Here is a 132,570-nt window from a genome sequence, read left to right on the forward strand (position 1 = left end):
AAAAAATGCCGCTGTGTCGGCGATTTGGAGTTTTTTTATTTGTATTTTTTTATGATCAATTTGGAGTAATTTGAAAGAAGCTAAATTTGTACAGGTTGGAGAATATAGGGACAAAAAGGGTAACCATTTTAGTTTTTCTTGTTTTTATAATGTTTTAGTTTACTTCTTCTATATATTTTTAGTGTTACTCTCACTTATTTGCCCGTTTTAACCTTTTTAGTTTTCTTGCTTTTTTATGTCAAAATATATACATAGTTCAATCAAACATTCATTTTCTTAGAATTACACATGCATCAAACTAAACAAATTAATTAGGAGCTTGTCCATGTATATAGATTAGTTTGTTATTGTTTAGTCTGAATTTCAATTGAGTAGAGTGGATTATTATAGACCACTTACTATTTGAGTTTCTAATTATAATAGTTAGAATATAATCCACAATAAATTACAATATTACTATTTCAGATTTATGATGTTTATTATTCCTATCTATCCTCTCTCATTCTCATTAAAATCTATACTTCAAATACAAACTATTATAATCCACATACAATTATAACTAGCTTAGCGCCTCAAACATCTTCTTAGACTCGTTTTACATGTTTTTTATTTGATGTGAGTATAATAGAGGTAAAGGATTCGACCATAAAATTTTTTTCGTTAAAATATATTGCATGTCATTTTTTATATGCTTGTTTTAACAATGTGGAGAGGAAACTTCAAATGAAACAAATAGAAGCCAAGGATGATTTATGATAACATATTCTGCACCAAAAATTTCAATGTTGAATTTTCTACTTTATTTGATTTGATTTTTTTTACATTGATTCGATATTTTGATTCATAGCGAGAAAAAAAAAAGCATAATGCTTTTGTTTAGTGATGGACAATCACACAATAAAATTGAGATTACTCATGTTGATTGGCCTCAAATTCCATGGTTATAGATGCTTTTATCGACTTTTTGATGCATTGATTTAACTCGAGTTAGATTTGGAGATTCTTGAGTTTGTAAAGTTAGAGCACATATTTGCTATGAGATTCGTTTTTATAAGCTATGAATTTATTGATCTATATATTATTAAAAATGATAATTTGAAATCTTCTCAATATTCTCAAATATATTATTGTAAGTTCAAATTATATAAAATTTTGAACTTTTAACCCACACACCTTTTTAACCATAGGTTAAAATTTTCAAATGATATACTTTTTCTTTTAAATACTTCAAACAATAAATTTGCTGAAATTAAAATTACATGTCACACAGGCAATATGAATACAATACTATTTTTTATATATATAATTCAAACAAAAAAATTTCTCATATGATCACTAGTTACTTAAAGTGATAACGAGTATTACATAATGAAATTTGCTATAATTAGATATATGAAAAGGATTCAACAACGACAATAATAGTATATCAACGAATGTTCTATACGTAGATTTCAACCTTCCACCTTAAAAAATGTATATATCAACTTTAATTATATTCATCTCAACTTGTAGCGAAAAGTTATCATTGGATAATTTCTCCTCTAATATAAGGATAATGATTAAGTGTAGCGTAAACTGCAAGCAATCTTATGTATCTTTTTTTCATACATAGTATAAAAAAACAAAAACATAATCCTTTTTTAAAAAAAGAAAAGTTACCACATAACAAATCCAATGGTCATGCACACAATTTTGGAATCATACTCTAACTTTGTACACCATTTAATTTTCCTTTTATTTATTATTATTATTATAAAGTTAAAATACAATTTCAATCCTCATGTTTTAGAACTTGCTCAATTTCAGTTTTGTATTTTCAAACGTCGAATTTAAGTAATTATACTTTCAATAAACTTTGAATTTAATAATTACTTGTAGTTTATTGTTGATTTTTTCGAAATCATTTTATTATCCATTCGCACTAATACGATAATTTGAAAAGGAAAAAAAAAGCAGAGATTAAATATAAGATTTATTAAAAAGAGTGAAACTAAAGTTAGATATTTAAAAATACATAGAATAAATTAAACAAATTATAGGAGCAAATGGTAATTCATACATTATTATTTTATTTAATTCAGGAAAACGAAAAAAGAAAAGTACATACACTGGACAGTTCAAAATTTAAAATCCCTCAAATGGTCTAAAAACTAAAACTATTGAATCCTTGCAACAAAACCTAACCGTCCATCGTCTAATCTTATACTCGTCTTCCACTTTCCCTCTCTTTTCGAAGATCTCTCATTTTCAAATCGTTCGATTCACTACTCCGCTCTGCTCTGTTTTTTCCCTCTCCAATGTCTTTTTATTGGAGAATAACTATATCTTGCTAATAAATTTATTGAAAATGTAATTTCTGGTCTTGTATTATTAGTAAGATACATTAGTGCATCAATTGTACTAAGATATGGTACTTCAAGACTAAGAAGTTCTTCATTATCATCTCGAGGTCGAAATATATCTTTCTTCATATCTAGTGAACGAACTTCCATTGGAATGTTCTATGGATGTGTTTTGTCCATATATAACATTTTCAAAAAAAATTTCTAGTATAAGTTAACTGATGAACAAATATCTCATCGGCTAAATACTCAAATTTTAAGCCAAGACAAAATTTTGTTTTTCTGAAACCTTTCATCTCAAATTCTTTCTTAAGGTATTCTATTGTCATTTAAAGCTCTCTGTGATTTCTTTATAAAAATACATAGACATATTGGATTGTTTTGATATCTTTCTTTCAACAAATATCCACCTAGGTGATTGTACCACATTCGTCCTAATTGTTTTAATCCATATAATGATCTCTGAAACTTTATTGAATACAATTCCCGGGAATTTGATTTATGTGTTTCAAGTACCTTAAATCTTTCTGGGATTCTCATATAAATATTATCATCAAGAAATCCATATAAATATGTTATGACTACATCCATAAGATGCATGTCCAGATTTTCATACACAATCAGATTAATTAAATATCTTGATGTAATTGCATCCACCACTGGAGAATACGTCTTCTCGTAATCAAAACCAGGTCTTTGTGAAAAATCTTGTGTAACTAGTCTTACTTTATATCTTGTGACCTCATTATTTTCATTTATTTTTCTCACAAATACTCATTTGTATTCCACAGTTTTGACACCTTTTAGTGTTCGAATTATTGGTGAGTTTAATTCTGCCTCGATTACTTCCTACTACTCAAGCCAATCTTTTCTATGTCGACATTCTTTAACAGATCTTGGTTCAGGTTCCTCATTTTTCATATATAATATCAAGAGCAACAGTATACGCAAAAATGTTGTTAATAACTACAATAGTTCGATTCCATCTTTTTCCTTTCATGACATAGTTTATTGAAATCTCATTATTATTTTTAGGTATTTCACCTTCCTCACTAGTCATGTAAATGATTTGTGAAGGATCTCTTACCGAAGAGTTCCATGAGCACGTTCGGATCACTCCGATCTCACCCACGATATACATTCCCAAGCACAGTTATGCAAATAAATATTAATTAACGACATGATTTTAACAAAAATAAATGAGGGGGAGAGTTGCCATACCAGTTGAAGACGTTCTTCAAACTTCGGAACTCAATGCAACAGAAACCTCTACCCGATCAACCAACGCCCAAACAACCGCACAAACACGAACGCCGCTAGGATGACACCACCAGAAAAGAGCCCCAGGTATTCTCGGAGAGAGAATCGAAAGCGTGGTCTTTGGTGAATTTGGTAGAAGAAAGAGGAAGAATAGATCATGTAGGCGATAAGCAAGTGAGAGGGAAAAGACGCTATCGTATAGCAAGGTGCTTATCGTTTATGAGAAACTACACGATCGTGTAAGTTTTACTGAATGATCGTTTAGCAAACTCAACACACTATACGATCGTTTAGGGAAGCTATACGATTGTGTAAGAACTAGTGTGTGATCGTTTAGGCGCAGAGCGACTATCGTATATGCTATCGAAATACTTAAACGATCGTTTACAATTTCACCAACGCGCGCTTCTATCTTTTTCCAAACGACTGGTTCAAAATGAAACCAATTTCATTTTTATTTATTGGTTACAATAACCGCGCTACCCCACTAACGCACATCCGAACGTTATTTTTGGGTTAATTATCATATAATTAACCATCTAAAATATAATAAATATAATCATATTATATTTTTAACCTATAGTTTGATATCACATATCTACTATAGTATTTTCTCCTCTACTTGATATCAATCATATTTATATCTAATTTCTTCCAAAATAATGTATCTGATATATTTAGCCAATTATATCATATATAATTAACCAGTCCAATTATATCATATATAATCGAACTTCCTCTTGTCAATTTGAATATTTCAAATTAACCCAAACACTGATTCTTAACTTTATCCAAGCTACCTAGGGGACCTAATGGACCCGTGGTTCAAAGCTTCAACGGTCCATGAATAGCTGACTAAACTCTTAAGCTACGAGATCCACCATCTTTTAACTGTCAGGCATTCCACTAAAGACCAACAGCTGAACTCTTCTTACCACAGATATATTTCTGTGTCCATTGGATATAACCAATCATGAGTATAATGACCCTTCATAGATGCTTGTAAATACAACTGGGTCAAATTACCGTTTTGCCCCTGTAGTTACATCTCACTCCTTAAGTACCACTGATTCCTCTAATCAACAATACAACATAGTCCAACTGTGTGTGAACACCTCTCGGGCCAAGAGAAGGTGTGTGGCGCCACATCATTCAATCTCTGGAATCAACTCTTAAAGGAGCTATCTATCTACTTACCCCTGCCTCGGGGAAGGAGTGAATTCCATCTTGTGTAGCTGAGTTCCCAACTCCTAGATCAGACTCTCAAAATGGTAGGTTTAAATCGACGACTTGGCCACTCGCACCCATACAAATCAAAAGACCGCCCTCAATGGCTGGAGTTCCCAACTCACTAAGGATTGAGGTCATGTTGCCTATGGTCATCCTAGTGAAGTGAAGTCTCTGTCATGAACGACATTGTATAACGAGATGTTAACACTTCGTGGTCAGATCTTATACAAACTCTTTGTATAGGACGCCCCCGCTCGCATGTCCCCAACACGAATGATTAGGATCAGACCATCTGTGACAAGTTACAACACTTATGACCATTCCACAAAGTGGGTCGCATCCATAATGTTACTAAGATAAGGTTTCTCCCCTATATCCATATACTACAGACCATTTTGGTTATCACTCAAGACATGATCCACTTGTATGTCACCACATACATGCTTGAGTCACATATAGATAACCAGGGATTTTAGGTTCATTGGTTTGTAGTAAAGCAAATAAAACAAGCAACTGAGCAAAAATACAAGATGTGAAGTAAATATCATATATTAACAACACAAGCGTTCATACAAATTGTTTACAAACTATAAGACACGAGACTTTAAGGTATCAACCCCAACAATCTCTCACTTATCTTAAAGCAAAGTGGGGTGTACAATAAACTAGGGCATAAAAGCCCAGTACAAGAAAATCTCCCATTTGCCCTAGTCCAGCCGCGGGCGATCCTATAGACCCATGCTCCGTAGGTAACCTTCAAACACTGTAGCCATGAGAACTTTCGTAAACAGGTCAGCAACATTATGCTCCGAAGCAATCTTTGTGACGATCACGTCCCCTCGATGCACTATCTTGCGGATCAGATGATACTTCCGCTCTATGTGTTTGCCGCGCCTGTGACTCCTCGGCTTCTTGGAGTTCGCCACTGCCCCACGATTATCACAATAGAGGGTAATGAGCCTAGATATATCTGGAACAACTTCCAGTTCTGTCAAGAACTTCCTAAGCCAGACATACTGGATGAACTCTCATCAACAACTCTTGTTGATGTAATAGGTTCTTCAATAACTCTTGTTGAAGTTTCAGTAGTTTCATTGGAAAGCTCACGCAACACGACTTTGCTTCGTGGACTGTGCTCTCTTATATGATCCTCCTCCAGGAAAGTAATGTTTGTTAAAACAAACACCCCATTTTTCGTCGGATCATAAAATTAACCCCCTCATGTACCTTTGGGGTAGCCTACAAAGAGGCATAACCTCGACCGTGGTTCCAACTTCTTGGGATTAGCCTTAAGCACATGTACAGGGCAACCCCAAATGCGGAAGTGACGTAAACTAGCTTTACGCCCGTTCCACAACTCCATAGGTGTTCTTGCAACACTCTTGGAGGGAACACAGTTGAGTATGTATACTGCAGTCTCCATTGTGAAACCCCAAAACGAGTCCGGTAAGGAAGCGTAACTCATCATCGAGCGAACCATGTCTAACAAGGTCCTATTTCTCCTCTCTGCTACACCATTTTGTTGAGGTGTACCCAGCATTGAAAGTTAGGAAACGATTCCATGTTCTATAAAATAGTCCTAGAATGCCAAGTCCAAAAACTTTCCACCTCGATCCGATCGAAGTGCTTTAATCCGTCTATCCAATACGTTTTCAACTCAGCCTTGAATTCTTTGAACTTTTCAAAGGATTCAGACTTCCGTTGCATAAGATAAACATACCGGTCTTGGCCTTAGCCTTGGCTATTTTCTTCTCTTTCAGATATTGAAGACAGTTCCTCTTCCAGTGTCCATCTTGGTTGCAGTGGAAACACTTTCCCTTAGCAACTTATGGACGCCTCCTTGGGGTGACAGGTGGTGGGTTACCAGGTGACTTCCCTTTTCCCTTACCACCCTTCTTCTTTTTCCCCTTTGCAGAGTTAGAAGCAGAAGGTGCAGACTTCTTCTTGATGTCGAACCTCTATGGAATGTCTTGGAGGATGAAGCAACATTTGCCTCACCCTTCTGCCTCTCCTTACTTTTTAGTAAAGATTGGTATGTCTGCAACTCGTTGAGGAGAGTTATAAGGTTATATTTCACTTTGTTAAGAATCACATTGCTAACAAAGTACAGGAAGCTCTCTGACAAAGAATGCAATATTATGCTAACCTAACTGCCCTCATCGATGGTAGACCCATTCAACTCCGCTACATTAAAATAGACCATCATGTTAAGATATATTCACGAACAGAGGTGGCTTCTTCCATTTTGGAGTTGAATATGTATTTAAAAGCCTCATGCATAAGCTGTTCAGATGGTTATCCAAACATCCCCCACAGAGACTCCATGATCTCATGCACTGAGACCATAGGTTCATGTTTCTTGGCCAAGACTTCAGAAAGACTTGCCAAGATATAGGCTTGGGCCTTCTTATTCGCCCTTGTCCATCGCTCGTATGCCTCTCGAACATTTCGAGCAGCATTAGGAGCTGGAATATGAGGACAAGCTTCCATGAGAGTGAACATGAGATCCTCGATGATCAGGATCGTCGTGATCATGTGTTTCCATGTTGCGAAATTATCGCCAGTAAGTTTTTCAACGCTTAATAATACCAATATGGTTGTTGCTATTTTGAAAAAATTGCTGAAAATATGAACAAAACTTTATTAGATTTTTGCTAAACCACTTTGAAAACCGAATCAGATTTGCAAAACAGTTTCAAGTACCATAAGTTATAGACTTCTATTTTGCAATGATGCCCATTGAGGCAGGATAAACGTCACCGGTGGGGTGATCAGTTGCCCCTTCGTTGGGATGAGACATTCTCAACCATTAGGCAGAACTAACTCTTGGAACTGAACCTAGCAATCACCATTTTTCAGTCCAGAATCGCTAACTTTTAACTATTCCGCGTAAGTGTAACCCCTCGCTTTCGGTGCCAGAGTCCCACCCTAATGAGCCCACCGTAGGGAAGAAGTAGATTAGGACAAGAGATTAAGTTACCTTATCCTCTTACAGGAGATCAAATAAAGAAACGCGCAAAACTGCCATCCTTTAGGGGGACATTCCTAGGGTGTCTCAATGCGATGCACAGTAACTTTATTCAACCTAACGAGGGAGACCGAGAGATATGCTGTCACACTTCCCGCTCTCACTTACTATGAACATTCTCTCCAGCCACCTTGATATTGGCCTACCCAAACACCATCCATTAGGGAGACATGCCAAAAGTGCCGCGAGGCCAAGGGTAGATCTCACAGTGTGGACTATTTAGGAGAAACATGAAAGGTTTAAGTGAAACATCTTACGTCCCAAGTATCTCCCACAGAATGTTCTACCTGGGGTTCATTAACCTAGACAATCCGGCTATTGATTTTAGTCTAAGTCGTCTTTTTAAACTCAGCTCATAAACAACATTTGTCTATGAAATATGACAAGTTCAAGTAGTCACATTTTAAATACTTTAATGGACAGTCCTTAACTTGCAAGCATGCATCAAATCTATCTAATTCACCTTTCCAGGTAAGTTCCCAGGTAGGGTTGTTACGTTTCCGTCAACTTAAATACTCCAACCTAGACAGAACCCGCCTTACACAAAAGGTCCCTTATAGATAAATTTGCTACACTTTAACCTTTTATTAACCAATTTAATCCTATTAAACTGATTAAAAGATTAAAGCCTTAGGGTTGCTAATCGTATTAGAACCGTGATCTTAGGTCTATGTGATCCAAGTTTTAAACACTTTAAAACCGTGAATTAAACCTAAGTGAGCATGCATGTCTTTCTTATTTCTTTTAGTTCTAATTTCTCCTTAACTTTTAAAAGAAACAACTAAAATCATTGTGCACAACGAGGCGTTTATAACAATTATAAAGTAACCTATGTATCATGCTTAATGCAATTTTCGATCATTACTATATATAACTTTTATATAACGCGTAACAACCAAGAAAACATGTTATCATTCACCCTTATACTATAACAATTATAATATAAAGATGGTGCATGTCAATGTTATTTATGCATGCATAAATTTAACTCTTATATTATATGATGTATGTTCTTACATAATTAAATCATGCTTCTCTAAATTATAACAATTATAATAAAGAGATGATGCATGACCATTGCATAACCTAAGGTGGGATTTACTATATGTTCATACCATATGACATATAAAAAACATACATCGCATGTAATAAATAAAGGATTAATGGACCGGGATGAGCCTTTACAAAAAAAGTCGGAATGAAAAAAAACTTATCTATTACATTTTTCATCGAGCAAACCGGTTCACAGGCAAATCGAGACTTGAACTGTCAGGAGAATTCCATCGTGTAGTAAACGCCGTAGGTAGACGATCGTCCAGCGCGCACTAGACGATAGAAGCATAATTAAACGATCGCGTAGACGACAATGAGGCTGTGAAGCCTGATCGTCTATGCAATCGCGTGACGAAAGGTAAACGATTTACCTTGCGTTACTAAGCGATCGTTTAGTCAGTTACTAAGCGATGAAGCTTGTTGACCTAAACGATCGTCCAATGCGTGCGCGCGTTAAACGATACGTGAACATCTCATCGTCTACACGACCCGATACTCCGCGATCGCGTACTCGATCGTCAATACGATATGATTAACTCTTGATCGCATACCCCATCGTTTAACCGATGCGTTCAACAACGATCGCGTACTTTATCGTCTTTACGATGCGATCAACAGCGATCACATACCACATCTTCTGCACGATGTGATCAATCCTTGATCATCTCCTTCCTCGAAGAACTGCAACGCTTGCACAGATCTACTTCTTTGAACGACTCAAAACTTCAAACAAACTTTGAATACAGACTCGATAACGATTATTAATGCCCAAAAAAGCAGGGGCCTTTACAAACAACCACAAATGTAAAAAGATGTAAGCCAAACCGAGGCTAATCATCCACGAAAACATCCATTAATCCGTACATCCACAACAAATTTAACCATTAAACAGTGTAGAAATGCACCCACCAAGAACGTAAATGTCATTTTGTTACAACAAATGAAATCGGAGTATCAAACCTTGACTTTAATACCAATTGAAGGATCTCTTACCGAAGAGTTCCATGAGCACGTTCAGGTTGCTCCGATCGCACCGTGATCAAAATACACTATATACTTTCCCAAGCATGGTTATGCAAACAAATATTAATTAACGACATGCTTTTAACAAAAATAAACGAGGGAGAGAGTTGTCATACTAGTTGAAGAAGTTCTTCAAACTTCATAACTCAATGCAGCGGAAATCTCTACCCGATTAACCAACGCCCGAACAACTGCACGAACACGAACGCCGCAGGGATGACACCGCCAGAAAAGAGCCTAGGTATTCTCGGAGTGAGAACCCAAAGCGTGGTCTTTGGTGAATTTGGTAGAGGAAGGAGGAAGAACAGATCATGTAGGCGATAAGCAAGTAGGAGGGAAAAGACGCTATCGTATAGCAAGGTGCTTATCGTTTAGGAGAAACTACACGATCGTGTAGGTTTTACTGAACAATCGTTTAGGAAATGGTATACGATCGTTTAGCAAACTCGGCACATTATACGATCGTTTAGGGAAGCTATTCGATCGTGTAGGAACTAGTGTGTGATCATTTAGGCACGAGGTGGACGATCGTTTAGGCGTATAGTGACTATCGTATAGGCTCTCGAAATACTTAAGCGATCGTTTACAATTTCACCAACGCGCACTTCTATCTTTCTGGACGACTGATTCAAAATGAAATCAATTTCATTTGGGTTAATTATGATATAATTAACCAACTAAAGTATTAATAAATATAATCATATTATATTTTTAACATATAGTTTGATATCACATATCTACTGTAATATTTTCTCCTCTACTTAATATAAATCATATTTATATCTAATTTCTTCCAAAATAATGAATCTCATACATTTAGCCAATTATATTATATATAATTAACCAGTCTAATTATATCATATATAATCGAACTTCCTCTTGTCAATTTGAACATTTCAAATTAACCCAAACATTGATTCTCAAATTTATCCAAGCTACCCAGGGGACTTAATGAACCTGTGGCGCGAAGCTCTAACGGTTCGTGAATAGCTGACTAAACTCTTTAGCCACGAGATCCACCATCCGTTAACTGTCAGACATTCCACTAAAGACCAACAGTTGAACTCACCATAGATATATTTATGTGTCCATCGGATATAACCAATCATGAGTACGATGACCCTTTACAGATGCTCGTAAGTACCATTGGCCAAATTACCGTTTTGTCGTTGTAGTTACATCTTACTCCTTAAGTACCATTGATTCCTCTAATGAACAATACAACATAGTTCAACTATGTGTGAACACTTCTCAAGGCCAAGAGAAGGTGTGTGGCGCCACATCGTTCAAGCCCCAAAATCAACCCTTAAGAGAGTTATCTATCTACTTACCCCTGTCTCGAGGAATGGGTGAATTCCATCTTGTGTAGCCGAGTTTCCAATTTCCAAATCAGAAAAATCCCCAAAATGGTAGATTTGAATCGGCGACCTGGCCACTCGTACCCATACAAATCAAATGACCGCTCTTAATGGTTGGAGTTCCCAACTCACTTAGGATTGAGGTCATATTACCTATGGTCATCCTAGTGAAGTGAAGTCTCTGTCATGAACGACGTTATATAACGAGACATTAACACTTCGTGGTCAGGTCTTATACAAACTATTTGTATAAGACGCCCCCGCTTGCATGTCCCAACACGAATGATCAGGATCAGACCATCTGTGACAAGTCACAACACTTGTGACCATTCCACAAAGCGGGCCGCATTCGTAGCGTTACCAAGATAAGGTTTCCCTCCTATATCCATATACTACAGACCATTTTGGTTATCACTCAAGACATGATCCACTCATATGTCACCACATACATGCTTGAGTATTTACATCATATATTAACAACAAGCGTTCGTACAAATTGTTTACAAACTATAGGATACGAGACTTTAGGGCATCAACCCCAACAATTTGTTCATGGGTATTTACATCCTTAACCAAGTATTTTTTACTATTATTTATTTTTCGTTTTTGAGGATGTTTATCTTTGGAACCTACTGGTCTACCACGGTTCTGACGTGTTCTAGATTCATTAGTGACAACTTGCTAAGTTGGGATATCAATTTTTGATGGAACATTTGCAGCTGGTATATGTGATCTAGTTACTTTCTTTGCATCTATAAATGCATTTAATAATTGATTTGCTATATTTTGCAAATGAATTGTTTTATAAACTTCAAAATCACACTGATATGTACAAGAATCTAAATGAGGTAATAACGATGCATTTCAAATAATTTCTTTTTCCAACTTCTTGAATTCCTCCCCCTAATGTTGAAAAATTATCTCACTAAAATGATAATTTAACAAATCGTGTTGTAAATACATCACTCGTTAGAGAGTCAAGATATTTTATAATTGATGGAAAATTATATCCAACATATATTCCTAATCTCCTTTGGGGACCCATCTTAGTGCGTTATGGTTGAGCAATTGGAACATATACTGCACATCCAGAAATTCTCAAACGGAAAATATTTGGCTCGTGACCATAATTGACTAGATTAACTAGAGAACAATGCATTGTCAATTGTAAATTTTGTTCCTCTAGGCAAAATAATATTTTTTTTTCCAATACCCTCAATCAAGTTTGCATAACCATATACTGTATTTACTTTTACTTCTAGCATTGTCAATTTAAAAAAGTATTTTTTGCTTGTAAGTATTGTATGTGTAATTGCACTGTCTGCCAGACATGGATCTTCTTTGCTCATTTTTTAATCACCCAACATATAAAAATAATCGGTGTTTCTTCATTAGAAGAAGATAATTACAATAAGAAAAACAACATTTGGAATACAAAAGTTAACATTTACTAAGAGGAAAAAAAAACATAAAGATGAATAGAAAAAACAACAACATTAAGTCTAGATATTTTCAAAGTCAAAAGAAACACTTGTTGTTTCATTAATTTTGATAATTTTCTCTTCAGGAGATTAAAAAAAGTATTCATATCCAAAATTTTCATATGATATGGATCAAATATATCATTATTCTGATATGCAAAATTTGCTTCCACATTTTTCTCTTTTTCCTTCAGGGATGTTTGATAAAGATCAACTAAGTGTTTTGAGGTACGACAGATGTGTGACTAATGCTCAGTCATTCCACATCGGAAACATTTATTTTCAACACTTTTTAAACTCTTATCTTGTGGAACTTTTCCTTTTTGATAATCATTTTGTGTCGTTCTTTTGAAATTTGAATGATTAGAACGACCATTACAAAAATAATAATTATTTATTCCTTTGCCATGGTCACTGCCTCGACCTCGACCATGACCTCAACCACGATTATTATTAAATTTCACATAATTCATTTCAGGAAATGGTTTCGTTCCGGTTGGTCGAGATTCATAATTTTTCATCAATAACTCATTATTTTATTCGACCACAAGAAGACATGAAATTATTTTAGAATATTGTTTAAAACCTTTCTGTCGATATTGCTGCTGTAGGAGCATATTCGATACATGAAATGTCGAAAATGTCTTCTCTGACATATCAACATTAATAATTTTCTCTCCGCATAACAACAATTTCGAATTGATTTTAAATATACAAAATTGTTATTGCTTACTGATTTAAAATCTTGTAGTCTCAAATGCATCCACTCATAATGAGCTTTAGGAAGAATTAACTATTTTTAATCATACCTCTCTTTCAAATTTTTCCACGAGATATGTGTTGGGATTAGTATCCTAATTCTTCCGGAATCTCGTTGTTTTGTAAGGATACACATTGTTCAATGAATAAAATAAGTGTTATTTAATTATGATATTCACTCATATCCGATAAATAAAGCTCCTTGGTTATCTTATGTGAACTTAAGCATGTATGTGTGATATAAAATTGGATCATGCCTTAGGTGATAACCTGTGTGATATACAATTGGATCATGCCTTAGGTGATAACCTAAATCGGTCTGTAGTATAAAGATTAAGGTGGGATACCTGATCCTGGTGACACTACGGATACGACCCGTTTTGTAGAGATTTGCAAGTGTTGTAAACTACTGCAGATGGTAAATCCTGACCATTCATGTGGAGACGTGGAATAGGGGTATCCTATACAAATAATTTATATAAGACCTGGACCACGAAATGACTAGACTCTGTATATAACGCGGTTGATACTAGAGACTTGCATCTCACCTAAACGACCATAGGTGACACGAGTTTTGTGAACTCCTGCCTTTGAGGGCGGTCATTTGATTAGTATGGGTGAGAGTGGCCAGATTGCCAACTCAACATGTCTACCTTTTTGGGGACTTGTCTGATTTGGGAGCTGGGAACTTAATCCACAATATGAAATTCACTCATTTCCCGAAATAGGGATAAGTAGAAAGATTACTCCTTTAAGGGCTGATTCCAGGGCTTGAAAATAGTGGCCACAACTTCTATTTGGAAGAGAAGACTCAGTCATAATAGGACTATGACTTATGTTCATTAAAGGGATCGGTGGTACTTAAGGAGACAGATGTAACTATAGGGGCATAACGGTTATTGGCCCAACTGTACTTACGAGCGATCTGTGAAGGGTTGTCGCACTGCTCATTGGTTAAGATGGACACATAATATATTTGTACTGAGGAGAGTTCAATTGTCGGTCTTTAGTGAAGTATCTGACAGTTAACGGATGGTGGATCCCGTGGCTAAAGAGTTTAGTCGGTTATTCACGTACCGTTGGAGCTTTGGATCTACAGGTCCATGAGGTCCCCTTGGTAGCTGGGATTCTGTTGAGGATCAGTTCTTGGTGTTGATTTGAAATGTTCAAATTGACAACAGGTATTTTGATTATATATGATATAATCAGTATGATGTATGAGATACATCTAGTGGAGGATTAATGTAGATGAGATTTACATTAAGTACCATGGAATAGAAAAAGAACTATGATTTACATGTTTCATGAGATGAAATATTAAAACTATAGGTTATAAATATAGTATGATAAGTTGGTTATCATTTATATTTATAATAATATTAATTATTAGATAGTTAATACTTTTTATTTTAAAATAACCAAAGTAGTGGGTGGTTATTGGATCATGATAACCATGAGTTTAAAAGGAAATCGGTTTCCTATTTTGAAAAAGTAACTTTTCACAAAAGTTTGAAAAGAATTTGAGTTTTCTCTCTGGCGAAAAGAAACTCACGGAAGTCGTCAAGTAAATACAGATTTACTAAACGATGGCTAGGCGAGCTAAACGATCGTGCAGTGTTTACTAAACAATCGCATAGCTTTGCAAGACGATCGCTAGCCCAAGGTAAACGATTGTTTAGAATCGACCGAGTTAAACGATAGAGCTAAACGATTGCATAGCTTTTGCTAGACGATCACATAGTTTTATCTAAACGATTGGGCATCGACCTATACGATAGGTCTCTGACTTCTCTCACTTGCCCAGTCGTGTATACGATCGTTGTTTTCTCCGTTCATCTACCTCACACCAAGTCCGAACAGAGCCTATCCTCTGGATTCTCACACCGAGAATACCAAGGTCATCTTGTTGGTGGTGTCAGACTCAACTCGACATCGTCGAGTTTTCTGGAGGCCTTCATGGTGCGGCGGAGGAGTTCATGTCGTGGAGGAGTTCGTGACCGAAGAGATCGTTAAGGACGAGCGCGAAGTGTTCATGTGGTGTTGCGATCGTGTAGATCGAGCGCTCGTGGTTGCGGTTGTTCAATCAGAGTCGTGCATTGGAGCGTGGAGACGTTTCTGCATATGTGCGTAGAGTTCTCTTTATGCATTTGTTGTTCATGCTGTAATTTCTAGAATTATTTGTGTAACCGTTTGTTTGAAGTCGACTGGATTTGTTGATTCATGATTGTAATTTAGAATTGTCTTGTTCCTCTACTCATGGAAATCTCGAGTTCGATTTCCTTCAATACGGGGATCTTTTATTGTAAGATGCTCAATTTTCAATCCCTCGTGGAGATGATGATGAAGGAAAATCATAGCTTTTGCTTTGTCCTGTCTGGATGTCGTATTTCCTTCTTAAATTGTTATCCCAAGGTTCATACATCCAGGTGAATTTTGAGTACCAATGACAAATAATTATTGCTATTAGTGTCAATGGCTGCGAATTCTAATTTCGTAAAGGTTTTTCATGGCAACACTATCACATAAGATTGATTGTATTTATATCAGAAATTTACTATGTACTAAATATGCAAAATAATCCCAACAAGAGCGTAGCTCAACTGGCATAATGTTTATACTATCAACCTCGAAAAAAAAAATGTAAGTTTGTGTTGATAATGTGTTGTGAACTTGATACCAAAAAAATATAATATAATAATAATAATAATATAAAATTAAATAAATAAAAGGTTAAATTATAAAAAATGCCCCATGAACTTTATACTTTGTGTCAAAAGTGCTCCTGAAATTTCTAAAGTTTCAAAAATACCCTTAAACTTTAAAAAAGAGTTCAAAAATACCTTGCGGTTAGTTTTGGATGGAAATCATTAAAGTTTTGTTTAGAAAATACCCATGAACTTTCAAAACGTTTCAAAAATACCCCAACTTAATAAAAGTTCAAAATTACCTCTATTGTTGGTATTTGAATGAAATCGTTAATTCCTCGTGATAAAAATGACTTTAAAAAAAATGCTCATCGTGATCAATTTCTTTGAAGTGTTTTAATGTTCGAAAAGAACCAACTTTAAAATAAAGTATATAGATATCCTCATTTTACTCATATGTGTACTCTCATATTTCTCTTAATTTTCCAATTATTAGCTTATATTAATTTTCTAAACAACCAAAATTTTAAGTTAAAACATAAAATACCACAAAATTTCACAAAATTCCAAAATCAAAATATCCATTTGAAATATACCAAAATGATAAGTAGTCAAGTTTTTTTTAAAAAAATATCAGCCTAAAATGTGTTGTTTCTTAGGAATTTAAGGGGTGTTTGGCCCCCCAAGTTGGGTTGGGTTGGGTGGGTAAAAAAAAAAAAAAAAAAACCATCCACAATTTGGTTCACCAATTATTAAAGAGGTTTATTACCTCGTTATTCGTGTTAACTCACATTTCTCACATCGTTATTCGTATCAACTCTCCCAATTACACTCCTCCTATAATAATTATCAACTCAACTCAACTCTGCACGCCAAACATCCCCTTAATATTTATTTTAATTCTTAGATAGGTTATCGAGCAAAAGAAGCTGTGGGGACGTCTCAAATGCAATTCAGGCTTAAATGGAGCAATTAGCAAGCAATCGAAGATAAAATGGTGAAATCAAGGAATGGAAGGCACGACGTTGGTTAAACGCTACGACACTTATGCCCCGTATCATTCACAGAGACAGTTTGTTAGGCCAACGTTGCAGTACTGCTCTACAGCGCCACATCGGTCTCCATGTGATACGTGTGCATGAAGGCATTCCTTCCAATTTTCTCTCCAAGGCGCTTTGTGAGAGGGCCTTCAGCGTTGCAACATTTTGGTATGTTTTGGTTGTTGAGAAAATTGGTATAAGCTAAAAATTGGAAAATTAAGAGAAATATGAGAGTACGTATATAAAAAAAAATTGAGAATATCTATATAATTAATTTTAAAACTGGTTCTTTTCGTACATAAGAAAACTTCAAATAAATTGATCGATAGGAGCATTTTTTTTTTTAAATTTTAAATTTTAAAGTCATTTTTGTCACGAGAAATTAACGATTTTTGTTCAAATACTAACGGTTGAGGTATTTTTTAAACTTTTATTAAGTTAAAGATGTTTTTGAAATTTTTTGAAAGTTCAGGGGTGTTTTTTAAACAAAACTTTAACGGTTTCCATCTAAACTAACAACAAGGGTTTTTTTTAACTCTTTTTGAAAGTTTAGGGTATTCTTGAAACTTTTGAAACTTTATGGGCATTTCTAACACAAAGTGAAAATTTAGGGACATTTTTTATAATCTAACCTAAATAAAACAACAAAAGATGAATTTCTCCACTTTATTCAATCATTTTAGATTGGTTGTTTTCCAAAACCCACCAAATGTCACTGTTTATAGGCAATTTTGTAAGTAGGGAATGGATTATATGGACACTCGAGACACATGGACAACACATGAGATAAGGGAAAATGACACATGGGTAATGGACATTATAATAGCCATCTACATTGTATCTAATTTAATATATTTATAATAATTATAATATTTGTTGAAAATAGTGAAACTAAAATTATATATTTAAAAATATATAGAATAAATTAAACAAATTAGGGAGGCAAAATGGTAATTCAAACATTATTATTTTATTTACTCCAGAAAAGCGAAAAAAGAAAAGTATCTACACCGGACAGTTTAAAATTTAAAATGGCACTCAAACGGCCATAAAAACTAAAACTATTGAATCCTCACAACAAATCCTGACCGTCCATCGTCTGATCTTATATCCGTCTTCCACTTTCCCTCTCTTTTCGAAGATCCCTCATTTTCAAATCGTTCGAATCACTGCTCCGCTCCGCTCTGCTCTGTTCTCTCCCTCTCACAGCAGCCCTCTCTTCTTCCATTTTCGCTGAAGATCGGTGCATTTCTGAAAGAATTTCATCCACAGGAAGAAATTTGAACTAATTTCCACTAGCAATGCCGTTCATATCGGATACGGCTAGTGCAATCAAGAGCCGATTCGGGTTTCAGGATCATGCATTGAGCAGTGGCAATCCTCCACGGGGTTCACCGGATTTTCTTAAATCGGCGACCAAGGAGAGTGTCACTCAGACTTCGGTTATACGGAGTATTGACCAGTTCAGCGATGAAGACGCAGTCAGTGATGTTACTGGATCGTCCAGCCAGTGCTTTGAGCTTCATGAAGATCCATCGTTCTGGAAGGATCACAATGTGCAGGTAACTTTGGGACTGTTTGGTAGAATTGGTTGTATTTTAAACCCTAAGTTTTGAGGAAAAACGAACTGGTTTATGTTGATTTGGATAGCAGAAGTTAGTTGTAGAGGTTCGTTATAATAGTGGACATTCGGGCCATTTCATAGCTCAATTGTTGTTCTGCTGATTTTTATTTTGTAGATGAGACTTGAGAGCAGGAAATCTTTGAGATCTGCAATTCGTAGAAATTACATTTATTGTAAAATGACCACCGAATAACTTTATCGTGAGGCCCTTGGGTGGCCTTGTTTCATAGAATTATGTTCAATTAACTGCGGTGATGACAATCATGTCGAGATTAACTCTGTAATTTCTTCGCCTTTCCTGTTCAAAGTAATCATAAAAAATTTCAGCTGGCAGCACAAACTTTACACAGCTAATTTACATTTGGAAGTTTGGCCTAATTCATATTAATTATCTGAGTATTTGGAATTCATGGGTTCTCGAATTGAAGAACTGTTGTTTGGGTGGTTACCTGCTCATGACGAATCAGTATTAGAAATCCGTGGATGTCTTTATATGCTGTGTTTTTCAGGGTTTATTGCCTCAGCTTACCTCTGCAGGCGATCTTGATAATATTATCCTTGGAGATCTTGTCATTTAACATATTTACTTGAAACTTATCCAGATTTTGTGTTTTATCCAAGTATTTGGAACGTATGGTTCTCAGAATGAAGAATTGTTGTTAGCTCTGGGTGGTTACCTGGTCATGCCGAGTCAGCGCTTCTAGTTTTAGTCCTTATATGGCGTGTTTTGAGGGCTAATAAACCCAGCTTATGAATACAGGTGATCATAAGGATTCGCCCACTTAGTAATTCAGAAGTATCTTTGCAAGGCTATGGAAAATGCGTTAGGCAAGAAAGCTGTCAGACTGTTACATGGACAGGGCATCCTGAATCACGCTTTACGTTTGATTTAGTTGCAGATGAGAATGTCAGCCAGGTAGTTTTTTCCAATCGTGTATGCGTTCTTCCATTACCCACTCTGTTTATTGGGACTTACTTTAGCAGTGTTACAGGAGAAGCTTTTCAAAGTGGCTGGATTACCCATGGTGGATAACTGTGTAGGAGGCTACAACAGTTGCATGTTTGCATATGGCCAAGTAAGACGTTCAAACTTTCCTTGTTGATTCTACATGTTGGGTAAAGCTTCTAGCATTTTCTTTTGAAGAATTATGAAGATCACGTGTACCAAAGTAACATATAAAATAGATAAATATTCATATAGTTCCTGAATTCTGGTGTGACTGATGGTGGATGTTCTTTGAGTACACTCGTTTTTGTGAGTATATATTTCTCCAATTTGAGGTCTAAGCTTCAGTGATTATAATTTTTATGTGTAGACTGGAAGTGGAAAGACTCACACCATGCTGGGAGATATTGAAGGAGGTACACGAAGGCACAGTGTCAACTGTGGGATGACACCTAGAGTATTTGAATACTTATTCACGAGAATCCAAAAGGTATGCATCTCTTTGTTATGTTCAATTCGGGATTTAGAAAGGTTTCATTGGGATGGTCTTTTGGTTGCTGATTCCAATGCCTTTTAGCAGTTACATCTATAAGTATTGCAAAATTTTTCAGTAACAATAGTTAACTTGATTATGATCTATTAGGAAAAAGAAGCTCGGAAAGATGAGAAGCTGAAGTACACTTGTAGATGCTCATTTCTGGAAATATATAACGAACAGATACTTGATCTTCTGGACCCATCATCTAACAACTTACAGGTAAGAGTAATATTTTGTAAGAATTGTTTTAATAAAAAAGAAAGCTTTAGTAACTGAATGCGATACGCTTGGAAGCATAAATGGCATCACAGAACGTAAGCAAAATCTTTAACTTGCTTAGTTATGATGTTATTTGTTCAGTTTTTACAAGAGATCCTGTTCGAAATGGAATTGAATCAAAATGATTATGAATAGGAATGTCCTGAATCAGCAACTTTTTATCTTCATTTTTCCTCCTCCTGATTTATGAATTTATTTGAATCAATCATTTAATTTTCCTACTATCCTTTATACAATTTAGTTTGGAGTTGGATTTGAAGTAACATTTTTTTCCTAATACGTTACAGATAAGAGAAGACAGTAAGAAAGGGGTTTATGTAGAGAACCTCAAAGAGATAGAAGTTACAAGTGCTCGAGATGTTCTTCAGCAGCTTATTCAGGTAGGTTCTGAATGGCATTTTATAAATATCTTGAATGGTGGGCTGAAATCAGTTACTAATCCCTATTGACACGACGCTCAAAGCTTTTTTTCAACCATTCAGTATTCATTATACGCACATCAGTATAAAAGGTCCAGGAGATTACAAGATAGGAATAATTTGCTGACTTTAATTGTGCATGTAAAATGAAAGTTCCCCATTATGATTTCAGGGTGCTGCAAACAGAAAGGTGGCATCCACCAATATGAATCGTGCTAGCAGTCGTTCCCATAGTGTATTTACATGCATCATTGAGAGTAAGGTAAGTTTCGATATCCAATTTTTAAGGAGAAAAGTTTGGAACTCTTTCAAATGGTAAACCTTTTATTGCTTCCAGTTTAAGATAATTGACAGTAAATTTAATGTTTCTTAGTGGGAATCCCAAGGCGTAACTCACCATCGTTTTGCTCGACTTAATCTTGTTGATTTAGCTGGATCAGAAAGGTAAATTATCCATCTTTACCAACATCTCCTCCTTCCGCCTCCTTCCACTCTGCTACTATTCCACATGAAGCGAGACTTTCCTATACTACTGTAATATGGAAAATTTTCCATACTTCCTCCATTAATTGTGTGCCACATCAACATGCTTTTAAAGATTGAGTGAGATTCACTAACATTAACGTGGAGTCCACTAATATTTATGAAGACAAATTTATGGTGTGAACAAAGGGTGTATGGTACTCCCATAGTACTAGAAATTTCCTCCCACGCAAAGTATAAAACAAGATGACAATGTAATTCACTCTAAAGAAGCCAGTCAAAATTTTCAGCACTTTTCACCATGTTATCATATCATCTTCATCTGTGTGAGTGCTTGAAATACCTTTTTTTTCTTTTTCTTTTAAGGAAACCGAGTCTTTTCTTTAGGTAAATGAAAAGAGATATAAAAGCTCAAAGATACAAGAAATTCGAAGCAAAAAGATACAAGAACATAGCCAAAACAACATAATAGAGAAAAACATACAACCAGGAATAAATTCAAAACAGCAAACTTAATAAGTCTCTATAAAAAGCAATCCAAGTTTAAGAAAAACATACACCCAGGTTGAAATATCTAATTTTAGGAAGGAAAAATATATCAATCAGTTTCACTTTCTTCCATGAGCATGCACATGCTTTCCACCTATGCGTTTGAGATTTTTATTCTTGAGCTTTATACATGGATCCTAACCAGGCAGAAGAGTTCTGGAGCTGAAGGTGAACGTCTTAAGGAAGCTACTAATATCAACAAATCTCTTTCTACATTAGGGTATGCTTTTTAAGCTTTTATCTCAATTTTTTAAATTTGTAGCAACCAGAATAATTTGCTGAACTCAAGTATTTTTGTTATGGAACGTGTTTAAAACTACAGGCTTGTGATAATGAACCTAGTGAACATATCCAATGGGAAGTCACTTCACGTACCTTACAGGGACTCCAAGCTAACATTTCTGCTTCAGGTATCGAAATGTAGTTTGTTATATCAACAAAATTTTATTTCACTTTTATGAAGTTAAGAAACTTGATTTCTTTGAAACATTCTGTGTAGTAATACTTGTTAGGAATGAGAATAAAATCCCACATTGGTTAGGGAAGGAAGTGATCATGGATATATAAGTGTGGATAATTATCTCCATTGGTGTGAGCCCTTTTGGGTGGTACCAAAAGCAAAGCCACGGAGGTTTATACCTAAACTGGACAATACGATTGTAGAGATAGCTGGAGGGTCGTTATCCCTTTCAATAATGGGGAATCATATATTTCATTAAAAAAAAGTGATGAATATGACACGATGTTCTTTTGTTCATATCAGCTAAAATGTTTTATTGTGCATTGCATTAAAATGTGCTCAGGTTTATTTATCATGCGATTTTGGTTGAATTTGTGTTGTAATTTTGATACACTGCGACAAGTTTGAAGCTGAACTGATTGCTGGCAACAGCTTTTAGTGAAATAAATTTTTTGATTAAACATCATTGTTATTTTTTGATGAAATATCTTTTCTCAGTACAATAGTAATTGCTAAATTAAATGATGAGTTGTATTAGAATGCAGGTTTAGGATTATGGTATTGAATATTCAAGTTGTTTGCTAAATGCTACCTAGTGCTTACATGTTTTAGAACACTATGCGTACAACCAATGTAATTTTTGTTTGCTTTCTCATTGTAGACTTGTAGTCTTACTACAACTTATTTGTTGTTTTATGAACTTGTGTTGTATCAGGATTCTTTGGGAGGAAATGCAAAAACGATCATAATTGCAAATATCAGTCCTTCAAGCTGGTTAGTGAATTGCTATTTTACTAATTCCCACTTAATCATGTGGATAAATTCTTTTTGGGGTTCAGGTTTTTTTCTGTATTATTCATAAATTTTGTCTGTATGCAATCCTATTGATGATTTTTTCCCATTACGCTTGTCTGAATCTTTGGAAACCTTGTTTTCGGTCCTTGCAGCTGCTCTTTGGAAACGCTAAGCACGTTGAAGTTTGCACAACGTGCTAAATTTATAAAGAACAATGTATGTTTGGTAGTCTCTTTTGTATGCTTTCTTTTCTCTGCTGAAGATGGTAGACAATATGGGCTCGTCATCCACCAGATATTTATTTAATTATATTTTGAAACTTGAAGTAATGTCATCAACAATTTTCTTCAGCGCTCATCATAAAATTTTTGCTCTCACTCAGGCAATTGTGAACGAAGATACTTCTGGAGATGTAATTGCCATGAGGTTGCAGATTCAACAACTTAAGGTATCAAGATGTCTACTTTGAACTTGGCTTGTATTCTTTCATCCGGGTTGTTAAGATTTCTATATGAAACTGGAAAAAAGATATGAAATACAAATTAACTAACTGCAGCTTCCGAGTTAAAAAAAGTTTGATTCGGGTTATTGCTAGTAATTTACACGCGTTTGTTCAATTTTCAGAAAGAAGTTTCCAGGTTACGGGGTTTGGTTAGTGGAGGAGGAGACAATCAAGATAACGACAGTTTAGCAGTAAGCTTTCCGGGATCTCCAGGAACCTTGAAATGGGATGGACTTTACGGATCAATGAGTCCTCTTACAACTGGGAAAAGGATGACTCAGGTACCGACCGTTACCCTCTTGGAGGAAATTATTTTGAAATTATTGTTATTAATTTTGATATATTTCAGAGGAGAGACTATGAAATTGCCCTTGTTGGGGCCTTTAGAAGAGAAAAGGATAAGGACATGGCATTGCAAGCATTGACTAACGAAAATCAGGCAGCGATGCAACTGGTACGTTAACCAAAGTAATGCTGCTTCTTGGTTCATGGCCGCGCAGCAGACTTCCACAAATAATTATCCTTGTCATTAATGAAGAATTTAAATAATGTTAGAAGGTGGAACAAAGGCATGGTGATTGGCATTTGCTTTCGTAGAAGATATCCAGTTTCTCATTGTTGACTATTCTTGTTTGGTATGATTAGGCCAAGCAAAGAGAGGATGAAATACAAGGCCTTAAAATGAGACTACGGTTTCGAGAAGCAGGAATAAAAAGGTTGGAAGCAGTTGCTTCTGGAAAGATCTCTGCAGAAACACACTTGCTGAAAGAAAAGGAGGAACATTTGAAGGAAATTGAGGTTTTGAAAAATCAAGTTGATAGGAACCAAGAGGTGACCAGATTTGCTATGGAAAACCTGCGTTTGAAGGAAGAAATTAGAAGGTAGGTTCTTTCTCTTCTCGAGTACACTAGAGGAGCTTACTATAGTTCAGGATCATATGCAATCATTTCAAATATAAATGTGGAACTGATCTTGAATTTTGAGATAAGATTCGTATATTAGAAATATATACACTATAAAATTAGTCTAATTTCAACAACATCAGTAATTTTCCTTTTTCTTTCCTTATCTAAGCTGCATTAGTCTACAGGTTGAAGTCATTTTACGAAGAGGGCGAACGGGAGATGGTGCACGACCAGATCATGGTATTGGAGAACAAGGTAAAGGGATTAAATAGAATCCTTCACATTTTATTTTAGGATTAATGGCAACAAATTTTAGTTTCTAATGAAGTCATGTTTCTTGCAAGAAAATCTACAGTTACTGGAAGCACTTGATTGGAAACTTATGCATGAATCAGATCCCTCGTCAATCCAGGTACTTCTACAGATCTTTTTCTGAATTTTGGTGAAATATCATTAAATGAATTTCACTGCCATTCCCTTAACTTCTATATAAAATTGCCATCCAGCAGAAAGGAAATTCAGACATGATAGCAGATATCGATGACGAAAACTTTCTTCTTACCAATCAGGTCAGACCGAGATATTATCTTACTTTTTTGTCCCTAATAGGAGAGAGTTCCCATTTAACTATAAGAATCGAATGAAGAATGATTGTGTACTTCAGTCTTAATGACAGTTGAACATGATTTATGATTGATTGTGTATTTCTGTAGTTCAATTGCAGGACATTTCTTTCATTACTTTTATATAGGGAGAACATGGAATTGGGCAATAAATTAATAGCCGTATAACTAGTTTGCTCGATAAATTTAATTTCTGAAGCATCAGTTACTCCCAGTGAATGAGGTTCTCACGGTTCTTTGCATCTTTCGAATTTAGGAGCGAGGATCACCATGGAAATCTTCAATTAATGAGGAGAATGGGTTCCTTCGCATGCAGGTAGTTGCTTCAATATAAATGCAATATAGAAGAAGCTTAATTCTGTTTCTCAGATATATTCTCCTTGATTGCTATTGTATATTTACGTTTTGATGATGTGAATATTAATGTTTTAAGGCCATTCATAACCAAGACGAAGTGGATACACTTCGCAAGAAACTTGAACTCTGCCTTGAAGAAAAGGAAAAGTTGGAAAGGTAATGTTATATGCTCTGTAATGTTTTCAACAGCTATAATAGTCCATTTATCTGAAAATGTTATTTAGTTTTGTGAGAGTTTTCGTTTAGGCCTCATTTGATAACCATTTGATTTTTAACTTTTTTGTTTTTGAAAATTAACCCTATAGACACTATTTTCACCTCCAAATTTCTTCCTTTGGTATCTACTTTTTACCAATTGTTTAAAAAATCAAGTCAAATTTTGAAAACTAAAAAAAATAAATAAAAATAAAGCTTTTAAAAACTTGGTTTAATGTTTAAAATTTGGTTAAGAATTCAACTATTGAACTTAAGAAAGATGCAAATCATAGTAAGAAATGAGAAGGAAATGAGTTTAATTTTGAGAAACCAAAAACAAAAAATGAAATGGTTACCAAATAGAGTCTTGCTATTTATAATTATTGTTATTATTATTTATAATGTTGGTTCTTAAATTTAACTTCTATGATGACAACTCAGTACATCTGATCTTGCAGGCATGTAGATGAATTGGCAGCAAAATTGGGGTCTGAGCAGTATACTGGACCTGCGGATAGAGCTAATCAAGTTGAGCTTCCTTTGGCATCAACTGACACATCCACCATCAATTTTAGTGACCAAATCGAGTTAATGACGATGGTCGATGCCATTGCTGCTGCTAGCCAAAGAGAAGCAAATGCTCATGAAACGGCAATAGCCTTATCTAAAGAGAATGATGAACTGCGGATGAAGCTAAGAGTTTTAATAGAGGATAACAATAAACTCATCGAACTGTACGAAACGGCAGCTTCTGAATGCAAGTACAGAAATGAAAATAAAGTTGAAACTGCACAAAATGATGATAAAGTGGCCGAAATTTCCAATGAAAAAGAGGCTCATGAGAAGGCGGTTGAGAGGCTACAGCAACAGCTAGTGGAAATGCACGAGGAAAATGATAAGTTAATGAGTTTGTATGAAGGGGCCATGCAGGAGAAAAATGAGCTCAAAAAGATGCTTTCCTCTTTAGAACGTGCGAAAGTCGACACCAGAGGAGAGTCTGATTGCATTGAGAAGTTTGTTGGAGTTGATGATGGGATGAACAAGGCATGCGTTGAAGAAACTCTCAAACCCAATGAGGCACAAAATTTGGTCTTTCAATCTGTACCACTTGAAATGGAAATGCTCGATGGAGCGGAAGTGAGCAACAAGTCCATTCAAAGCCAGGAAAAATCTAGTGAAGAACAAAATGATGGTCTTGTTGGAGATGAATTATGTCCCGACATAAATTTCGATGTCAAGGGAGGGACTCAGTTGGATGAAGAAGACAAGTCTGTTGAAGAGAAAGATATGTCTAGTTTGGACGATGTAAAACAGATGGATGTTGGAACTTGTATGGAAATTGAACCACCAGCAGCTCTTATTGTAGAAATGTTACCTGAAGATTTAAATACGATCAGGAAGAAGCTCGAAAGAGCAGATGAACAACTTTCAGAGTCAACCAGAACTGTCACTGTTTTAAGTTCACTTGAGAAGATGATATTTGAGGCTGATAAACTCTCGAAACAGGTTGAAATTGTGGAAGATGAAGTTCAGTCAAAGCAGAAGGAGGTTGAATCCTTTAAACTGGCCTTATCAGAAAAGCAAGAAAGTAGAGATCTTGCACAGAATAAGTTTTGTGCTTTGAGATATTCTCTAACTAACTTCTCTTCTTCAATATTTTATTTTGAACAACGAGAAACAAGGGCAAGAGAAAGAGTAGATGCTTCAAAAACTTATTTGGACCAGAGGAAAAAAGAGTTGGCCTTCCTTCAAGCACGCAAAGATGAAATCGAGACTCGACATATTAAGATTCAAAAATCTGAAGTGGAACTGAGGAGCAACCTTGCAAGCTTAAAATCTAAAATAGATGAAGAAAGTCAAAAACAGGAAAGCGACAAGGTCCTCTTTGCAATAGATAATATTGAGAAAACAGATCCCCAACCAAAGAACTGGCAGTTTGCTGGTCGAGCTACGGATTTACTCAAATCTGCAGAAGAGAAAACTAAGTTGCAAAATGAAATGAAGCTAGCTAAAGAAAAACTTGGGGTCATAAGAAAGGAACTCGAAGATTTGATGAGGAAGTCTAGAAAGGTTGATAGTGATATTGAAGCTGTTCAGTTGGAGGTACAGAAAGCTTCAAGGTCAGCCGACGAAATGGAAGTTGCAATGCAGGGGGTAATCAATGAGAAGAAGACGCTGTTGGAAATTCAAGATGCTGGAATAACAGAATTTGAGAACATTATTTTGGACTACCAAGAATGTATGTTTGAAGCAGGTCTGAAGGAGGCAGAGATAAAAATTTTGGAAGAAGAACTGCAAATGGAGCATAGAAGGATGGAGGAATTGATAACTGCGAAGTCGGTAGCCATCCAAAAAATGACCCAATTATTAGAGGATAACAGGCGTAGCTCATGCTTTTTATCAGAAAAAATGGAAGAAGAGTTGAAAGGCATTCGTTCTTCGGTTATGGAGGCGAAATTATTGTTAGGGGAAGGAGATCTACAACACAGTTAAGTTTTCATTTAACTGTTGCCACAATTTCTGTATATGTGCAGGTGTAGATGATTGTGCCGATTATGCCTTATTGATTGATCCCCTTTTTTATCTTTTTTTTTTTCAATAAACTATTCTAAATATGTTTGTTGAAATATAATATATATGTATTTCCAGAGAGAGAATTGGATACCCCTAACTCGACTTTACTTTTATCCCCTTTTCATCTTTTATAGGAAAACTAATTTACATAAGAAAATGAAACAAACAATTGGACAGCCCTCTAATGAAGGAGAAACTATTTATAGGACTCAATGATACCAATAAATGGAATAGTTACCCTGCGTAAGTTGAAATACAATGTCAGAAATTACATTGCACGTCGAGAAACCTTTCACTTGAAGGTTCAAAGCCGTCTGGAATATCCAGAACCCCCACACTTTTTGCAGAAGATCAATCCTGCAGAGAAATAAAAAAGTTTCAAATTTGATTAAAGGACTTGATTACTCAACATAACAAGTGAATAACTAAAGTCTTAAACATACAAAATATAATAATGTAATACATGTGTGTGAGAGATCAATATACCTTTAACACACGAGAGAGAGAACTTACAATATTGGAATTAAATTGGTATAAGGAAAAAAGAAATAATGATGAAATTGTGATATGAAAGGAAGTTTCAAATCAAAAGGCAAAAAATTCTAAATATTAAAAATACTTTGCACCCAGGCCAAGAATAATGGAATTTAACAAAATTGGCAACCAAGTGATAGCATATCTTAACCTTCAAATGGATCACGGAAAGTTTTCTTCTATAGAATAAATAGACAGTCAGATCTAGCCATTTTGGTAATAAAAACTAAAAACAAGGTACTCTTTGATATATCTCTTAAAAAGTGGTAATTGGGCTAAAACTTCTACATAAACACATTATATTTTTTCCTCAACAACCAACATGTTGTAGGACACAGACTGAGACTAGCCATCAGTCGTGGTAAAAAACAAAAAAATGCTTGATGTAATTTGAAAGTATAAAAAAAAGTAAATACCTGCACCTTTACACACTTTGCAGTCAACTAATCCTGACTGTTGCTGCATCTTACCATTGTCGCAGAAAACACATTTTGTGCCACCTGCACATTGACATAGTTAGCCAAATTATTGAGTAATAAGATGTTTAAGAAACTTTTGAGACAAAAGCATTCATTTATGGAGAATTAGCCTCTACACAGATTACCAACTATATCAAAAGCAGTTAATAGCTAATTCTATATTCAATGTAATCTGAAAAGTTCAGACTCCAACAAATGTTGCTAATTTATAGGTCGACATTGAAAACAATTATGAATTTGAGACGTGAACATGCATCGTAGTTTAGGTCCTAGTAACCTTTGTCAGTTTTCATTGATATTGGGAACTATTCATATTTTCTTGACAATTTTTGCAAATTCTGTCTAACATGTTTGTTGCCATTAATCTTTTTATTCCCTGGAAGCTCCAACCATTTCGTTTGCGATACTCATTAACAATCAAAAGAAATAAAAGAGGAAAACTTGCACAGTTCCCATGTATAAATTCAATGGATGTAGCAGCCTATAAGTCTACTAGTGACACTACATTTCTAAAGACAAAAAATTGGGTACATTCTAGGCTACACCTACCTATTGTACAACCCAGACAGCACACAATAAAAATCTGTCACGTGGCAATTTTTTTTTTAAAAGTGAATTATTTTTATTCTTTTTCTACTATGTATAGTAAAGGAGATGCATGGGGTTAAATGCAACCCAACCTAGACTGAACCTAATCATTACCCTTTCTAAAAAGCTAAAACTATCAACTCCTTCCTAAAATGAACCAGGAGTTTCTTTTTGGTCTTTTGAGGAAGGCTTCTCAACCCTTAAACGTGGGATTCCTATATAGATACCATAATCAAAATGCATCAAGACATTAAATTTGCAATATTAAATATTCACATAATCTATCTATATGTGAAAGACAAGCAATGACCTCCCTCCAAATATTTGCTAGTCAAAGGTTAAATTGAGTTCACCAAGATGCGAGAGGAGAAGTTCAAATCTCTAACGTTTTGATCGAGGATATATGCCTTAACCAACTTATTAGTCTTCAAATTAACTCAAAACCATCTAAACAAAAATAATTGAGAAACTGAATACAGAGTAGAGATTGGTTCATAGGGCAGTTTACAGAATTACAATTTACAACCATGGCACATGTTCAAGACAAAGAATATGATCAAGAGTGCTTCCTCTGGATTAATGCCAACATATGTACTCCTATATGATGCATCCAAAGCTGTAATGTTCATTGAACACTTGAAAGCAAGGACTTGGGTGTTGTAATACTATTCAATCAATAAATAAAGTCAGTGCTAGGAGATGACCAAAAGAGTAACGTAGTCATAAGTTAATATCGAATCCCTTAATATTGCTACTTCATTCAAAATTCACGGCTAAGTAAATTTTGGTAGTATGATGGGATCGTCATAAACAGAATCTCGCCCCTTTCCATAATTCTGAATACATTAAATTGAAAATTTTAGAATAAAGAAAGCAACTCCGAAACAAACTATAGTTACCATTTCCAGCACAACGCTCACATGGCACAGGACCACCCTGCAGAATCCAATCCATACCAACAAGGTTAACAAATTAAACCAAAATCCTCACAACTTTCAAACTATTGATTCATCAGAAAGCCCTAAGAGAGGCCATAACATAAGACGAGAGAGAATTCAAGGACTGATACCTTAAGACCAAGAAAGAGGGAGAGAGAAATGGCAACCAAAACACTGAAAGTAGCAAGAAAAGTTTGGGTGTCCAGTGGGGTGTCGAAGCTGTCGAAGCTGTCGAAGAGCAAAACGGGATGGATAAGAGGGCCAATTGGGCGCATCGAAGCGGCGGAAGTGGAGACGGCGGAGGAAGTGGTTGCAGCAGAAGCGCAAGAACAGCAATAAAGAAGAGGAACTTCAGGTTTTAGCAATGGAAGGTGTGGGAGAAACTGAAGAGCCGCCGTAGAAGGTAGCGCAGACATGGATGGAAGTGGAAATGGAAATGGAAATGGAAGGAAGAAAGAATTTGTTGATTCTTACTGTCAGTACAGAGATATTGGGTTACGAGTGGGAGCTCGGATGAGAATCATCGCCTGCCAGTTGCTAATTATGATGAAGGGATAATCGTTTACACATAACAGAATTTTGTCTATGGCCCACTAAATATTATTTTATACCATTCCAAACATTGCGCTCATGCCCAAAGTAAAAGAATAGAATTTATCGATATACTAAAATTTAGATTCAAATCTCGAAATCTTAACTATATCAAAACTATTCATAATTGAATATCTATTATTAATAGTTTTTGCTATACTTACAATTCTTTAAAAATATTATTATTTGAGAGAATTTTATCAAACTATGATCGACTATTTATGAGATTTTATCAAATCATAAAACCTAAATTCTAACTTTTAAAATCATACAGACTAGTTTTTTACTTCATGGAATTTCACGTATATGTCTATTTTAGTTAATGTTGAGGGTTGCTATGAGCAAGCCTAAGTAGGGATGTCCATTTAAGGAATCCGACGGGGAATGAGGGAGGGAGTGGGAATAATTTTTTCTTCCATTGACTAAATGGGGACAAGGACGGGGATTATATTCCCCGTTCCCATCCCTCACCCAATGAATATATTGTATAATTATATTTATATAATAATAATTACTTATTATTATTATTATTAACTCATATTTGGTTTATAATAATAATAATAATTGTTATTATTTTAATTATTATAATAATTATTATTATTATTTTATTTATATACTCTTTACAAAAAATTGTGGTATAAAAAGTTAGTTATTTTCTAATTTTTATTTCAACATTTTCGTACTTTAATATATTTTTGAATTATTTTAACCTTTAAGACTTTCTACCTTAAGCCATAAATGTTGTAGTATTTAAATGGAAAACTTGTATTGTAATATCTAAATTTTAATTTTTAGAAATTATAGGATTAAATTATAATTTTACACATATAATAGTACTATTTTTATAATGATTTTTTATACTATTTTCTTTGAATGGAAATTTTATTGGAAATAACTCATTTAAAAAGGGGGAAGGGAGAATTTTTCCCGCGAGGAACCCGATCCCCACGAATTTCGCGAGGACGGGAATGAAATAGAGGGTGAGGATGGGGATGGGGAAACTTTCCTAGTTCCCGCCCCGCCCCGTGGACATCTCTAATCCTAAGCCCAAAGGTATTTGACAAGCAATCTTGGGTCTATGCGTCTTCAAATAGAAAAGTCAAACCCTCGAGTCCGAGGTTGACTACTCAAACTTGTTCCGCTTCACCAAAGAGGAAATGATCGAATCGAGTTCAACTTCTAACACCATGCAACCTTAAGTCCCATACCAATTTTGATGCCACCAATATTGCACATATCCCAAGCGAATGTTAAAGAGTGGACCTTGTAACTGAAGGAATAGAATTCTATAGTGGAAGCGCATGAAAACATGTATCAATGCAATTCATTTTTGAAACAATGAAAAACAGAGAAAACACATGATATACAGGATAAACATATTTAATCTACAACATGCTTTTAGTTATAGGGATGAGAAGAACTTGCCCTTGAAGACTTTCTTCTTGATGTTCCTCTCATGAAAACGTCACGAACCAAAATAGCACCAACGATAAGCTCCTTTCCCATTTAGTCAAGAACAAAAAGGACACTACCACTTAGAAAATCTTGCTATTCCCAAGTAAGGAATTAGATTGTGGGATCTTGCTTGTTTTTAAAGTGACAAGGAAAATACTGAGGAAAAAGGTTGAGAGGTTGAAAAAGAGTTCTTTTTTGTTCTTTCTTTCTGTCTTTCTGTAGCACTGACAGAATGAAGGAATTCATCCAAAGAAATACATGAAAGGGCGTTAACTCTCCCTCCACGTCATGCAGGGGAGTTACTTCTTAAAAAAAATTAATTTAATTTAAATCAAATTTTCAAATTCAATTTTAATTAAATTAATATAATACTTAATTAATCTCGTTAATTATTTGTAATTTTATTTAAATATCACATATTTAATTAAACATGCATTTAAATTATATTCAAATGCATGACTCTCTCATAACCTATGGTTTAAATACGAATCTCATTCATGTTAATTTTAACATATAGTTTTTATAGGATTCTCATTCATATAATAAATATTTCTTATTCAAATATATTCTCATCTTAAATCATATTTATAATTAACTATATATTATAGTGTAACATTATACGTTATATTCTATATTAACTCACATTAATATAAATTATACCTTTATTTCCTTTGAATAATTTGAACAATTTAAATTATTCCAAAAACATTTGTTTATTGTGTTTATCCTTAGTGATCTGATGAACCTACATATTAGAAGCTTCAATGATACAAGATTAAATAATTGAACTCTTTAATTAAATTAATCAACATTTATTAACTGTAGGTCACTCCACTAAAGACTCATAAGTACAATATTCGCATAGTAATGTCATATAACCAACCAACAGTAAGTCAACCATTCACGAATCGCTCATAATTACAACTGGGTCAAATTACCTTTTTACCTCTATAATTACATCTAACACTTTAAGTATCACTGTCTCCTCTAATGAACAAACCGTTTATAGTCCAACTATGAGCTAATCCCTCATGGGCCCATGAGAGGGTGAGACCTCATTGTCCAAGATCCGAAATCAACCTTAAGGGAGCAATTCATCTACTTACCCAAAAATGAGAATGAGTGAGTTTCATATTATACAATTATGTTCCCAACTCCCTACTCGGACAAATCCCCAAGATGGTAGGCATATCGAGTCGACGAATATGACCACTCTCACCCTTACAGATCAAATAACTACCGTCATAGACAAGAGTTCACAACTCACTCATGATTGAGGTTGAGTCACCTATGGTCATCCTATGAAATGCTAATATCTTCAATTAACAGCGTTATAATAAAAGACTAATCATTTCGCGGTTCGGCCTTATACAAACTCTTTGTATAGGAACCCCACTCATATGTCTTCAAATGAAAGATCGGGATCAAATTGTTTGTAACATTTTACAACTCTTGTAACAATTACAAAATAGGTCGTATCTATAGTGTCACCAAGATAAGGCACCCAACCTTAGCTATATACTACAAACCATGTAGGTTATTACTTAAACATAATCCACCCGTATGTCAATTACATACATGTTTAAATTAATAAAATTTTCAGTTTTGTATCTAATAGACTTTTAACCTATTTTGCATACTTTTTAAGAGTGTATATATATATATATCAAACGTAAAATTGAAAGTTTAAGATTTTATTAGACCTAAAATTTAATTTTACATCTAACAAATCAACTATCAAATAATCTTTTTTTAAAATAATCAAATTTATCATGAGTCTAATTAGAAACAATGTTTATATTTTATGAACTTATTAAATACAAAATTGAAAGTTTACGAACATAGTAGGCACTTCTAAAACTTTATACCCTAGATATACATAAATCTAATAGTTTAGGGACTACATTTTTAACTTAATATAGGATAGTTACAATTCAACTTGTTTGTAGTTATTTAGTTATTACATTTATACATTTGCATCATCATAGTGATAAATCTAGGGTTTATGGGAATGAGTTCAATCCAAGGTGTCCAACTACGTAGGATTTGATATCCTAAAAATTGACTTAACATCCAAATATTGTAAAGTCAAGTGGGTTATCCTATGAGATTAGTCTATATACACACAAGCCGGCTCAGACATTCACAAATAGAAAAAAAAAAAAAAAATCCCACCACGTACACGTTACATAAAATTAAATTCGATTCACAAGCACTTGCATACTATGGATTTTTGGTTAAAATAGTCCTGATATTTTGAAGTTTGTTTAGTTTTAGTCCAATTCTTCCCATTGTCCAATTTTAGCTTTTGTAAATTTTAAATTTAGCCCCCCGCTCTTAGTTTATTGTTGATTATTACATTTTTACTATAAATTTTGAAAATGTACTTGCATACTGTATTTCTTTATATGAAAATTATTTAACCAATTTTGCTAAAAATTAAATTCGAGCAATTAAATTTAAGATTTATTAAAATTATAGCAAATATCAATTTATGCCTTTGAACTTTGGTAGTTGTATCAGTTTAAACCCTAAAACTAATTATTTTGTCAATTTAGATCCTGAGCTTTCATAGATGTATCAATTTAAACCCCAAACTAATAATTATATCAATTTAAACCTTGAATTTCATAAGTGTATCGATTGAAATTCTCTAATATATTTTATTTGGACACACTTATAAAAGTTTGGGCCTTAAGTTGATATATTTATGAAAGTTTAAGGTTTAAATTGATATGCTTATGAAAGTTAAAGGTTTAAATTGGTACCATTATTAGTTTGGGGTTTAAATTGATGCTATACAAAAAATTCAGGGTTTAAATTGTTACAACTATTAGTTTAGAGTTTAAATTGATACATCTCTAAAGTTCAAGAGTATAAATTGATATTTGCCCTTAAAATTATGTAGTTTTCAACCATTGAGAATATAGAAATTTAAAAATGGAATAAAATTCAAAGTATATAATGAAGATGTGTATTATGAATATTATAATAAGAAAAATATGCTCAACTTGGTGTCCCAAAGACCATGTGTCACTATTCATGTTGTCCATGTGCCTTGTAGTAATTCATGTTTGGTGTCAATGTAAGTTCATATCCTACTTGTCATTTTTCCTACAAATAGTAGTCTTTGGTGGATCTTAAAATGATATACCCATTGGTGAGAAATCCACACCAAATTCCACTAAAAAATTTATATTGTCCAATTTTATAATTCTAGTTTTTATTTATTTATTATTATTATATTATATTTTTCATATTCGTATTTCTGTTGTGTTCCTCAATTTCATACCATGTTATCAGCACGAGCTCCTATCGTTTTCTCTGCTAATGGTAGGTCCTAAATGTATGTCGGTTTTCCTTGTTCGTTATAATTAATAAATTAAATGTTATTTTGCGTATTTATTACATATTAAATTTATAATATGAATATAATATTTTGTGATAGTGTTGCCATGAAAAACCTTACAAAATTAGACTTCGCAGCCCTTGACATTAATGGCAATAATTATTTGTCATGAATGTTCGATACCGAAATTCACTGGGATGCTATGAACTTGGGAGAAACAATGGAGAAGGAAATACAACATCCAATCAGGACAAAGCAAAAACTATGATTTTCCTTCATCATCATCTCCATGGGGGATTGAAAATAGAGTATCTTACAATAAAAGATCCTTGTATCTTGTAGAAAAATCTGAAATAGAGGTGTATGATCATAAAAAAAATAGTTATTCTTCCTAAAACTCGTTATGAGTGATTGCACTTGAGGCTACAATATCTCAAATCAGTAAGTGATTACAACTCCGCATTATTTAAAATAAGTCCAAAATTGTTGTTATGTGGAGAGAAATTTACTGATGTCGATATGTTAGAGAAACATTTTCTATATTTCATGTCCCAAATATGCTCCTACAGCAACAATATCGAGAGAAATGTTTTAAATAGTATTCTGAATTGATTTCATGTCTTCTCATGGCCGAACAAAATAACGAGTTATTGATGAAAAGTCATGAATCTCAACCAACTAGAACACCATTCCCTGGAGTGAATGCTGTGAATTTTAATAATAATTGTGGTCAAGGTTGTGGTCGCGGTCGATGTCGTGACCGTGGCAGAAGAAGAAATAATTATTATTTTCGTAATGTGTTGGGATTGATGCATTAAATCTCGTAAGGTCCTATAGTTTGTAAACCTTGTATGAACAAACTTATATGTGATTAATTATATTTGATATTTTATTCACTTTGTCTATGAAATATGTGATATTTTAGTTGCATTAACCACAAACTAATATACTACCATCCAAGGTTATCGTTGTAATTTAAATATGTATGTGGAGACATATAGGTGGATAATGTTTAAGTGATAACCTAAATGGTCTGTAGTATATGGATAAGGTTGGGTACCTTATCCTGGTAACACTACGAGTATAGCCCGCTTTGTAGGTATTACAGATGTTGTAAAGTACTACAAATGATCTGATCCTGATCATTCATGTATTAGTCATGTGAGCGAGAATATTCTATACAAAAAAGTTTGTATAAGATCGCACCACAAAATGTTTAGTCTCATTATATAACGTTGTTTACAATAGAGGCTTTCATTTCACTAGGATGACCAGAGGTAACATAACTTTAATCCTAAATAAGTTGTGAACTCCTGTCTATGAGGGCGGTTCTTTGATTTGTATGGGTGAGAGTGGCCAGATTGTCGACTCAACAAGCCTACCATTTTGGGGATTCATCTGATTGAGGAGCTGGGAACTCAACTACACAAGATGGAATTCACTTCTTCCCCGATGTAAGGGTAAGTAGATAAATTGCTCCCTTAAGGGCTAATTCCGGGTCTTGAACAATGTGGCATCACACCATCTCTTGCCCTGGGAGGGGTTTAGTCATAGTGGGACTATGATCTATTATTTATTAGAGGAATCAGTGGTACTTAAGAAGTTAAATGTAACTATAAGGGTAAAACGATAATTTGGTCCAGCTGTACTTACGAGCAATTTGTAAAGGGTTATCGTACTGTTAATTGGTTGTATCCAATGGACAGAAATATATCTGTAGTGCGAAGAGTGCAGCTGTCGGTCTTTAGTGGAGTGCTCGACAGTTAACGGATGCTGGATAATGTAATTAAGGAGTATAATTAATTATTCACGTACCGTTGGAGTTTCAAGCTACATGTCCATAAGGTCCCCTTGGTAGCTCAAAAGGATTTAGTTGAGAATTAGTTTATGGGTTAATTTGAATTGTTCAAATTAATAAGAGATAATTTAATTATATATGATATAATTAAATTGATTTAATTATATATGATATAATTGACACAATGTATTTGATACATTATAGTTTAATTGGTGGAATAAATATTTGAATGTGATTCAAATATTTTTTTTTTATATGAATGAGATTCATAGTTATTAAATTTAATATAAATATGATTTATATTAAATGCCATAAAATAGAGAAAATAACTATAATTATGTTGTATGTGATGTAATATTAAAACTATAGGTTATAAATATAATATGGTAAGTTGGTTATCGTATTTATTTATATTATTAATTATTTGGATAATTAATCCTTTTTTTCTCTAACCACCTTAGTAGGAGGTTAGTTGGTTTTTTGTGGCAAAATGGAATAAATAAAATATGATTTTATTATTCCATGTCCATGATACATGAATTGTGAAAAAATTTATACGATAGATTGAGAGAGTCTATACGATAGACTCTTTGTCTATAATTGAAGCAAAAAGCTATACGATAGTCTTCTTCTTCCTCAATCGTCTTCCTCCTCCAAACTCCTTACTCCTTCACAACCAAAATAGCCAGAGCCTACCACAACTAGGTTCTCACCCCAAGAATACCAAGGTCACCAAGTGGTAGTGTTTTCACATTTTTTGTTCGTTCTTCTTGTTGTTTGGAGAGTTCGTGACTGTTCGAGTAGTTCATGACAGTTCAAGGGATTTATGTGAAGAAGAGTTCTTCAAAGGCATAATTACTTGAACCCTTTTGTTGTTCAAAAGCATGCTGTAATTTTTAATCAAGATACATAATCTGTATATTTTACTGTAAATGTTTGTTTTCAGTCAAAATGAGATTTTGACGATCCGCGTCCGCTCATGGATCTTGTAAATCGATTTCCTCCATAGTGTTCATTCCAATAATTTGAATTTTAAAAGAATCACAAAAAATGATGATTACAAAAGAAAAGCTCCACAAGATAAAAGTTCAAAGAATGTTGAAAATAAATGCTTCCGATGCAGAATGACTGAGCATTGGTCACGTACCTGTTGTACGTCAAAATACTTGACCTCTATCAAGCCTCCTTGGAGGAAAAAGAGAAAAATATGGAAGCAAATTTTACATACCAGGATAATGACATATTTGACCCATCCCACATGACAAATTTGGATGTAGCGGACTTCTTCGAATCTCCTGAAGAAAAGATTGGCACAGTTGGTGACACATCAAGTATTTCTGTTGACTTTGAGAATATCTAGACTTAATGCTGTTGTTTTCTTTATCTTTATGTTTTTTTTTAATAACTTCTGTATATTTTAAATGTTGTTTTTTTTATTGTAATTATTTTCTTTTATTGAAGAAACATAGATCATTTTCATATGTTGGGTGTTTCAAAAATTAGCAAAGAATATCTATGTTTGGCAGATAGTGCAACTACATATATAATACTTACAAATAAAAAAATACTTTTCCAAATTGACAATGCTGAAAGCAAAAGTAAATACAATATCATATTTTGTAAACTTGATCGAAGGTTTTGGAAAAGCAAATATTATTTTGCCTAGAGGAACAAAATTTACAATTGACAATGCATTGTTCTCTAGTCAATTAAAGAGAAATCTTCTAAGTTTTAAAGATTACATTGCAATGGTTATCATATTGAGACCGATAGCAAGAATAATGTGAAATATCTATATATCATATCCATTGTCTCAAATGAAAAATGTATATTGGAAGAGTTGTCTGCTTTATCTTCTGGATTGTATTATACTCATATACGAGTAATTAAAACATATGCAACAATGAATTTGAAGTTCATGAATCCAGACATATTTACAATTTGGCATGACTGATTGGGTCATCCAGGATCTATAATGATGAGGAGAATTATTGGGAATTCAAATGAACACCCATTGAAGAACCAGAAGATTATTCAATCTAATGAATTATCATGTGATGCTTGCTCTCAATGAAAATTAATAATTATACCATCATCAGCTAAAGTTGGGACTGAATAACTTGTATTTTTAGAACGAATTCATGGTGATATAGGTGGACCCATTAACCCATCAAGTGGACTATTTAAATATGTTATGGTATTAATAGATGCATCCAGCATATGGTTACACATGTGCTTATTATCAGGTCGAAATCTTGCACTTGTACGATTACTTGCTCAAATAATTAAGTTAGGAGCACAATTTCCTGATTATATAATTAAGATCATTTGTCTTGATAATACTGGTAAATTTACATCCCAAGTTTTTTTATAATTATTGTATGTCAATTAAGACAAGTGTTGAACATCTTGTAGCTCATGTTTATACACAAAATGGTTTAGCTTAATCATTTATAAAACCTTTACAATTAATTGCAAGACCATTACTTATGAGAGCAAGTTTCCTTCATTTGTATGGGGATATGCTATTTTGCATGCAGCGTCACTTGGTACGCATAAGGCCAATAGCTTATCATAAGTACTCGTTACAATCATAAGTACTGAGAATTTTTGGATGTGCAGTATATGTTCCTATTGCTCCACTACAACGCACTAAGATGGGTCTTCAAAAGAGGTTAGAAATATATGTTGGATATGATTCCCCATCAATTATTAAATATCTTGAGCCCTTAAAGGGTGATGTATTTACTGCACGATTCACTGATTGTCATTTTAATGAGACAAATTTTCCAACATTAGGGGGAGGAATTAAGAAGTTGTAAAAAGAAATTACATGGAATGCATCGTTATTATCTCATTTAGATCCACGTACAGATCAATGTGAACTTGAAGTTTAGGGAAAAAAAATTCATTTGCAAAATATAGCAAATTAATTACCAGATGCATTTATAGATTCAAAGAAAGTAACTAAGTCACATATATCAGCTGCAAATGTTCCATAAAAAATTGATATCCCAACACAACAAGTTATCACTAATGAGTCTGAAACACGCCAGAAGCGTGGTAGACCAGTGAGTTCCAAAAATAAAAATCCTCGAAAATGAAAAATAATTAATAATGAAAAAGACTTAGTTGAGGATGTAAATACCCATAAAAAAATCCTCGACATGACTAGTGAGAAAGGTGAAATACTTAAAGACAATAATGAAATTTCAATAAACTATGTCATTACAGGAAAAAGATGGAATCGAACTAATGTAATTATTGACAACATTTTTGCATATAATATTGCTTTTGATATTATATCTGAAAATGATGATCTTGAACCAAAATCTGTTGAAGAATGTCAACATAAAAAAGATTGGCTTTAGTGGAAATAAGCAATCGAGACAGAACTAAACTCACTTTCAAAACGTCAGGTTTTTGGGCCAGTAGTCTGAACACCAGAAGGTGTTTAACCTGTGGGATACAAATAGGTATTTTTTAGGAAAAGAAATGAAAATAATGAGGTCACAATATATAAAGCAAGACTGGTTGTACAAGGTTTTCCACAAAGACTTGATATTGATTGTAATGACCCAAGTTTAGAAGGGGTACATGAATGAACGGATATCACATCTGAATGAGAGGGATCCTGAGGACATGAAAGTATGGTTAAGAAAGGCTTAAAAGAATTGAAAGTTACTACCTATACCAACAAGGTGCACCTTCCTTTTCGGTGGCTCAATCATAAGAACTCTAATCAGATATCACATCTGAATGAGAGAGATCCTGAAGACATGAAAGTATGGTTAAAAAAGGCTTAAAAGAATTGAAATTTACTACCTACACCAACAAGGTGCACCTTCCTTTTCGGTGGCTCAATCATAGAGCAATCCTATGTTGGGGTTGGGAATTTTCCTAGGATGCATGTGAGTGAGGACAAAATATGCTGAAAGGACCCGTGTTGGTTTATGGGGATAACTTTTACTTCTCAAATTATTAAAACAATGGGAGTTGCAAATGATAATGTCATGGATTGCAAATTATTAATTTCCAACTTTTACATGGATTGCGATGAAATAATAATGTCATAACTGGTAGAAATACAAGTTATTAAAGCTCAAATTATTAAAACAATGGGAGTTGCAAATATATTGAACTTTCGGTAATTATCAGACGACGCAACAGGGTATGGAAATTAATGTTGCCCATCCACGCAATCATTAGTGAGAAGAATTGCTTTTCCTAATAAGTTTATAAATAAGAAGAAATTAATTTTCGGGGAGGTCGAGAGGCTGCCGGAAATAGCAAGAAAGAGAGACAATCATTTTGTCTTATGTATGCTTCATTCATCATTTGGAGTACTTGAGAGAGTAGTCTGAAGACAGAATCTAGACTTAAGAGAGTCGGATTAGATCGCATGAGCAAGAGTAGAGACTTAGAAATAAGTTCTATCTGCTACATTCCATACACATTGCATGCATCATAGAAATAGAAAATGTGGCATTATGCATTGAGAAATGTAGTGCGTAATATTTGTGTATAGCATGATCGCATGACTTGTATAAAATCTTAAGAAATGCTAGCTAAATCTCTTATCAACCCCTTCATCACATACTTGTTACAACACCACCCCTTTCATCGCTCCGCATTTAATTCCATCGCATTAGAAAATCTAAGTTAAATCACCATCTACTTCTTTGTCACCATCGCAATAGGATCAGAGAGTCCGTCGCATATCTATTTAGTAATCCCTGTGTTCGACCCTGGACTTACTAGAACCCTAAGAAGGCTTATACTTGGGCTTTGTTAGAAAAACTTGCATGATCATCGCATCCACACATCCTTACATCGCATGATAAACCAACGCCTTATAATGCTTATGAGATTTAATGCTCAGTTTTATCTAGTCAAACCCAAGTGCAAATTTAACCAGAATTCCTGGTGAGTCCAGAGTCGAACGCAGGGATTGTTAGTAAGCGCACGATGAAACTAAAAATATGTTCTTAGCGTAAGTTAAAATGTTCAAGGGGGTGATTGGATAAGCTAACTTAAATCTAAATATGCGATGAGAATTATGTTTAAATGAAGCAGTGTAAGTTGGATAACAGTTATGCAATAAGAGAGTTGAGAAGGATTTTTACTATCTCTTTTTAAACAACTAGATGGATTATGCAATCAAGCTATACACTCAATGTTACGACCAACACTTTTCAGTGTTCTTTACCACATTATCTTATCTCTAAGATGCATGCGATAGGTGTAATATGCAGAGAATGTACTTATTTCTAAGGAACATTTTTTATTGTTTTATGAGGTCCTAATCTAAATTCTTTCAAACTCATATTAACTTTGCTTAGAAAAATTTCTCAATTGATTCAAGCAACAAATATAAGCATGCATAAAACAAGTTAATCGCATGTTCTTCAGTTATTTAGTCGTGTTAGCTACATTCTTCTCAACCTATGAGGCGATTTAGCTACGGATTATGTTGATAAAAAAGACATATAAGATATATAACAAACATGTATTCATACTGCAGATCTGGATTTGTCAATACAAGAAATACAATACAAATACACAAAACAAAGAGAAAGGGGTAGAGAGTCAAGTCGTGGTTCGCAGTGTCTTGCTTTCTCTGACTCGTTTTACAGCTGCTTCACTTAAGCAATTGAACAATATTATCCTCTTCTCTCCCTAGAATCTTAAGCTCTAACTAAGGAATTTCTATAGAAAATTGGCAGGGCCTTCTAGCAGAATCTCTTCTCAAGGTATTATTCTCATCTCCTATGATGTATATTTTGTATGGCATTTGCATGGGTATTTATAAGCGTTCGTGAGCACTTCTTTTCTCTAACTCATGATTGCATTGATGGGGCGCACTAAATTCCATACCCTGTCGCACCGTCTACAACATGTTAGGGGTTCATTGAATCTTCAATAAAGCTTTCCTGTCAGCCACAAACGTAACTTGTGACGTGGCACCCACTGCCCATGTCATGTCATGCCTCGATGCTTGTAGCTTATGCGATCATCTTTCCGTTTCTTCTCTGGCAATTCTTGCTTGATCGCATCAATGGGTATGCAACATACGATCACACGTTCATCAGATTGCTGAAGGATATTCTGCATAGAAGTAGCGAAATTAGTCCAAAATTTAAATATGTTATACGTTAAAAGTATGTGATTGCATGCTTTGTTTTTTTTTTTTTTTTTGTATAGATATATTGGTATAAATTATCTAAATTTCATGCCTCTGCCTTATTATTTTAAATGAAAGAGATACAATAACATGTATTTCTACAAGTTATCATGGATGTAGTCACGGTATATTTATATTGATCTCTTGATAATTATATTTACATGCGAATCCCATAAGGATTTAAACTACTTGAAACATATACATCAAATTCCCGGGAATGGTATTCAATAAAGTTATAGAGATTACTATATGGATTGAGACAATCAGGACGGATGTGGTACAATCGTCTGAGTGGATATTTATTGAAAGAATGATATCAAAACAATCCAATATGTCCATATGTTTTAATAAATAAATCACAATCAGGATTTGCTATTATAACTATATATGTGGATGACTTGAATATAACTAGAACTCCTGAAGAGCTTTCGAAGGCAATATAATATCTTAAGAAATAATTTGAGATGAAAGATCTCGAAAAACAAATTTTTGCCTTGGTTTGCAAATTGAGATAAAATATTTATTCGTCGGTCAACTTATACAGGAAAAATTTTGAAAATATTTTATATGGACAAAGCACATCCATTATATATTCCAATGGAAGTCCATTCATTGGATATAAAGAAAGATATATTTCGACCTCGAGAAGATAATGAAGAACTTCTTGGTCCCGAAGTATCATATTTTAGTGCAATTGGTGCACTTATGTATCTTGCTAATAATACAAGTCCATATATTGCATTTTCAGTAAATTTATTAGCTAGATATAGTTATTCTCTCACAAAAAGACATTGAAACGAAATTAAGCATATACTCTGTTATCTCCGAGGAACAATCGATATGGGTTTGCTTTATTCAAGTGAATCAAAATTTGATCTAGTTGGTTATGCAGATTTTGGATATTTATCTGATCCACACAAAGCTAGATCTCATACATGTTATCTGTTCACATGTGGATGAGCTACTATATCATGACGATCGGTGAAACAGATTATAACGGCCACTTTCTCAAATCATGATGGAATTATTGCAATTCACGAGGCTAGTCGAGAATGTGTATGGCTAAGGTTAAGACTCAACACATTCGTGAAACGTGTGACTTATCTTCTAATAAAAATATTCCAACAATATTATACGAAGACAACACAACTTGCATAGCCCAAATCAAAGGGGATATATTAAAGGAGATAGAACAAAACGTATTTCATCGAAGCTTTTCTACACTCATGATCTTGAAGAAAATGATGACATTGCTATACAACAAATCTGTTCGAAGGATAACCTGACAGATTTATTTACAAATGCATTACCAACCACAACTTTTGAAAAATTGGTGCACAACATTGGAATGCGGCGACTCATAGATCTTAAGTGATGTTTTCATGAGGAAGAGTAAATATATTGTATTCTTTTAGGAATATGTATTATATGAAATATATACTCTTTTTCCTTCACTAGGGTTTTTTTCCATTGAGTTTCCTTAGTAAGGTTTTAATGAGACATATTATATATATATGGGCATCTAAAGGGGAGTATTATGAATATTATAATAAGAAATAGATGTCCATTGTTTAATGTCCAAAAGCCATGTGTCACCATTCACGTTGTCCATGTGCCTTATAGTAATTATGCTTGGTGTCCATGTAAGTCCACATAATACTTGTCATTTTTCCTATAAATAGTGACATTTGGTAGATCTTAAAATAATATACGTATACCCATTGGTGAGAAATCCACACCAAATTCCACTAAAATTTTCATTGTCTAATTTTATAATTCTAGTTCTTTTATAATTCTAGTTTTTATTTATTTATTATTAGTATATAAAAATATTATTATATTATATTTTTTATATCTGTAGTCTCGTTGTGCTCATCAATTTTACAAGAGGTTTTACTTGATTTATTATTTTTAATTTTTACACGAGCCGAGACAAAACGCTGCGTAGACTTGCGAGGTGAAAAATTAAACTTGCGAACACGCGGGATATACCACCCCATAACCGGGGTTCCGACAAAGGCCAGGATACGACGGCTCCTAAGCCTTTACGGAACGACATGTCGTCGAATTTATTCGAGAGGGAAATTATATACAAAAAATTGCGGAAACCCTAGCCACCCAAGGGCGAAAATTTGCCAAGTTTGCTCAGTTATTCTCCCAACCATTCAATTAGGGCTACCAAGATTGCAGTTTGATTCAGTTTTGTATTTGGAAGATGGGGAGAAGAGTCAAGCAGAAGAAGTTCAAATTCGAGGACGACGATGACGAACTTCAGGTTGTGAATAGTGCGGCTTCGAAGTCTGCAAATTCGCTGAGCAGTGACGACGACGAGGCCAATGAAGATCTTAGCCTCAAAATTGTCGAGAAGGCTATGCAATTGCGCTCCGGAAAGTTGGTTACCGATGCCGGCGTTAATAAGGATGTTAAGTGTGAACAAAGTGGTAAAGGTGATATTGTTGGCGTTGGAGCCATTCGACTGCTTTCATCGACATTGGAGGGTGCCGACGCCGACGACGGAACTGACAGAGCCAGCGCTGATGGCATTGCTGCTGCTTCTGAGGGGCGAGAACTAGGGAGTAAGAAGACAGTGAAGAAGAGGAAGAAGAAAGTTAAGAAGCTGGGAACCGAAGACCGCGATGTGAGTATTTTACTACTATCGCTTTAGTCTTTTTGGAAGAATCTAGTGGAGGGAGTGAGTTATAGAAGGATTGTTTATCTTTTAGCGCATTGCCACAGCCTAAGAGACCTCCCCATTCGGGTTTTGTTGACGACTCGATGACAGTGGCAAGAAAGAAGTCCTAAACTTAGGCCAATGCTCATTGAACCATAACCAGTGTATTGATGGAATTTTCACCTGCTTATGTGGTTTATGGAAAACAAAATATCTGATAACATAGCACTAGTTTCAAAGTATGAACTGTCCTAAATTTTGAACCAGAGATTGTATTTATTTTCCTATAATCTGATAAGACAATCGTGGGGTATGTCTACTAGAGGTTCGTATTTCATAATTGACTTGCTGCTTCCTTTCATTTTAGATGGTTGTCACAGAAGGTGCGAAGATCAAGACAACTGGAATGATAGATCATGTGGATTCAGTGGAACCAAACTCTACCGAGACAACTGATAATAATGTGTTCAGGAAGCTTCTTGTGAGTCCCTTTAACTGCTCTGAACTGCCATTAAGGAAAAGTTAATGTTTGTGCTTGTGGATGCTTAGTTTTGTATCTCTCATATATTATTCTACCAGCGTGGACCAAGATATTTTGATCCTCCAGATAGTTGGGGAACATGCTATAATTGTGGTGAGGAAGGTCATAATGCTGTGAATTGCACATCAGCTAAACGGAAGAGACCATGTTTTGTCTGTGGAAGTTTGGAGCACAATGCAAAGAGTTGCTCAAAGGTCAGGAATAAAACATGCAAAATTGATCTACTCTTACTTCCCTTTGCTTTTCTTTTGTTACAGCTATCCTAGATGGTTCTCACTTCTCATTCGGGGGGGTGTCCATAGTTGGTCTAACTAGTATAAATATCGAATGTTGAGGTCACGGGTCAGGTCCTGTTGGTGGCAATAAACATGAGGATTCCTTTGTCACATTCAAGCCTCAGAATGTAGATATAGCGAGTTTAGTGCAAGAGTTCTCTGACACGGAGACGTAGTGGTCTGAATGTGGTCTGAATGTGGTCTACTCATATCTCTGCATTTTTTTAATGATCATTAATAATTATCCACTTCATCAAACATCTTTTGTGTCTGAGGTAATTTTTTAGAAAAATAAATTGTCTTCAAGTTTGAAATTCCTACTTCTAATCTAGAGACACAATCTATTCACAAGCAGCCTGAGTGTCTCACGTGCTGGAGTATTGTCTTCTTAAAATTCTCCTGTTTCTTGCTCATTTGGATTTATCGAAAACTGAAAACCTGCTCCTTACTATTCTCAGGCACGAGACTGTTTTATTTGTAAGAAAGGTGGGCATCGTGCAAATGACTGTCCAGAGAAGCACAGGGATGTCTCTTCAAGCTTAAAAATATGTTTAAAATGTGGAGATTCTGGGCATGATATGTTTTCTTGTCAGAATCTTTATCCAGATGATGATCTTAAGGTCTTCTACTTTGTATTGTAGTGTACTTTCTTGGCTCTTTTCCAGAAATTGTTTTGCATGGTGTATCATTTTTCTCAACTTGACTTCTAGAAACTTTTTTTTTCTTTTCAGAACATACAATGCTACATTTGTAAGAAATTTGGTCATTTATGTTGCGTGAATTCCATCAGCGGTACTTCAGTAGTTTCCTGCTATAAATGTGGACAGACTGGACATACTGGTCTGGTAAGTTCTCTTTGCTTACATCTGACTCTATAAGATGTTCACATGATATACTTATATCACTCTTCATTTTCATTTGAGATGCTCTCTGGGTTTTTTTATGTTTTATTTTTATATGCAACTGTCCTCGTGTTTCACTTTCACCCCAGTTGACAGTAGCCATCGGAAAATTGATTCCAGTTCTGAATTTTGCTGATTCTTCAGCATTGAATTCCTGGACTTGTGTAGTGAGTGTATTTTCTTATGCAGATCAAATAATTGGGATTGATGAGATGCTAATATTTACTTGTAATTATAGAGTTCAATGTTTACTGTTTAGTGTGTCAAACTTTTGAGAAAGTAGGTGAGGGTCAATAGTGTTGCTTTCACTTATTTTGACTTGATGCCTCTGTACACGGAGGATGGAATATTTAAGTACAGGAATTTGTTGATTAATGTTCCTTGCTTCTAAATGTATTGCATGTGGATGATTAATTTTTTGTCCTGTGTGTATGTGAATTTACAGTCATGCTCGAGATTACGTGGGGATGCCTTTGGTGCTGTATCACCTAGTCAATGCTATAGATGTGGTGAAGAAGGGCATTTTGCCCGTGAGTGCACAAGTTCAACCAAGGTAGTTAGGGAAACATTAGGAGGTGAAAATACTAATTTTGTTATGCATTTACTTATATTTCTTGTTGTAATCTGATTATAAACTTGTACTCTATGGAGCTTGCTCAGAGTGGCAAGAGGAGTCGTGAGGAAGCCTCTGGTGCCGCATCACCTAGCCCATGCTATAGATGTGGTGAAGAAGGGCACTTTGCCCGTGAGTGCACAAATTCCACTAAGGTAGATAAAAGAGTTAAAGAGCTACATATCGGCCTCGGCCTGCTTTATTGTGGAAAAATCTAAGAGAGGACATTCATTTTCTTATATTTTCTGTCGAAATGTCATTCTAAAAATCTAAACTGATACTATATGGAGCTTGCTCAGGCTGGCAAGAGGATTCTTGAGGAAACCTCTGGTGCTGCATCACCTAGCTCATGCTATAAATGTGGTGAACAAGGGCATTTTGCTCGGGAGTGCACAAGTTCCACTAAGGTATATAAAATAGCTTACATATTTGCCTGTTTTATTAGAAAAGAATTAGGAGTAGAAAACGTTAATTTGTTATATATTTATATTTCCTGTCGAAATGTTATTCTAAACTTGTACTTTATGGAGCTTGCTCAGGGCGGCAAGAGGATTATTGAGGAAACTTCTGTTGCTGCATCACCTAGCTTATGCTATAGATGTGGTGAACTAGGGCATTTTGCTCGTGAGTGCACAAGTTCCACCAAGGTATATAAAATAGTTTACATATTGGCCTTTTTATTGGGGAAAAATTCGGATGAAAAACTGCTCATTTGTTATACTGTTATATTTCCTGTCAAAATGTGATTCTGAAACTTGTACTAGCTTGGCTCAGGGTGGCAAGAGGAATCGTGAGTTATCAAATTCAAGATCGAAGTCACAAGTAGAAGAAACTAACCATATGGTGTCAAAATCTGCACCTCATGATAAGAAGAAAAAGATAAACCATGAAGAACAATACTCCAACCTGCCTAGTAAGTCGGGACAAACGGGTCGCTGGATACTGGAAGGTAGTGGTTCTGGTAACTTCTTCAATGGCACATTTATGAGAAATGACTGGAATTCTCCTGTTACACCATCATCTCGGTGGGGTCATAATTATTATACAGAATATACCGGTCAATACGCAAACCCTCAATTTTCCGATCATTATGCAAGCCCTCAATCTTCCGGCCACTATGCAGGCTCTCAATCTTTCTCTAAGAGGCACACATTACATCCAGGGACTCCGATGTCATTAGGAACCACTAGAACTCCTCAGAATGGATACTCGGCGTCAAGATTTGGAGGCTTTAGCAATGAAGGAAGGAGGAAAAGCTACGGATGGTGGTAGAAAGTGTTATTTGATTTGAATGATTGGTAGCTGTTGGGAAAAAAATACTGCTCGAAGATTTGTTCTCTTCAAAGCAGAATCTGAGATCATTGTAAGTTATATTGCTTCATTTGTAACAGTACCAAATTTACTTTTTTTTAGCGTAGTTTACATGTTACCCTATTGCTCGTTAGAGTTGCTTGTCAGGTTTCTTTTTCTGCAGTTTATAAATTTACACATTTATTAGTTTCTCTGCATCATCGGTCCAAACTGTACAACAGCAAATTGAAAATTAAAACAGTTATCTGGCAAAATATTAGTTTGGACTTGATTGGTCAACATTTGTTGAAGATCTGAAAGCCCATGGCTCGGATTTGGGTTAAAAACACTTTTTCATTTGAAGATTTGGGTTAAAAACACTTTTTCATTTGAAAATACTTTTTTAAGCGCTTGAAAAGTCGATCCATAGTTTTTTTTTCCTTCTACTGGAGTAGGAAACTAATAATATGAGTACTAGTGTATTAGATATCTATCTCTGCAAAATTACAAAGTAGGAAACTAATAGTATAGATGTTTCTCGTATACTCTTCCTATCGAGCATGTTCTAAGACAAGCAAATGAAGTAGTCAATGTTTTAACTCTATGCTCGTCTCTCCATTTTAACCTCAACTTTAGTCTTTTTCTGTCTATTTGTTTGTTTGTTTTGTTTTGTTTTGTTTTGTTTTTTTGTTTTTTTGTTTTTTGTTCTTTTTTTTTTTTTTGTTTTTTTTTGAAAAAAAAAAAAGAAAAAAGAAAAAAGAAAAGGAAGAGAATGAAAAAAAGGGTTTGGAATTATGATAAATTTTCTTTAATGGAAATGGTCATTGTATTTTTAGCTTTTTCAGTCAAGTCTTTGCAGATCATGTTGCAGTTACCTCTTGTTTTTAATAGAAAGAATAAGTGGATTTAAATTAAATGAATCTAAAGTAACCTGAAATGGAATTTTTATACCACTAAATTTGGGGTCGTATCCATTAAAATTATAAATTAGTAGTTGTATCAATTTAAACGTGTCTTACAGTCTTGTTCGACAAATATCGTGTGAAATTTATAATTTGTATCAAAACTCCTAAATTTTTATAAGCAAATTAAGACCATTCATTATGATTATTTTGTAAAATCATCAATGTCTCAATTTGTTCACGTATAAATTTTTTCACACGTATTATGATTATTTTGTAAAATCATCAATTTATTCATTATGATCATTATATGTCTCACACGATGTTTTTCCAAATCTAATGTTTTAAATTGATATAACTCTTAAAGTTTAGTTAAATTGATATTTTTTTCTTTATAACACGTGGAGTGTGAAAGAATCAAATCTCTTATATCAAAGTTGATATTACAAGTATTATGCCTCTTAAATTATGCTATTTTAACTTTTGTGTCACACATTTCATCTAAGAGGTTAAAGATTGACATTAGAGTGAAATCGATCGGTCCAATCCAACTAGTATGATTTGAGTTGGTTAATATATTGATCTAAAATAATCCGAACTTATTTTTAACTTTAAAATGTATATATATATTAGCTTATAATACAATTACATATACATAATTTATTTAAGTTTTATCTTTTTTAGATAATTTATTTCTCAACAACTCCTAAAAATAGTTTTTTAGCACAGTGGAGAGAAAAAATTTATTATATAAATTAGTTGTTAATCTTAATTTAATATATGAAAATAATTGAATTAAAATTTTACGTATTAACATCTTACTTCTTTTTAGAACACAAATTTAAATAAGTAACTCGATGCATCCAAACCAACCTAAATATCCTATAGTTGGATTGAGTTGAGTTCATTTTTTAATAAAAATTATTTAGATCGAAGAAATTAATCATAAAAACAATTGAATTGGATTTAAAAAATCCTTCAATCTAACTCACGAACACCCCCTAATCAAGCATATTCCACATTACATATTAAACTGAGAAAAAATAAAGAAATTCGTAGTAGTAACGAGGAAAGCTTCGTTTATTACAAAAATTTTGCTTATAGATATACCTTGCCATAATTATTACCATTCTTCGTTCTTTCTTCTCTTGCCACAATTTATTATTCCGCATGGGGGAGGAGGAAAAGGTCAAATATGCAATTAAGCTTAATGTTTCATTCTTAAATTAGCTCTAATTTGATTATTGATTTAAGGTGGTTTGGATTGTTTTTTTAAAAAAAATGTTTTTTTTTTAATTTAAACATTTTAAATCAAAACGGTATAAATTACACTTCAAAAATTATTTTGAAACGGTTGTCAAACACTTTATTTATTTTTTCTTTTCTAAAATGACTTATTTTTTTAAATTAGACACTTGAAAATATATTACAAACAACCTTTTAATTTTATAAAATATCCACCCATTTATCTCTATTTTACTTTTAACTTGTTATATGAGTTAGAAAAAGTGTATTAAGTGTATTAACAATTTTAGAAATTTTATTATAGTATTCATCGACGGTTTATTACTACGTCAATTAACATGTGATAAGTCTGCAAGTAGTCAAGAATTTAACTATATGATTGAAGGTGTAAGCCTTAATTATTTCAGCTATATCTAAATTGACTATTTATCAAGTACAATAGAGGACGGAGGGATTAGAATCACAAACTTCTTGATTACTAACACATACCATATGTTAGCTAAGTTATCATGCCTTTAATGATTGACTATTATTTATTAATATATGGATCCACTCATTTTTTTTTTTTAATATTAATTCACATGTAATTTACTACAGGAACTTATATAACATAGAACCAACAACCAACAAATTTTTGTCCTAAAAAATCTTGTATTACTTTTATTTCACCTTAAAGTAAAAAGATGGTTACTTGAAAATGTTTTTTTCCCTTAACAATGAATAACAAGAGAACACTTGGGAAAATTTTGAAGAACTCCTATGTCCATATTTAATATTGTTTCTCCTTTCAATAGCTATTGGGCAAGGACAAAACATAACTTATTATATTAAAGTAATTGATTGAACAAAAAGCTTTGGTACATTTTATACTCATCATCATGTTTCATTTTAATAAAGAAACCTCTTCTTCTAGATTTATATTTGGCCCATGTCTTAGTGTTATAAAACATTTTATGGTGTGTTTGGGGAGCTTGAATGTAATAAAGATTATTAAAAATCAGAGAAATGTTGAAAAACGTGAGTAATCGAAGACGGAATGAAAATGAGATAATGAAGCATGGAAACGATGAGAAAAAGGGTTAGATTGAAAATTGTCAGAACGGAATGAGTTTTGTATTATAAATCGGAACCAAAACGCTCAATCCAAACATGGATTTTCTATTACATCATATTACAATCACATTCCATCATGGACCATCAACCATGCTTGTAATGGTTGTTTTGCTTCCATTTTTTGTGTGTCAACTTGATTGGAAGAGGTCAAATTATTAGGAAAAAAAAAAAAAAAAAAACCACATGAGAATTTCTTTCTTCAATATTACCTCTCATTTCATTTTGGTATTTGGTTAATGTTTATTATACATTTATTTTTTCTTCACTCTCAATCAAGGTCCATTTTTCATTAGGGTTGTTTTTGGGGGAATATTTGATGCATTTGGGCACTAAATGCTCTTTGATAGATGGTAAATCTCTCTCCACAAGCCTTGCAATTTGCAAAAGATGAAGTCTAAAGGTTAAATCCTCTGTTTTTCTCATCAAAGTTTTTCATTTCCCTCACAATCTCAATCTCTCTCTTGTTCTTCTTTCTCTCTCCTCCATAGTCTTTTCTTCCATGGTCTTGAAGTCATACTCAGTATATTCCTTCATCCAAAAGTTTCCTCAGACTCATAAACATTCAAGTTAGTACTAACACCATAGCCTTGTTTTTGCTGATCTTATTGTTCTCATCTCAATTATCCCCTCTATTCAATTCCCTTCCATTCACTAGTTTCTACCATAATTGTGAAAACCCTAATTTTCCTTTCCCCTTTTTCTGTCTCAATTTTGATCTTTCTGAGTTGGGTTTTGTACTGGGATTACTCTTTGAACTTCTTTTCGATATCTTTGATTGATTCTTGCAGTTTCTCTCTGAACCCAGTTTTGTTAGAGCTTACTTTTTCCTACACAGCTTGATTATGGCTGTGTTTTCGTAACTAAAGGGTGTACACAGATTGTTTTTGCACGCTATGGAACCCTGCATTTCTGTAGGGTTTACCTCAAATTCAAATTGAGTCAATTAGGGAATAAAGATGATTAGATGATTTCTTGAATGGTTTTGAGTATACTGTTTTTAATCGTAAGTTGCTCGCTGCATTGCTGTTTACGCAATGTCGGATGATATGCTTCTTCATTTCTCTTCCAATTCATCCAATCAATCGGACCAGTCTTTGCCGACCAAAATGGCCAAGCTCGAAGCTCGTATGGTCGGTAAGACCTCGTCCATCCAGCCGCCTGCTCAGTCGCAGTCAACCAGGACTTCTGTCTCATCTGCTGTGAAATTTGTCGCCACTGAAAATTTGATCGAGCCCTCCACTTCGAGTGATTCTGATGATGCTGTAAGTTCCATTTACCATTCATGTGCAACTTGTATTCATTCCTCTTCGTTTCTGTATCTCGAGAATTGAGTTTTAGTTGGTTATTGAGATTGTGACTGATTAAACAACCTGCCATTCTAATTTTTCCCATTGGAACTGACTGGAGTTAGGCGTGGGAAATGAGAATGCACCAACCCACAACTAGGATAATGTACTATCACCCGTATTACTTTTGTGTGGACAATCTTTGATTTTCTTGTCTTAAATAGTGTCTAGAGTGGATTTTTTATTTTCTTGTGATACTCTGTTATTGAAAGGTTGACATTGATAACTTTGGAAAAAGTAAGCGAGATTTATTCGTGTTAGAATATAATTTTGGTGCTTTTGGCTGACCTATGAACTTTAACGTCCTTTGACAGAAAAAATGAACTTGAACGTTCTTATTTAGGATCCATATCCATTTATTTGTTTTCGTTGATAACCAAAACTTATTTTTGCTTTGTAAGTATGATAACTTAAAGTTGAGAGATTATCTATTATGGATTTGATGATTTCTTTTAGTACAATAGAGGGTGGGGGGATTCAAACTATAAATTTCTTGGTTACTAATATCTATTATATGCTCGTTGAGCTATGCTCGCATTGGCTTATTCTGGATTTGATGATATTGTATGTAATATATTGTATATTAGACTGGAGATGGATTCCTCATCCAAGCTAACACCCAAAAGCGTCAAAAACTTCAAGAGGCCAATGACCCAGTCCTTCCTGAACGTGCTGAGGTAGTTCTTATTATTTTGGTTATGGTTTGGAGTAACAATTGCTGTAGTTTAAATATGATAGACAATTCCTAAACCCTGGTTCATTGATCATAAATGTTTTTATCCAATGAAATGTTCGTGTTTCTTGTATAAGTTTTTCATTTTCTAGTTACTGCATCAAACCTTGTTGTCTTCTTTATCGAGCACTTGACTGTCTGTGCCTTCTCCGTCTTGTTAATTTTTTTTCTCCCTTTTCTTTTGATTTTCTGAGTCTATTGACCTGCAAGTTGTTTTTTGGCACCTATTATACTCCTTGGAATTTTACCTTTAATGACCAATATATATATATATATATAAAATAAAATTACAAGGCATTTCAGGCAGTGGAAGATGGAAGGCAAAATCTGGTGGAAGCCACAGAGACCAAAAAGAATGTGGATGTAAATAGGAAAAAACAAGCCAGAGGAAGGGGACAATCCCTCTCAAATCGAGGTCGTGGGTCAAGAGTTAATGATCAGATAAAATCACAAATTTCTCTCTCAACAATTCCACCTACCAATGGTCAACACGACAGTTTATACCTTAAGGTAAGATCTGACTGATCAGTTAGTCAAATCTGTAATGTTGTTTGTGCTTTAATCGAACAATTTTGTGTTATTTAGTTCTTTATGATGGATTGACCATTTAGTTGAAGTTATTTATTTGATTGAAAGATAGTCTCCAAAATCTATTTCAGACATCTTTTTATAGGTATATATATATATTTTTGTTTATTTATATCTTATTTAATTTCCTCGTTTTTAGAATTGGAGAGCTTCTTCTATAAATCCTTGTCTTTTTGGGCATCTTGGCTCTTTTTGTATGTTTCCTTTATCGATGAAAATGCCACACTTTGTTTAATTGTGCTGGAGACTCTCATTCAGGCTTTGGTAATAGATGATATTTGTGAAACTGTCATCCTGCTTTTCCACAAATTTTTAGGTGTCCTACTGGGAGCACAAAGGTTCTGTCATCCTTCTTTCAATTTGTCTAGTTTAAGTAAGTGATCTTAGGAAGGTAGACACCTTCTCCAAAGTTGCATAGATTCCTTTAAAGTGGAGAATAGACAAGGATAGTGTGATCAGACAAGAGATATCCCTATCATGGGTGAGGAAGTCATCTTTAATGTGTTCCACTAAAACTCAGTTGTCGTCCAGTGTAATCAAATGGGACACTTATCAGATGGTTGCTACAAGCAATCACATAGAGGTAGTGCAGCAGGAATTGGAGGAGGAAAATGCACTAACTCAGAAAGATGACGAGGAAGCCATGGGTGCTATGTTGAAGGGGATGAAGGGGAGCATTTGTCTTACATTTCATCAACTCTTACTCATGCAAAAATTGAAATGACCTTCTCAACAGCACTCAATATTCAGGACTTGTTGCAGCAAGAATGATATGGTTGATGAAATGATTTTAGAGGTGGTGGTAGAGAGAATATGTTCCATCTCTAAGAGTTGCAAGGAGTCGATTGAGTAGCTTTTCCTCCATCCACCGTTTCGTGATAAAGGGTGCTTTTTGTGGCAGGAGCTTTAGGGAGAGAGAAACAACATAACCTTTAGAGGGCTTGAGAGTTCCTATGACGATGTTTGGTCTCTACCAGACTCTTTTGTATTTACTTGGTCTTATTTCTCTTGACTGGAGCCTCTTTTGTAGTCTGACTTTTCTTTTTGTGGGGTTTTCCTTTTTTATATGTCTGACTATGCCTTCATTTTTTCTCAATGAAAGTTAAATTTTTTTCAATTCTTTTAAAAGACAGAGAATATATTTTATCTTTCCTCAGTGAAACTTTCAAGTCGACCCATGATCCATTATCCTTTGTTACCCATGCAAGATTGCATGGGTTGGAGAAGTGGATCAGGCCTATATAAATGAGCTGTTCCATTTTCTTTTTGAAAAGGTCTTTTTTCATTTTTTCTCAATGAAAGCAGTTTGTTTCTATCACAAAACGTATCAATTGAACCATAATGGGTTGGCCTAGTGGTAAATAAAGGAACATCTTCTTGGTAAAGGGCTAAGAGGTCATAAGTTCAATCTATGGTGGCCACCTACTTAGGATTCAATATCTTATGAGTTTCTTTGACACCTAAATATTGTAGGGTCAGGCGGGTTCTCCTGTGAGACTAGTCGAGGTGCGTGTAAGCTGACCTAGACACTCACGGATGTTTTAAAAAAAAAAAAAAAAAAGGAAGAAGGTACTGATTGATAGTCTTTTCCTATATGGCACAGTGTTGGGATATATTTGGGTTGGTTGGTTCAACATCAATTATTCTTGTTAGTTTAAGGTATACTAAAAAGCCAACTTAAATAACAGACTTTTTAATTAAAATTGATTGTCTGAAACAGGCAAAACCAATCAAAATTGACCAATGTTTTCTATTTTTAAAAGAAGTTGCCCCATCACGATGGCTTCTTGAAAGTATGAAATATTCAATTAGCAGCTACAAAATTTCTTGGGAAGGAAGGCCGTAAGACTAAGCATGGGCCTTCGCATAGTACCCTCATTTTCTACCTGGAAGAATGAGATACCTGAGCCATTGATCAAGCTATTGCAATGCAATTCTATTAATTCATTGTCCGAATTTAAAGTCCCGTTTTCTATTAAGAAAAAGAACATTTTGGTTGATTAGTAATCAATCTCTGGTTTTGCAGGATGGTATGTGTAAAGAGCATCTTCGGGTAGATAATCGATCTCCAATGGAGGTATGGCGTTTTTCATATGTGCATGGAAGCATTCTCCAATACAGGCAAACGTACCTTTTTTCTTTTTCTTTTTTGGATAGAGATATATCCTTATGTCAAATCCCTATGAAGCATGCATCTGAATGAGTGCAAAAAAGAATTTTTATGCCCATGTAATTCGCCGGTTTGCAACCTTTGAAATAAGATTAAATGTGTTTTGTCAACATACAATTGTTGACTTGTGAAGTGTTGTTTTGTTTGTAATGAATAGTATCTCCTGTTTGGTGCATGGAAAAAGTTTTCATTATGTGGAATATCTTGCCTTGGTGCCACAACTTATTGACATCTCAAATTTTTTCTTTTTGTTGGTTGTATTTAATAGGAAGAGTTGGTTTCTTTACGGGCAAAAGTTGCTTCATTGGAGGAGGATTTACGAAAATCACGTCAAGAGTCTTCTGAATATCAAAATCTTTACCATGAATTAGAAAAGGTACATAGATAACACCCAAGATAGTTGAAAACCTATTTGCTAGAATACATTTTCCTTATGGACTTTGTCCATGCATATGGTGGCATTCGAAAATGTTTTTCTTTTTTGGAGTATTCTAGAATGTTTCATTCATAAGTTTGTTCATTTGCAAGACATCTTCGAATTGTCTTTTCTGTTTATTAATTTTATGATTTTATCTTTTCTCTTTGATCCTGATTTACGCAGGAATTGAAGGAGATCAAAGAGTACGAACAGCAAATGAAGCCTAAGGTTTGTTTGTCTCAAGGAATTAATCTTTTACCTGTGAGCTGAAAAAATTTATAAAAATTTAACCGTGTATAATATCCAGTTTAAGAAGCTACAAGTTCCTTAGTGAAAACATTCCATCTAGGAGCTAGGTCATGAAGTCTAAGAATTCATCTACATCTATACTCTTCCTGGGGATTTTCCAATACCTAGAAGTCCCTGAACTATCTTCGGTCAATATGTGTCTGGAAGATGACTTTGTTTTTCACTAGCATCAACAATTCTATTATCTCTGCCACTACTAACTATATTCCACCCTACTCGCACCAGTCACTGCTTGCCTTTCTTGCCCAATTTATATATGGCCCACGACCTTATCTTACTTTATGGTAGCCATTTTTCTGACCATCAAGGTTGTTTACTCCAAAGGGAGGTTATTTACCATGAAATCTAGCTGATTGCTTCTTTATAATGTTATTTGTTCTCCTATTATGAAGAGGCAAATAGAACGTGCTTTCATCATCAAGAATTTGATTTTTTGTAGACACAGATTTGTCATTAACTATTTCATCCTTCTTGTGGATTTTATTGACATTACAGAGAACAAAAGTACTATCGGATTTGCTGATATCTGTTTCAAAGGCTGAGAGGCAGGAAGCGAGGATGAAAGTCCGACAAGACTCCTTGAGACTTGGCAATGTGGGTGTAATCAGGTTAGTTTTTTCATAATCTAGTTGTTATATGCCATTGCCACGTTATATCTTGCCCTTGCTTAGTGAGGGATTTATATCCCGTCTTCTTTACCCTACTTTAACAATTATGTTCCAATTCCTGGCCTCTAGATAGCCGTGCTAATGGACGAGATTTGTGAGACTTAAGCTATGGGTTTGAAATTTTGTCTGAAACTTTGACTATTCTGGGTTTTGGATTTGGATTTGGATTTGTCAATCAAATTATTGGCTTCTTGCAATCACATTCACTTTCAAGTTTTATTCAAGGAAAAAACTGATTGCATTTTTGTATGGATGTCAGAGCTGGGACAGTCATATCTGAAACGTGGGAGGATGGACAAGCATTGAAAGATCTAAATGCTCATCTTGTACGTCATCTTTATGCTTTTGTTGACGACTTAAATTTTAGGAAGAAACTAAACTTATTAAATTTTTCTTCTTTATCGGATCAAATAAACAAGGACTTTTTATATAGAAGAAAAACCATCGACCAATAAATAAGTTTTTTATTCCAAATATGAATAATCGGTATAAACACCCAGTCACCTAATACTCAGATAATATTACAGAAGTATAAAGAAAATCCAACATAACCATATCCAAAACAAATTTGAATTTGTTTCCAATTTAATAGTAGGTTTTTTGTTTGTTTGTTTGTTTTGTTTTTCTTTTTTTAAATTATTATTTGCAAATTATAGTAGAGCATGTTGTACTTTTTAGATCTTTTGTTGTGGATAAAATATTCTCACGAGCAAAGAAAATAGGATGAACATATCATAGCCTCAGCATTTGGCGAATAGTATATTTTTACTATCTGAACAAAAAGTTTTTTTTGTCACCTACTAGATCATGTATCTTTGTTTTAGTTTTTCCAACATGGAGTTCTTGTGAGTTGTACATTTAGTCATTTGTTCATTGTGACAAATAAGTTTCCCACTTTTCAGAAACAATTACTAGAAACCAAGGAGGCTATTGAACGACAGCGCAAGTCCTTGAAGAAAAGACAGCCGGGTAAGTTTTTCTCACGCACTAGTACATGTGATCTTGCTGTAAGATTTTTTGAAATTTAAGATAAGAATATATGCTTTGTGCCTAAAATTCTAAATTCAACCATCTAGAAGTGACTGAACTTTCTATTTTATAGACAAAGGTGATGGGACCGATGTAGAGCCAGGAGCCCAAGAAGAGGACAGTTTCATTCAGGATGAAATCTATAAATCCCGTCTGGCAAGCATTAAGCGTGTTAGTTCCTTTGTCATGTCTTGTTGTCTCTTTAATTGAAAACATTTGCAATTTTATTTATTGGTTTGCTTAGATGACATATCTATCTTATCATAATTTATAAACTCTTATGCCTTTTTGTCTCTTTTGTGATAATATATTTCTTCGATGTTCTTATCAAAATAATAATAATAATACTAAAATAAATAAATAAATAAAATAAAATAAAATAAATAATTTATGAACTCTTTGTAGGAAGAGGAAACTATTCTACGTGAAAGGGACCGATATGAAATTGATAAAGGAAGGCTTATACGTGAAATGAAGCGGATACGAGATGAGGATGGTTCTCGTTTCAACAATTTTCAGATTCTAAATTGCAGATATGCCCTTTTAAACCTTCTTGGGAAAGGAGGATTCAGTGAGGTTTACAAGGTCAGAAATTTGTGCTGTATAATTATTCTTAACATTCTCTCAAAAAAACTGTTCGAGATTTAAATTGATGGGAAAAAAACAAGACCGTCTCTGCCTACATTTGGCAACTGTAAAGATATACCTTTTTGCAGTGATTTTGAAGTAAGAAATTTCCAGCAGGCTTATGACTTGGTAGAGCATAGATATGTTGCGTGTAAGCTGCATGGGTTGAATGCTCAGTGGAGTGAAGAGAAGAAGCAAAGTTATATAAGGCATGCAATTAGGGAGTACAATATCCACAAAACATTGGTGCATACTCACATTGTTCGGCTATGGGACATTTTCGAGATTGATCAAAATACATTCTGTACAGTCTTAGAATATTGTAGCGGTATATCTCTGTTTTACCATTGTATATTTCTGATGTGCTTTTCATGTTGTGCGAGGAAGCCAGTTGAAATATTCTGCTTTGAACATAAACAAAATTGACACTTGTTTTCTGGAACAATCTGAAACGCATGATTTTATCAGACTATGCATAACACTGTCTATTTTTCTTCTTATCTTCATATGAAAAGTGGTATTTTTTTTTTTGTCTTGCTTTATCAGTTGCACATTTTTTTTCTCCAGGGAAGGATCTTGATGCTGTTCTCAAGTCAACACCAATATTACCTGAGAAAGAAGCCAGGATTATCATAGTTCAGATATTTCATGGCCTCGTTTACTTGAACAGAAGGACACAAAAAATTATCCATTATGACCTGAAACCTGGTAACGTTTTATTTGATGAACTAGGTGTTGCAAAAGTGACGGATTTCGGTCTGAGTAAAATAGTTGAGGATGATGTTGGATCACAGGGTATGGAACTAACATCACAGGGTGCTGGAACATATTGGTAAATGTCTATTTTAGTGTGTACTTTTGGCTTTTTATATGTTTTGACATTTATATCCTGCTTAGAGTATTGAATAGGCTGTGACTTTTTGAGTTGAGTAGAATAGTTTCTTTGCTAGTTATATCAAGTTTGCTTTCCTTTCCCCTCTCCTCTTTAGTCCATTTCTGTGTCTAAATGTGTAAACCATTGTTGACCTTTTTCAAGGAGGTAATGCGTTTTATGGAGAAATTATGGTGAACGAATGGTTCTTTTTTGGATTTTAAGTCCTTGATATTGTTTGTACAAGTTTTCTTCTTATAACGCCCCCATGCATGCATTCCTACTCTGTGTAGTGTCAGTCATTGATTTGTTTTGGCATCTGCAGGTATTTACCTCCCGAATGCTTTGAACTCAGCAAGACTCCTTTAATATCATCCAAGGTTGGTTGTTCTATAGTTTATTTTCTCTTTTCTGCTGCATTCTTGTTTATGTTATTATAGTCGTGGACAACTGAATTTTAGATATCTCCATAATGGTACGATATTGTTTACTTTGGACATAAACCCTCATGACTTTGCTTTTGGTTTCACTCAAAATGCTTAAAGACATAGAAAATGGGGTGAGGGAAGATACGATAAGTATTCCCCACTGGTCGCCACCAATCTTTCAGTGTTAGATATATCTCTAGTTGGCTTGAATTAAGAATGGTTTGTATTTACCAAAGAATCTATACAAAGAACTCTGATCCAAAAACTAGGAAAAAGAACAAGGCAGTAAGGCTAACACCATATTTGTTTTTATAAAAAAAAAACATCAAGTTTCTTGCAAGTGAGTCTCCCAATTGTGATTTGTGCAGAAAAGTGTAGTATGTACTTTACTGCCTTGCTTTTCCTAAGCTCGGGTTTTCTATAACCTACCATCTTCTGAAAACAGGTTGATGTCTGGTCAGCGGGTGTACTACTATATCAAATGCTCTTTGGCAGACGTCCATTTGGACATGATCAGACACAAGAAAGAATACTTCGTGAAGACACCATTATAAAAGCTCGTAAAGTTGATTTCCCTACTCGACCTGCTGTCTCAAACGAGGCGAAGGTGAGCTGTAGTCTGATTTGCATTTGCTCAATTCCCTTCAACATAATATAACTATTTTTGTGCTTAATAACACATTCATAATATATTTTGGCCATCCATATTTTGATATGTCAAGGTTTCCTACATATAATTTCCTATGTTATAATGTAGAGATTCACAGCAGTCAAACAATGGTTTTTATATTAACATAATGCAGGATTTTATACGTCGTTGTTTGACATATAACCAAGCAGAGAGACCCGATGTTTTGACGATTGCTCAAGATTCATACCTAACATATTTGAAGAAGTAATCACGTGACAGAAGTATGGTTCTGGAGATCCACATTACAGAAATTTAACAGGTTCTATCTTTCTACAGCAAGCAAAGAAAGTATAGTAACTCATTGAAACTGTATACACAAAAAAAGAGCTGGTCTGCCATCCTTTTGAGTGACTTCAGTTGTCCTATCTTCAAATAATTGGAGGTTCGCAAAGTTTGTGGTTTGGAAAGTTGCCCTTTGGGTGGAAGGCACAGTGTCCTACAATCCTTGTGGTTTAGTGTTCTGAAAATGGGCTAGAGGCCCCTAAAATGGGGGAAAATGAGGGAAGTTTTGCTTTTCTTTTGTTTGCCCATATATTATTTTTCCCTTTCGGAAAATGATTGATTTTGTTGTATTAAATATTTTCTTCAGTTTATATGGTATTGGCAGTCTCTTTTTGCCAATCGTTAGATAAACCGCATTTCCACCAAGGTTTCATGTAGATGTGCAACTCTCAAGAATGAAAAGTTCATATTTTTCTTGAAGTAATGACTATTATGAAGGTCTTCTTAGTATTGTTGAATCTCAATGTTTGCCCTGTTATTGTGAAGTTGGACTACCTAGAGGCTGTTTATATGCTGAACGGGGTCTCTTTAGACTTTACTTGGGTCTCTTTTTTCATCCTTGAGGCTAAAGTCTCAGCAGATGAGTTGGACAAATGTTTTCTTCAATCATGTTTGATGCTTTAATAATGTTCTGGCCCATTCTCTTGTTGCAAGACGTTGTAAGAGCAAACTTCTTATCTTCTCGTGTTTCTTAATGTGATTAAAGTGATTTCGTAATCAGTCTTTGTATTCTAAAATTAAAAATTAAAAAAAGAAAAAGAAAGAAAAACAGAAAGTTCATTTTTTTTGTTTATTTTATATATAAATTACATGAACAAAAATTTGCTACTCATATCTATAGCCTAATTGCTCGAGTTGGTACTTTTTTCCTTTTAAATCATGACACGCAAACCATAGTATGAAAAATGGGTTTCCCAATGGAAAAGGACATTACGTTACTATACGTACAGCTTGTCGGCCACGCAGCTTGTCTCCCAACGGCTATAAAATTTGAATGTCTTGGCCACGTGGATCATTTTCTTATGTTTTCGATTTCTAATTTTTTTTTTTAAAATAACAATTTAGTCTCTTAATTTTGATTTGTAATGATTTATTTTCTATAATTTCAACTTTGTAACAATTTAGTTCTTAAAACTTTATTATGTAACAGAATTGAAACTTGAGATATTAAATCTTTACAATCCAAAGTTTAGAGATTGAATTGTTACTTTCTATGGGAATTAAAAGTAATTTTTAACATAATAAATAAGACAAATTGCAATTTATGTGTTTCCTATTAATAAATTGTTGAACTAATAACATAAAATAGTAATAATTAAAAACCATTTTCATTTCTAAGAATAGGATCTTTTAATTTTGTTGAACTTAAACAACTAAGTTATATTGATAGGGGAATCGAACCTCAAACCACGAGGTTGATAGTATAAACATTATGCTAATTGAGCTACGCTCTTGTTGGCTACTATTGATTTTGTTACAAGTAAGTTGAAACTTTCTAATAAATAAAGTGACGCACAATCAACATCCAAAATTGTATCACACAAATGTTCACACCAACCTGATAGTAAAAATACAATTACAAAATCACATATGGAAAAGAAATGCTTAAATCCAAGAGATAAAATAGATAAAGCCAAAATAACTCCGAAAGCGAAGTTTACAAATTTAGTATATAAATTTTCATATTTGTATTTAATAGGTTATTTAGCTTTAAAAGTTATCCAGTAGGTACTATACTTTTATTTTTGTGTCTAATAAGTTTCTAAATTTTAAAAATTAATTAGGCCCTCAACATATTAACAATTTTTTAAATCAATATATATATATATAAATAAATTATTAAACGGTCAATTTTTGTCTGATTGGTGGGTAAAATTTTAAAATGTCGAATAAATCAAAGACATAATAGACATAAAGATAAAAGGTTAAGCATATTTTAGATACAAAATAGAAAGTACTACTTAAAAATCTAAAGAGCTGTTAAATTTCTTTTGAAGTTTAACATCTATTTAACATTAATTTCACAAAATTCTAAAACCAAATGTGCAACTTAGTTTAATATTACGGTCCCGTTTGATAATCATTTTGTTTTTTAAAATTAAAGCTATAAACACTACTTTCACCTCCAAATTTCTTCATTTGTTATCTACTTTTCACCAATAGTTTGAAAAATTAAGCCAAATTTTGAGAATTAAAAAAAGCAACTTTTCAAAAAGTTGTTTGTGTTTTTGGAATTTGGTTAAGAATTTAACCATTGTATGCAAATTACTGTAAGAAATGTGGATGGAATAAACTAAACTTTCGGGAGAAAAAAATCAAATGGTTACTAAATGGGGCCTAAGTTGTTAACCCAACAGGCAAGAAAAACAAATAGAGTCTAGTGATCAAAATATACAAGTTCTCTTACATTTTTGTTGAAGAGTTAACATAATTTCAATAGTAGGAATTAAAATAAATATTTTTAAAAGTTTATGGACTAAAATTTTGAATATTTTTTAAAGTTTAGGGACCAAAACAAAAACACGATTTAAAGTAAAACCAAATTTTATAATTAGCATAAATAGAATGTTGTTTTGTTATATAAATATTATAAGATTTATTTAATCCCAACGGTAATGTAGTGAGGTTTGATTTTGCACGTGGAAAGATGGTATTGGTCAAATGAAATCGCAACGTTTAGGCAATTGGCGGTGTTATGCGTGCCACTTTTCTTCGTTCAACGAATGCCTCAATTATTTAACTTCACTAAAACTCAAAATTCACTGTCTCACCAATCCCCAATGCAAATTCTTACGTTCACTTTTTTGTGTTCATTTGCTTTTTTTTTTCTTTTTTTGAAAAGTGTTCATTTCTGCTTTCTAATTTCTAACATACTTTATTATCTTTCCAATTTTAATTTATCAAAAACAAATTTACATTCCCTATTTTATTATTTTTTTAAAATTTATTTAGTAACACGTGCCACATACTCTCTCCTTCCCAAAACTATAATTTTATACGTACGTCCATTCTATTCTATTTAACTATCTATTTCATTTTGCTCATCTTTCTGTTACATCATGTAAAATAAACTCTTTGTTTCATGTTTATATAATCATTTAGCTAAAAGTAATTTGTACAAAGAAACTTTTTTCCTCTAAAACTTTAAGAGTGAAACGCTTTACTAAATAACTTTCTCTTCATGTAAAAGTCATAATTTTTTATTTGACTTTTCTTTAGAGAACATTTGAAACAAATAGTGAAGAGTTGCTTAGGTGAGAGAGCTGAAGAGTTCAAAAAGTTATTTAGTTACGAAATTGATATTTTTTTAGTCGTGAAGTCTACTGTGAGTTTGAGAATTCATTGGGTGTGTTTTATATTATATTTGGATTTGATTTGTAATGATACCATCTTTTTTTTTTATTTTTTTTGGCAAATCTTTAATATTTATGTAACTAAAGTAAATATATGTTATTTTTAAATATAGAATAATGAATTAAAATATTTATAAATATAGTAAGATTTCACTGTTTATCTACGATAGACTACTATAATTGTCTATCTGTGTCATGATAGACACAAATAGTAGTCTATTATGGTCTATTATTGATAGATTAATATTTTGCTATTGTCATTTAAAATAATTTTCTGGTAAACATTTCAAACTATAATTTAAAGTTTTCATCCGTTTTGTTCGTGTTAGTGTTACATTCTTAAAAGAACACAAAAATGATCCAATTTCGTTATTTTTGTATTTAATTTGTGTGTCTCGTTAACATGTTATTTTTAAAAATAACATAAGAGCTACAGACATTTATTTCATGATCCATAAAAAAATAAAAAATAATAATAATACTCATACTATAATTTTTTTAAAAAAATTTTAATTTAGATTTTGGAGGGAGTAATAATAAATAAAGAAAAGCCGTTTTCTTTGAAATTTGAGTTAATGGATAAGAAAGTGAATAAAATAATAGTTAAAGGTTTGTATAAAGGTCCCCACGTAGTCATTCTTCGTGTCCTGTGGATTCCCATTTTCTCACTGGCAGAATCATCACTACCATTTTCACTTTCTTCTGTAAGAATCATTTTCCTTTTCTCTTCTTTTTCTCTCATTTCATCGTTTTCTTTTTGCTTTTGTAATTCCTCAAATGCTATCTGTGTCACCACATTTTCTTAAATCCAGTTTTCACTTGCTTAAAACCCCAATCAATACTCTGTTTTATCATCAGGTTTTGATCTGCTCGAGTTCCAGAGCTCAAAATGATGCGGTTCTTAAAGCCCTTGATGGGGTTTTGGCTGTTGCTATGTTGCCTGGCTGTTGCTACAGATGCAACTTACCTGAAATACAAAGACCCTAAACAGCCATTGGGTGCTAGAATCAAAGATCTTATGGGTCGGATGACTTTGGAAGAAAAAATTGGCCAAATGGTTCAGATTGAACGGAAAGTTGCAACCCCGGACGTCATGAAGAACTACTTCATTGGTATTATATCATAACTCTTTGATATTGGTTCCATTATTTGGTTAAATTAGATTGTGTGAGTTTAATGTCTACTTTTCAGTAAGGATTATTGTCATGGATGTATGTGTTATATACTGTATTATACTGTATTATACTGTATTGTGCTAATGGAAGATGAAGAATGATGGTGGGTTTGGACAGGGAGTGTACTGAGCGGAGGAGGAAGTGTACCGGCGGAGAAAGCGACGGCGGAGACTTGGGTCAATATGGTGAATGAGATCCAAAAGGGATCTTTAGCCACCCGTCTTGGGATCCCTATGATTTATGGGATTGATGCTGTTCATGGTCACAATAATGTGTACAATGCCACTATCTTTCCTCATAATGTTGGTCTTGGAGTTACTAGGTAAGAAAAGCAGTCAATAAGTAGTGGATTTCCTTAGTCTTTTGTATGTATATGATTTGATTATCTTACATTATACTAATGGACGATTAAGATTTAGGAAGGTTTTTATGTGTTGATCTTTGAACTGATAAACCAGTTTAGTAAGAAAAACGAAAAATCCCTGAACATATTTTTTGAATTTGAACTTATAATCCAAAATTTTGTTAGTGGACGGTATGCAGATTCATGACCTGGTTTGCTTATGAGTTTACTTTTCACATCAGGGATCCGGAACTTCTTAGGCGGATAGGAGATGCTACAGCACTTGAAGTCAGAGCAACTGGAATTCCTTACGTTTTTGCTCCATGTATTGCGGTAACGTAACATTTTGAATCAGTTTCTTCGAGGAGAAAATGAAAGATTCTTACATTTTCAGGAAATTTTGTTTAGTCAGGGTTTTTTCGTTCTGGTTGTTGGGTGTTGTGCAGGTGTGCAGAGATCCTAGATGGGGTCGATGCTATGAGAGCTATAGTGAAGACCATAAGATTGTTCAACAAATGACTGAGATTATACCTGGATTGCAAGGAGCAATTCCTTATAATTCGCGAAAAGGGATTCCTTTTGTTGCGGGAAAGTAAGATCTATTTGCATAAATTTAACTTTCTTTGGTTGTCATTTTGTGTCTAACAGGAGTAAATTAATAACATAATATGATTTTTCATTTTAATGTTTAAAAGTTTATATATAGTATCTATATTTTCAAATTTAAATATTGTATTAGATTGGTATTTTCCCCTGCATGCTTACCAGCAAATATCCTTGTACAGTGCTTTGAATGATTATACTGGGGTTAATTATCATTTACCCAGATGCCTACCCAAAATAATGCTAATAATTCTAGCAGCTTTTTGTTTTATTTTTTATTTGTTAATTTTGTTTTTTATTTTTTAAATCTATGGTTAAAAAGTCTAAAGTCGAGGCTAGACAAGCATTTAACTTCTGTCTTCTTTTAACCAATGCATAGCCTCTCTCTCTTCAATAACACTGTTTTTAATGTTACTGAATTGATTAATAAAATATCTTATGGTCTTTGCTATGAGAGCTATAGCGAAGACCATAAGATTGTTCAACAAATGACTGAGATCATACCTGGATTGCAAGGAGCAATTCCTTCTAATTCGCTTTTGTTGCGGGAAAGTAAGATCTATTTGCATAAAGTTTTAACTTTCTTTGGTTGTCATTTTGTCTAACAGGAGTCAATTAATAACATAATATGATTTTTCATTTTAATGTTTAAAAGGTTATATATAGTATCTATATTTTCAAATTTAAATATTGTATTAGATTGGTATTTTCCCCTGCATGCTTACCAGCAAATATCCTTGTACAGTGCTTTGAATGATTATACTGGGGTTAATTATCATTTACCCAGATGCCCACCCAAAATAATAATGCTAATAATTCTAACAGCTTTTTGTTTTATTTTTTATTTTTTATTTGTTAATTTTGTTTTTTATTTTTTAAATCTATGGTCAAAAAGCCTAAAGTTGTGAGGCTAGACAAGCATTTAACTTCTGTCTTCTTTTAACCAATGCATACCCTCTCTCTCTCTTCAATAACACTGTTTTTAATGTTACTGAATTGATTGATAAAATATCTTTATGTGGACCATGTGGTTCCTGGTAAAATCATTGTTTATAAATGGTTATGAAATAAGTTGGTTCCTCATTCAGTAGTTCCTTCTTAGTGATTATACATATGGATTTCTCTAGCGAAATGCTCATTCATTTCTATTCTCCTCTCCTGCTTAATCTAGCTGACATGATGACCCTTCCCTATTTTTGGCATTCTTCAGTCTTATCAGATGAGGTTTTGTGAACGCATGTAAAAGATTATTAAACAAAATCCAAATCTTATAGGCATTGGAAGTTAAAGTTAAATTTCCTTACTTGGTAAACCAATGTATCAATGCGGATCTATAATAATATCAGAGAACACATGCTCAATTGTAATGAAGACCGTCTTCTCTCTCTCTCTCTCTCTCTTTTCACTTGCCCCATATTAAATTTCTCCGTACTAGTTTTCTTCAAAGAACCAGTGAAATGAAGGGAAGATCATATTGATTCTTTTTACTTGAAGTAATTATGAAAATGAAAAAAAAAAAAATAGGGTTTATTGATTGATGATGTATTATAATATATATGCTAGTAGAAACATTTTTACTTGAAGTAAAGAAAAATGAAATATAAGTAGCTAAGAGATCCTTCCGTCTGAGTCTTTTGGTGATAGAAATGAACCAAACCTAATCTCACCCATAACATCCATCTCTGTTTCTCTGTATTGTTTTGCTCATATATGTTGTCTTTTCAAATGCGCTCATGATTTAACTGGACTATGCAAGAGTTGGTCAAAATCTAGTGATTCAAATGAATTTATTTGGATATATTCCATTAACCACTTTTCTATTTCAACTTATTTAACTTCAGACAAAAAGTTGCGGCCTGTGCTAAGCACTTCGTAGGAGATGGTGGCACAACCAGGGGTATCGATGAAAATAACACTGTGGTTAACTATAATGGTTTGCTTAACATTCACATGCCTGCATATTATAACTCGATAAAAAAGGGAGTTGCAACAGTAATGGTATCATACTCGAGCTGGAATGGAGTGAGAATGCATGCCAACCATGACCTTGTCACTGGCTACCTCAAGGACAAGCTGAGGTTCAAGGTATTCAAAGAAATTAGATAACTTAAGTGAGATTCTTATATTAGTATACTAAAATAGATCGTAGACAATTGTACAAGCTCGGAATGAATGTTTTTTGTTGGTTGTCTGTAGGGTTTTGTCATTTCTGATTGGCAAGGGATTGACAGGATCACCTCTCCTCCACATGCTAATTATTCATATTCAGTTCAAGCTGGAGTTAGTGCTGGAATTGACATGGTAAGTCAAATGTCAGCTCTGATTTGGAACATGTAACACAACCATCATACACTTCCTTGTCTATGGAAGATTAGTGGTTGAACTTAATTTCAGTCTGCCTCAACCTGAGCCATTTGATTTTGTTCTTGATGTCTAATTTAAGACGGTTACAATATTCCATTGTGTATATGATGCATGGCAGGTTATGGTTCCAGAAAACTACACGGAGTTCATTGACGAACTCACTCGCCAGGTGAAGAATAATATCATTCCAATGAGCAGGATCAATGATGCTGTTCAGAGGATATTAAGAATTAAATTCCTTATGGGTCTCTTTGAAAACCCATTGGCGGATAACAGCCTAGCCAACCAACTTGGGAGCAAGGTCTGTCACCTGTTGTTTTGATTCTAGTTGGAAAATGATTTAGCTAAAGTTTTGGCTTTGGTGTAACTGAAACTAAAATGTTGGCCTTCAACAGGAACATAGAGAACTGGCCAGGGAAGCGGTAAGAAAATCGCTTGTTCTATTGAAGAACGGTCCCTCTGCCAATAAGCCATTGCTTCCTCTTCCTAAAAAAGCTGGAAAGATACTAGTTGCAGGGACTCACGCCGACAACTTGGGCTATCAATGTGGAGGCTGGACGATCACATGGCAGGGTCAGAGCGGCAATGATCTCACTGTTGGTAAGTTTTCACTGTTATTTCTTGAAAGAGAAGAAACCAAGAAGAAAATTCTCACTGCTCTTTTATGACATGAAACTAATCATTACTAATTGAAACGCATATACAAATTTCATCGTTTCTTCTTCTGTAACAATGTATGAAAACCGTAAACACCTCAGTAGCATGATAGTTGTGCAGTTTCTTAGGACGTGGTAAATTTGTAAACAGGTACTACCATCCTCAATGCTGTGAAGAATACGGTCGATCCTGCGACACAGGTCGTGTACAATGAGAATCCAGATGCGGGATTTGTCAAGTCGAACGGGTTCTCATATGCCATTGTCATTGTAGGGGAGCCTCCGTATGCTGAAATGTTTGGTGACAGCACGAATCTCTCCATTTCTGAACCTGGTCCAAGCACCATAAGGAATGTGTGCAACAATATCAAATGTGTCGTTGTCGTCGTCTCCGGTCGCCCTGTTGTGATGCAGCCTTATGTTGGAATAGCCAATGCCCTTGTGGCTGCTTGGCTTCCAGGAACAGAAGGCCAAGGTGTAGCTGACCTTCTGTTCGGTGACTACGGATTCACCGGAAAACTTGCTCGCACTTGGTTCAAGACTGTCGATCAACTCCCAATGAACGTTGGGGATTCACATTATGATCCACTTTTTCCATTTGGATTTGGTTTGACAACTAAACCAAACGAGTAATAGAGAAGTTAACATTTTAGAAAACTTTGAAGGATATTTTTCATCTTTCATATGAGATGAGGCTGTTTACAATACAAAGCCCTCTTAGTCTTGTTTTAGAAGCATTTTTAATACCATCTTTTAATCCTCGTATTGAAAAATAATTTTAATCCAGGATGGTATTAAATATCTCAATTAATAATAAAAAAATAGGAAAAAAATATATGATCTCCACATTTTTTTATCAAGTATAGTTGTGTGTAAGTCACCAATTATCATCTCAAAAGTCGATGTTTTGGTATTTATTTTATTTAAGATAAATGGTAACAAAATTTGAAGTAAAGAGTTAGAAAAGTACACATTTGTCATTGTTTCAAACTTTGTTACACAGAAGTAGGGAGTTTTTGGATCATAAATACTAGAGTATATAAATGTACTTTGTCCATGGACAAGGAAGAAGGGAATAAGAGAGAAAAAAAAAACACAACAGGCAAGTTCAGAATGAACATAATAGCTAACTAATACTCTAAAACTACCAAAGAAATAAAACTAAAAAGGCCTATTCCTATTCACCAAACTTAATGCAAATCATAAACTGCAAGAAAAGACATTAAAACACTTCCAATCCACAATTTTCCATCTTTTTCCTCAACTTCACTTGCTGCTCTCACAACCTTCCCTTGGTTGTCTTCTAATATCTGCAAAAGCTTTCCCTCTGGGCTGTACTTCACAACCACTGCATGAGGCCTCCCCCCAAGCAAGATGGTCTGGAATTTTACTGATATTGGAAGCTTGAGAAGAAATTTCCTCAGTTTTGGATATTTAGCTTCCAAACGGGCTAATGTCGAACGTCGACTGTGGATTGCCACCCAGAATTCGCCCTTGTCGTTCGTTCGGATGTTGTCGGGAAATCCGGGAAGTATGGCAAAGACCTCTGTTGTTCCTGCTTTCTCACCCTTTAACCAATACTTGCATAATCTAGATCATGGAAATGTTGCTAAAGTAGTGAATGAGTTGAAATAAATAAACAGATCATTGGTGTTCTTTCCATTTTGTGAACATAAATGCATGGACTAAGAGGTGTTAATAATGAGAGTGGGACTGAAGTAATAAATGTTGATGAAAAACTTAAAAGAGGCATTTCAAGTTGTAAAGAGTTTCACCTTCCTTTGCCCCCTTCGGAGAAGATGAAGAACGAACCGTCCTTGCTTAGAGACACGCCATTTGGAAAATAAACATCTCTCACAAGAACAGTGGTTTCTCCTGTAGCAGCATTATACTTCAAAACTCTCCCAGAGTTCTCAGTAGAAAAAACTACCTGCAAGAAGTTCCTACACAAGAAATATAGGTATAAGAACTCTTAGAAGGTTTCTACGCTTTGGCCTTAGAAATCAGACTTAAGAGACAAGCAGCAAGAAAACTGAAAAAAATCCCAAAGACCAAAGAGTCCTTTGAATATTCTTGGAATTAGTCTAGTTAATCTAGATTTTAAACCAAATTACTGAATGTCATAACAACTTGATATTTTGGTTTATAAGAATAGAATACAATGTTATCTTGAACAAGAATAACATCAACAAGTTTTACAGATGAACATAAAGGAGATCTTCCATTCCCCTGCTCCTTGTCGATCAACAAGTTTTACTTATGATTTTCACATAACCCTCATCTATAAAGTGGTGAGCAACAAGAAAATCACCATAATATTATTAGGAAGCATCTATGGTCTTTTGATAATTAGCAAGAGAAAATCACAATAGCTTACCTTCGGTGGTATTTGGTGCTGCTATCTGTGAAGTACACATTCCCTTCTTCATCAAGGTCTAGATCATTGGTGAACTTGAATGGCACTCCTTCTGCTTCAGTTGAAAGAGATGTTGCCAGACCTCCTTCCGGTCCGACTTTCATCAGCCCGAAGTATGCATCTGCAATATATAAATCGCCTGTCTTCTTGTCAAATCGGAGACCCAAAGGGCGGCCACATATATGTTCATTCTTCGAATAACTTAAAATTGATGGCTTAGGATCACATATCTCCGACCTGAAACCATATGGAAACAAATTAGAATGTATCGGCAACATTTAAAAACAAATGCCTAGAACAAAGAAATGATAGATAAGTAATTATAAAACATCAAAATCAGACATGCTGCGAACAAATTTTGGCATATAACATAACAGATCTATTTATCACATTTCGATGATACTATTAAAGGGAAAATTGTTTGAAGTAATCCTCAGGGATTGATCTCGGCCGGGAAGGATCGAGAAAAACTAGACCAACCAACAGGATACTAATTGTGAAAGATAAAAACATTTGAGGGATATTTCTAACCATTCCACCTACTAAAAGTCTCCAAAAAGGATGCAGATTAACTTTTGTGTTTTGTCTCTTCTTGCACCAAATCCTCCTACAAGAGTTTGAACAAAGCAATATAAACATATGTGTGCGTGTGTACATACAATGTTCACACAAAGTTGTCCCAATTAAATATTATTAACTGAAAGATTGTTTCTATATATAATAAAGTTAATACTATCGAACTTTACAGCATGACTCCACTTGTAGGCTATATAAAATAATCAGTACATATGAAGCAACCAACTATAGTTTAATCATTTGAATTCTTACTCTAAAAAAAGAAAAAAAGAATTGGATGACAATTTAAATAATTAGAAAGAGAGGAAGATTTTCACTGAAACAGTCAGATTTTTGCCAAATTTCATAGGATTTAAAGATGAATTACACTTTTTTTATCATCCAAACACAAGATTTTAAAAATATTCATATATTTCTTGTTCTATAGATGAAAACTTCAAAATCAATTTTTGAATTTGAAGGCACAGGTTTTAATATTATTTTTTTGAACTTGGTCGGTCCCAAATCTGGAGGAGGTTAAGATATCGTCAGGCTCTTGAATTAGAATTAAAAAAAGATAAACATCCGCTTCTACACTATCAAACTTCCTCCATCCTACATCGACACGAAACCCTAGGAGAATCCACAAACAAGAACGTCTAAGCAATTAACACAGACAGATTCAGCAAAAAGAAGAAGAGAAGAACATTACCTATTCGGCGAAGTATAAGCAAAATCAGTCCAGGATTCGCCATTCCAGAACAATACTCTACCATCAGCGACACCAGTGTAAGGTCCACGCCCTAGAGGATCGAAAGCCACACTCTCAGGTCCCTGAACTTGATCCTTAAACATAATCGTCGACTTCTGCAACAAGTTATTGCTATCTCTGTCCGTCGGAATTTGAGACCACGAAGGCAATTCGACATAGTAGGTCTCAAAGTCAGGGAAGTCAGCGATCACACTGTGCTTGAAGGGATCGGTTGCGCAATACAGAGCCAGTAAGAAGAAAAGGCCGGCGACGACAGCACCGAACGAGACGGAAGAGCCAGTGTTCTCATTTGGGTGCCCCATTGCCGGGGAGAGTGGCTGAAGAATGTCGTTGGAGGAGATAATGGAGATTGGAGAAGGATTGTGAAGTTGAAAAGTCGTTGGTAGATTCTGAGGTGGTTGATAGTGGATAGAAGGTTTGATTATGGCAATGGAGAATCCTCCATGGAAAAGCTTGTATTTATTGCTTTCGAGCCCACATGAAACCAAAACAGAATAGGAATGGGATTATTGGGATTTCAACCTCCATATTTATACTATATCTTAATCTTAACTTTTTGCAAATCTTTTACCCTAGTTTTAACCCGGAAATATTACTTTAATTCGTTTGTTTAATTTTGAGAAATTATTTTTTAAGAAAAACTTGGTGCTTTACTTATCTTGATGCATTCCAAATATAATCTAATAAAATACTATCACGCATCATTTTTATTTCTTAAAAACTATTTTTTTTTTGTAGAGATGTGGAGAGCATAAGAATTAGACTGCATCTAATAATTACTCTTATTTTAAATGACAAAAGTGTTAAAAATAATCATTACTCTTATTTTAAATAAAAAAATGCTAAAAATATTTATAGGTATTAGTAAAATATCGCAGTTCATGAGTAGATTATTGCAGTTTATCGTAGATAGATAATGAAATTTTGCTATATTTAAAAATATTTTTGTTTGTTTTTCTATATTTGAAAACATCCTTCAAATATTTATAAGCATTAGTAAAATATCGCAGTTCATTTATCATGACATAGACAGTATATTATTGCTGTTTATCGTAGATAGATAATGAAATTTTGCTATATTTGAAAATATTTTGGTTTGTTTGTCTATATTTGAAAACATCCTTCCATATTAAAGTTTGTTTGATTTCTTATAAAACATTTTGTTTAAAGGGTTGTCCTATTAGGATTTAAAATATAAATTTTTATATTCATGTATTGTATATCCTTATAAAAATTATTATTATTATTGAATCAATTTTGATAAAAATTAAGTTTGATAGACTAAATTTAAGATATATTGATATTAAAGGACTACAATTAGAAAAATTAAAATTATGTGAACTATAATTGAACAAACTTCATAATGTAGATATCAAAATGGTATTTTAACCTATATGTATAATATGTACATATGTGTATTAAAGATGTCCAATTTTTCTAAGGGGACGGGGGCCCACCCCGAACGGGGCGGGGATTCCCCGATTAGATGGGGAATGGGGGAGGAAGTGGAGAAAAAAAATTCCCCGGCTAAATGGGGACGGGTACAGGGAATGCATTCCCCGTCCCCGCCTGATTAGCTTTTATATATTTATTTAGTATAGTTATCTAATGTTATGTTATTATTATTATTATATAAATATTATATTTAAATTTGATTATTTATTGGAAAACATAATAAATATGTTTAAATTGAATGTTTAAATTTAGATTATATATGTGAATAATTTGATTTATATTTATTTCTTTCTACTAAAAAAATTAATTAGCTTTTTTAGGCCAAAATTTGAGTAACTTATCTTTAAATTCAAATTGTTATATAAAACTAACAATAATAAACAATTTAGTGATAAAGTTAATTATTTAATTAAAATTTGCTCAATTTATATTAATTAGTTTTTACAAAAAAAATAAAATAAAATAACGGGAGACTCGATCCCCCGAATTTCCCGCGGGAAATCCCGGCCCTGATCCCTGGGAAGCGAGGATGGGGAATGGCATCCCGGTCCCATCCCGTGAACATCCCTAGTGTGTATGTGTGGCTAGATTATAAATTAAATTACAATTATTGGAATGAAAATTTTGGGTTGCTCTCAATTTCTCGTTTGAAATTATAAGAATATTTATAAATATTATTAGATTGTAAAAAATAAATGTAGATGTCAAATATGGGGTTTCTTTTCTTTAAATCACTTTTTAAGATTACAATTCTTGAAGACTTTACATTTTAGAAAAGATAAACGTTAAAATATTAAAATTTTAAAAGTAGAAATAATTAGGTAAAAAGACATACAAGCATTTATTACTTTGTTGAAAGCTAAATTGATTACTCAATTTCAGAGATGAAGCAATAAGATATTAAAAAAAAAAAAAAAAGCAAGCTTAACCCAAATAGCATTTACATGTACAATCAAATTGTTTGAAATAATATTAGCTATAATAATTTAATTGTTAGTAAAAAGAAAACAATCTAATTAACTGCATATTTTTTAGAATAAGTGATATTATTATACAACAACAACGAGATCCCATAGCTCGGGATCAAGGCATCAAAGTAACAAAGCACAAACAAAGATAGGGCAAACAAATCAAAATAAAGCATACAAATCAAAATAAAGCATACAAAATAAGACTAGAACAAAACCAACACATAAAAATAAAGACACTAAGGACAACAACAAAACAAAGAACAACGTAAAGATCAAAAAGAAAAAAACATCTGTAAACACACTAGAAAAGACCAAGAAGGTCAACCCGCCAGGAAGCAGCACGAGCACAAACCATAGAAATCATAAGGTGAACCAGAGCTAACACCGACCTCGGTCGACCTCCATGCAGTCGCCAATTACGCTTTTGTCAGATGTAGTATATGAAAGCACACCAGAAAACACGGAACAACTTATTACGTACCCTCATACCTGACCCCACTCAGCACAACTAACTTAACTCTACATCCCAACCTGCCACCCGATGCGACGAACCCAACTGACACAATATCCCAGCCCACACCTCTCTCCCAAACTCACACTTAAAAAAATAAATGATCCCGCGACTCCACACCTCCCCCACACAGAAGACACCCCCCCTTTGACAACACTTCCTAACTCCTCAACCAATCCCGCGTACCCAATCTGTCCCTCACAACTAACCACGCGTAGAAGGAGTGACGCTGAATACAACCCCCGCCCACAAAATACTAGCCCAAGACACCCTAGGACGACGAGGACGCAAATTCTCCCACGCACTAGCGATAGAAAATCGACCACTAGTATCCGACACCCAAACCCAATAATCCTCCCCCTTTACCCTAGGCCCACTGCTTGAATAAGATCCCAAATCTCAAGCAGCTCCTAAGACACTGTGGTTCACCTCCAACCTCCCTCACCATCCATGAACTCCAACAACCGTGCCTCTAAACTACTCCCTGCTTTATAAACCACCATAGACCCGTATGGATCCAAAATTGTACCCCCGGCAGCCAAAGATCCCACCAAACAAAACAAGACTAACCATCACTGACTATCAAATGAACCATATGCTTGAATCTATCTCTACTATGCAAGATAGTCCTCAAGCACCAAGACCACCCAACCTCACTCCGAACAGCCCATAAAAACTGCCCACGCAAAACATACGCCTCCACCCATTCCATCCATAATGATCCTGATTTAATTAAGAGAAGCCAGAGCAACTTCATAATAGCAGCCTGGTTCCAAGAGGCAACATGCTTCACACCCAACCCCCCTTCTTCCAATGGCAAGCACACCTCATCCCACGCCACCCGTGCACAACCCCGACTCATCACACTACCCTTCCATAAATAACTACGTAACAGACGATCAATCTCATGAGTTACACACGCAAGCAATACGAAGATTCTACACCAAAAAACCTAAAAGGACTGTAAAATAGACCTAACAAGCTGCAACCTCCCAACATAGGAGAGGGACCGTGCTACCCAACTTCTAATACGAGCTGTAATCCTCTGAATCAAAGGTGCACAATCCACAGCCCTCAACCGATCCGCCAATAAAGGTAAACCCAGATACCTAATAGGCAGCGAACTAAGAGAGAAACCCATAAACGCAGCTAGTTCCTCCACTTCCCCAGGCTCCACACCCCCAACAAACATGAAACTTTTCCCAACATTTGTAACTAACCTAGATAGCCTTGCAAAACCGCCAGGACAGCCTCACAAACTCCAAAGAATCTCTCTCTACTGCATAGAAAATCATCAAATCGTCTGCAAACACCAAATGAGTCAGGCCCATACGCTCACACCGATCATGGAACCTAAACCACACAGGAGGTTTATTCAACAACCTAGACAAAACCTCCATCACCATCACAAACAAAAAAGAAGACAACGGATCCACCTGCCTCAACCCCTTCTTACTAGGAAAAAACCCTTCAAGGGAACCATTAATCATTACAGAGAACTTAGGCAAAATAACACAAGCCCTCACCCAACTAACAAACTGAAGGGGCGTACCTATAGCCAACAACATACCAAATAGAAAATCCCAATTTATCGAATCGTACGCCTTCTGAAGATCTACCTTTAACATACAACGCGAATTCCCTCCTTATAGCCCCCCAAAGCTCCTGCACAATAAAATGTTGTCGAAAATTGACCTACCCAGAACAAACGCAGACTGGTTGCCACTGATGAAAGCAGGCAACCACAACTGCAATCTTTTAGCCAAGATCCTCGAGATACACTCATACACAACATTGCAACAAGAAATAGGATGAAACTTCTCCATACGTTTAGCTCCTCGCCTCTTTGGGATAAGAGTAATAGCAGTAGAATTAACTCCACCAAGCAGGTAACAGGTCTAAAAAAATTCAGCACAACGTCACAGAAATCATCCCCAACCACACTCCAAGCAGCTCTGTAAAATTCCACTGAAAACCCATTAGGCCCAAGAGACTTCTCAGACTTCATCGAGAATAAAGCCTTCTGAATCTCCACCCGAATCAATGGCCGACCAAGCGCTTCTACCCCCTCCTCGGACCAGCTGAACTACACAATATCCCCAATTCGGGCAGTAAGATCCCTATATCCCATAGGCTAAGACCCTAAACAACCCTGAAAGAAATCTACGACCACCTTGTCATGCATCGTCTGGCGAGTTCTCCCAGCATCCACGACCGTAAACAAACCACTACAAATGCGATGAGAATGAACACAACAATGAAAAAAAGTTGTGTTCATATCACTTAACTCCAACCACCTCACCCTGGCCTTCTGCCGGAGCGACGTCTCCTCCAATCTCGCCACTAACCAGAACACCTCAGTGGCCCAAGCCGCCTTCGCACACACCGACTCTGAAGTAGGGTCCCTTTCTACCTCAGCCTGAGCAGCCTCTATATCCTGCCTAGCCACCCGCACCTCATTAGCTAACACAGAGATACACCTAACAAATGGTGCACGAAAAACCTGCTTCACTGCCTTCAAATTTCGCACAAAGCTAACCATAGGAGACACAACCTTAGACCTTCTCCACACTGACCTGATAGTATCAGTAAAACCCTCAGCCTCCGCCCGATGAGAAAAATAACGAAACTTAGGAGGCGGCCTACTCTTTGTCTCCCCTGTAGAAACCAGAAGAGGGTTATGATCAGAAATCCCCCACTGACTAACCTTAACCTCCAAATATGGAAAAGTTACCTTCCACGCCTCATTATACAAGCATCGATCCAACCGGTGCAAGTTACCATTCCTCTGAAGTCTACTAGTCAAAGTAAACCAGTTACCAGTCATACCCAACTCAATCAGATCTGCCTCCAATAATGCCTCATCAAACTCCTCCATCTCCCTCAAGCCAGGGCAACCACCAAAATCTTCCGAACTACTATAAATAGCATTAAAATCCCCCAAAGCAACTTCAGGAAGCTTCCATGTGACACACACATCACTCGATTGAGACCACAAGTTCCTCCTCTCGCTCGTATGATTAGAGGCATACACACCACCAATATATACCCAAGCACTAGATAGAATATCCACTAAGGTTCTAGAAATAAACTGTTCCCTACTGACATCAGTAGAAAAATCATAGACACTCTTCCGCCACATCACTCAGATCCTCCCAACTCCCCGCACACTGAAGCTACACACACAACTCCAAGCATCACCAAACCTACCCATCACCATATCAAAATTCTCGCAACGAACCCTCGTCTCAAGCAAACAGTAGAAAGTAACAGAGGAGGAAACCAGAAAGTTTGCCATCGCCCTACACTTGACAGGGTCATTCAACCCCCTAACATTCTAGGAACAATAAATCATGAACCTTGCAAGAAATCGCACTTACCACCTCCTACTAGGCCTTTACCCGAACTCCCGAACATCTCATCCATAATAGACAATGGATCAAAATTTGCCTGCAATAGGGCCAAAGCCAACAAGTCTCCCCCTTATCATACAAAACATCAAACTGATTATGATCATCAACATGCTTTACAAACCCTGTAATTCCAGGGGACCCATAAACTACTCTACTCCTCAAGGGCACCGAACCCGGTCACCCACTTCCACCCCTATGCCCCACACCTCCTCTGTCATGCCTACGACGACTAACCATAGTAAACTCGTCAGCATACCCCGTGCCCTTATTCCCATCCAATAAACTCCTAGCCCCGCATTCTAAAAGTGACTGAAGGGGGCATTAACGAATCACCATCCACCTGAACACAAACCCTCGCATACGATAACCGTTGTCGCTCTCTTGTTGCAACATCAAAAGAGACAGGTTTACCCACGACACTAGCTACCACTGCTAACCCCTATCCGTCCATAACTCCAAGGGAACACGCTCAAGTTTAATCCAGATAGGAATAGAATAAAAAACAAAGGTTTTAGGAACAATACCTGGGGACCACTGTCGTAATAAGATGGGCTTGCCACCCAAGTGCCACGGACCATTCTTCAACACTCAATCCCGTGACTCCACCTTCTTAAATTTAAAGATAATCAAACCGTTCTCCAACAAAGTCATAGTTGGCATCTTTACACGTCCCCAAATTCTCTGAATAAGTCGACAAATAACAGATTACGGGAGTTTGGCATCCACAAACTGACCAACCAAATATTTCTCCCACAAACAAAAACCCTCATCAATAATCTTCTCACAAGGTTTAACAATAACTTTATCATTTCAACCAATGGGGGAATGAACTCTAAATTACCCCTCAACTTAGACCCACATAGGGCGGCCCATGAATTTTTCCTCTTTCACGCTGGAACTCAAACCACCAGAACCACACCCCTTCTCCTCCCGCACAGAAAACCCCGTGTGTCCTCCGAACGACCCTCACTTCCACAAAGCCCAGCTCGAGAAACCTCTTCACTGCCTGACTTCTGCACGCTGTGCCTTCCAACTCTGGCCCAGCACCACGCGACCCACCCACTGATGCCCTCATGCCTTTCGACCCTTTCCCAGATCCCTCTGCACCAGTCCACTCCCTTCACTCAGCCTCAACCCATTCCCAACAGACTCGCTCACCCCATCTCCCTCAAGGCCCAAACCAACCCCCGTCACAACTCGATTTTCATCTGAACCCCCAACACTCTCTAGGGTCTCAGACACACCTTTTACTTCTTGGGCCCCCACTCTACACGAGCCCAAATCTTCTTGCACACCAGCTGACCCAATACCCAGCTCGCTCGGCTTATCCCTCACAACTTAAATTTCTTCTGGTTCTAGGTCAGATGATAGAGGCTTTTGCAACCCAACACTCCTCATACCGGACCCTTCACCTTCCTCAGAACGACCATCAGACAACCCAAAATCCTTTACCTCTGAAGAACGAGAACCTAATCCCAAATCGATCTTTAGTCTAAGCAGACGAAAGGGTTGACGAACAACTCGACCTCCATTCTTCTCCTTCAGTCTTAAAGGCGACCACTTCCACACCATCATCACCCACTAAAACCTCAAAACTATCAATGCCCGAACCTAAGATCTAAAATCGGCTGCCAAATTTCATCAGACAATCACCGTAGACAAACAAACCCTCACCGTCACTGACTGAAAACTGTCTGCCAAAACCCCAGATAACTCACCATCTGCCAACCCAACACCGTCCATACCTCGAATGACTCGGCTGATAACTTCTCATCATCTGCCAACAAAACGACCAAATCTAGACCTGTTCGAACGAATCCAAAAGAACATCGGAGAAGAACCCAAGAAACTAGTCGCAAACACCAAAGAAAATGATCGGCGGAAGCCCACCCCTGCGAGGACGCCCGCGTTGACTGAAAGCGGCGGCCCACGGCGGAAAATCCTAGGGAAAATGAGCTAAACCGAAGCTACTAGTACTCTCTAATTAACTACATATTATTACTAAAATAAACTCCATATTTAATATATATTAATTAATCGTTGACATCATACTTTTTATAATAATTAATTGTTAGCCTCAATTTCTTGTTTAGCTGGAATAGATTTTAATTGCAGTATATAAAGCTAGTGTTAATGCTCTTGAAATGGATGAGTAATCAACAAAGGAGTTTATGGACTATATAGATCCATTTTTCTGAACTTTTGACACTTAGGATACATTCATCTTTATGCATCTTCTTTCTTCACCAACATACAAAAATAAATAAATAAAATATTTTAAAAAAAGAATACTTTGCCACATGACAAATTGTGATTGGGCCATTTGGTGGGATGCCCGAAAATCTGTACAGCCCGAAATGCACTTAAATATTTTTCATTTTGAAACTTTATATACAGAATAGATAAATACAAACTTAAAAAATCAATTGTAGCATGAATATTAGTGATTATAGGGGATAATTTGGGGATAAAGGCACTTTGGTTATTAGTGATTATAGCATGAATAACCAATTGTATTATGTTAGGTGAAAATTCAAGTTTTAAAAGAAAAGGAAAAAACTTTTGGTTGGAAATCCCACATTGATTATTTTTGAAAAAGGAGTCTCCTTCTTATACTCCCATCTTGAACCTTGGTTTGGACCCTAAGGGTATCCATATTTTAGAGGGAGTGAGGAGATCGTTTTTTGCAAGTCAATTGGATAGTTTTCCGATCGAGTATTGTGCATTTTCGATTGAGACAGTTTTCTAGGCTATTTTATCCTGAGGACAACGTGGCACATCTGAAGAATTGCAAGCGAGAGTCGCAACTCAGCCTATAACAAGTTTCTATTTTGCAGGTCCCATATTTCTGACAACTGCCGTTTGTGACTATTCTCTACTATCAAATTTGACCATCCGAGGGTAGCTGGAACCAACAATTTTAAGACGTTTCATCTGCCGATTCTGTCATGGCTCTTTCAAGTCAGAACGACATAATGACCTCCAACCTCAACCATCCGTTCTGATTCAAAGGAGTGAACTTTAAATGGTGGAAGTAAAAGATGCTATTTTTTTTTATTACAGTCCATAAGGTGGTTGATGTTTGTACCACAGAGAAGCCAACCGTCTCAAAAAAAGATTTGACTGGACAACAAATAAAAGATGCTGCTAATGGGGAAGAAAAAGATTTTATGTTTTGGGACGCTCTGCAAAAGAAGTACAATATCGAGGAGGCCGGATCCAAAAATTATGTCGTCAGTTATTACCTTAAGTTCCAAATGACGAATGGCAAATTTGTGGAAGCTCAGCCCCATGAATTGCTGAAGATAGCCCATGAAATAATACTGAAGGTATGCCCCTAGACGAACAATTCCAAATTGTCGTTATTATTGACAAATTGTCCCTCTTGTGAAAGGATTTCAAAAACACCTTGAGGCATAGAACCAAGGGGTTTTCCTTAAAGAGTTTTATCACTCGACTAAGGATTGAGCAGGAAGGCTGAAAACAGGACTAGAGGGAGAAGGTGAACATCGTTCCTGGGAGATTCGCCTCTTCTGATAAAAATTGACCAGAAGTCCTAAGGAACCAAGAGGAAAGGTTAGAACCGTAGTTCCAATAACCATAACAACCAGAAGAAGCAGAAACCCCCCAGGAGAAATGGTACAGTTCCTTTGTTTTAACTGTAATAAACCTGGACACATGGCTATAAACTGTAGGAATAGGCGTCATCTTGCTTGTCAGGTAAACCTGATAGAAGAACTGTTAGTTGCCATGGTCATAAAAGTAAATGTGATTGGTGGTTCTAAGGATTGGTGGATAGACACTAGCACTGCGCACCATGTTTGTCACGACCTTGGTCTCTTTAAAACTTATATTGAAACTAAAGATAAGAATATTCTGTTGGGGGATCACCACTCAACAAAAGTTACTGGAATCGGCGACGTGGAGCTAAAGTTTACCTCTGGGAAGACCCTCACGTTGAAGGATATTTTGCACACTCTGGAGATAAGAAAGAACTTGGTCTCGGGCTATCTCCTCAATAAGGTCGAATTTACTCAAACTATAGGGGTAGATTTATATACCCTTACTAGGAATAATATATTCATAGGAAAGGGTTATGCAATTGAAGGAATGTTCAGATTAAATTTTTCTTTGTATATGTTGTGTTCTTTGAATGTTTGGCATGTTAAACGTTGTCATGTTAATAAGAAATTAATTAGTAACATGATTAGTTTGGAAATGATACCTAAGTTATCCATGAACGATTTTAATAAATGCGAGTATTGTAGTCAGATTAAAATAACTAAAACTCTGTATAAATCAGTACTTAGGGTATCTGAGCCTCTAGATTTAATTTATTTTGACTTATGTGAATTTGATGGCATCTTGAATAAGAACAATAAGAGATATTTTATTACTTTTATTGATGATTACTCTAATTTCACTTTTGTATATTTGTCGAAAACAAAAGTGATATGTTTGATGCTTTCAAATTGTTTGTAACTAAAGTAGAAAATTAATTTAACATAAAGGTTAAAAGACTTCATAGTGATAGGGAAATTGAGTACGGCTCAAACAACTTTATTGAGTTCTTTAATTCACATGGAATAATACACAAAAAGACTACATCTTACTCTCTTGAAATGAACGGAAAAATCGAAAGCAAAAATAGAACTTCAGTTGAGCTAGTAGTGCTATTTTACTTAGTTCAAGAGTCGCGTCTTATTGGTGGGGTGAAATCATCCTTACCGTGTGTTATGTCCTAAATAGAATACCAAAGTCTAAAAATCCAACTTCACCTTACGAAGTCCTTAAGAATAAGAAACCAAACTTGTCATACTTTAGAACCTGGGGATGTCTAGCTTTAGTAAGAATTCCAGACCCTAAAAGAAGAAAGCTTGCTAGTAGAGCCTATGAGTGTGTCTTTATAGGTTATGCCATAAATAATAAAGCCTATAGGTTCTATGACTTAGTAAACCAACTGATCATTAAGTTAAATGATGTTGACTTTTTTTAAGATAGATTTCCTTTTAAATCGAGAGATAGTGGGGGCTCGGGATCTAGTAGTCTAACCCTAATTAGAAATTCTATCTCTACAGAGGAAGCAGACCCAAAATTTAGAAGAAGCAAAAGAATTAGAATCGCCAAGGTTTTTGGGGATGACTTATAGACTTATAATGTAAAAGAAGATCCGAAAGACCTAAAAGTTGCCCTGTCCTTTGTAGATGCCAATTTTTGGCAAAAAGCTACAAATGTTGAGATGAACTCTCTTGAGTCAAATAGGACTTGGCACTTAACAGACCTTCCCCCAGGTTGCAAGGAAATAGGGTGCAAATGGATCCTAAGGAAGAAGCTTAGACATGATGGAACAATTGACAACTTTAAACCCACGTTAGTGGCAAAGGGCTTTAAACAAAGATAAAACATAGATTTTTCTGACACCTTCTCCCCTATCACTAGAATTACCTCAATCTGTGTTATGTTTTCTCTTACCGTCCTTTATAACATTAAGATACATCAGATGGATGTAAAGACCGCCTTCCTAAATGGTGAACTTGAAGAAGAGATTTATATGGAACAACCTGAGGGCTTTATAGTCCATGGTCAAGAAAATAAGGTTTGTAAGCTAGATAAATCTCTCTATGGTATGAAAAAGCTCCTAAGTAATTACATAAAAGGTTTGATAACCTAATCCTATCTAAAGGTTTCAAGGTTAATGAAAGTGACAAATGAAGAAACTCGTATAAGGAGAATCTTGAGAGAAGCGGATCGACCAAATTCCATTAATTATTGAATACAGAGTTTACAGTAAACATACAATAAGATATGCTTTTAAAATTAATAAACTAAGGCATAATACGTGCCCGGTACAAAATCTCCAACTGGCCCTAAACTAGATGTGGTCTGTCCCGTAGACCCTGCATGTGACCCTCAAACACCTTAGCCGTGTGGGCCTTTGTAAATGGATCAGCAATGTTGTGCTTTGAATCTATCTGCATGACGATCACTTCCCCTCGACGCACAATCTCTCGGATGAGATGATACTTCCATTCTATGTGTTTCCTATGCTTATGACTCCTAGGCTCTCGGAAATTAGCCATAACACCACTATTATCACAATAAAGAGTGTTGGGTTTGACATGTTTGGAACCACTTCTAGATTAGTCAGAAATTTCCTGAGCCACACAGCTTCCTTAGCAGTTTCACAAGCCGCTATGTACTCAGCCTCCATAGTGGAGTCAGCAATGCACCCCTGCTTGGTGCTCCTCCATTAAGAGTGAACGCTAATCTTGATGTGGATTTCCTAGAATCCTTATCAGTCTGGAAATCAGAGTCCGTGTATTTTGTAAGGATCAAATCTTTAGAACCATATACGAACATGTAGTCCCTTGTTCTCCCTAGCTACTTAAGGATGTTTTTTTACGGTGGTCCAATGATCAAATCCTGGATTAGATTGATATCTACGGACTATCCTCACTACATAGCAGATGTCAGGTCTAGTACATAACATTGCATACAGGCTACCAACAGCAGACGCATAGGGGATCCGTCTCATTTCCTTAACTTTTTTACATGTCTTAGGACACTGTTTCTTAGATAATATAACTCCATGCCTGAAAGGGAGTAAACCTCTCTTGGAGTTTTGCATCAAAAATTTGTCAAGCATCTTGTCAATGTATGATGCCTAAGATAGAGCTAGCATTTTGTTCTTTCGATCTCTAAAGATCTGATGCCTAGAACAAATTGCGCCTCACCTAAACTTTCATTTGGAATTGGGTCACTAGCCAATTCTTAATTTCAGTCAGTAAACCTACATCATTCCTAATGAGTAGGATATTGCTTGCATACAATACTAGAAAAACTACTGAACTATTGATGATTCTCTTGTAAACACAAGGCTTATCAACATTTTGATCAAAGCCATAAGAATTAATCGTAGTATCAAATCTTAAATTCCAAGGTCGAGAAGCTTACTTCAATCCATAAATGGACCGATTAAGCTTGTAAACATTTTGCTCTTGACCTTGGGTTATGAATTCCTCAGGCTGCTCCATATAAATGGTCTCCTCAAGAGCCATTCAAAAAAGCAGTCTTGACGTTCATTTGCCAAATCTCAGTCATAATATGAGGTAATGAATAGAAGAATCTAAATAGATTTAACATGGTAACAGGTGAGGAAGTCTCCGTATAGTCAACTCCCTCAACTTAGGTATAACCCTTTGCCACAAGCCTAGCCTTAAAGGTTTGCACCTTCACATCAGCACTCCATTTTCTCTTGTAGATCCATTTGCAACCTATAGGTTTAACCCTATCTGGTTGATCTACAAGATCCCAAATCGAATTGAAGTGCATAGACTAGATTTCGAGATCCATAGCTTTGGTACACTCATCTTTGGCAACATCCTCTATTGCCTTCTTGTAAAACAATGGATTCTCAACATCTTTGTCAGCTACAGTGCCAAGGTTTCTATCAAACCCATATAACGAACAGTTGAGATTGCAACCCTCCCATTACTTCAAAGCTCCCTCAACACTTGAGGTAGATTTGACCTACTAGATAATCCAACTTCAACAACTCTTGTTGAGGTATTGGGTTCTTCAACAACTCTTGTTGAAAGTTCAGTAGTTTCATTGGAAAGTTCACTCAACACAATCTTATGCGGGGCTTATGCTCCCTTATGTGGTATTCTTCTAAAAAGGTAGCGTTTGTCGACACAAATACCTTATTATCTTTAGGATCGTAGAAGTAACCACCTCTCGTTCCTTTAGAGTAACCTACAAATGGGCATAATTTTGAACGAGGTTCCAATTTCTTAGGATTTTCCTCAAGTACATGTGCTAAGTAACCCCAAATCCTAAAATGGCGTAGACTACCTTTACGACCATTTCATAATTTCAAGGTGTTCCAGTAACACTTTTGGACGGAACAAAATTCAAAATGTAAGCTGCAATCTATACTGCATAACCTCAAAATGAGTCCGGTAGGGAAGTATAACTCATCATAGATCGAACCATATCCAACAAGGCTCGATTTCTCCTTTCTAATACACCATTCTGCTGAGGTGTACCAGGTGTCAAGAGTTGGGATACAATTCCATGTTCTATTAAATAGTCTTGAAATTTTAGATCCAAATACTACCATCTCGATCAGATCGAAATGTTATAATAGTTTTATTTAATATGTTTTTAATTTCAGCCTTGTACTCCTTGAACATTTCAAGGGCTTCAGACTTATGTTGCATTAAATAAACATACCCATTCCTAGAATAATCATCAGTGAATGTGATGAGATATTCAAACCCTCCTCTTGCCTTAACATCCATTGGACCACAAAGGTCTGAATGTATATGTTCTAAGGGTTTTTTGGCCCTGTGACACTTTCTAGTAAAAGATCTTTTTGTCATTTTATCTTCAAGGCATGACTCATACACAGGTAAAGAATTTTCTTCTAACTCGCTTAGAAGTTAATTTTTGACCAATCTCTCAATTCCTTTGATATTTATGTGTCCTAATCTTAGGTGCCAAAGATGGGCATTTTCCTTAGGAGAAATTTTAATTCATTTATTCTGAGTTACCACAGTTTTAAATAGTTCAGTATTTATGAGGGCTTTAGTTGCTAATAGTCTTAGTACATAAAGATTATCTTCCAGCTTAGTAGAACAAAGTTCTATACCATTCATATAAATAAAAGCTTTATTCACAGAAAAATGTACAAAATATTATTGTTCAATCAAACACTTTACAGAAATTAAGTTCCTCTTTAAATCAGGAACAACAAATATATTTTCTAATAAAATATATCTATTCTGTAAAGTAAGCTAGAGTCCTCCCACTGCCACAGTTGAGAGAATGTGCCCAGTTCCAACTCGAATTGTCATCTCTTCAGCCTCCAGTTGCCATCAAGAACTAATTCCTCGAAATAAAGAACAAACATGGTTAGTGACGCCTAAATCTATTATCCAGGCTGAATCATCGTTCTTCACTAAACAAGTCTCTGAAACAAGTAAATCATATTTACCTTGCTTGGCCTTCTTTTTTTCTGCCGAGTATTTGGGACAAATTCTTTCCAGTGTCCCTCACGATTGTAATGGAAATAGATTTTCTTTGTATCCTTGGCCTTCTTGCCTTTCTAGGCAGCACCTGGTGGGTTAGCTTTCCCCTTTTCACCTTTCTTCTTCTTCCACTTTTTGGTGCCAAAAGAAGAAGGCATAGACTTAGTTCCAGAGGTCGAACCTTTGTAGAACTTCTTACAAGATGAAACAACATTTGCCTCACCCTTCTATTTCTTGGTTTTCATCAAGAATTGGAAAGTCTGTAGCTTATTGAGCAAAGTGGTCAGGTTGTAGTTAATCCTGTTCATAACAACATTGCTATAGAATTATAGGAAACTTTCAGGTAAAGATTCCATTATGAAGCTAGCCTGAATGGCTTCATCGATGACAGACCCATTCATCTCTACCACGTTGAAGTGGACCATCATGTTGAGAACGTGTTCTTTAATAGATTCATTTTCTTGCATACGGGCATTGAAGATGTTTTTTAGAGCATTATGCCTGAATTGTGCGAACGGTTGTCCGAACATCCCCTTCAGGGACTCCATGATCTCACGGGCAATGATCATGAGCTCATGCTTCTTGGCCAAGACTTCAGAAAGGCTTGCCAAAATATACACTCGAGCCTTCTAATTTACCCGTATCCAACACTTATATGCCTCCTGAACGTTTCGAGGAATATTTTGAGTAGCAACAGGAGGACAATCCTCTATAAGAACAAATCTCAGGTCATCGATGATTAATGTTGTGTAATTTTCGTTGGCAAGTTTGTTGACGGCGAATAAATTTAGCGTCGAGGAAGTCATAATGAAAAATTTCTAAAACATACAAATTATTTATATTAGTATTTAAGCATTACCCATTTGAAAAACTAATCAAATTTAGCAAAATAATATAATACACCCTATGTGACATCTATCTTGCAATAATGTTTTAGTGAGGCAGGGTAAGAGCTACCATAGAGTGACCAGGTACCCTTTCACTGAAATGAGACCATCTCAACAAATATACTAAACAACTCCTTGTTATATCCGTCAAATTGTTCAGTCCAGAAATTGTTAACTTGCTTAACATTTTCTTGTAAGTGTAACCCCTCATTTTAGATTCTAGAGTTCTAGCTCAATGAGCCAATGTAGGGAAAAACCGATTGGGGCAAAAACTATAGCAATCCTATCAATTTTTGGAATTTGAGTAAAAAGTCATGGAAATGCCATCTGTAGGGGGACACAAACAAAGGTGCCTCGAGACCGAGCATGAAAATTTATTACAAACTAATGAGAGAGACCGATGGATGTGCTGACACACATCACGCTCCCACTTACTATAAACACTGTCTCCACTCACCTTGGTATTAACCTATACAAACACCACCTGTAGGAGGACACAAGGTGCCTCGAGGCCATGTATAGATCTCACGATGTGAACTTATAGGGAGATAAGTGAAAAAGGAAAAATGAAGTATCATATACCCCATTTTCCTCCAACTGGGTGTTTTACTTATGGTTAATTTAACTTTGAAAAATACGGCTAATTATTTTACTAAGTGATTGTTTAAAATTTATCCAAAAGTAACACTTACTTTGGATAGTTAAACAACTTTGATTAATGTTCATTAAATACTTTAATAAACCTTAATCAATAATTGCATGCTTGTAGCAAATCTATCTCCACTTTTCAAGGTCAGTTTCCAGGTAGAGGTGTTTCGTTTTCATCCGCTTAAATACCCTAGCCTAGATAGAACTAGCCTTAGACAAAAGTTCCATTATAGATACATTTGCTACAAATTTAATCTTTTAATTAAAATCAATTTAATTCTATTAAACTGATTAAAAGATTAAAATTATTTCTAATCTCATTAGAAATGTGATCTAATGAATCATGTTTGAAAACTATTTGAAAAAATGATTTTAACCTAAGGTTTGTATGCAATTCTGAATTATTGATTTTAATTTATAATTTTATTTAATTATAACTTTATAAAATAAATGAAATAAATTAAAACTAATTATTACATTTTAAAGCATACTTAGGTAAATTATAACGACTATAAAATAACCTAAAGTAGTGACATGCTTTATGCAATTTCCATTTCATTACTTAACATACATAACAATTATATACTAAAATAATGAAATAATTAATAACATACACACATTCATACATTCAACTATATATTATAACATTTATAATATAAATGATGCATGACTATGTTATTAATACATGCAAATATATATTATAACATTTATATTATATGATACATAAGTATGCTATAAAATTGATAGAACCCTAATTATATGGCTATATCAAGAAAGAAATAATAGAGGAGAGGTGGTTGAATCGCTTAAGGATGACTTCCAATTCCATTGGGAGACGTGGAGATTTAAAAGAAGAAGTAAATGGAAAAGAGAAGGCAGCAAAGTCTGAATATCAGAAGTGAGGAAGGAGAGGTCTCAAGAGTGAAAGTTCGGAAGACACTGTCGTGGAGAAGCCATCGCAGTGTGCCGCCCATCGTCTACTTCCACTAGGCAATCGTGTAGTAAAGCTCAGCGATCATGTAGCCTTTGATAGACGATCGTATAGCAAAAGGTAGGCGATCGTATAGAAGCTGGTAAGTGATTGTGTAATAGTAATTGGTAAGCGATCATGTAGGAGTTTGTGAGCAATCGTGGAGGATTTAGTAAGCGATCATTTAGTAACATTGAGTGACCGTATAGAATTTGTAAATGATCGTTTAGTATTTGATAAATGATCGAGTATCAATTGTAAGCGACCATTTAATCTTGTTGACTTTTATCGTTTTATAAAAGAGTTGTTCATCGTTTAGTTATTTTTTCGGGAAGATTGAACCAACCCGTTTCAGAATAAAGATTTCCAAGAATCAGTATCCTAACAAATTGGTATCAGAGCAATCACCTGGGCAAGCATGGTTCAGAAAGATTTTGAAGAGAAACTGGAATGACTAGAACAAGAGATCTTGGGATTCAAAGTCGAAATACAGAAGGTGTCAATTGTAGAGGAGAAGTTGGCATTGATAGCGAAGAGTATCAAGAGATTGGAATTGCAGGCAGAGAAACATCAAGAAATGTTCGTTTCTTATGTTACAGAAATGGCCAAGGGAAAGACAAAGGTGACGGAAGAGGTAGCAAGATCGCATACCCATAATGTGTGTGAAGCAAATAGTACGGTAAAGGCTGCCGGTGAAGAAGCGACGTGCGACCAGAATGAATTCAAGAAAGTCGAAATGCCGGTGTTTAGTGGAAGCGATCAGACGCGAGGCTATACAGAGTAGACCGCTATTTTCAAGTTCACAAGTTGGCTGAATCTGAGAAGATGATGGTGGCGGTTGTGAATTTCGACGACATCGCATTAGACTGATACCAGTCGGAGATAGACAGAGAACCTTTTGAAGATTGGGAAGACTTGAAGAAAAGGATGATAGCCCGATTCCAATCTTTAAGGCAGGGATTGATCTGTGGGAGATTCTTGACTATTAAACAAGAAACGACTGTGGAAGCATATTGATCTGTGGAGTATGTTCATTTCTTGCCGTTGAAACACGCTTTAAATGCTGGTATTGAAGTAGATGCATTTTGTAGAGAAATGATGAAACTGAACAGAGTGCCGAAGTCCTTTGTCACGAACCAAGACAAGGAGGTTGTGAATCGCTTTTGGCATGAGTTGTTCCGACTATTGGGTACCAAACTCCATCATAACTCAGTTTCTCAATCTCAGTCGGATGGTCAGACAGAGGTGGTGAATCGCAACGTGGAAATGAATTGGAGGTGCTGCTGTGGTGAGCGACATAAAGAATGGATGAATTGGTGGCATTGAGCGAACTATAGTAATAACACTACAGATGTTGCATTGTGCGAGTTTAAGGAGCATTTGAGACTAGCTCAAGAGAAAATGAAGAAGTTTGCTGACAAGAAGCGACATGATGTTAATGATTGGAAATGGCTGAAATTGCGGCCCTATTGCCAGATTTCAATTCCGCAAAAGCAGAATGTGAAATTATCCCACAAGTATTATGAAACACATCGGGCAGTGGATAGAGTCAGATCAGTAGCTTACAAGCTGAGGCTTCAGACAACAGTGTCGATATGTTCAGTATTTCATGTGACGCAGCTAAAGAAATAGGGTGGACAACCAGAGCTTTACCTTGAGGACAAGGTAAAAGTGGTGGGCAGAGGTAATGATAGGACCCCAATTATATGAAAATATCAAGAAAGAAAGAATAGAAGAGAGATGGTTGAATCGGTTAAGGATGACTTCATATTCCGTTGGGAGAAGTGGAGGTTTAAAAGAAGAAGGAAACGAAAAAGAGAAGGTAGCAAAGTCTGAATATCAGAAGTGAGAAAGGAGAGCTCTTGAGAGTGAGAGTTCAAAAGATGTTGTCGTGGAGAAGTCATCGTAGTGTGCCACCCATCGTCTACTTCCACTAGACGATCGTGTAGTAAAGCTCAACGATCATGTAGCCTTTGGTAGACGATCGTATAGCAAAACATAGGCAATCGTATAGAAGCTGGTAAGCGATCGTGTAATAGTAATTGGTAAGCGATCGTGTAAGAGTTTGTGAGCGATCGTGGAGGAATTAGTAAGCGATCGTTTAGTAACATTGAGCGATCCTGTAGAACTTGTAAACGATCGTTTAGTATTTGACAAACGATTGAGTATCAATTATAAGCGACCATTTAATCTTGTTGACTCTTATCGTTTAATAAAAGAGTTGTTCATCGTTTAGTTCTTTTTCCGGGAAGATTGAACCCGTTTCGGAATAAAGATTTCCAAGAATTAGTAACCTAATAAAAATTAAATCATGCAACTATATATTATAACATTTATAATAAAAATGATGCACGAACAATACATAACTATGGTGGAATTTTACTATATGACATACATTTTAACATATAAATAAATAAATTAAATCATACATCATATGCATAATTTAAAATAATTATTGGACCATGATTGGACTTCTAAACAATTAATTAAATTAATATAACAATCATATTAATTTAATAATTAAAAACAGCTAACTATTATAAATTAATAGCTTAATCGGTTCGAAACAAGTGAACTGGACCTTGAACTACACGAATCGGACTACCCAGCACCCAAGTTGACCTCGAATCGCTCGAACTAAGCGAACCAGATGTGAACCAACTACAGCTTGAACTGAACCGCGTGCGAATTGAAATTTTTTTTCCATCTTGGAGCATTGCAACGCTACTGTACAGTAGCCACTATACAGTTGCGAATTCCTTCAATTTTCCTCCAATTTTGGCCTCGTTTTCTCCATAAATCCACCGAAAAACTAGCGAACGACTCAAGACCAAAGAATTATAGATTCTATAGCAATTAATGCCAAAAAAAAAAGGGCCCTTACAAACAATTTTGTAAAATTAAAGCGATAAATCTAAAAGTGTCCAATCCCGAAACATCCAAACATTGAAACCATTGACATACATTCATCATATTAAAAAATACAGAATGTAACCCACCAATAGATCTTTAAAATCAATTCTGGAACAATAAAATTTGGGACAAAAAACCACCACTCTGATATCAATTAAAGGGACTGTAAAGTTCCATAGCGGAAGCGGGGATCATCCTAAATCTTATTTTCATAGGAAATAAATTATAGTACGTACAATCATGCATTAATGAACAATCTTACAACATGCAAAAGGAGAAGGAAAAGATATTATAAAAAGACTTATCTATGAAAAAACTAATTTCTTCACGAAATCTCTCCTCGATTTTGTCATGAACAAAAGGAATCATGAACGCCCAATAAAGACACCACCAAACAGAGCCTTCTGTATTCTCTTTTGGGTAGAGAATTCTCAAGAGTGTGTGGGCTCTAAGTTTTGGGTGAGGGAAAAATATTGGAGAGGATGGGTTTCTTGTAATCATTTGTGAAAATCCAAAAAGAGCGTACCAAAAAAAAGTTATGTAAAACTTCTGTGAAGAAGATGATGGTCACCCCTTTAACTGTTCCCCACTCACTATGTGATTTTAAGAGAGAATTAAAGGGAATGAAGTTACTTCCCTCCCTTTAAATTTAAATTTAAATTAAATTTAATTAATTTTTATTTTAATATATATATATATAACTATATGTTATATCATATATAATACATAACCTATAATTAAATATTGTATTAAATATAATATAACCTATAGTTTTAATTCTCTCATTAATGCATGGTATTTAATATAAATCTCATTTATACTAAATTTAATTATATGAATCTCATCCATATAATTAGTATTCGAATCATATTAAGATATTTAATTTATCTCAAAATAAACTTTATTATAATGTATCAAATACATTATAGTAACTTTAAATTAATTATATGACATATAATTAATTCCCTTAATTAATTGTACAATTCAAATTAATTCAAAATTGATTCTCAATAATCCCTGTTAAACTATAGAGGGGACTTTATGGATCTGTAGATTGAAGCTTCAATTGTACTAGAATAATTAATTAAACTTCTTTAATTAAATTACTTAACATCCATTAACTGTTGATCATTCAACTCAAGATCGACAACTGTACACTTCACAAATTGCTAGTAAGTATAGTTGGACCAAAATTACCGTTTTGTGCCTATAGTTACATCTAACTCTTTAAGTGCTACTGATCCCTCTGAAGAACAATAAGTCATAGCTCAACTATGACCAAACCCCTTTAGGACCAAGAGAGTGTGTGGTACCACATTGTTCAAGCCTCGGAATCAGCTCTTAAAGGAGCAATTTATTAACTTACCCAGATGTTAGGGAATGAGTGAATTCCGTCTTGTGTAGCTGTGTGCCTAGCTCCTCAATCAGACGAATCCCCAAAATGGTAGACTTATTAAGTTAGTGATTTGGCCACTCTCACCTATACAAATCAAAGAACCGTCTTCAAAAGCAGAAGTTTACAACTCACTCAGGATTCAAGTCATGTTACCTATGGTCATCCTGATGAAATGTAAGTCTCTATTATGAATGGTGTTATATAATAAGACTAGTCATTTCGTGGTCCGGTCTTATACAAACCCCTTTGTATATAATACCTCCACTCACATGTCTCCACATGAATGATCAAGATCAGATCATTTCTAGCACTTTATAACAATTGTAACATCTACAAAATGGGTCGTATTTGTAGTATCACCAAGATAAGGTATCCAGCCTTATCCATCTACTACAAACCATTTAGGTTATCACTTATGATTCACTTGTATATCTCTACATACATGTTTAAGCTACAGAAGATAACCTTGGATGTTAGTTTATTGGTTTGTGGGTTAATGCTAATAAATGTTGAATAAAACATCTCATATTTTATTAAATAAATAAATGTTTGTACACTACAATTACAAACTACAGGACCCATGAGATTTAGGGCATCATTAACAATAAAGGAAGAATCCACGGTATGTGTTATGGGGCAACATGACTCTACAGGAAGGAAAGAGCAAGTTATTTATTATTTGAGCAAGAAGTTCACAAGCTAAGAATCAAAGTACTCATTGTTAGAAAAAACATGTTGTGCCTTAGCATGGACCGCTCAAAGACTAAGACAGTATCTATTGTACTACACGACATGGCTTATCTAAAAAATGAATCCTATAAAGTACATTTTTTAAAAGCCATCTTTTTCTGGGAAAATAGCCAAATGGCAAGTATTGCTATTAGAGTATGATATTGTCTATGTCTCTAGAAAGGCCATCAAAGGGAGTGCAATCGTTGATTGCCTAGTTGAATTACCAGCTGAAGACTATGAGCAAATGAAATTTAAATTTCTAGATGAAGACATCATGACGGTATCCACATTGAATGCGACACAAGATCCTGACACATGGACAACGTTGTTTGACGGAGCCATGAATGAAGTAGGGCATGGTATAGAGGCTATTTTGATATCTCCTGATAGGAACTTGTATCCTCTAACTGCTAACCTATACTTTGATTGCATGAACAACATGGCTGAGTATGAAGCATGCAGTATAGGGGTTCAAATGGCTTATGACATGAAGATTAAAAAGTTACAAGTTTATGGGGACTCTCTTTTGGTAGTACATCAACTAAATGAGGAGTGAGAGACAAGAGACTCTAAGTTGATTCCTTATAATAAGTATATCCGAGAATTGGCCCAAGATTTTGAGTCAATCACATTCGATCATGTCCCACGCAAAAATAACCAGGTTGCAGATGCATTGACCACTTTATCTGTCATGTTTAATGTGGCTTATAATGAAGAAATTCACCTATAAGTATTGAGAAGTGTGAAACGCCGGCATACTGCATGAGCATTGAGCAGGAACCGACGGGAAACCTTGGTATGATGACATTAAGCACTACATCACATTTCGAGAATATCCCTCAAGAGCAAAATAGTAAGCTCATCATTAGAAAGTTGGCAATGAGTTTCTTTCTAAATGGAGAAGTGTTGTACGAAAGAAATTACGATATGACCACTTTGAGATGTGTTGATGCTTTGGAGGCCAAGAGAATTTTAGAAGAAGTTCGCGAAGGAGTTTGTGGGACACACACAAATGGGCACGTGATGGCAAGACTAGTTTTACGCATTGGTTATTATTGGTTGACCATGGAATTAGATTGCATAAAATATGTAAGAAAATGCCACAAATTCCAGATATATGCAGATAAAATACATACTCCAACTTCTCCTCTACACGTGCTAACGACCCCATGGCCTCTCTATGTGGGGCTTGGATGTAATTGGGCCCATTGAGCCAAAGGTGTCAAATGTTCACTATTTCATCTTGGTAGCCATAGACTATTTTACTAAGTGGGTGGAGACAACGTCGTACAAGAGCGTCACTAAAAAAGTTGTTGTCAAGTTCAAAAGGAAAAACATCATATTTTGGTACGACCTACCCAAGCGTATCATCACTGACAATGGAAGGAATTTGAATAACAAGTTGATGAAGGAATTGTGTACGCAGTTCAAAATTGAACACTTTAATTCTACTCCTTACCACCTTAAGATGAATGGGATAGTAGAGGCAAAAAATAAAAATATCAAGAGAATTATTGAAAAGATGACCGTCACATATGAAGATTGGCATGAAATGTTACCCTTCGTATTACATGGTTACCGAACATCAGTTCGTACATCGACTAGGACAACACCATTTTCTTTGGTGTATGGTTTGGAGGCTTTCTTGCCCATTGAGGTCGAGGTGCCATCCCTTAGAGTAATTCAAGAAGTAGAGTTAGGAGAAGCAGAGTGTACTCAACTGAAGAATAACTATGTTGTGTAGAGAACAACTATATCAGAAGAAAATGACACGTGCATATGATAGAAGGGTTCAACACCGTTGCTTCCAAGAGGGAGATTTGGTGTTAAAAAGGATCCTTCTATTTCAAAAGCATCATAGAGGAAAGTGGACTTCCAATTATGAAGGACCATATGTGGTGAAAAAGGCATTCTCTAGAGTAGCTTTGATTCTGAAAAATATGGATCGGAATGATTTGTCCAACCCAATAAATGCAGATTTTGTAAAGAAGTATTATGCATAGAATGAGTAACTTCAGCTCATGTTCTTGATTTGTCCAGACTTTCATCTCTTTATGAGATCCTAGAGTTGTATTATTGGTTCCAGTATAAAAGAGACTTGTGGTGGACCTTTTCAAAACCCAAACTGATATATTTATGAATTCATATGTGCTGTTTCATACACTTTGAATTTTTTGAGAATATAAGAGGAGAAAATAATGGTTTGGTTAGTGAGTCTATAGTGAGCATGTTCATAAAGGAACCCCGATGCATGAAATTAAATACATAACCTTTGGTGGGTTTTAATTCTATATGACATATAAGAAAAAACATATAGCTCATGCATATATACATAACTTATATTTATTTGTATTTTGCGATTGAGTAACTTGAAATTATGTCTTGAGGTGCTTATTTATCCCTGACCCTTGACACTTTTTGCTGCGATGGTGCTTTTTTATCCCTGTCCTCCAACTCTTTTCTTTTCCTCTTTCGTCATGAGGCACTTATTTATCCTTGGCCCTTGACACCGTTTGCTGTGGTGGTGCTTGTTTATCCATGACCCCATCATTTTATTTTTGCTGTGATGATGCTTATTTATCCTTGGCCTCCATTTTTTTTAATCTCGTCATGAGGCGCTTGTTTCATACCTGGCCCTTGACACCGTTAATACGCTCGACAAGGATGTACAAAGGGAGGCATGCTGTAGCTACCTATTTTTGTCTGGCCTCTTTTAAATGAATTTGAATTAACATGTAATTTTATTTTTTTGTATTATTTTAACTAAGCCTAAATTTTATATACATGTTGATTTGTGGAGTTTTTTGTGAATTTTTTTTAGTTTGATTAGAGTACCTAATTTAGTTAGGGGAAAATGAGACAAAAGAGTAAAATTTTGAATTGGGATTTGGTTAGCCTAAGGCTCCAACCAATTTTTGGTTCAAGCTATTTTTGTTCAAATGTGAAATTTAAAATAAATCCAATCAAAAGAAAAAAAAATACAATTATAGTAATGTTGTAGGTTTTATAAACTCAGCTTTCTCAACCAAAAAATCCTACCTTAGCCTCCTTCAACCTCCTCCTCTAAAAAAAACCTAAAGAGCAAAAACATCCATTTTATTTTTTCTCTTCTAGTACCCAAAATCCCCATCTTTCTTATAAAAGAATATTTCATCGAAGATCAAAATCTAGAGCACAAACAAAAACCCAGGAGGTTGCATTTGGTAGGGCTTGGTCCCAATGATCGGCAAATAACTAGTGGGTTTTGTGTTTTTTTTTTTTTTTCTTTTCGTTTCATCTCGTAAATTTCATTGTTTTTTCTTTCTCAGTGCCCGAAAAAAAGAGAGTAAAGATAGTAGATTCTTTGTTATACAACTATTTTTTTGTTGCTATTGTTATTTTTTCTTTATCATATAGTTATTATCTAGCCTTACACATATTATATAGATTTATTGTTACTGTTTATTTTATTTTCAATTTATTTATTCATTTACATTTTTCTTTCATCTATTTCCTTAGGTTGTCTATTAAAGTTCATTTGAATCTTTTTTTTTTTTTAAAAAAAAGAAATAACTAGGTATAGTAGAAAATAGATGAGTTTAAGGGGGAAAAAAAGAAGAAACATTGTAACATAACATGTTTTGGAGTAAAAGAGTTGTTCTTCTTCTATAAAAAACTTAGTAGCTTCTTTTTGAAAAAGAATGTTGGAAGATAAGAGGAATTAGAGTGCTTGAAAGGAGAAGAGTTTTTTTTTTTTTTTTTAATAATAATTATTATTATTTTAAATAAAAAAATCATGTTGTTGTTATTAGGGAAAATTAAAAAGATATTGTACTTTTAAAAACAAATTAGGAAAATATGGTACTTTTCAAATTATTTAGAAAAATATTATTGTTATTTTTTTAATAGGTCGAGGGTTTAAAATTTGACCTACCTAGGTCAAATTTTGAACCCTCGACCTTGCCTTATTTTTTTTCTTTTTAATTATTACACATTCGATCTTCTACTTTCTTTTTCTTTTTCTTTTTTTTTTAATAAATTTTTCATTTTATAAAAATAATTTCTAAAAATATTTTATTATTTTATTATTTTATTTAAACTCTAAAAAGAATAAATTAAAAAAAAAATAATATCCCATAAAAATAAAAAAGTGTAAATTAAAATATCTCATTTATATAAAAATAATTACAAAAATCAATGTGTCCCACAAAACGGACGTCGTCGACTTCGAGCTGGTTGTCGTCGTCGACTTTGAACTTGAGGTTGCTCGGGTTCTTCTTGATGTTGCTCTGGTACCTTTGTAGGCGTTTCATAATATAAATATTCATTATGCTCTCCACAACCCCGACCATGTCCATGCACGTATGAAGACGAAGGACCAGCCTCTGAGTCATAATGTCCTAAACCAAATGCTGGCATCATCATCATCGGACTAACATAATCAGTTTGACTCTGCGTCTGCATCATAGGGGGCAACTCTTCCACATTATGGGTAACCTCATCAAACTCATCCTCTTCCCAAACAGGTCCTTTACGTCTAGGAGCTGGTGGAGGAATAATAGGTATATCGTACATATAATGTATTTCTTCCATATAGCTTTGGTTGTCACTACATATAGCAAGAACCTGGTTTGGATCATTCGCAACCTCACGGAGTCTACTGTTGTTCGATCTCTGTGAATTATAAAACAATTAGATAATATTTAAAATAAATTTAAATTAAAAATAATTAGATAATATTCATTCATTTACCAGATAACCCACAGCTGCTCCCGGACGAGTGACGTAGCGCCTTGTGATATTATTATACTAATGAGTATATTTTTTAGTGACATCCTTGTCAAACTGTTCAAGAGAAACCCCCACTGCAATAAACCTTGCACGATAGTGCCATCGCACTACATAATGTGTAACTTTTTTGGACCAATCTCCAGTTCTTAAGTCAATATCATGCAGTATAGGATCAGTATTACAAGGCGATGAGACATCCTGCTGAAAACCGAATTATCTCATCACTATGTTTGGAAGATGTCACTCACCAATGTGAAAACATATAAGAGGACTCATCGTCCGCCATATGTTTTGACCATTCGTACAAAAATTAGGAAAGTATACATAATAATTTTGTACGACTCCCAAATAACCTGAAACACAAAATATTATATTAGAGAACATTAAAGACAAATATAATAAAAATGTGTATAAAATAATCAATTAGGTCAGTGTAATGTACCTGATCAGGTTGAAACAGATCAAACATGTATCTATACTGGCTGACTACATGTGTGACTGTCCTAGTCACACAAAATTTATCTCTCCACCTAAAATTTTAAATTAATTTAGAATCTAAATTAACTAGATTAGTGAAATAAAAATTAAATTGAATTAAAATAACATACCGAGAACCGTAGGCTCGTCCAACTAACTGAACGTCATTAACATGTTGTAGCTGTGGAGCCATTGTTGGAAATCACTTCCAAGCCCATAGTTGCAAAAGTATAAGAGACCCAATTATCTCTCGAATCTCAGTTCTTGTTGCTTTGCATAGTTGTCTATACAACCATGCCAAACATGCTCCACCCCACGAATACCGCCCCGCATCATGGAGGTTAGCTAAAAGTGGCAGGAACATCAAGTGAACAAAATGACTTGATTTATCTGAAAACAGACTTCCACCCATTATTTGTAGTATATATACCCACACATATCTTATGACGGTTTCTTCGTCTGCATCATCTATGAGCTCACGGAATTGTATTCTTAACCATATCAAACTTAACTTTGATCCTTTAATCTTGTCGGCAGGTGAGGTCACACCGAGGTACAGTTGACAAACTTGTGACCAGTCATCGTACATCACTCCAGTGATTGGCTCACCGTCACAGGTAACCCCAACAACACTTCTATGTTTTGTAGAGTGATAGTGCACTCTCCAACAGATATATGAAATGTATGCATCTCGGGCCTCCATCTCTCGACCAAGGCTGTAATCAGATGCCAGTCCAACTGAATAAATCCTAATCTGGCAACCTCATAAAATCCAGATATGCGCAATAGTGTAGTATTTGAGGGTGGAGTGGGATATTGCGCTGGAGAACTACATCTCGACGCCTGCAAGATATTTCTCTAGTAGTACGATCTCGCCATACAATAGATGATCGATGAATGGACTGGTTGTACAAAACATCGGGATCAACAGGTCCTGGGTTTAAAGCCATGATTTGAAAGAAAAAAAATATTTGTTTCTCAATTAGAAGAATAATGTACAACTTAATTAAAAGAATAATGTACAACTATATAATTAAAAAAATATAATATACAATAAAAGTATCTACACTTAATTAAATAAACATGATAAAATAAGTATTTATTTCTCAATTAAAATAATAATGTATAACTTTATTGATTACAATAAAAAAATTGAATATACAATAAATTATTATAAAAAAATTGAATATACAATAAATTATAATAAAAAAATTGAATATACAATAAAATGAATATATAATAAAAAAAATGATTTATTTTTCAATCCCTAACTATCTAGAGCCCGTATTAGTAACGAAGGACACTTCCTTCAATTATGGCCTAACTGATTACAAAATCCACATCGTTGTCGAGTGGTTGGTTCTGTCCAATCCATCTCGTTGTGATAACGTGAACTTTTCAGTCTACCAGGTTTTCTCAACAACGATGGATCAGGATGTAAGACGGGCATATTAGGATGCGTAATCCAGTAATTTTCATGCGGTACAGGTTGAAATTGAGGAGAGTAATATTTAGCATACGTTGACAATTTATAGTAGTCCTCAATAAAATCTTCATAGTTCATGTTAAAATGTGAACAAAAGACCATAAAATGCGAGCATGGAATGTTGAATGCTTGCCACTTGTTACATGAACAGTACCGCTCGGACCTGTTTAGCTTCAATATTTGAACGTTTCCTCTTTTGGCATTGAGACTATGACGTCCAGTCTTCACATGAAACACACCTTCATACTTGATCGTATGATTGTACTTCATGTTTACTAGATCTTGCAACCCATTTATTTATTTTCTCGTGTGCGTACCTGGATTTCTACTCCACTTAGTATTATAAAATATGTTTGAAATAAATTGTTAATAATAATAATAATAGTAGTAGTAGTAGTAATAATAATAATAATAATAATAATATCACCAGGTGTATTTATCTTGACGCTCAAATGCATCCCTTATTTCTTTTCTTCTTTTCTCGAAATAGTTCACGCATTTGAAGAATGTTATCTGAGCAAGAGCATTTATAAGCAACATTCGAACTCCTTTGAGGACTCCATTTATGCACCTTGATAGATTTGTCGTCATCCACCCATATCTGAATCCTCCATCATGTACTTGAGTCTATTGCTCTAAACTAATGTTGTCAAAAAAACTCAGACAACTCCGATTTATTCCTTTGATATCTTCAATTGCTTTATTATACTTTCGAATTTGAAACTGACACCCGACACGATAAACATAATTTTTCAATGAATTAAATTTATACTTTTTATTGAAGTTGCTGACGATATGTCGTAAGCAGAAACGATGGTGACATTTCGGTCTCGTCCAACCATTTGCTGGATTGTTCACTGCTGCGATTATATCAGCATGTCGATCTGAAATTAAACACACCTCTTCGTATGTTATAATTTCTCTCAGGTGTTTCAGGAATCATCCCCATGAGTCTGCAGACTCTTTATCAGCAACGACAAATATAAGTGGAAGAAGATGGCCGTTCGAGTCAACTGATGTAGCAATCAACAATTTTTCTCTATATTTGCCGTACAAGTGTGTACCATCTATCTGAATTATCGGTCCGACATTTATTAAAGGCTTCTATACAAGGACCAAATGCCCAAAATACAGAAGTTAGGATAACATGGCCTTCAGTAAACGTTTTTTTAACTCTCCACTCTACACGTGTTCCGGGATTGGTCTGCTTAACCATATATAACCACCTGGGTAATAATTTGTAAGACTCATCCCAATCACCGAACACTTTAGTCAACACTTTTCTTTTGCCCTCCCATACCCTATGGTAAGGAACATGATATCCAAACTTTGATTTGATGTCGGACTACAGTTGTGTCATACATAGATGGTTTTTCTCTTACGGTATCACAAAACTCTAGTGCAATCATTGATGAATCCAATTGCACATGATTTTGACTTAGTTCTGAATAAAAACATGTATGTTGCTCATCGTACTTAGTGATCTCAAACAAGCCATGCAATTTTTTCTTTATTGCACGAAGTCTCCACTTGCAACTTTTCTCCCACTTCTTACACCGAATTTTCCAAATCGTCGGTGTAGATTCAACCACCTCATATAGTGCGTGACATTTTATTGTAAAACATTTGACCTCGTGTTGTAGCATTTCCTTGACTTGACAAATCATCCCTTTATATAATTGAATATTGTCAACGTCCATAGAGGTTACAATTGTCATGTTCTCGAATGCTATCCATTACATTCATATCCAAATCATTGAATGTATCTGAAAGCATCTCGTGTTCATAACCATCGAAATCCAACTCTTCAAATTCATCATCCGTTTCAGTTTTAAAGTCTCTGTACAGGTTGTTAGCCACCATATCTTCATTATCACATGGCGATGCAACTGACTTCGGATCAGGATCAATACATTGAGTTGGATCTTCAAACGGGTTAAATGATGTATCAGGATCCACCCATATCCTATTTACATTTACATACAAATGCACTAAATTCGGCAGTGACATTGCCATTGAGAACATCAAGTTCATAGCTTGTGCATTCGAAATAGGGAATGACATAAACCTTATTGATGATGTTCTAGATTAGGATGTCTATATATTATTTCTATCTGATTTGTTCCCATATCTACACTAAGTAACATCCCAACCATTTCAATGAATTGTTCAAATACAATTCCACTATGCTAAAACTCCCACTTGGTGGTTGGTCATAGTCAACTCCATCAATACCATCAATCATATTACCAATTGTAAACAACAAAAATCCCAAACATTTGACTGCCATTTTCTAAAAAAAAAAAAAAAGACAAACGTCAACTTTTTGTATTATACTTTTTATAAGAAGTATATTAAAAAATCACAATAATTTTGTATTAAACTAAAAATATTAAATTTTTTAATTTATAAACATAAACTTTTTAAGTTTTATGAACATAATAATAAATTAAACTTTTTATAACTATTTTTAAACATAACAACAAATTAAACTTTTCAAATTACAATGAGGTAAACTTTTTAAAACTATTTTTTAAATTTAATACAAAATAAAAAATTAAATTAAATTAAACTTTTTCAAACTATTTTAAACTATATTTTCAAAGTTAATACTAGAAAATCAAATATCATAAGAAATATATTTTACAAAAATCACAATAACTATCACAATAATTTTGTATTAAACTATAAATATCAACTTTTTAAACATAACAATAAACTAAACATTTTAACACTATAAACATCAAAGTTAATACTAAATAAATCAAATATCGTATGAATAAACTAAACTTTTCAAACTATACTAAACTTTTTAAACTATACTAAACTTGTTAACTATCACATTAGTTTTGTATTAAACTATAAATATCAACTTTTTAAACATAACAATAACTAAACATTTTAACACTATAAACATCAAAGTTAATAATAAAGAAATCAAATATCATATGAATAAACTATACTAAACTTTTGAAACTATACTAAACTTGTTAACTATCACAATAATTTTGTATTATACTATAAATATCAACTTTTTAAATATAACAATAAACTAAACATTTTAACACTATAAACATCAAAGTTAATACTAAAGAAATCAAATATCATAAGAATAAACTAAACTTTTCAAATATCATAAGTTCAACTCACAGATTCGACGGTAGTTCTTCTTTTTCCTTCAAAGTGACAACGTTCACCATTTTTTCCTGTTATTTGTTATCTGACAACAAATACAAAAAAATTTTAAAAAATTAGAATCTATAAAAAAATAATAATATAAGAACAAAAATAAAATTTATAATTATTCTTAAAAAATAAAAAATTAGTAGAGTAACGAACCAGTATAGTTTGTGATCAAGGGTTGCGTGAGAACAATTTGTATTAAACAAAATACAAGAAGAGAAATGGAAATGGAAAGAGCTAAAAAATGGGAGGAGAGGGATATTAAGAAGAAAGAAATGGAAATGGAAAGCAAATGGAGGGAGAGGGAGATGATTTCGAAGGGTAGTGAGCAATTAGTAGAGGAAGAAGCAGATGATTTCAAAGAGTGAGCTCGATGATTTCGAAGGTAGGCAGTGAGCTGATTTTTGAATGTAGTGAGCAAGGGAAATGAGGCAGTGAGCAAATGAATGGAAAATGGGGGTTTAAAAGAACATAGGTCGAGTGTTCAACACTCGACCCACGGGTTGGAAAATTTAAAGTGGTGGTTGAGGGTAGGCATGCATGTTTAAAGTTGTGGAGGGCAGGCATGCATGCTGCAGGAATCTTGGTCAACCGCGTCAGAAATGGTTAGGTACAGCAGCAGGGAATGTGACTTATCATGGCTTGTCAAGGGTTGAACTTTCGACTTATGTAGGTCGAAAGTTCAACCTTCGACAACCCTCCATGCAAAACTAGTCCCCCACTTTTTTTTTTGCTTATCGAGTTCTCAAACTTCGATCTCCATATTCGTCGAATTCTCAACCCTCGACTTCTAGTCTTGAACAGACAAAACAATATCATTTCTCTAATTAGTTTCAAAACCACCATATTTTCTTAATAAGCAGAACTACGATATTATAATAAAAGATCAATTGTTATTGTCCTTTTATTATTTTTTAAAAAAAAAGAAAGAAAAAGGAAAAATTAGACAAGTTGATTGATGTGAACTTTTTTTTATTGTTATTAATTTTATTTAGTTGTTTAAGGAAAAATGGTCTGTGTGTGAAAGGGTGATCAACCCCCAAAATTTCCCTTTTTTTTTTTTAATAATAATATATCAGTTTATTATTATTATTATTATTATTATTATTGGAGATGGGATAGGTCTGCTACCAATCCCATCTTTCAAATTTTCATTTTTTACTTTATTATTATTTCTCTTTTATTATTATTTTTTTTCAGTTCTCTTTCCTTCGGTGTGCCTGCGTCAGTCTATTACAACTTACAAGACCTTTTTCTTTTTCTTTTTTTTTTTTAGTTTATTTTGTTTTTGTCTTGTAGTGATAATGTGATGTGTGTATATATATATATTCTTTTTTTTATATATACCTTTAAACTTGGGTTTTTTTTTTCCAATCAGTTTTTTTGTTTTTTTTTTTGTATTGTTTGTTTTAATATATTTTTTAATGTGTTTGTCTATTTCTCTGATTTATTTTATTTGATTTTTACACTTTCTCATATTATAATATTTTTCTGATTTGTTACCTTAATTAATTTATTATTGTGTTTGATAAATTGGAAGTTATCTTCTTGTTAATTTTTTTTATTTAAAATACTTTTACAAAAGAATTAGCGAACAAAATCTAGAAAATTTGGGATTCTGATTTTTTTAGAATTCTTGAAGTGAGGAATCGATTATTTGAAAGTTCAAGATCGATCTCCAATATCTTTTTATTAAAATCTTAATATGTTATTTTATGTTTATTTAACTAAGTTATGCTTTTACTTGTGTAATGTTCATATTAAATTCTATTTGATTTCTAATTTAAATTTATCTAAATTTTTTTAAAATATTTTCTAAAACCCTTTTTAAGTCATCAAATTTTCTTTAAATTACATTAATTGTGCGTTTTTTAGCCTTTAAAAATTAATATATTAGGCCAAAAAGGTTTTTCTAATAATTTATTTTCTTTAAGAACACATCTTTTCCCTAAAAATCCTAAAATGGTATCTAGAAAATTTGGAAGTCTGATTTCATAGATTCTTGAGATGAGGGACACATCTTTTGGAGTTTGAGATTTGATCTTAAAAAAATGAATTTAATTAATATTTTTTAAAAAAATTCTTTATTTAAAGTCTATTACTATGGCAAACTTTTAGAAATTGTAGTAATTTCTCACATTCTCCAGTTGAAAAATTTTTCCTCAATTTTAATATAGCTTAATCAATAGAATTTATCCACTTATTTTAGGGATCATTATTTCGAATATTGGAGTAATGAGTGCTAAAATAAGACATATTTTCTTTTCAAATGATTTTTCTAAAAAAGATATTTTTCGACTCAAGATTTAAAATTTGGCTATCGTTTTTTAAAATGGGTGTTGTGGGGTGCTAACACGTTCCCCATACACTAGGGGTGATCATCGACCGGTCGAAGACAGTTTTCCGACCAGACCGACCGAATCGACCAGGATCGGTTTGGATATAAGAATATATCCAAACCGGTCTGACCCGGCAAATGAACGAAAAAATGACCGGCCGACCGGTCGGTCGGTCGGTCGGTTTTGTCGGGTTAGAGTTATACTTTTTTTATTATTTTTTTTGTCTTTTTTCTTCCTTTAAAAGAAATTCTATTTATTTATTAAAGTTCTAAGAAAAATTGCAATTATAAATTATAAATCGTTATAAATTTTTTTGGCTATTAGGTAGAAGTTGTTATAAATAGCAATTTTTAATCATAAAAAAAATCAACTATTTATTAACTTCCTTATCAATCATGTTTAGTTTTCTCTTTTAATTTGTGATTATGAATCAAAATTCAAGATACTATTTCACATTTTATTATTTTAATACTTATGGAATAGAGCTAGCCTAGAGGTATTAAAAATAAGATATTGATATGATTTGATTTGACAACCCTTAATATTTAACAATTAACATGTACATTGTTTGGGATTGTGTTACTGCTCGCTTTGCTTAATTGCTTAAAGAACCTTTAATACATATTACATATATAATTGAAAACAAAACTAATATGAGAGTCGAGAGTGTACGTCACAAATAGAAATGTCACATAACACATAGTCACACTCACATACAATACAATCAAACTAGAAATTACAACATAAAGTCAATTGTCAAATACAACCCAATTACAATAAAATCAAATGATAAATGCTTAATCGTTAACGGACAACTTTGCAAAATCTGGAAGGTCTTGAATGTCTTTTTCATTGTCCATAACCGCTTTGAATCCTATATAATTAAGATTAAGAAGAGAAAAACAACCTCATTAAGATTTTAATCTAACAAGTTACAACTACAAAATACAAATGATGAACAAATACCTTCTTCAAATAATGAAGCTTCTTCCATGTCATGCTGAACTTCAAGATCTATTAGACCAGAATTTAGCCAATTTTGAGTACAAATGAGAGCCACCATGTTTTTGGAGCCAATGAACAACGTAATGAATCAACAACACGTACTCCTGTATTAAAAGCCGACTCAGACGCTACAGTAGATACTGGAATTGCCAAAATATCTCTAGCCATACGACTAAGAACCTCAAACCGATGACTGTTCCTCTTCCACCATTGAAGTATGTCAAAATCACCTTCATTCTTAACATTCGCTATAAATATCAATCTCTGATCCTTGTTCGAAAGGTGTAGTCTCATCTCCTTCAAAATCAAGATCAATTGTATCATAAACAAAGTCTTCACCCATCTTTTCAGTTGGATCACAATCAATCATGGTCTCCGAGGTTGGGACAATTGGTGTATTAGTAGCAGTACTACCACTCCTACTCCCACTCTGAGTATGAGTAATACTCTACTCATGAAAGAGATGTCTACAACATTGTTCCACTATATTTCCCATAGATTTGGCAACATCTGGCCAAAAAAAATTTAAGACAAAAAGATACAAACCTTAGCATGTTTTGAGGATCTAGCACAATAGCAACATACAACAACAAATTATTTTTTTCATTGTTCCCCCAATAATTCTCAAATTTGGCCTTCATGCTATTGGCTATTCCAACTAGCATTGCATTTGCACTACCAGCATTTAAACGTATACAATTCGGAACCACTGTAATCTGATGAAAAACCATATTCGAAGTGGTGTACAAAGACCCTGAAATTTTCAATGTCACATCATAAAAGACCTTTAAAAACCTAATCAACATCTTAGCATTTGTCTAATCTTTCTTATTTGGTGACAAATCGTGTCTATAAGAAGCATCTTCATCTTTTAATCTATCAAAAGCCTTTTCAAACTTTACAGCTGCCTCAAGCATTAAATATGTAGAGTTCCATCTAGTGGGAACATTAAGACACACATAACTCTTACAAGAATTTTTTTCAATTTCAATGCACTTTTTAAATTTAAAAAATGTGCAGTAGAAGTTCTTATAAACCGTACAACATATCGAATCTTTTCAATGCAATCATTATGTTCCTTAAAAGCATCACATACTATGAGATTTAATATATGAGCACAACAACGAACATGCAGAAATTCTCCACCAAACAATAATCCCTTATTGAATTTTTTCAAAAGATAAGCAATGACAGTATCATTCGAGCTTGCATTATCAACAGTCAAAGTCATTACCCTTTCAATGCCCCAATCCTTCAAATTATTTTCGATGGTTTTACCAATAGTATCGTCTTTATGATTCTCAATTGGACAAAAATTAAGTATTCTTTTATGTAATCTCCAATCAGAATCTATGAAATGGGCAGTTAAGACCATGTAATTTATATTTTGTCCCGATGTCCAACAATCCGTAGTGAGAGAAACTCTATACTTCCTATTCACAAACATGTCTTTCAAACACTTTTTCTCATTAACATACAACTTAAGCACATCTCTAGCCATAGTAAACCGAGACGGTACAACAAATCTAGGTTGACTTGCACATGTGAATCTATCGACAAATTTCTTAAATCCTTTACCCTCCACAAACTTGAATGGCAATTCGTCAACAATTACCATTTCAACCAATGCTTCCCGACAACTCTTTAAACTATATGACTCACATATAAGTTGTGATGTATTATCCCCAACATTTGTCTTTGGCTTTAGTTTTGAAAGATAATTTCATTTGGGTTGGATCTCTCTTTTTTTGGTAAAGGTATTTTTTACAATTTTTCAAATGATTCTTCATAGTCCCAGTACCATTACGTTTGGAAGGACATGTATAGATAACTCCATAGTACTTACATTGAGCATGATGGTCTTTAGGGTCACCTTTTAGCTTCTCAAAATGATCCCAAACCATGGATTTTTTCACCGCCTTCCTTCTTTTCGATGGATTTGGAACATCTGATGTCTCATTTGCTGAATCAACATCAATGATATTTGTATTGGCATCCGTTTCTTTTGCATCTCGTTCATTTTTTGAAGCATTAGTTGCAGCTCCATCAAACTCTATATCCGTTGAATCCATGTAGTTGAACCACAACATGACAGACGTCGTCATTCGTCAGTATCACACAATTCACAAAAATTCAAAGGATTTCAGCTTTATATAAACTTAGTCTTCAATAAGATTGTTAAGTCAATCACTAACCACACATCCATAAATCAAAGTCAATCCATAATTTCCATTGTTTTCAAACTAATTTCCATTTAGAATACATTACAAAATACAAAGAAGGGCTGAAAATCGGACCTGGGGCTGAAAATCGAAAGGAAGGTCTTTGCAGTTGCATAAAGGCAAACACGAAGACGGTGTGAAAGGAAGGAAGGAACGGCACGACTGTGACTGTGAACGGCTATGAAGAACTGAAGAAGACGAGCAGCGGCGTACAGTTGCCTCTGAAAATCGAACCCTCCACAATTTGCAAGTGAAGGAAGGATTATTAGCAAGCAAGGAAGAGGAACGGAAGAAGGAAGAAGAAGAAGGCCAGAGAAAAAGCTCGAAGAAAACCCTAACAATCTGCACTTGCGGCGTACGGACGGAACTCACGGAAGAAGAGAAGGTGTGCAGACGAGTTATTATTCAATTATTTAATATTTTTTTTAAATGTCGGTCAGGTCGGGTCCCTTGTGTGCTCGACCGAAATCTAATTCGGCGGGTAATTTTGAAACCGACCCCGCCCGATTTGTTTGGATTTCTGACCAGTCGATCCTATTTCGACTGGTTTAGGTCAGTCGTGTCGGTTTATCGGTCTACCATGCTCGCCCCTACCATACACAAATGATTCCGGAACTCAACTCTAGTTTTCGTAAACTATTTTTATTTTTTTATTAAAAATAATTTATTTTATTTCGATGTCCCATCACAGTCTAAAAAAATATTGGTGGCGACTCCTATTATATTTTCTTTTAAAATTAACCTTCTTTAAGGACGTCGGCTCCGCATCATTTCGGGTACGTGGTGACAAAGACAAAATGTGATCTTTTTCTATTCTTTTAACATGATAAAGGAAACTTTTTTTATTCAATGATATTATTTCCTTTTAGATAGTATTGATATAGATTCAATTAAAATGATTATAGTTTTTTTCAAAGTCATTTTATCCAAAAACAATTTCTCTCTCTTTCTTTCTTTTTTTTCCTTCCTTTTTGGCATTTATGTTGTAGTGATAAACGATTTTTTTCTTTAAAAAATCATTTTATCTAATCAAAATAATAATTCATGTAGAAAATTTGGTTCTAGGTATTTTGTTTTAAATTTCTTTTTTCATATTGTTTACCAATTTCATTTGGCAATTTTCCATAAGGTTTCAATGTTTTTGGGTTTTTTTATGAGATTATTTTTATAGCCAATTTTACTCAAGATTTTTTTCTTAACTTTTATCCTTCTTTAACATGGATAGAGATTGTTAGACACAAAATAGTGAATTTTTTTATTATTATTTTTTTTATTCTCTTTTAACATGAATACCTAAAAATATGAGAAATTCTTTATTCAATGATTTAAAGTGATAATATATAAGAGAAATTTATTTCGTAGAACTTGAACTTTGTATTTGTATTAATTTTGTGGGAAGTGAGTACAATATCTAATATCTAATATTTTAATGCTTTCAAAATAACGATAGTCTGGTTGATCTTCTTACCTGATCAGGCTTGTTGATGTTCGTGGGCTTGTTGATGTTCTCACAAGGCTTCCGAAGAAACTATGAGATTGATTTTGATCCTCTAATTCTCTCTTGGCTTTTTTAGAGAATGCTAACCCTTGCAAATAGGGGAACTTTTCTATTTATAGAGCTCCCTAAGCTTCATGGACTTGGACCTGACCTTTGGACCTAATTTAATTGGACTTGGGCCTAGTTCTTTGGGCCTAATCAATTGGACTTGAGCCGGGTTTTTAGGCCCAATTAACTGGGTTAGGCCCATTTTGGCGTTTTAGGCCCACCTTAAGCCCATATTTGGGCGTAACTGGGTCAACGCCTAAATTATAACGTGAAATTGGTCGAAATTAATTTTACTCAATCGACGTCTGCGATGAAAACACAGAATTTGTTCTCAATTTCAATTTGAGACACATGTCAACTCTTAATTGGTCACAAATTTGACGATTTCGGAATTCCGTCATTAATTTAGCGAATGATGTGGTTGTCCGTAGTTAGTCTGAAATTTCTCCACCAATAGATTCACATTAAATTTATAATAGATTATTTTTCTTTTAAAAAAGTTATTTGATCTAAAAACACCCTCTTCTTGTTTTTTCTTGGCATTCACGGTGTAGTGATAAAAGATTTGTTTTTCTCTTAAAAAATCATTTTATCTAAAAAACAATTATTCATGTAGAAAAATTGGTTTTAGTTATGATTTTTATTCTTTTCCGATATTGATTTAGAATTAAATCGAATCTAAATTCAAATCTAAATTTTTATTTATATTGAAGTATACTCCCAATTTTTTTAAAGTTTTTATCTATTTTTCTTTTTAATACTTCGTTAGTCCCCTTTTTTGTTAAGTTTTTTTCTCTTAGTTTTATATGCATCTATGAACTTTCTTATAAACTTATTACCGCAACATACCTAGCTGGGGAGGAGAGACATATGAACGTTCTCTTCATATTTTGTTTTAATCTAATTTAAATATATTTATTTAATTTAATGTAAATATATATTTTTTTATACTTATCTTACATACAAAGATTTTGTATTTTATTAATTTATCGATGTTATCTTTGATTTAGAGATGAAAGATCATAAATACAAGATTTTTTTCTTCAAATTTTGATTTAAGATCCATCTAAATTCCATGTTGGAAATGAATGATCATACATAGAAAAGAAAGTTTTTTTTAAAAGATTACTTTTATATCAAATCTATTTTATTTATTTTTTTTTTGTGGGAAAGACATTTTTTCATAGTTCTCTACCACTTTTTACTTTTTAAATATTCAAATTTATTTTATTACATTTTATATCAATAGATCAAATTTATTTTATTGCGTTTCGTATCATCAAAACTCTTATTTCAACTTTAATTTAAACATTACAAAACATAGTCTCAAATGTATGTGTCTTTTGTTTATAGAATATGTTTTCATAAAAATCTAAAGTATCTAACTTTATTTTTTTACTTTTAAATAATTTTATATCAACTCGTATTAATGAATTTTTTTTTTTGGTTTGATAGATTTTAGTTTTTTTAATTTGCAAAAATAAAAAAATTATATTCATATTTTTTTAATTTTCAAACTTACATTATATTGTTAATCATCTGAAAGTTATTTAAAATCATCATGTATATCTATATCTTCTATACTATCTAAAAGAGCTATAGACAAGAAAATTTTGATTTTTCCACTTCTTTTGTCCCATTTAGTGGACGGTCATTGGGACATCTAATTTTATTAAATTGATGGTTATAGCGATATCTTAACTAATTTCACATTTAAATCATTAAATAATTTATAATAAGAAGAAAAAGATCCCCTATTTTTTTGGCATTCCCATGTTAAGAAACTCACATTTTATCCATGGTTATTAGTATCACACATAAAATAAAAAAAAGAATTAAAATGTTAAAATTTAACTCAAATTAAAGGAAAAAAAATTAAAAAGAGATTAATTACATTTTATCAATAATATCTACTTCACGATTTTTTTAAAATCATATTTTATCTCTAGTAGTCTATAATTCACTATAAATAAAGGGATTTTTTTAAAAAAGAAAATACATTTTGTCTCTAATATCTATTGCACCTTAAATATAAGATTTTTTTTTTATTTTAAAAATGACATTTTATCTCTAATTCAAATTTCAAGAATTCACATTCGATCTCTAGTTCACATTAGAAAAAACTAAATTTTTTTTTGTTATCTATAAACCTGTAGATTTAAAAGAAAAAAAATTGCATTTCCCCCTATTTTTGGCATTCCCACATTTAAAGAAAAAAAAATAACAATTTATTTAATTCACTTTTTTTCAAATCTAAGTTTCTTATAAAATAGTTGAATTAAATAGTTATAAATATATTAGAAATGCGTTTTTTTTTTTTTTTTTTATATATTTCTAATAAAAGTGATTAACTTTTATTTTAAACTTATTAGAATTGCAAATATTATTAGTTTGTTTGCTCTAAAAAATTCAATTAGAAAAACTTTAAAAAAAAAACAGTTCTAAAAATTATATTAATTTAAATTTGTTTGGAGTATTATGAAACTTTTTTAGAGAAATATATAAATAAAAAAAAATGATTACGAAGTATAACACTCTTATTTTAACTTATACTTTTACATTTCATTTTCAACTAAATAAAATACGTGCAACGCATAATATATGTGGGTTAATTTGTTTAATTTTTGTTTTGTTTGTTTTTGTTTTTTTTTGTTTTTTTTAAAAATTTTGTTGAGTATACATGTGGCTTTTGGAATTGACCAGCTTGACCTTCGGTGCTTCTAATCTCCAAATGGACCGAATATCTTTAGCTAATTTTCAAATCGAAATGATTAATTCCGGAAAATTTTTATTTTTATTTGTTTGGTCGGAACGAGTTTAATCCCTCGAAGTTAATATAATATTGAATTTTAAAATTTTAAATATAATTTTCATATCAACCAAATTAATTTTAAATTATTAATAGTATCTTCTACCAATTTCATAACCACAAACTAATAATTAAAGATGAATTTAATTATATATCATTTAAACTCCCCTGACAAACATTTGGATCATTTCTATAGCATCTTAAATTACCAATTGATCCAAAAATTTAAGTTGATTGGTAAAGACGAATTTAATTATATATCATTTAACAAATTTTGATGCAAGACAAAGAACTCTTTTTTTTTTAAAAAATAAAATAAAGTAAAATAACGCCTATTTTAAGATTTATAAACTTTCAAATGCTACCAATAACTAAACTAAAATTAACAACTAAATTAATAATAACGAAAGTCCTATAGCGTGACAATTTGATTTTTAGTTTTTGAAAATTAAGTTTGTTTTCTCTCCATGGGTTATCATGACTTTCATTTTTCTTTAGATAAAATAATTGAATTTTTAGTCAAATTCCTAAAATAAAAATAAGTTTTTAAAAATTATGACTTCGTTTGATAATTATTTGATTTTTAGTTTTTAGTTTTTGAAAATTAAGCTTATAAACACATTTTCTACTTCTAAATTTCTTACTTCATTTCTATTTTTCATCTTTTTTTGTAAAAAAAAATGGAGTTAAATTTTGAAAATTTAAAAAGCATTCTTTAAAAATGTGGCTTAAATGATTACTAAATGTGCCTAAATTAATTAGTTTTCTTCCTAAGATTATTGCAACTAACTCATTACGAAAACTAGTTAGATGGAACTTTGAAGGGGTTTTTTTTTTCAATCTTTATTGGTTTTAAGTGTTAGATGATATAATATTATTAAATTTATCTCCATCCATCAACTTAAATATTTAGATAAATCGATAATATAAAATTGTATCAGAATAGGTGATTTAAGAAGTCTAAATAAAAACTAAAAAAACACTTTTCAAACAATCTAGAAAAAAAAGCAAGTTGTTTTTTTGGAATGCGTCCAACTAACTAGCCTCCAAAAAATTCTAAAATTTGTACTAGTAAGGGTAAGGAAAAGTGAGTAAGCACTGAGTGAGTGAAGATTTCTACTCTAAAAAATGTTTATATTTATATTTGGTAAAGAAAAGTTAAAGAAGTTTATTAATATAAAATTTTAACTATAATTTGTTAATAAAAAAATTAGAAGATGGAAAATTTAAATAAGAAATTTATCTCTAAATTCTAACGAAATTCTTTTACTAAAAACAACAGATTTCAAATTGTATTCTACAATGAGATTTTTTAAAATCGGTTGAGATTTGAAATCCTTAGAGAAAATCATAAAATTCCAAAATAGAGTTTTAATAGAAGTTTCTTTCTTCCAAATTATTTTAATAATAATAATTATTATTAATTTTTTTTTTTGTCAATTTCTTCTAACAGTCCCCTCAATGGAATTATTTGTTTTATATTTAATGTGTTAGGTGAAATTGAATGATTCTCTAGAACATGATCGATTATTTAACTTTTTTTCCACTTAGTTAAAATTTCAACTCGATTGGATTATGAATAGACTTCTAGTTATACTTCAAAATAGACAATTCGGTTACTCTCCTTTTCACTACTATAAATTTGACATTTGTTGATGAACAAAAAATGTAAAAAAGATATCTATGTTATTGCCAAAAAAGGTCAAAAAAGCCAACATCAAAAAAGTCTGACCATTAAAAAAACTGGTTTTTGTTGACGGCTAAAAAACATCACCAAAAATCATTTCTTGACTTTTTTACCATAAAAAAAGATCCCCCCTTCCTTTTTTTTTATACTTTTTGAACATCAAAGTAAGATCTTTTTTAATGTCAAAGTAAGATAATATTGACATTTTTGGTCCATCAACTATTTTTTAACAATATCAAGAAAACCTTTTCAAGAAAACTATTTTATTCTCTCAATATATGTTTTTATCGACAGTCACTTTTATTGATATTTTTTACCCATAAACTATATCAATTTTATATAAAAAAATTTCGGGTCATTGGGACCACTCATATGTGACTTGTAATCGCCCCTAAACAAGCTCAAAACTTGAAATCATACCATCTTCATTAAGCAAGCAGAATATATATATAAACTTGACCACTCACAAAAATGTATACATTCTCGTAAACGAATAGTTACAAAACCTATCGCTATCAATTTTTATATTAAATCACTTATATGAAATTAACTAGCACCAATACATCTAAGATTACCGGATATATCTGCAAATAATATCATAAAAAATGTCAAACTACTTATTGATAAATTTTGATCTCCAAATAAAAATTTGCATTGAAATCTCATAACTATCAACATAAAAATTTACAATTACCAAGATTTGTCTCAAAATGAACACAACTATTAAATGAGTGGAAAGGAAACGATGGCAACTTGGATAAGCTCTAAAGCAAATAGGGAAATTTTTGTGAAGAAACCTTCTTGATATGTTAATTTCATCTTCATTCCCACTCTCAACGAGTAGAGAAAGCTTTGTAATGGCCAATTAATAAATCATTTAGTTTATCAAAATTTGATTGTAAATGACATTTTAAGATCAAATTTAACAATAGAAAAATTATGCACTCACTTTACTATATCTTTCACTCTGTTAGTTGTTATTAGTTGTAACAAGTTTTGCTATTTTTTTTTTTTTGTTAGTTATTATTAGTTGTAATAAATTTTTGTTATTTTTGTTAATATCCTCATTAATAGGTAACTGCTCCTTTCTCTCATTTATTGTACATCTATATAATGTATCTTTAATGTCATTAAATAAATGAGAGAGAAAAGTAATATTTATTTTTGGCTTTTCCACTTCCAATATGGTATCAGAGAGAGAAAATTCCCCAAATCCCTAAATTTTTCCCCCCTTCCCCTTCCCGCACGAAGTCAAAATGGTTTTTCCCGAGACACCTCTTCGTCCTCCGGCCGATCCATCTTCCTCAGCCGATTTTCCGACTACTGGGCTTCCTCTTTCTCATCCCGATCAATACACTCCCTATGCTCTTCATCACAGTGACACTTCCAATCTTGTTCTTGTTTCCGAACTTCTCACCGATGACAACTTCGTTTCTTAGAGCAGATCGATGGTTCTTGCCCTCTCCATCCGAAACAAACTTGGTTTCATTGATGGTTCTCTCCCTCGACCCACAGGTGATCTTCTCCCCTTATGGATTCGCAACAATAATGTTGTTGTTGCTTGGATTCTCAACTCTGTTTCTAAGAGTATTTCTTCAAGTATTCTCTTCACCGAATTAGCTCGAGCAATCTGGCTTGACCTTCAAGATCGTTTCCAAAGACGCAACGGACCTCACATTTTTCATCTCAAATGCGAGTTATCCAGCCTTAAGCAAGATCAAGACTCCGTCACTATGTATTTTACTAAAATAAAGAGTTTCTGGGACGAGTATATTTCCTATCGCCCTGGTTGTACGTGTGGGCAGTGTATCTACGGCGGTATCAAATCCATGGAAAACTTTCTTCAATTCGAGTATCTCCTTTTTTTTCTGATGGGGCTAAACCACAACTTCAACCATACTCGTTCTCAGCTTATTCTCACGGATTTGCCTTCACCTATTAATAAGGCTTTTTCATTTGTTGTTCAACAAGAACAACATCAATCCCTTGCTAATCCCCCTTCTTCTGCTGTTATATTGGTTGTGCAGAAGAATGATAACCCTTTGCAACAGAGTCATCACCAGCCCTCTTCGAAGCAAACTAAAAGTCACCCCGTTTGCACCTATTGCAACATCACCGGTCATACTGCTGATAAATGCTACAAGCTCCATGGATATCCATTAGGCTATAAGCATAAAGGACACTCAAATCAGGTTCATAAGCAACATCCTTCCTCTAATTCATCTGCTAATCCTGTTGATTCTGCCTCTTCCTTGTCCCCTGCTCCATCTGGGAATATGATTACCAATGACACTCTTCAACAACTCCTCACTATGTTGCAATCCAAGCTTAATATGGCCAAGGCCGAAACTGATTCAGTCACACATGTAGCAGGTAATTGTTCTCAAATTCTCTCTAATCATGAATGGATCATTGATTCTGGGGCTTCTACACATATATGTTTCCAAAGGCATTTATTTCACGAGCTCCTGCCAACTAGTACTACTGTTGTTCTGCCTGATAACACAAGAATTTCAGTCTCTTTTATTGGCACCGTCACACTTTTTGGGTCACTGCATCTTCATCATGTTCTATATGTTCCAGAATTTCAATACAACTTACTTTCTATCAGTGCTTTAACATCTGATGGTAATGTCTTTGTCCATTTCTCCACCGATTCTTGTGATATTCAGGCAAAGTCCACTTTGAAGACGATTGGCAAGGGTAAGTTGTGTGATGGTTTGTATATTGTTGAGCAACCTCACATCACTACAGTACCTTCTCATGTTATTACTGCTGATTCTTCAAATAATTCTTCTTTATGGCATGCCAGGCTTGGACATCCATCCCTATCTCGATTATCTACTTTGAAACATGTTTTACATCTTGATTCTGTTTCTCTGCATAGCACATTCCCTTGTGACATTTATCCTTTAGCAAAACAAAAGAAATTGTCTTTTGAATCGCACAATAATAGATCATCTGCTATTTTTGACTTGATTCATGCTGATATTTGGGGTCCTTTTCTACACCTACTCATGCTGGACATAAATTTTTCCTTACTATAGTAGATGATCACAATCGTTTTACTTGGGTATTCATGTTAAAATCCAAGTTTGATGTTTTGAAGATTATTCCTCAGTTCTTTTCTTATGTTGAGACTCAATATGATAAGAAAATCAAAGTGTTTCGTTCTGATAATGCTCCTGAACTTTCCTTTGTTGATTTTTTCTTACAAAGAGGGGTTTTACATCAATATTCTTGTGTGGGCAGACCAGAACAGAATTCTGTAGTTGAACGTAAGCATAAACATTTGTTAAATGTTTCCAGAGCATTGTTCTTTCAATCCAGAGTCCCTCTCAAATTTTGGAATGAATGTGTTTTGACTGCAATATATCTTATTAACAGAACACCTTCACCTATTCTGGGTTGGAAAACACCTTATGAGTTGTTGCAGAGTACTTTGGCTGATTATTCTCTTATTAGAACTTTTGGGTGCCTATGTTTTACTTCTACTTTGTCTCATGGTTGATCCAAGTTTGCTCCATGGGTTGTCCCTGCTGTCTTTATTGGTTATCCATTAGGTATGAAGGCTTACAAACTTGTTGATATCACTAGTAACAAGTTTTTTGTTTCCCGCAATGTTGTTTTCTATGAACATTTATTCCCTTTTCATAAAGTGACCTTGGAGACTGAGCAACCCAACCCTTTTCAGCATATTGTCCTTCCTATAGCCCCTGACATTGATTTTTCAGCCCACCCTACCACTGCACCCTCCTTACCTTCCACTCCCATTGAACCTTTTTCTTCTACAAATCCTTCCCCATCCATTCCCCGTTCGGTGCCTCCTAAAACTACATCTTCAGTTTCTTCACCTGTCACATCCCCCTCCCTTTCCACTGATCTTTCATCTCAACAGCCTTCCCCTTCTTCTAACCTAAATACTCAACCCTTTGCTACACCTAGAAGGACATCCAGACCAATCAAACCCCCTCCTCCTACCTTAAAGACTATCACTGCAGCTTCACATCTCAAACTTCTTTTTCCAATTTTTTTACATATCATCTTATACACTCATCTCTTTCTTATGATCACCTCTCCCCTGTTTTCGTACTTTTTCCATTGCCATCTTTACTTGACTATTTCACGGCCGGATATTGTATTTGCTGTTAATAAACTTAGTCAATTTGTGGCGGAACCATGCAAAGCTCATTTATTTGCAACATATTATCTCTTGCGTTATCTGAAATCAGCCCCTGGCCAAGGTGTTTTCATCACCCCTGCTGATTCTTTTCAGCTATGTGCCTTTGCTGACTCTGATTAGGCATCTTGCCTTGATACACGAAAGTCTGCCACAGGTTATTGTATTTTTTTGGGCAGGTCTCTTGTTTCATGGATGTCTAAGAAGCAGAATGTGGTTTCAAGATCTTTTGCAGAGGCTGAATATCGAGCTCTTGCTTCCACAACCTGTGAACTTGTATGGCTTCAGTCTCTTCTTCATGATTTACTCATTCCTATTCATCAACCTTCTTTGCTTTATTGTGATAATCAAGCTGCTATTCACCTTGCCAACAATCCTATTTTTCATGAGCGGACCAAACATATCGAGCTTGACTGTCATTTTGTTCGAGATAAAGTTGTTGATGGTTCTGTTAAGCTGTTGCCCATCCGTTCTATACATCAACTTGCTTAGCTTCACTAAAGCTCTTCCCTTTCCACTGTTTTTTGCTATAAAATCCAAGTTGGGTTTGTCTAACATTTTCAGTTCACCCTGAGGGGGGATATTAGTTGTTATTAGTTGTAACAAGTTTTTGATATTTTTTGTTAGTTGTTATTAGTTGTAACAAGTTTTTGTTATTTTTGTTAATATCCTCATTGGTAGGTAAGTGCTCATTTTTTTGTACATCTGTATAATGTATCTTTACTATCATTAAATAAATGAGAGAGAAAAGTATTATTTACTTTTAGCTTTTCCACTTCCAATACACATATAAACTATAAACTATAATTCAACCAATGTCACCAAATGATCATAAATTTCGAATGCACCTACTTTCTCTCTTTCATATACTACATTTATATAAATCTACCAAAATGTTCAACTAATAGTAACCAAGACCCAAGTAATGAAACACGTCTAAATAAAAATCAGTACCTACACCTTATGCTTGTCAGTCGTGAGACTTGTATGATAAAAGAATAGATCCATAATCTACACAATAGAACAACTTTGAGTATTCTTGACTGGACAGCCTTGGCCGCGACGAGGCCACACCGACAGCAATTGGGCGAACGATGTTGGGAATGACTAGTCAATTAGTAATTTGTTGGAATGACTTGTGATAAAATTAGCCAAAATTTTCTAAATGTATTTTCATATTTAATTCCAATTTGAAACGTTTTTGTAGTTAATTAAGATCTAAAACGTTTTCTACATTTAATTTAGAAAAACGTTTTTGTTGGATTCTTATAAAAAGAAAAATGGTTGTTTTAGTCCGTAAGAGTGAAATTTGAGTTTGACATGATATTTCTCTCTATTAAAAATGATTCAGTTTCGAGCAAAGTTTCCATTCGATTCCAAACCTTCTTCAATGAGTGCATATCTAACAAAGGTGTTGTGTTAACCTTGGGGAGCAACCGGCTTCTGGCGATTTAGCACCAAGGTCGCACCGATTTTGCTTTCAAAGACCTGGATCTTCCACGACACAACAATGATTGAGATCTAGAATTGACGACAACTAACAATTTGGAAGCAAAATTTAAAGAATACCAATCAATTGCACCTCCATCTTCGATTTTCCTCTCCAGATCGAATCAAGAACACTAGAACCGTCGATGGATCTCACACCATTCTCATCTTTGCAACCGCTCCAAACTAGATTTGGTCACCAGAAAAGCACTTAATCGGATTCGAAAAGGTTCATCTTATAGTCAGATCTTAGAAGCGAGTTCGAATTTGAATCCACATTTGCGATCATCTCAGCCGAGTCGATCAATTTGGAACTTGAAGAATACCCGCTGGAGTCTGCTGTGGATGTCGGTGGAGGCAATAATGCATGGGGTTCTTGTTTGAGGAAAAAGTCATCTCTTTGGATGTGGGTGAGGAACTTCAGATTAGAAATTATGGATCAACTTAGATTCAATGAATAAAAAGGTACAAAATTAAGAGGGTAATTTCTCTTTTTAACATATAAGCATAATTAGATTGTTAGCTTGTTTTGTTCTTTATGAATGAATTGCGTTGGGAAGAAATTTTGAGCGACATTATACTTTGATTCTTTTTTTGAGATTAATAAGGGCTGATCTAAAATTAAGAGAGACCTTCATTGGAAAATTAAGAAAAAATAGAAAGTATTAATTTTGGTAAACTAAATTAAGGAAATAATCATACTTATTATTAATTTTAAATAATAATAATTTGTAGACGAAATCACTCGACTATAGACATGATTTGAGGAACTTGGAGAGACAACTCAATATATATAATTTTCACTTTGTGATGAACAAATTAGTGAGTAATTTATGTTGATTATGTTCTTGCGATAGAAATTTTGGAATATGTGGGTCTTGTAGCATGATATTGATTCTTGTGGTTAACCATCACTGTCAATTTGGATGATGATGCTAGTGATCCTTTTGTTGATTTGATTAAGTTTCACATATGTTGAAGATATATTGATGGGTTAAAAATTGGGTTAAACGTGATAGAGACTTCTTGAACTCTACTGAGGCAATTTTGACATACAATTACAATAACCATATAATTTATTTATTTATTATTATTTTTTTTTATATATATATGACCAATTGTCTACAAGCGTATTAAAAAGTCCAAATCATAATGCCCAAAGGAGAGCTCCTAAATACAAAGCAAAGAATTATAATAATATTTCTAATAAATAATTCACCATTGGTTTTGAGAAAAAGTCAATGGTACATTAGTTGGAAAATGTATTAGGGACTATTTTCTCAAAAAGAAGGAAATATAAAGTAGAGAAATATGCACATTGTGAGAGCTATTGTATAAGGAAAATTGTGAGGTTTCACTGTGTGTAATATCCAAACAAGGAAAATAACATTTGCAACACTAGATATTATAGCCATTGGAAATTTGGCAAGAAATTATGCATCATTCCATTGTTTGAGATCTTGACTGTTGATTTGTTGGACTACAATCTTTGAACTATTGGATTGAGGTTGATGTGGCACGTGCTAACATAGTTAGCTCACATGGTTGTAGTTTGTCATATTGTTCCACAAATTTAATTTTTATATATGCTATGAAAATTTAGCATCTTTATTTTATTGCTATTTTGTAGCAAGATATTCAATATAACTTTATTAGTAAATATTGGAATATTTCATGAGTTGTAAACTATATTATCTTACATGAGATGCTATTGTGATCTACTTGAGTATGATTTATGTCATAATTATCATGTATGACCATTAATTCCATAAAATATCATTATTACTTTTAAATTTTGGCCCTATACATTATTTTGACCATCATCTAACATGCTTGTAGTATGAATATATGTAAATCCCATCATTTCATGTGGAAGCTTGTAGAATTAATGGTAGTTTGAGACATCGTCTAGCTATAAAATGTGTAATATTTTATATGAAGCAACCATTGAATGTCCTTGAGCGGAAAACAGGATCAGATCCAAAAATCCAAATTCACAGTATATGAACTTTACAACAAAAATACAGAAAAATCATGCATTTAATTAAAATACAACATACTTGGAAAACCCTTACCTTAGAAGACTGATATTCAAATAAAATACCTTGAAGGATGAGAACCCATAAGTTTTGTGGGCTTTGGCTATTTTGGATGAAAAAATTTGAGAAAGAAGAAAGGAGGAGGAGAATTGAGTGATTGGGAGGGATTGAAAAAGTAACAGAACCGTTCTATAGAACGCACAGAGGAAGAAGATGAAGAATCTTGTTCAACCCCTCCCACTATCATGAGAGAAAAATTAAATAAATAAAATTAATTTTAATAAAACTTTAATATATATTTATATGATAGCCACTTTATCATATAATATATTAAATTATATGTTATATCAAATATAATATATAATATATAGTTTAATATTGTATCCAATATAATATAACCTATAGTTTAATTCTCTAAACAACGAAATTTAATTATATGAATCCAATTCACATAAGTAATATTTGAATCATATTCAAATATTTATTTCCTCTCAAATAAACTTTATAATGTATCAAATACATTGTAGTAATTATATCATGTATAATTAAATTAAATTAATTATATCACATATAATTAATTTCCTCAATTAATTTTAACAATTCAAATTAATCCAAAAATTGATTTTCATTAATTCTTGTTGAGCTATAGAGAGGACCTTATGAACCTGTATGGACCTGTAGCTTGAAGCTCCAATAGTACGCGAATAATTAATTAAACTAATTATTCACCATCCGTTAACTGTCGAACACTCCATTAAAGACCGACAGCTGCACTCTTCGCAATACAGATATATTTCTGTTTCCATTGGATATAACCAGTCAACAGTACGATGATCCTTCACAAATTACTTGTAAATACACTTGATCCAAAATTATCGTTTTGCCCCTGTAGTTACATCTAACTCCTTAAGTACCACTGATCACTCCAATGAACAATAAATCATAGTCCAACTATGAATAAACCCCTTTCAGGCCAGGAGAGGGTGTGGCGCCACATTGTTCAAGTCTCGGAATCAGTTCTTAAGGGAATAATTTATTTACTTACCCCAACATTGGGGAATGAGTGAATTCCTTCTTGTGTAGTTGTGTTCCCAGCTTGCCAATCAAACGAATCCCTAAAATGGTAGACTTATTGAGTCGACGATCTGACCACTCTCACCCATACAAATCAAATGACCACTTTCATAGGCAGGAGGAGTTCACAACTCACTCAAGATTCATGTCATGTTACCTATGGTCATCCTGGTGAAATGTAAGTCTCTATTATGAACTGCATTACAAAATAAGACTAGTCATTTCGTGGTATGGTCTTATACAAACTCTTTTGTATAGGATATCTCCACTCACATGTCTCTACATAAATGATCAGGATCAGATCATTTTTAGACATCTACAAAGCTACTCATAGTGTCACTAGGATAAGATATCTAATCTTATCCATACTATAGACCATTTAGGTTATTACTTAAACATGATCCACTCGTATGTCTATATATATATGTTTAAGCTACAAGATAACCTTGGATGTTAGTTTATTGGTTTGTGGATTAATGCAACTAAATGTCTAATAAAACATCACATATTTTATTAGACAAATAAAATGTTTGTATACAATACAATTACAAACAATAGAACCCTACGAGATTTAGAGCATCAACCCCAACATTATAAGCCTTTTTTTTTCAAGATCTCGATGGGTATATAAGTGAGGATAGTTATCTTCATTCATATGAGACCTTTTGGGGTGGAACCAAAAGTAAAGCCGTGAGGGCTTATGCTCAAAGTAGACAATATCATACCACTGTGGAGATATTTGGAGGATTGTTGTCCCCAACAAGTGGTATTAGGGTTATTCCCCTAGTTTAGCTATATTGTACAAAGATGTAGTAGAGCCTCAAAAGTATGTCATGGTATGATCTATAGTGGAACTCTGTTAGATAGGCAACGTGCCCTAGTGAAGAGGAGTTAACCTAGACAAGAGTTAGGTGGATGAATGACTATTTGAGGGGAGATTCAGTGGTCCTTTGTTCGAGGGGAGGAATGTTAGGAATACGACCAAAGTCCCACATTGGTTAGATAAGGAGATGATCATGAGTAATATATAATTTCAATTGATTAAAAGTATGCATGTCTAGGATCTTGAAAAGAGAAAATGAAGATCGGTGATTTAAAGTTGTTATATGATTTAGCAACTTTTAAAGAGATATCATGAATTAAACATGGATCTTCAATTTCTAAAAGGAAACAAACTAGTTAGGTTTAAATGAATCTTCAAATATTTTGACGAATATTCTCATATGACTAAAATATTTAAAATAGCCATTATAAACCGTTGATAGCATCTGTATAATACATCGCATGGATGTAAAGAAGTATTTACTCAAGTTGTTTAAGCTGATTATATGAATATTTGTTAATATCATTTGATATATGCGTTTACTCAAATTTATTTGAGCTGATTGTGTAATTATCTATTTTTATGTCGATGATATATTGATCTTTGATACAAACATAGATGTAAGTAATAATACTAAGTTATTTATGTCCTCAAAATTTGAAATAAAAGATTTAGATGACGATGATGTCACACTTGGTGCTAAGATAAGGAAAACTGAAAATGGATTTTCTTTATATCAATCGCATATTGAAAAATGAGATTTGGTTGCTTTGATGATGCTCCTATAAGAACATATTATGATACTAGTATGAATTTTAAGAAAAATAAGGAAGATAGTGTTTCTCAATCTGAATATGCAAAGATTATAGGAAATGTTATGTTTTTATGAACTATAATAGACTTATGATTAAAGATCATTTGATTGCTCTTCGTCATTTATTAAGGTATCTTAATCGTACAATATATTATTGTTTGCACTTTAATATTCTTCTACCATATTAGAATGATAGTGTATGCAAACTAGATAACTTAGAATGACGAAGTAAGTTTTACTAGTGGATGTATTCTTATCGGATTCCCCTCCTCTATTGCTGGGGGTCGACTCGGTTTCGTCAGCTTTTCCTTTCATTTTCATCCTCCTCCCATCAGAAGTGCTCGACTCCTCAGCTTTCCGAACCGCATTGCTTTCCCTCATCTCCTCTGTCAGCTTCTCGATATTCTTACACAGTCCCAACAACATTTCTTTCATCTCAGAGATCTCCCTTTCATTCTTTTCCAGCTTATTCTCTATTTGTTTCTGAGTCATCGCACGCGTACGCCCCAGGATGAAGCGGCTCTGATACCACTTGTAAGCTCTTCAACCCATGCAAGTAAAAATCAAACAACACCAAACCAGGAAAATAGAGAGAAAGAGAAGAAGAAGAAAACAGTAATGAAACTTCACGACTCTTTGCTTTTATTTATCAACTATTTCTTCTTAAAACCTCTCAATACAAACATTTAACCCTTCCTTGTCGTTCCTTCCCCAAATAGAGCAACCCGCTCCCCAAAATAAATCTCCTCTGTCCCTCCGAAAGAAGAAAATACAAGCAAGAACACCCCAGCATCTTAGAGAGAGCTGGGCACTTCTCTCCTCACCAAAAGCCTTCTAACTTTCAGCTAATTCTTTTTGTGCCCCTTTAGTACGATCCCTGCTCTTTTTAACAGCCTCGTGGTCCCCTCCTCCTTTTTTTCCACATTCCTTCCTTGGTCATCATTGGTTGTTATGTCATTTCCCTTTTTACCCCTCCTTTTATAAGTATATATTATTTGTGGCCTTACAAATTCTCGCTAGTCTTTTATGACATGAAACTAATCTCATTACTAATTACAAACGCATACACAAAGTTCATTGTTTCTTCATCTGTAATAATGTATGAGAATGGTAAACACCACAGTTGCCTGATAGTTGTGCAGTTTCTTAGACGTGGTAAATTTGTAAACAGGTACTACCATCCTCAATGCTATGAAGAATATGGTCGATCCTGCGACAAAGGTCATGTACAATGAGAATGCGGATGCGGGATTTGTCAAGTCGAACGGGTTCTCATATGCCATTGTCGTTTTGGGGGAGCCTCCTTATATTGAAATGTTTGGTGACGGCATGAATCTCTCCATTCCTGAACGTAGTCCAAGCACCAT

The 132,570-nt window shown here is 34.1% G+C and overlaps 7 protein-coding genes and 1 pseudogene across 13 annotated transcripts; 4 read left to right on the forward strand and 4 right to left on the reverse strand.

Annotated features, from left to right (window-relative positions):
- The first annotated feature begins 18,295 nt into the window (after positions 1-18,295).
- LOC120071685 (P-loop containing nucleoside triphosphate hydrolases superfamily protein) lies at positions 18,296-28,558 on the forward strand. Of its 2 annotated transcripts, none has more exons than XM_039024062.2 (22): positions 18,296-18,781; positions 19,604-19,759; positions 19,836-19,919; positions 20,160-20,279; positions 20,433-20,546; positions 20,894-20,986; positions 21,198-21,287; positions 21,399-21,469; positions 22,203-22,277; positions 22,380-22,467; positions 23,233-23,291; positions 23,465-23,528; positions 23,695-23,760; positions 23,937-24,095; positions 24,164-24,268; positions 24,460-24,695; positions 24,905-24,974; positions 25,075-25,131; positions 25,226-25,288; positions 25,599-25,658; positions 25,776-25,855; positions 26,353-28,558. In XM_039024062.2, the coding sequence occupies exons 1-22, from the start codon at positions 18,521-18,523 to the stop codon at positions 28,385-28,387; spliced, it is 4,206 nt and encodes a 1,401-aa protein (XP_038879990.1). In that variant the 5' UTR covers positions 18,296-18,520; the 3' UTR covers positions 28,388-28,558. The 2 variants fall into 2 exon arrangements, with proteins under 2 accessions (XP_038879990.1, XP_038879991.1); XM_039024063.2 differs by having other exon boundaries at positions 25,229-25,288.
- LOC120071687 (thylakoid lumenal P17.1 protein) lies at positions 28,512-31,608 on the reverse strand. 2 transcript variants are annotated; one of them, XM_039024064.2, is made up of 4 exons: positions 31,139-31,608; positions 30,969-31,005; positions 29,419-29,502; positions 28,512-28,825 (listed from the first exon to the last, which is right to left on the reverse strand). In XM_039024064.2, exons 1-4 carry the CDS (start codon positions 31,421-31,423, stop codon positions 28,773-28,775), a joined length of 459 nt encoding a protein of 152 aa, XP_038879992.1. In that variant the 5' UTR covers positions 31,424-31,608; the 3' UTR covers positions 28,512-28,772. The 2 variants fall into 2 exon arrangements, with proteins under 2 accessions (XP_038879992.1, XP_038879993.1); XM_039024065.2 differs by having other exon boundaries at positions 29,425-29,502; positions 31,139-31,577.
- Positions 31,609-46,399: 14,791 nt separating this feature from the next.
- Positions 46,400-50,830, forward strand: LOC120072267 (uncharacterized). Of its 2 annotated transcripts, none has more exons than XM_039024701.2 (10): positions 46,400-47,022; positions 47,423-47,536; positions 47,635-47,790; positions 48,330-48,491; positions 48,603-48,716; positions 49,219-49,326; positions 49,425-49,541; positions 49,686-49,793; positions 49,926-50,033; positions 50,161-50,830. In XM_039024701.2, the coding sequence occupies exons 1-10, from the start codon at positions 46,600-46,602 to the stop codon at positions 50,656-50,658; spliced, it is 1,908 nt and encodes a 635-aa protein (XP_038880629.1). In that variant the 5' UTR covers positions 46,400-46,599; the 3' UTR covers positions 50,659-50,830. The 2 variants fall into 2 exon arrangements, with proteins under 2 accessions (XP_038880629.1, XP_038880631.1); XM_039024703.2 differs by having other exon boundaries at positions 46,407-47,022; positions 49,434-49,541.
- Positions 50,831-54,034: 3,204 nt separating this feature from the next.
- LOC120071231 (serine/threonine-protein kinase TOUSLED) lies at positions 54,035-64,516 on the forward strand. Of its 4 annotated transcripts, none has more exons than XM_039023367.2 (16): positions 54,035-55,198; positions 55,870-55,959; positions 56,319-56,525; positions 58,630-58,680; positions 59,042-59,149; positions 59,375-59,419; positions 59,996-60,108; positions 60,428-60,494; positions 61,071-61,137; positions 61,271-61,368; positions 61,603-61,782; positions 61,942-62,152; positions 62,392-62,656; positions 63,021-63,075; positions 63,569-63,730; positions 63,927-64,516. In XM_039023367.2, exons 1-16 carry the CDS (start codon positions 54,971-54,973, stop codon positions 64,020-64,022), a joined length of 2,043 nt encoding a protein of 680 aa, XP_038879295.2. In that variant the 5' UTR covers positions 54,035-54,970; the 3' UTR covers positions 64,023-64,516. The 4 variants fall into 4 exon arrangements, with proteins under 4 accessions (XP_038879295.2, XP_038879292.2, XP_038879293.2 ...); XM_039023364.2 differs by having other exon boundaries at positions 54,168-55,198; positions 56,310-56,525; positions 61,939-62,152; XM_039023365.2 differs by having other exon boundaries at positions 54,168-55,198; positions 56,310-56,525.
- Positions 64,517-68,030: 3,514 nt separating this feature from the next.
- LOC120071138 (uncharacterized) lies at positions 68,031-73,301 on the forward strand. Its single transcript, XM_039023221.2, has 10 exons — positions 68,031-68,153; positions 68,308-68,561; positions 68,742-68,946; positions 69,210-69,300; positions 69,414-69,559; positions 71,412-71,655; positions 71,767-71,871; positions 72,053-72,235; positions 72,330-72,534; positions 72,742-73,301. Exons 2-10 carry the CDS (start codon positions 68,339-68,341, stop codon positions 73,221-73,223), a joined length of 1,884 nt encoding a protein of 627 aa, XP_038879149.2. The 5' UTR covers positions 68,031-68,153; positions 68,308-68,338; the 3' UTR covers positions 73,224-73,301.
- A 247-nt stretch (positions 73,302-73,548) lies between these two features.
- LOC120071139 (protein STRICTOSIDINE SYNTHASE-LIKE 3-like) lies at positions 73,549-76,850 on the reverse strand. The gene is made up of 4 exons (XM_090310819.1): positions 76,274-76,850; positions 74,968-75,243; positions 74,366-74,533; positions 73,549-74,180 (listed from the first exon to the last, which is right to left on the reverse strand). The coding sequence occupies exons 1-4, from the start codon at positions 76,633-76,635 to the stop codon at positions 73,781-73,783; spliced, it is 1,206 nt and encodes a 401-aa protein (XP_090166945.1). The 5' UTR covers positions 76,636-76,850; the 3' UTR covers positions 73,549-73,780.
- A 3,640-nt stretch (positions 76,851-80,490) lies between these two features.
- On the reverse strand, positions 80,491-82,412 carry LOC150037597 (uncharacterized). The gene is made up of 5 exons (XM_090310777.1): positions 81,573-82,412; positions 81,210-81,356; positions 80,970-81,168; positions 80,738-80,822; positions 80,491-80,623 (listed from the first exon to the last, which is right to left on the reverse strand). The coding sequence occupies exons 1-5, from the start codon at positions 82,410-82,412 to the stop codon at positions 80,491-80,493; spliced, it is 1,404 nt and encodes a 467-aa protein (XP_090166903.1).
- Positions 82,413-112,313: 29,901 nt separating this feature from the next.
- LOC150037598 (zinc finger BED domain-containing protein RICESLEEPER 2-like) lies at positions 112,314-114,626 on the reverse strand (annotated as a pseudogene).
- Between the last annotated feature and the right edge of the window lie 17,944 nt (positions 114,627-132,570).

Source organism: Benincasa hispida, chromosome 2 (assembly GCF_027475165.1).
Source record: "Benincasa hispida cultivar pf3 chromosome 2, pf3_genome.v1.1, whole genome shotgun sequence".
Classification (NCBI taxonomy): domain Eukaryota; kingdom Viridiplantae; phylum Streptophyta; class Magnoliopsida; order Cucurbitales; family Cucurbitaceae; genus Benincasa; species Benincasa hispida.

Coding starts and splice junctions, on each gene's coding strand:
- LOC120071685 (XM_039024062.2), top strand. CDS start 18,521: ATGCCGTTCATATCGGATACGGCTAGTGCAATCAAGAGCCGATTCGGG. Junction 23,761..23,936: donor TGCAGATTCAACAACTTAAG/GTATCAAGATGT, acceptor TTCAATTTTCAG/AAAGAAGTTTCCAGGTTACG. Junction 25,289..25,598: donor ACTTTCTTCTTACCAATCAG/GTCAGACCGAGA, acceptor TTTCGAATTTAG/GAGCGAGGATCACCATGGAA.
- LOC120071687 (XM_039024064.2), bottom strand. CDS start 31,423: ATGTCTGCGCTACCTTCTACGGCGGCTCTTCAGTTTCTCCCACACCTT. Junction 31,006..31,138: donor CCCTCTTTCTTGGTCTTAAG/GTATCAGTCCTT, acceptor TGGATTCTGCAG/GGTGGTCCTGTGCCATGTGA. Junction 29,503..30,968: donor TGAGCGTTGTGCTGGAAATG/GTAACTATAGTT, acceptor GTCAATGTGCAG/GTGGCACAAAATGTGTTTTC.
- LOC120072267 (XM_039024701.2), top strand. CDS start 46,600: ATGGGGAGAAGAGTCAAGCAGAAGAAGTTCAAATTCGAGGACGACGAT. Junction 49,542..49,685: donor AGTGCACAAATTCCACTAAG/GTAGATAAAAGA, acceptor GAGCTTGCTCAG/GCTGGCAAGAGGATTCTTGA. Junction 50,034..50,160: donor AGTGCACAAGTTCCACCAAG/GTATATAAAATA, acceptor AGCTTGGCTCAG/GGTGGCAAGAGGAATCGTGA.
- LOC120071231 (XM_039023364.2), top strand. CDS start 54,971: ATGTCGGATGATATGCTTCTTCATTTCTCTTCCAATTCATCCAATCAA. Junction 55,199..55,869: donor CGAGTGATTCTGATGATGCT/GTAAGTTCCATT, acceptor ATTGTATATTAG/ACTGGAGATGGATTCCTCAT. Junction 61,138..61,270: donor CTTGAAGAAAAGACAGCCGG/GTAAGTTTTTCT, acceptor TCTATTTTATAG/ACAAAGGTGATGGGACCGAT.
- LOC120071138 (XM_039023221.2), top strand. CDS start 68,339: ATGATGCGGTTCTTAAAGCCCTTGATGGGGTTTTGGCTGTTGCTATGT. Junction 68,562..68,741: donor CATGAAGAACTACTTCATTG/GTATTATATCAT, acceptor GGGTTTGGACAG/GGAGTGTACTGAGCGGAGGA. Junction 69,560..71,411: donor ATTCCTTTTGTTGCGGGAAA/GTAAGATCTATT, acceptor ATTTAACTTCAG/ACAAAAAGTTGCGGCCTGTG.
- LOC120071139 (XM_090310819.1), bottom strand. CDS start 76,635: ATGGGGCACCCAAATGAGAACACTGGCTCTTCCGTCTCGTTCGGTGCT. Junction 74,534..74,967: donor AGCACCAAATACCACCGAAG/GTAAGCTATTGT, acceptor TTTCTTGTGTAG/GAACTTCTTGCAGGTAGTTT. Junction 74,181..74,365: donor TCCGAAGGGGGCAAAGGAAG/GTGAAACTCTTT, acceptor TCCATGATCTAG/ATTATGCAAGTATTGGTTAA.
- LOC150037597 (XM_090310777.1), bottom strand. CDS start 82,412: ATGTGGCGGAAGAGTGTCTATGATTTTTCTACTGATGTCAGTAGGGAA. Junction 81,169..81,209: donor ACAGAGCTGCTTGGAGTGTG/GTTGGGGATGAT, acceptor GAATTTTTTTAG/ACCTGTTACCTGCTTGGTGG. Junction 80,823..80,969: donor CCAGTCTGCGTTTGTTCTGG/GTAGGTCAATTT, acceptor TGTTGGCTATAG/GTACGCCCCTTCAGTTTGTT.